General features: G+C 44.9%; 3 protein-coding genes across 6 annotated transcripts in view; 2 read left to right on the top strand and 1 right to left on the bottom strand.

The window, feature by feature from the left end:
• The window catches only part of ndel1b (nudE neurodevelopment protein 1-like 1b), a 21,438-nt gene extending 904 nt beyond the window's left edge, over nt 1-20,534 (bottom strand). Inside the window, exons 1-9 of the mRNA XM_029729098.1 lie at nt 20,424-20,534; nt 10,707-10,803; nt 6,080-6,233; nt 4,557-4,705; nt 4,108-4,244; nt 3,458-3,631; nt 3,047-3,144; nt 2,624-2,790; nt 1-2,367 (exon numbers count right to left, since the gene is read on the bottom strand). The exon at nt 1-2,367 is cut by the window's left edge and continues 904 nt beyond it. Coding sequence (XP_029584958.1) covers nt 2,277-2,367; nt 2,624-2,790; nt 3,047-3,144; nt 3,458-3,631; nt 4,108-4,244; nt 4,557-4,705; nt 6,080-6,233; nt 10,707-10,792 — 1,056 coding nt within the window. The 5' untranslated portion in view covers nt 10,793-10,803; nt 20,424-20,534 and the 3' untranslated portion in view covers nt 1-2,276. The remainder of the gene's footprint in view (nt 2,368-2,623; nt 2,791-3,046; nt 3,145-3,457; nt 3,632-4,107; nt 4,245-4,556; nt 4,706-6,079; nt 6,234-10,706; nt 10,804-20,423) is intronic.
• An 865-nt stretch (nt 20,535-21,399) lies between these two features.
• Nucleotides 21,400-22,945, top strand: LOC115171896 (RING finger protein 222). The gene has a single exon (XM_029729097.1). It carries the CDS (start codon nt 21,657-21,659, stop codon nt 22,350-22,352), a length of 696 nt encoding a protein of 231 aa, XP_029584957.1. The 5' UTR covers nt 21,400-21,656; the 3' UTR covers nt 22,353-22,945.
• Nucleotides 22,946-31,109: 8,164 nt separating this feature from the next.
• LOC115171895 (rho GTPase-activating protein 44) lies at nt 31,110-143,202 on the top strand. Of its 4 annotated transcripts, XR_003871284.1 has the most exons (22): nt 31,110-31,442; nt 92,822-92,861; nt 93,296-93,418; nt 93,604-93,680; nt 94,064-94,175; nt 95,115-95,191; nt 95,434-95,551; nt 104,190-104,258; nt 104,736-104,817; nt 105,050-105,177; nt 106,596-106,707; nt 110,959-111,040; nt 112,005-112,085; nt 113,468-113,587; nt 114,215-114,306; nt 114,595-114,778; nt 117,796-117,816; nt 118,801-118,998; nt 132,579-132,724; nt 138,637-139,065; nt 140,589-140,646; nt 142,859-142,946. XR_003871284.1 is itself a non-coding variant. In XM_029729094.1 (21 exons), exons 1-21 carry the CDS (start codon nt 31,390-31,392, stop codon nt 143,047-143,049), a joined length of 2,532 nt encoding a protein of 843 aa, XP_029584954.1. In that variant the 5' UTR covers nt 31,110-31,389; the 3' UTR covers nt 143,050-143,202. The 4 variants fall into 4 exon arrangements, 3 of the variants coding, with proteins under 3 accessions (XP_029584954.1, XP_029584955.1, XP_029584953.1); XM_029729094.1 differs by lacking the exon at nt 140,589-140,646 and having other exon boundaries at nt 117,799-117,816; nt 142,859-143,202; XM_029729093.1 differs by lacking the exon at nt 140,589-140,646 and having other exon boundaries at nt 31,111-31,442; nt 142,859-143,202.
• Nucleotides 143,203-144,179: the final 977 nt, after the last annotated feature.

The following is a 144,179-nucleotide window of genomic DNA, read 5'->3' as shown; positions in this document are numbered from 1 at the left end:
AAACCGAAAGTAAAAGACCCAAAAACTAAACTATAAAATAGGAAGCATAGAAAAATAACAGATCTACCACCTTCTTAGACTTGCTTTCAATATAAATAACAGATCTATAACATTTCTATGTAAATTTGGTCAGGTCACCCAAAAAGCTATATAGTGCAGCTTTAATCTGTGTCCGGGAAACTGGCCTTAAGGCTTTTCATTTAAGGCTGTGATAGGAGGGAGCACTATTAACCCCAGATGAAGATAGACAGAGACCAGGATGCCATTCTGAGAGGAGGTTCTCTATTACAAACGTTTCATCGACAGGACAGGAGCCAACGTGACAAAATGGTCACCAATAGCAATTTGCATAATAAGCATTTTTAGCCTGATTAAAACTAGACTGAGTACTCCCCTCATGGTGAACACAGCATTCAGTCTGGTTTAACCAGTCTAGGTTCATGTCTAGAAAAAGGGATGAGCGTACAGATCTAGGATCAGCTTCCCCTCCCCAATCCTAACCTTAACCATTAGTGGGGTAAAGGGAAAAACTGACCCAGGGTCAGCATCTAAGGCAACTTCACCCCTATACCTGTTAGATGGTTGGACTGCTTGGTTATTGTTGCTGGATATTCTGTTCTGCAGGTTATGGTAGACAGGATGTTAGCTGGATAAGATTCGACCATCAACAGGTGCACAGTACAGGACAGTGTGTGTGTGTGTGTGTGTGTGTGTGTGTGTGTGTGTATGTATGTATATATATCTCTCAATGTGAATAAGTAAGTTTTGTCTGACGCACTGCTGTGCTCAGGGTTGACTTTTGATTCTATAAGCAACAGTTTTGTCTGATACTAGTTACGCATCAGAATAGGGAAAGGGGATTATTTTAACATGGTGCCAACCTCATGTAAATACACAGCCATCCATCCAAGGCTTGTATAAAGTAGTAAGGACTTAGTCTTTCCCTGAACATCATCGGTCATCCATCCAAGGCTTATATAAAGAAGGACAGTTCAAAATGACACTCTATTCCTATGTAGTGCATTCATTTAGACCAGAGCCCCATGGTCCCTGGTCAAAAGGAGTGCACTACATAGGGAATATGCCCCATGGTCCCTGGTCAAAAGGAGTGCACAACATAGGGAATATGCCCCATGGTCCCTGGTCAAAAGGAGTGCACTAGATAGTGAATAGGGTGCCATTAGCACAGTACAGTCTGTGGTGAAGCGGACCTAACTTCATTATTCATTAATGAAGAGGACAGTAGCTGATGTTTCCAGGCTATTTAACATGGAGGTCCCTCCCTCCCTACCAGACTACAGATGGTCCACCAGCTGACCGGTCTGGTCAGCCCACATCCAGGACAATAGGGACTTGGGGGTGCATCTCAATAGTATAAAGTGGTTTCCTCATCTTCTCTCCTTTCCCTCATCTGCACTGATGGGAAAGAAATTACAGGTGAAAGCTAATTTCTGGTAGAGATAGATCATCCACATTGCTTTTACCGGTCCTGTTTTCTCATTCTCTCCAAGACTAACTGGACTATTGAGAGGAAGGAGAGGAGATGAGGCTATTAACTGGGCTATTGAGATGCAGCCCAATAAGAGAACATGGTTCTGATCACAGGCTGAACATAGTAAACATTAATTCAGTCATTCTTCTGGACATGGGGGTTAAGGGTCATCAACTCCATCTGACCCCATAACATAAACACAAACAAACAAACAAACAGGAAATATTGCATCTTAAAGCATACATACAGTAATGATGAAATCATCTAACTTTGCAAAAAGTCCCTTTTCATTTTTAAATACAACATTGTATATATAAATTATTTGTAATTGTGCAATTCATTCAGAGAAGAAAATAAAAGGTTAAGAGGAAGGACGCTGCAGTCCATTGGGGACATTTGTCAGGTACAGTTGCTGTTATATAGCTGTTATAGAGTGAAACTGATAAACTGATGGAGCCAAAATGGAGACACTCCAGAGCACAGAGGTCACCAACACATCATCCACATGAGCAAAGAACAGCTCAGGCATGTGCCTGTATGTTAAATACACACAAACACACTCAGCATCCAACCCCACCCCACTCATAGGTGAGTGAGGCCTTTTCAATCATTAAGTCAAGTGTCTCTCCCACACACACACACACACACACACAGTAACGGTTCTTCAAGTGTTCTCTCCTCTCAGTGTTCTGCGGGGCGTACAGGAGTTGTACAGAGATGGGGGGGGTGAGGGATGAGGGGTACCCTTGTTCTGCGGGGAGCTTGTACAGAGGTTGGGGCCATGCTAAACGGTGAGAGGCAGCATGCCAGGAGGGGAGACAGTCCGGGGCGACGCCAGGGCAGTCAGGGTGCTGGGGTCCAGTCCATTCACAGCCCTGTGGGGGACAACACCAGACAGAGACAAACCAAGAAGACAGAAGTTAGTTCATTCACAATATCAAATAGAAAGCTGTTTGGGTATTCTCTACATACTCTGGTTAGACCAACTCTGATTAAACATGGGATAGAGTCCATTCAGCCTGTCACTTCTTCTACTGTCTTGGAATGAGTCACACTAACCTTGCAGACAGGAAGTCAAGCAGAAAGATAGATGGACCAGTGGGAATACTCCTGAGAGAGAGAACAACTCACGTTTTGTCGTAGTAGGTGGTGTGTAGTGAGTGGGAGAACTTGGTGGCGTTGCTGTTGATGAGGTTTCCGTTCCCAGTGATCATGTTGGTGGACGACGTGGAGTAGGTTTTCCTCACTGCCTGGTCCTTGGCAAAGTTCCTACATGCAGCTAGCTTGGACTCCAGCGCCTAAGGACAGACACACATGGCCTACATTAGACTAATCACAAGCTGTGGATTCTGTTGTAACCTTTAATTCAGGTCACAGACACCTTTCCAATGTACTCTGCTATCAAGTCAAGTGAGGAGACGGAAGCCAAACTGTTGGGTTTACACAAGAAGAGTGTTCATAATGTTTTGTCGTCAACATTAGCTTCATAGAGGATGGATACATAGCAATGGCAATGGAAAACATTGCTACAAGAAACAAAAGTCTGATATTTACCCCAACTTTTCTAAGAAGGTCCCCAACGATATTAAGAGCAGAGATTCTTGCTGATGGGGTCAGAGGTGAGCCGCCAGGCCCACAGCCATTTGTTAACACTGTAGAGAGAGGAGATAAAGAGGAGAGAGAGAGAAAGAGGAGGAGACAGTGTTTAGCACATGACAGATACCTAGAAACTGTTTCACGTGGAGGTAACAACTCCAAAAGTGAAGTAAATAACAGACCTGGGTTCAAATAGTATTTATATACTTTCAAAACACTTTGAGCATTTAATTGAGTGCCTGGAGGGACTTTTGAGACTCTTCCATGGATTCCATTGCACCCGGCAAGCTCAATAAAGCACATGTAAAGTATTAGAGAGAAAACACTATTTCCACCCAGGTCTGTTAGAAGACACGGCTGTTGACCTACCTGATGATTTAGGGTTGATGAACGGGTGTTCCATACCCTTCCCTACAGGGGTGACAGGCAGGGACAGGGAGGCCTGGACAGCAGAGTCCATCTTGTCCATGTCCAGGGTAGGAGAGCTGGGGGCTGACATCCTGTCTGCAGTCCTTTCCCTCACCACCATCTCCTGTCTCAGGTCTGGGGGGGGCAGATAGACAGACATGAGATAAGCACCAATACAGACATGATAACAGACATGACATTCTGTCTGCAGTCTTCTCCCTCACCGCCAGCTCTTGTCTCAGGTCTGAGGCATCAGTCACACCAATACAGATTCTACCTAATGGATAGAGCAGTGTTTCACAACCCTCTCCTCAAGTACCAGCCAGACAACTATTTCATATACTCCAGTACTATCACTACATCTGATTACACTGGTCTACTATCATCAAGCCCATGATTAGTGGGGGACAGGGAGTTTAGGGGGACAGGGAGCTTAGGGGGACAGGGAGTTTGGTGTCATCCCCGTCCATACCGCTGGCTTCATCCTTCAGTCTCTGTACTGAGACCAGTAGACTCCTTCTCATCCAGCTGACTTTAATACAGCCGCATTAGACATAACAGAAAGGGTAGGTCTGAGATAGAGGTAGGCTAGGTGTTTCATGTCTTCATACCTCTGGCTTCATCCTTCAGTCTCTGTACTGAGACCAGTAGAGACTCCTTCTCATCCAGCTCACTCTCCAGGAAGGCATTCCTCTCTATGGCCTGGTTCAGACGACCCTCAAAGTCCTCCAGAGATACGATGGTCGCCCTGAGGGAGGGAGGAGGGGAGGAGTTGGGGTGGACAACAGTTAGTAGCAGAAGCAGGTGAAAAATATACAGCATCTGTGTGGGTTGGATAACTGGGTTAACACTGAGTGGAGTAACACTCTATTTACAAGCATTTCACTACACCCACAATGACATCTGCTAAATATATGTGTATGTGACCAATACATGTGATACTGAGGCACAGCTACCAGCCAGCATCCACTTAGCCGACAACCGAGGCCTGAACTCAACTAAAACATTTGAATGGCTGCGTTAGCAACGTTAGTTTAGTTCTACTGTGGTATATAGTGACCTCTTGGCTCTCTCCAGGTCATCGTTGGCCTGCTCCAGTTCTCTGACGTATTTATGAAGCTGTTCCTTGATTCCTCTGGTCTGTCCCAGGTCATCCTCTAACATGGAGACCTGCTTATAGCTCTGAGCATACTGCTGCTCCAACTTCTCCTACAGGGGGAGAGAGGTGGGAGAGAGAACAAACATTCAGACAACATATAGACCTGCTTATAGCTCTGAGCATTCTGTTGTTCCTGCGGGGGGGGGGGGGTGTGTGGAGATGGTTGCATTGATGACCGAGGTGACAGGTGGAAGGGAGTGTTGACATGCCAACTTTCTTAATGTTAACATTCTCAGTGTTCATAGACTCTAGAACTACTTTGTTCTCTGGCGATGGGTGAAGAATGGCTCCTAGGTGTCAGAAACAAGCCAGCCTAAGGTCTGGGTCAACAGCAAGGCTAGCCCAGCTCCAAGTTAGCATCATGTTTAATTATCCCAATGCTCTACATCCTGGTTAGCATCATGTTCTATTATCTCAGTGATCTACATCCTGGTTAGCATCATGTTCTATTATCCCAGTGCTCTACATCCTGGTTAGCATCATGTTCTATTATCCCAGTGCTCTACATCCTGGTTAGCATCATGTTCTATTATCCCAGTGCTCTACATCCTGGTTAGCATCATGTTCTATTATCCCAGTGCTCTACATCCTGGTTAGCATCATGTTCTATTATCCCAGTGCTCTACATCCTGGTTAGCATCATGTTCTATTATCCCAGTGATCTACATCATGGTTAGCATCATGTTCTATTATCTCAGTGATCTACATCCTGGTCAGTGATATACCTGGCCAGCACTAGTGATCTAACCAGTGATATGCTGGTCAGCCAGCCAACACATGCAGCTCTCTCTCTGGCAGGCAGTAGGGGCATCCAGGAGTGTGGCTTTACTCTGACATCCAGATGTAGTTGTTGAGCCCTGTTTCCAGTCCCTGGTGAATGGGTGATGTTAACTGATGTTCCGGAACTGTAATCCATTGTTTGCCGAACCGAATCCCCAGGAACAGTGTTTGCCGAACCGAATCCCCAGGAACAGTGTTTGCCGAACCGAATCCCCAGGAACAGTGTTTGCCAAACCGAATCCTCAGGAACAGTGTTTGCCAAACCGAATCCTCAGGAACAGTGTTTGCCAAACCGAATCCTCAGGAACAGTGTTTGCCAAACCGAATCCTCAGGAACAGTGTTTGCCAAACCGAATCCCCAGGAACAGTGTTTGCCAAACCGAATCCCCAGGAACAGTGTTTGCCAAACCGAATCCCCAGGAACAGTGTTTGCCAAACCGAATTCTCAGGAACAGTGTTTGCCAAACCGAATCCTCAGGAACAGTGTTTGCCAAACCGAATCCCCAACCGTTTCACATTTGTTAAATTCTAACACGAAGAGGCACAACATTTACCTTGAGGTTGTCCAGCTCACACTTCAGTGTTCGGTTCTAACCCCTCTGTCTGTGGGTCTGTGTGTGTGTCTCCGTTCCTACGCATGTTACCTTGAGGTTGTCCAGCTCGCTCTTCAGTCTTTGGTTCTCTGTGTGCAGGTCTCTGATGCGGTGTTCAGCCTGTCCTAGCTGGGCCTCTAACTCCGCCTCCAGCTCTCTGCTCCCTTCCTGGAACTCCAGCAACTCCTCCTGGGCCTCATGGTAACTGAAGAAGACACGGGAGAAAATGGACTGTTACACACAGTCACACACATCCACTACCACACTGTCTCTCCTGCAACTCCACCAGCTCCTCCTGGGCCTCATTGTAGCTGGAGGACACACGGGAGGGACTGTTATTTAATGATCAATTGTGGTACTAATGAGTGGTAGTCACATCCCCTGGACAGTCAGACCTAGACCTATCCTGTGGTCAGTTGAACATGTCTGAAAACACCCAGTCTCTTCACTCATAATATCCTGTCTCCAGACCCCTTGACCCCTCACCCCTCTCAGAACACACGGAACAGCAGCAGGCATATAGGAGCCATCTGTATCCTCTAATGACAAACCCCTGCTGAAGTCTCAAAGCTCTATCAGACCTGCTGAGGTACGGTCTCAAGGCTCTATCAGACCTGCTGAGGTACGGTCTCAAAGCTCTATCAGACCTGCTGAGGTACGGTCTCAAAGCTCTATCAGACCTGCTGAGGTACGGTCTCAAAGCTCTATCAGACGTGCTGAGGTACGGTCTCAAAGCTCTATCAGACGTGCTGAGGTACGGTCTCAAAGCTCTATCAGACGTGCTGAGGTACGGTCTCAAAGCTCTATCAGACCTGCTGAGGTACGGTCTCAAAGCTCTATCAGACCTGCTGAGGTACGGTCTCAAAGCTCCATCAAACCTGCTGAGGTACTGTCTCAAAGCTCCATCAAACCTACTGAGGTACTGTCTCAAAGCTCCATCAAACCTGCTGAGGTACTGTCTCTGTCTCAAAGCTCTATCAGACCTGAGGTACTGTCTCTGTCTCAAAGCTCTATCAGGCCTGCTGAGGTACTGTCTCAAAGCTCCATCAAACCTGCTGAGGTACTGTCTCAAAGCTCCATCAAACCTGCTGAGGTACTGTCTCAAAGCTCCATCAAACCTGCTGAGGTACTGTCTCTGTCTCAAAGCTCTATCAGACCTGAGGTACTGTCTCTGTCTCAAAGCTCTATCAGACCTCAGTCCAGTCTGTATTCAGTCTATATTCAGACTCACTGGACTGTGTCCAGACTTACTGACCCACACAGTATGTGCTAGATACAACCTAGTAATACAGTCCAGTAATATCTACAGATAGACCTAGCTGAAAGGTCTGGACTCCTGGATTGTAGCATAGCACCTTCTCTTGTCCCACGTGGCTGTATATCAGTCTATCACCTGTCTGTCCATAGACGTAAAGCAACTAGAACTTACCGTCTGTCTGGTCATAGATGTAATGCAACTACAATGGTTCTGCATGGCCCCTGACTCATCTGTCATGACAAAGGCCAATGCCATGCTAGAGCTGAATGAATGCAGACTTTCCATGCCCTTCATTCGGTTAGGTGGCTTCACTGAATTGAATTAGAAGGGTTGGTTCATGTGTGAGAACCTAAGCCATGGTATACTAACCTGGTAGCCAGATATGTTATCCTGGACCAGGATCTGTTTGTGCTGTAAAATAATAACATGCCATTTAGCAGATGCTTTTAAGTAACTTACAGTCATGCGTTCATATATTTTACACATGGGTGGTCCCAGGAATCGAACCCACTACCCTGGAATTACAACTGAGATACAAAGGACCACTGTTTGGCATGACAAGGAGTTGAGATGATCGCACAAACAGATCTGGGACCAGGCTACAGATACATAGTTCCACTGACCAGGGATGACCCTTGAACAGAAAAAGTCTGAGTGACACACACATTAACAGGGTTAGACAGCTCTGGGGTCAGTTAACTGGCAGCCACTGCTCCATCCTTGGCCTCACTGGGTTTCCCTGCTCATTCCACACACGGTCACCGTACCAGAAGCACACACGGTCACCGTACCAGAAGCACACACGGTCACCGTACCAGAAGCACACACGGTCACCGTACCAGAAGCACACACGGTCACCGTACCAGAAGCACACACGGTTACCGTACCAGAAGCACACATGGCCAGTTTGGCCGCAGAACAGCCCTGTTCAACTACGGCTCTGACTGGAATGACTTCGGTTACCTTCCCTCTGACAACATCACCGTTTTCAGACCATATGAAAACTACTCTTCCTGGGGTCCAGCAACATTAAGGCAGTTATATACAATAAAAAACATCACAATACACAACAGATTTCACAACACATTGTGTTCCGTCAGGCCGCTACTCTACCACCTATCTACAATACAAAATCCATGTGTACATGTGTGTGCATAGCGCGTATGTTATTGTGTGTGTGTTCAGTAGGCTTAAGTTAGAATATAAAATAATTTGTGTGTGTGGCATGTGTGTATAGCGTAGGGGTGCCATCTGGGACCTCCTCATGAACACACACTAGGCCTATACTCTAGAATGTGTTGTGTCAACACTGACAGGGTCTGGCTCTACAGAGCCTGGGAAAACATAGTTAATACTGTAGACCTACATATGTGTTCTAGTACACCCTGCTGGATATAGGCTGTGTGTGTTCTAGTACACCCTGCTGGATATAGGCTGTGTGTGTTCTAGTACACCCTGCTGGATATAGGCTGTGTGTGTTCTAGTACACCCTGCTGGATATAGGCTGTGTGTGTTCTAGAACACCCTGCTGGATATAGGCTGTGTGTGTTCTAGTACACCCTGCTGGATATAGGCTGTGTGTGTTCTAGTACACCCTGCTGGGTATAGGCTGTGTGTGTTCTAGTACACCCTGCTGGGTATAGGCTGTGTGTGTTCTAGTACACCCTGCTGGGTATAGGCTGTGTGTGTTCTAGTACACCCTGCTGGGTATAGGCTGTGTGTGTTCTAGAACACCCTGCTGGGTATAGGCTGTGTGTGTTCTAGAACACCCTGCTGGGTATAGGCTGTGTGTGTTCTAGAACACCCTGCTGGGTATAGGCTGTGTGTGTTCTAGAACACCCTGCTGGGTATAGGCTGTGTGTGTTCTAGTACACCCTGCTGGGTATAGGCTGTGTGTGTTCTAGTACACCCTGCTGGGTATAGGCTGTGTGTGTTCTAGTACACCCTGCTGGGTATAGGCTGTGTGTGTTCTAGTACACCCTGCTGGGTATAGGCTGTGTGTGTTCTAGTACACCCTGCTGGGTATAGGCTGTGTGTGTTCTAGTACACCCTGCTGGGTATAGGCTGTGTGTGTTCTAGTACACCCTGCTGGGTATAGGCTGTGTGTGTTCTAGTACACCCTGCTGGGTATAGGCTGTGTGTGTTCTAGTACACCCTGCTGGGTATAGGCTGTGTGTGTTCTAGTACACCCTGCTGGGTATAGGCTGTGTGTGTTCTAGTACACCCTGCTGGGTATAGGCTGTGTGTGTTCTAGTACACCCTGCTGGGTATAGGCTGTGTGTGTTCTAGAACACCCTGCTGGGTATAGGCTGTGTGTGTTCTAGAACACCCTGCTGGGTATAGGCTGTGTGTGTTCTAGAACACCCTGCTGGATATAGGCTGTGTGTGTTCTAGAACACCCTGCTGGATATAGGCTGTGTGTGTTCTAGAACACCCTGCTGGATATAGGCTGTGTGTGTTCTAGAACACCCTGCTGGATATAGGCTGTGTGTGTTCTAGAACACCCTGCTGGGTATAGGCTGTGTGTGTTCTAGAACACCCTGCTGGATATAGGCTGTGTGTGTTCTAGAACACCCTGCTGGATATAGGCTGTGTGTGTTCTAGAACACCCTGCTGGATATAGGCTGTGTGTGTTCTAGAACACCCTGCTGGATATAGGCTGTGTGTGTTCTAGAACACCCTGCTGGATATAGGCTGTGTGTGTTCTAGAACACCCTGCTGGATATAGGCTGTGTGTGTTCTAGAACACCCTGCTGGATATAGGCTGTGTGTGTTCTAGAACACCCTGCTGGATATAGGCTATCTGTAAAAGTGACACCAAAGAAATATTCAATAGAAACCAAACGGAAGAAAAGGGACTGAAACGGGGAGGTAGGCTACTACCTGAACAAGTACAATAAGAAATGCTAATTTTCCTTGCAAAATGTTTTCCATTACGACACGTTTTGCTACGGTGTGCACTAATGATGACTACCCAGCACTAAGAACAACTAGACCTAAACTAACTCTGCCTAATCTAGGCTAATGAATCCATTGCTTCCTGTGTCGATGGTAACTAGGCCTATAGAGGAACAGGCCATGTGTCAGATGATCACATGACTGTTATGACATAACCTTGTTATTCATCTTCCAGTGTTATGAGCAAACATAAAAGCTTTGCTTTATGTAACAGAGCCGAGAGCAAGCCATGTGGTTTTCTGGTCATGTATAATTATATTACTGAGAAGACGTCAAAGTGAAAGACTGTGCCTAGCTTGAGTTTCAATTTGGAACATGTATGTAGAGGAGAGTAGTTCAACAGATACAATGACAAACTGCTGAGTCTAATCTTCTGAAACTCAATGTTTGACCATGTATAAATCAATGAATGATTTTGTTAAATGAGCTATGAGTAGCCTAGATCAGTTGACATGAACATACCTGTTGTTATACTTGAGGGATAAGGCCTTCCAGTAGTCAATCTCCTGGTCCTTTGAAGTGAATGTTGGTATCATGTCTGTGTCCATGGTAGAACAACCTGAAGAGGAGAACATCATGATCACCTGAAGCTAGTTAAAGACAGACGTGTCCTGAAAGCAGGCCGAAACATTTGAATGGCAGAAAACCAAACATAGGGTTTATTCTTACCCAAGAAAAGTAGCAGACTAATTCATTGCAAAAATACAAAATAAAAAAGTACTTAATCTTATACTCAGGCTGTCAGTCTGGAGACAGGCGGCCTGGCTGTCAGTCTGGAGACAGGCGGCATGGCTGTCAGTCTGGAGACAGGCGGCCTGGCTGTCAGTCTGGAGTCTGGCTGTCATCACAGTTATTCAAGACCCACTGACTTCAATTCAGCCTCCCTCCACCTCTCTTCTAACAACAAGGGCCTGCCACACTGACCCAGCAGCAACACCTGGGTGACAACCAGCCATTTGGTAGGCCAACTCCTCAGTAAGGAGATGTAGGATTCCCCCAGTAGGCCCCACAGAGCCCCTTCATACAGACCAGGGCCTCCTCATTAAAACTTCTAACCCTGTTTATTTGACATGGGCCACAGCAGACTGGACATGTTTTCAAAAAGCTTCATTCACTTCTATTCATGACCATTTTGTGTGTTGAATGCCAATCACAAACACATGGAACAGAAGTAGTGTGGAAACCCTGAGCAGCAGTGTTATGAATGAAGCTGTGGTTGGGCCAAAGCCACCTCAGAGGGAGGATGTCTACCCTGTGATTAAACGCCCACACGTCTGTTTGGTCCAGTGTGTGTGCTGTGTGAGGTTGAACAGCAGGGAGTCCCCAGCCCTCCCAGTAGCTCCAGGAATAGGCAAGGCTACTAGTGATCCTCTCTGGTTAGAGGGATTTCCAGCATGCATGGGTCAGTCGCTTCAAACTGTCCCAACACAAGCACTCTAAAGTTACACTGCAGAAATCGCTCCTCCACAAAACAAGCAGTCATTGTGTAGAGAATCATTGTACTGTCTAAACCACTGTGAAATATATTTTCTGTAAGCAAAAATATTGTATATTCGGCTGTTTGAAGCTGGTGTACAAAACCGGAAGTAAAAGACGCAGAAACAAAAATTCAGAATGGGAAGCACAAACAGCACAGATAGAACAGACCTACCGCTTCTTAAACTTGCTTTCAATGGGAATGACAGATCTATAACTCACATTTCTATGTGAATTTGGTCAGGTCGCCCCAAAAAAAGTGTTGTAGCTTTAACAGACGGATGAGTCAGCACAGCGGTCAGCCATCCCAACACCAACAGCAGGCCAGCACTCTAACAGACGGATGGGTCAGCAGCCTGGTCAGCCACCCCAACACCAGCACCGTCCTCTATACTGCACTCTGCTTAACAGAATGTCAAATGGCTTTAAATTCAGTTAACAAGGGAGAGTCATCTGTCAGTTAGACAGGTCCCAGGGGTCATGGGGTCAAAGGGAGAATAGCTGTTCTCTCTCACATTACTCTAGGTGTATGTATGGTATGCAGAGCGTGCGTGTGTGTTATGCAGCTCAGGAAACCGTGTCGTTACACCACTACTGGGACTCACTCAGGAAACTGGCCATCTTGGCTCTCCCAAGATGGCGTTGCAGTTCAGACGTCCTTTGTCTTCCTCTTGTCGTGTCCCGTGTATATATATATTTTTTTTTACATATTTTATTCGCATATCTTTTTACGTATTTATTTTCTAAAAACTCAACCTCAAAACACTCTCCTGCAACCCACCTCACCAATTAAAACAATTAAAAGTATTATTTACCTCAAATCTGAAATCCACAACAGAAGCTAGCCAGTTCACTGGCTAACGTTGGAGTTCAGCTAGCCACGGTTAGCGGTCCTCAGCTATCCATTAGCTCGAAAAGCAATCGCCAATTTTTTGTACAGTGTGACTCAGACCAGAGCTTACCGGACCTATTCTCTCTCCATATCCCCGGATTTCTACCGCAGGCTCTGGACATTTACACCTGGATCTTGCAGCTAGCTAGCTGCTACCTGAGTGACTATTGGCAACGTCGGTCCCGGAGTTAACATCAATTATTCCGGAGCTAGCCAGCTGAAGAGTTTCTCCCGCCTCTCCTGGGCTACTATCACCTATCCGGACCCGTTTTTTCTGCCGATGCGGAGCCCCATCGGGCCTTCACGACTGGACCACCGACGTTATCTGCCTGAGGGAGTTATCCAACTGGCCCCTCCGTCGCGACGCAACCCGAATGCCCATCTGCGGCCCGCTAATCGTTAGCCGTCTTATCGGCTGATATCTGAATAGGTCTATCGGACAATTTTCTTGGGCCACTATAACTAACTATTTTGCCAATTGGACTGGTCCCCCCTACCACACGGAACCCCAGTAATCTACAGACGGAATCGCACGAGCTGGCTAAAAACAGACCTCCCCCATCTTCTACCAGCTTGCTACCTATGGCTCGGCTAGCTATCCAACTCTCACTGGACCCTTTGATCACTCGGCTAAGCATGCCTCTCCTTAATGTCAATATGCCTTGTCCATTGCTGTTCTGGTTTGTGTTTATTGGCTTATTTCACTGTAGAGCCTCTAGCCCTGCTCATTATACCTTATCCAACCTCTCAGTTCCTCCACCCACACATGCTATGACATCTTCTGGTTTCAATGATGTTTCTAGAGACAATATCTCTCTCATCACTAAATGCCTAGGTTTACCTCCACTGTACTCACATCCTACCATACCTTTGTCAGTACATTATACCATGAAGCTATTTTATCGCCCCCAGAAACCTGCTCCTTTTTCTCTCTATTCCGGACGTCACAGACGACCAATTCTTATAGCTTTTAGCCTTACCCTTATCCTCATACTTCTCTGTTCCTCTGGTGATGTAGAGGTGAATCCAGGCCCTGCAGTGCCTAGCTCCACTCCAACTCCCCAGGCGCTCTCTTTTGATGACTTCTGTAACCGTAATAGCCTTGGTTTCATGCATGTTAACATTAGAAGCCTCCTCCCTAAGTTTGTTTTATTCACTGCTTTAGCACACTCTGCCAACCTGGATGTCCTAGCCGTGTCTGAATCCTGGCTTAGGAAGTCCACCAAAAACTCTGAAATCTTCATCCCTAACTACAACGTTTTCAGACAAGATAGAACGGTCAAAGGGGGCGGTGTTGCAATCTACTGCAGAGATAGCTTGCAGAGTTCTGTCCTACTATCCAGGTCTGTACCCAAACAATTTGAACTTCTACTTTTAAAAATCCATCTCTCTAAAAACAAGTCTCTCACCGTTGCCGCCTGCTATAGACCACCCTCGGCCCCCAGCTGTGCTCTGGACACCATATGTGAACTGATTGCCCCCATCTATCTTCAGAGCTCATGCTACTAGGTGACCTAAACTGGGACATGCTTAACACCCCAGTCATCCTACAATCCAAGCTTGACGCCCTCAATCTCACACAAATTATTAATGAACCCACCAGGTACCACCCCAAAGCCGTAAACACTGGCACCCTCATAGATATCATCCTAACCAATTTGCCCTCTAAATACACCTCTGCTGTTTTCAACCAAGATCTCAGCGATCACTGCCTCATTGCCTGCATCCGTAATGGGTCTGCGGTCAAATGACCTCCACTCATCACTGTCAAACTCTCCCTGAAACACTTCAGCGAGCAAGCCTTTCTAATCGACCTGCACCGGGTATCCTGGAAGGATATTGACCTCATCCCGCCTGTAGAGGATGCCTGGTTATTTTTTTTAAATGCCTTCCTCACCATCTTAAACAAGCATGCCCCATTCAAGAAATTTAGAACCAGGAACAGATATAGCCCTTGGTTCTCCCCAGACCTGACTGCCCTTAACCAACACAAAAACATCCTATGGCGTTCCGCATTAGCATCAAACAGCCCCCGTGATATGCAACTTTTCAGGGAAGTTAGAAACCAATATACACAGGCAGTTAGAAAAACTAAGGCTAGCTTTTTCAAGCAGAAATTTGCTTCCTGCAACACAAATTCAAAAAAGTTCTGGGACATTGTAAAGTCCATGGAGAATAAGAACACCTCCTCCCAACTGCCCACTGCACTGAGGATAGGAAACTCTGTCACCACCGATAAACCCACTATAATTGAGAATTTCAATAAGCATTTTTCTACGGCTGGCCATGCTTTCCACCTAGCTACCTCTACTGCAGTCAACAGCACTGCACCCCCCACAGCTACTCGCCCAAGCCTTCCCCATTTCTCCTTCTCCCAAATCCATTCAGCTGATGTTCTGAAAGAGCTGCAAAATCTGGACCCCTACAAATCAGCCGGGCTAGACAATCTGGACCCTTTCTTTCTAAAATTATCTGCCGAAAATATTGCAACCCCTATTACTAGCCTGTTCAACCTCTCTTTCGTGTCGTCTGAGATTCCCATAGATTGGAAAGCAGCTGCTGTCATCCCCCTCTTCAAAGGAGGGGACTCTCTTGACCCAAATTGCTATAGACCTATATCCATCCTACCCTGCCTTTCTAAGGTCTTCGGAAGCCAAGTCAACAAACAGATTACCGACCATTTAAAATCCCACCGCACCTTCTCCGTTATGCAATCTGGTTTCAGAGCTGGTCATGGGTGCACCTCAGCCACGCGCAAGGTCCTAAACAATATCGTAACCGCCATCGACAAGAAACAATACTGTGCTGCCGTTTTCATTGACCTGGCCAAAGCTTTCGACTCTGTCAATCACCACATCCTCATCGGCAGACTCAATAGCCTTGGTTTCTCTAATGATTGCATCCCCTGGTTCACCAACTACTTCTCTGACAGAGTTCAGTGTGTCAAATCGGAGGGCCTGTTGTCCGGACCTCTGGCAGTCTCTATGGGGGTGCCACAGGGTTCAATTCTTGGGCCAACTCTTTTCTCTGTACACATCAATGATGTCGCTCTTGCTGCTGGTGATTCTCTGATCCACCTCTACACAGTCGACACCATTCTGTATACTTCTGGCCCTTCTTTGGACACTGTTAACTACCCTCCAGACGAGCTTCAATGCCATACAACTCTCCTTCCGTGGCCTCCAACTGCTCCTAAATACAAGTAAAACAAAATGTATGCTCTTCAACCGATCGCTGCCTGCACCTGCCCGCCTGTCCTGCATCACTACTCTGGACGGTTCTGACTTAGAATATGTGGACAACTACAAATACCTAGGTGTCTGGTTAGACTGTAAACTCTCCTTCCAGACTCACATCAAACATCTCCAATCCAAAGTTAAATTAAGAATTGGCTTCCTATTTCGCAACAAAGCATCCTTCACTCATGCTGCCAAACATACCCTCGTAAAACTGACCATCCTACCGATCCTCGACTTTGGCGATGCCATTTACAAAATAGCCTCCAATACCCTACTCAACAAACTGGATGCAGTCTATCACAGTACCATCCGTTTTGTCACCAAAGCCCCATATACTACCCACCACTGCGACCTGTACGCTCTCGTTGGCTGGCCTTCACTTCATAATCGTCGCCAAACCCACTGGCTCCAGGTCATCTACAAGACCCTGCTAGGTAAAGCCCCCCTTATCTCCGCTCACTGGTCACCATAGCAGCACCCACCTGTAGCATGCGCTCCAGCAGGTATAGCTCTCTGGTCACCCCCAAAGCCAATTCCTCCTTTGGCCGTCTCTCTTTCCAGTTCTCTGCTGCCAATGACTGGAACGAACGACAAAAATCTCTGAAACTGGAAACACTTATCTCCCTCACTAGCTTTAAGCACCAGCTGTCAGAGCAGCTCACAGATCACTGCACCTGTACATAGCCCATCTATAATTTAGCCCAAACAACTACCTCTTCCCCTACTGTATTTATTTATTTTATTTTGCTCCTTTGCACCCCATTATCTCTATTTCTACTTTGCACTTTCTTCTACTACAAATCTACCATTCCAGTGTTTTTACTTGCTATATTGTATACACTTTGCCACCATGGACTTTTTTGCCTTTACCTCCCTTATCTCACCTCATTTGCTCACATTGTACATACTTCTTTTTCTACTGTATTATTGACTGTATATTTGTTTTACTCCATGTGTAACTCTGTGTTGTTGTATGAGTCGAACTGCTTTGCTTTATCTTGGCCAGGTCGCAATTGTAAATGAGAACTTGCCTACCTGGTTAAATAAAGGTGAACAAAAATAAAATGAAAAATTTAAAAAATGTGTCGTTACACCACTACTACTGGGACTCGCTCAGGAAACTGTGTCGTTACACCACTACTACTGGGACTCGCTCAGGAAACTGTCGTTACACCACTACTACTGGGACTCGCTCAGGAAACTGTCGTTACACCACTACTACTGGGACTCACTCAGGAAACTGTATCGTTACACCGCTACTACTGGGACTCACTCAGGAAACTGTATCGTTACACCGCTACTACTGGGACTCACTCAGGAAACTGTCGTTACACCACTACTACTGGGACTCGCTCAGGAAACTGTATCGTTACACTACTACTACTGGGACTCGCTCAGGAAACTGTCGTTACACCACTACTACTGGGGCTCGCTCAGGAAACTGTATCGTTACACCACTACTACTGGGACTCGCTCAGGAAACTGTCGTTACACCACTACTACTGGGACTCGCTCAGGAAACTGTCGTTACACCACTACTACTGGGACTCGCTCAGGAAACTGTCGTTACACCACTACTACTGGGACTCGCTCAGGAAACTGTCGTTACACCACTACTACTGGGACTCGCTCAGGAAACTGTCGTTACACCACTACTACTGGGACTCGCTCAGGAAACTGTCGTTACACCACTACTACTGGGACTCGCTCAGGAAACTGTCGTTACACCACTACTACTGGGACTCGCTCAGGAAACTGTCGTTACACCACTACTACTGGGACTCGCTCAGGAAACTGTCGTTACACCACTACTACTGGGACTCGCTCAAGAAACTGTCGTTACACCACTACTACTGGGACTCGCTCAGGAAACTGTCGTTACACCACTACTACTGGGACTCGCTCAGGAAACTGTCGTTACACCACTACTACTGGGACTCGCTCAGGAAACTGTCGTTACACCACTACTACTGGGACTCACTCAGGAAACTGTCGTTACACCACTACTACTGGGACTCGCTCAGGAAACTGTATCGTTACACCACTACTACTGGGACTCGCTCAGGAAACTGTATCGTTACACCACTACTACTGGGACTCGCTCAGGAAACTGTATCGTTACACCACTACTACTGGGACTCGCTCAGGAAACTGTATCGTTACACCACTACTACTGGGACTCACTCAGGAAACTGTCGTTACACCACTACTATTGGGACTCATTCAGGAAACTGAGGTGGCCTGAGGAGTGTCAACAACACCAAGGTGGAGACTGAAGCATGGTGATGCAATAACTGGATTGTTTACTGAAGACTGGTTTTGATACTGTCAACATAGCCTAGTCGAAGATACTAGCTGAACTAGGATTGGTTTTGATACTGTCAACATAGCCTAGTCGAAGATACTAGCTGAACTAGGCTAATGATAGTATAGCTAACATGATGACCTTAGCTGAACTAGGCTAGTGATAGATCATCATGTTAGCTATACAATCATTAGCATGGTTCATCAAAGATCATCGTGTTAGCTATACTTAGCTGAACTGGGCTAATGATAGATCATGTTAGCTATACTTAGCTGAACTGGGCTAATGATCGTATAGCCAACATGATGTAATGTTATTAGGCTACCACGTGAACAACACGTCCATTGAGGTGAAATCACAGTCAGAGCTATGAGAGAAGAAGGTTCGAAAACTTACGTCTCTCCATTCATCCCTTTATCACAGAGAAGCAAAAGACTTGAATGTGAGTCTCAATAACAGACTAGCTGTTGTTTCCTTGGTGATAAATAAGACCAATCTTTAGGTTACACTCAGCTGACAGTAGTGTGTTGTGTTCCTTTACAAACAGCAAACCAGGATATGAAAGACAACACCAGGTTCACTCACTGACAGTGATTTTCAGCACAGAAGACTCAGCTTCAGGAAAATGTAGACAGATGTTTTTCTCTGTTTTTGTACCCATTCCAGTGCAGGCATGTTGGGTGGCATCCTGGTGTGCAGAACACATGGGCTCGTTTCCCAAATGGCAACCTACTCACTATTAAGTGCACTACTTTTGACCAGAGCAGTGAGCTCTGGTCAAAAGTACCATCTACTGCATCTTGCCATCTACTGCATCTTGCCTATGCCGTTCGGCCATCACTCATTTACATATTTTTATGTACATATTCATATTCATTCCTTTACACTTGTGTGTATAAGGTAGTTGTTGTGAAATTGTTAGGTTAGATTACTTGTTAGATATTACTGCATGGTCGGAACTAGAAGCACAAGCATTTCGCTACACTTGCATTAACACCTGCTAACCATGTGTATGTGACAAATAAATTCGATGGTACAATTTGGGCCACAATATGTAGACTCTACTACCAAGCCAACAGCAGAGGAACCATCTGATTATATTTACCCATGGCTTAGAGCAGGGCAGGCTAACTAGCCAACAGAGGAAGGTAGTGGAGTCTGTGGTTTTCCTGTCCACTCTCCTTTTGGCTTCCTCTTTTCCTCTGATGCAGATGACATCTCTCTGTCTGGCTGTTTACTCCGAGTGAGAGTGGGTGACGCACTACTCGGGCTCACACCAAATTCTCTGTGAGTTACGTTATTTCCAGGAAACTAAAATCCTCCCACTTCCACCAGAGGTCTGGGATAGGCTACTTGAGGGTGTAGGGCTCCGCTGTGTGTAGCAGTGTGTATAGGTAGGTTGTGCAGCAGACCAGACATACTCCCTGTTGTGACGTCCAGTCTCAGAGGAACAGTGGTGGTGAGACCCTGGAGAATGCCCTATTTGGTAGAGATATTAGACCGTTTTTATACTAGCGAACTGCATGTGGCTACCGGCTAGCACCATTACATTGGCTTTCAGAGCAGCAGGTTAGACTCCAAAGAACAAAGCTGTAGCTACAGTTTAGGTGAAATTCTTACTGTATGTAGAATTAAGACACAGCCACCCCTATGATGATAAACAACATTTACATTCCCTGAATATTTGGTGGCAAGAAACATTCTAGGCTAAATGCCACATTATTACATTAGCTAAGATCAACTGTATTTAGCTTACAGTAGTCGGCTGACCATGTACGGTCAGTGAAGGACAAGGTGAGGCAGAATAAATAGGACGTGGTATCCACAGGCAACGAGACCGGTAATCACTCAGTCCTAACGTTAATCACCTCTAACTGGTTCCAGGGCTGAGACCGGCTAGTAACGTTAGTAGTAACCGGCTTTTTGCTTGTCATACGAAACCACCACCAGACAACACAAAGTGTCAACACTATCTGATACTGACTGTTTGTTTCCACACAGTAAAACATGTGAAACTAGTATGGCAGAAAAGGAAACCATTAGCTCGTCAATATCACAGTGTCGCTAAATCAAATACATAATTATTAGCTAGCAAGACTAGCATGGCACCAAATGGCAAATTCAACAACCTATTTTCAACTGTCACTGGTTTGGTGAGCCGCTGACTGCTCGTCGTTCAAAGCTCGCGAAAGTCGAAAACACAGGTTAACCAGCTAGCTAGCTTTTGGTAAAGTAACCAACGTAAATATGTAAATCAATGTCCTTACCTGGGCATGTCCAATCCGTGTATCTGTCTCCAGATTCAGTTACAGTCGCCACATCTTCTGACCTGGACTGTCTTCATCGAAATGTCTGTCTGTGTTTAGAAAACGCCAACGCGACTCTCGGAAGTAACGTAGCTTCCGAGGCGGTGGCACGTGATGAAATCATACGTACGTCAAATGTGACGCTCCAGGGTTGGACCTCTGATTTGCCTCATTATGGCCACAAGGTGGCGCTATTATGCTAAGAAATTAGTAATGCATTGCAGTCAGATGATGTGTAGGCAGTAGCCTCCATAGAGCCGCATAGGGCCTATCAAATCCTCATTCACAGGCAGCCTAGAAATGAATTTAATAGGCTAATAGTTGTAGCAATACTGCACTTCCCATAGTAGCCTGTTGCGAGTATTTCGTATTTGAGTGGATATAGCCAAAATGTTGTTGTATTCAGTGGGCCAGTATTTCTTCTATGTTTAGCTTACAGGCTATGCCCTTACAAACAAGGGTTGCCGTTTTGAAACTGCAGTAAACATGTATTTGACTCTGGTATTTTGGACGCAGTAATTGCAGAATAACTGCAGTGAGTTATACTGCACTGTAACTAACTGCAGTTGCACTGGAAAAATTACTGCAGTAGAAGAACTGTGTTATTTTGTACACAGTATTTGCAGCATACTGCAATTATACTCACTCTAACGGCAGTTATACTGCAGACTGACTGCAAGTTTTTCGCAAGGGTGTGCACCAATATCAAATGAATTACAAGGCATTTCTATGAAGTCAACTTCAATAACACATAGCTTATCTGTTCTGTGGGTCAGACTTCATGGTTTGGAGAATGGTGGGACATGACTGTCACTGGAATTACATCTGCAGTGTTCTTTCTCAAACATTCCAAATCCTGTTTGGCTGATTTTGTCGCTCAGGGGAAACTGAACGCACCAGAAGAGCAGCGAGTCACACAGGTGTAGCCTATGGGTATAGATGACAGCCCTCCCTGAGAGGGAGACACTGCCCTGTACGGGAGGAGTGGCACGTGTTTTGGTTTCACTCAGCCAGTGCAACAGACCTTCGGGTAGGTAGGTTCGGGATCCTAGCCTATTGAAATCAGCTTTATTCTCGCTGTTGGAACTATACTCAAATCCCGAGGCGCCAACAGCTGTTATTAGGATTATTGGTGATTCCATGGTGCACCACCGGTGTAGATAGCACTTCCAGGCAGCGCGTAAAGGCTCCAGGATGACACCATTCGACGGACATCAAGCGGAGGAACGGGACTCGCAGAGCCAGGAGGACTCAGAGTGTCCCGTGTGTTATGATAGTCTCTCCGGCACGGAGAGGACCCTGAGCTGCGGACACGTTTTCTGCCACGACTGTCTGGTCAAAACCTTAGTCAGTATCAACAGGGACGGCGTCATCAGAGACACCATCATCTGTCCCGTCTGCCGACACCTGACTTTCATCAAGAAGCAACAGGAGGTTGGGGTTCCTCTCGCCCCGGGGAAAGAGGCCGAGGAAGGAGGCAGGCAGACCTTGAAGGTCCCTGTCCCTCCACCAGCACCTGGTAACCCACAGCATCACCATGAAACGCGACGCGCGTCAGGGCATAGTAGCTCACCGTCTGATTCAAGTGGACTGAGCTGGATTGGGAGACGCTTTAGGTGGATTTCAGAGAGATGCAGGAGTCGACGGATACTATCACTGATCAGTCCCGACCACAGAAACTCTCAGATTTTCATCATCAGTGCCCAGGGCCGACCCATGGCTGATGAAGATGCGGTTAGCCTGGACACTATGTCTGTTGTTCCCCAACCCAACCGCAGGAGACGGCGAATCAGGATTTGCACAACGGCACGTTGCTTGGTCGTTCTGCTTGTGATATTCACACTGATGGCAATGGTAGCTGCCACACTTCCTTGGATTATATTGGCATAGCCCACAAAGCCAGAGCCATATGGCTCTAGCATATGCATGGTGCGTCATTACGCACTACTTGATAGATGACCCATTTCTTGTTATTGTATGGTCTAATTTTCTCTTCTTCACTCATGCTCTCATGAAGACAATTTATTGCACTTAATTAATTGAAACATGTCACTTTGTCCATTCTGTCAATATATATTGTAGTGCCATATAGTTTGAACTTGCACACTGTGTTCTTTGTATGCCTGTTTGTCCTCAATGACCTGGACAGGATCTAATTAAGTCACCGAATGAAACAGCGCTGGTTCAGTCGCTCTGGTTTATGCAATAAAGTGATAGTTTATGGAATGACTTAGAGGAAAAGGCATTGTCTTAATTCCTAAATTTATACACTTTATGATGGTGATTTGGTTAATAATGGTTGAAATATTGGTCCTAAGATCAAAAGAAAAGGAGGCCCCTGTGAACATGCCTCCATATTCACCCATTACCATAGGTCTATAACTACCCCTGCTCACCATATAACTGCCCCATATGTTATTGGCAACAAGTCCTGAATAAAGAACGGTGAGGGTTGCAATCCCAGCACCTCTCATGGAGACCATTGTTGTGCGTTTCTGGTTGTAAGTTGTTTTACCTGTTTAATGAGAACTTCAGTGACATTTACAAGTACAGGCTACAGTTACTTTATTAGACGGACTAGATAACCAACACATCATGTGCCAAAGTATCTTTATGTCCTACCGGCACGTGGTGTATTCTGACAATGTGAACAGAGAAAGGGAGACAGAAACAGACACAGAGACACATGAGAGGCACCGAGACAGAACGAGACACCGAGACACAGAGAGAAAGTGCGCTCTCAAATGCCTTCAGTATCCTCAGCAAATAATTAATGTGAGTCCCTGGCAGGTTGAAGGAGCAAGACCGACTTGCAGGTAAAGATGAGCATGGGTCGGGGATTGATTGCTGTAAAGAGAGACTTGGGGCAGGGGAACACTGAGGTGTTGTCTTACCACTGACGCTACTTAGAGGCCCTGCTATACCAACACCAGGGAGAGTTAGCTCTGCTTTCTCTATTGTGAAGGGAACAATGTGTACAGTTTATAATGGACAAGGAATGTACAGTATTGGAGGATCTGATACAGGGCCTACATAGTTGTGTAGGCTACATGGTGAACATAAGAGGTGTTGCATAGTCATATATTATATATATATATATATATATGTTCTGTTTCTAGAGTTATAGTGTGTATATTGGGTCACTAAGTGAATGTATGCCAGTACATGAGTTGTAGTTATTACTAGTTTACTACCACTGTATGAGAGCAACTTGCTGTGAAGAGTTACATAGCAATTTACAGTAAAGTGTTGCAGAAAAACTTAATGGAAAATGTTACAGAGCAACTTCATGGAACATGTTACAGAGCAGCTTACTGTAAAGTGTTACAGAGCAACTTACTGTAAAGTGTTACAGAGACACTTAATCTAAAGTGTTACAGAGCAACTTACTGTAAAGTGTTACAGAGCAACTTACTGTAAAGTGTTACAGAGCAACTTACAGTAAAGTGTTACAGAGCAACTTACAGTAAAGTGTTGCAGAGAAACTTACAGTAAAGTGTTACAGAGAAACTTACAGTGAAGTGATAACTAGTTTACTATGAAAGGAGAAAGCTTTCTGGAATGTGCTTTATCAACGTCTCCATCCTCCATGTGTACTCTCTTTCCTCTGCTTGTCTAGTTGTTCCTGTTTTACTGGTTGGTTAGCAACCAACCAACCGCCTCAGCTGTTCTGGTTCCTCCCTCCCTTCTTTCATCCCAGTGAGAGGGAGGAGGGAGAGGGGGAGGGAGGGGTGAGAGAGGGAGGTGGTGGGGGAGGGAGAGGGGAGGGTGTGTGGAGAAGTGTAATAAGGAATTTCAGTTAATGACTCAGCATAATTGAGTAATTAAACCTACTCTTGCTGTGAGACTGGATGGGTGACATTCTATTACAGAGACTTAATTAATGTTCTTGTGTAAGAAATTAAATGATGTGGCATATCAAAATCAACTCTCAAAGTTCTACCATAAATCCACAATGAATTAATGAGCATAAAACTATAAAACATATTTTCAAAAGTTTTGGACAAGGAAAACAAGTTGTATTAAATATACGTTGTTGGTTCCTAGAATGATACCATCAGATAGGGATTTGCCGATTATCTTTGAATGACTACTCAAGGTCATTACCGAAGACATATTTGGGTTTAATTACTGTAATAAACAATGCCTCTGTCTGGCACTTTTTATGTGGAGTCAAACGTTCCAGTGACATATAAACTTTAGGAACAGCATGACACCGATACCACTGGTTATACTGGTGGAAAGTCTCTCTCAGATACCACTGGTTATACTGGTGGAAAGTCTCTCTCTGATACCACTGGTTATACTGGTGGAAAGTCTCTCTCAGATACCACTGGTTATACTGGTGGAAAGTCTCTCTATGATACCACTGGTTATACTGGTGGAAAGTCTCTCTCTGATACCACTGGTTATACTGGTGGAAAGTCTCTCTATGATACCACTGGTTATACTGGTGGAAAGTCTCTCTCTGATACCACTGGTTATACTGGTGGAAAGTCTCTCTCTGATACCACTGGTTATACTGGTGGAAAGTCTCTATCAGATACCACTGGTTATACTGGTGGAAAGTCTCTCTCTGATACCACTGGTTATACTGGTGGGAAGTCTCTATCAGATACCACTGGTTATACTGGTGGAAAGTCTCTCTCTGATACCACTGGTTATACTGGTGGAAAGTCTCTCTCAGATACCACTGGTTATACTGGTGGAAAGTCTCTCTCTGATACCACTGGTTATACTGGTGGAAAGTCTCTCTCAGATACCACTGGTTATACTGGTGGAAAGTCTCTCTCTGATACCACTGGTTATACTGGTGGAAAGTCTCTATCAGATACCACTGGTTATACTGGTGGAAAGTCTCTCTCTGATACCACTGGTTATACTGGTGGAAAGTCTCTCTCTGATACCACTGGTTATACTGGTGGAAAGTCTCTCTCTGATACCACTGGTTATACTGGTGGAAAGTCTCTCTCAGATACCACTGGTTATATTGGTGGAAAGTCTCTCTCTGATACCACTGGTTATACTGGTGGAAAGTCTCTATCAGATACCACTGGTTATACTGGTGGAAAGTCTCTCTCTGATACCACTGGTTATACTGGTGGAAAGTCTCTCTCAGATACCACTGGTTATACTGGTGGAAAGTCTCTCTCAGATACCACTGGTTATACTGGTGGAAAGTCTCTCTCAGATACCACTGGTTATACTGGTGGAAAGTCTCTCTATGATACCACTGGTTATACTGGTGGAAAGTCTCTCTCTGATACCACTGGTTATACTGGTGGAAAGTCTCTCTCTGATACCACTGGTTATACTGGTGGAAAGTCTCTATCAGATACCACTGGTTATACTGGTGGAAAGTCTCTCTCTGATACCACTGGTTATACTGGTGGGAAGTCTCTATCAGATACCACTGGTTATACTGGTGGAAAGTCTCTCTCTGATACCACTGGTTATACTGGTGGAAAGTCTCTCTCAGATACCACTGGTTATACTGGTGGAAAGTCTCTCTCTGATACCACTGGTTATACTGGTGGAAAGTCTCTCTCAGATACCACTGGTTATACTGGTGGAAAGTCTCTCTCTGATACCACTGGTTATACTGGTGGAAAGTCTCTATCAGATACCACTGGTTATACTGGTGGAAAGTCTCTCTCTGATACCACTGGTTATACTGGTGGAAAGTCTCTCTCTGATACCACTGGTTATACTGGTGGAAAGTCTCTCTCTGATACCACTGGTTATACTGGTGGAAAGTCTCTCTCAGATACCACTGGTTATATTGGTGGAAAGTCTCTCTCTGATACCACTGGTTATACTGGTGGAAAGTCTCTATCAGATACCACTGGTTATACTGGTGGAAAGTCTCTCTCTGATACCACTGGTTATACTGGTGGAAAGTCTCTCTCAGATACCACTGGTTATACTGGTGGAAAGTCTCTCTCAGATACCACTGGTTATACTGGTGGAAAGTCTCTCTCAGATACCACTGGTTATACTCGTGGAAAGTCTCTCTATGATACCACTGGTTATACTGGTGGAAAGTCTCTCTATGATACCACTGGTTATACTGGTGGAAAGTCTCTCTATGATACCACTGGTTATACTGGTGGAAAGTCTCTCTCTGATACCACTGGTTATACTGGTGGAAAGTCTCTCTATGATACCACTGGTTATACTGGTGGAAAGTCTCTCTATGATACCACTGGTTATACTGGTGGAAAGTCTCTCTCTGATACCACTGGTTATACTGGTGGAAAGTCTCTCTCAGATACCACTGGTTATACTGGTGGAAAGTCTCTCTCAGATACCACTGGTTATACTGGTGGAAAGTCTCTCTATGATACCACTGGTTATACTGGTGGAAAGTCTCTCTATGATACCACTGGTTATACTGGTGGAAAGTCTCTCTATGATACCACTGGTTATACTGGTGGAAAGTCTCTCTCTGATACCACTGGTTATACTGGTGGAAAGTCTCTCTATGATACCACTGGTTATACTGGTGGAAAGTCTCTCTATGATACCACTGGTTATACTGGTGGAAAGTCTCTCTCTGATACCACTGGTTATACTGGTGGAAAGTCTCTCTATGATACCACTGGTTATACTGGTGGAAAGTCTCTCTATGATACCACTGGTTATACTGGTGGAAAGTCTCTCTCTGACACCACTGGTTATACTGGTGGAAAGTCTCTCTCTGATACCACTGGTTATACTGGTGGAAAGTCTCTATCAGATACCACTGGTTATACTGGTGGAAAGTCTCTCTATGATACCACTGGTTATACTGGTGGAAAGTCTCTCTATGATACCACTGGTTATACTGGTGGAAAGTCTCTCTCTGATACCACTGGTTATACTGGTGGAAAGTCTCTCTCAGATACCACTGGTTATACTGGTGGAAAGTCTCTCTCTGATACCACTGGTTATACTGGTGGAAAGTCTCTCTCAGATACCACTGGTTATACTGGTGGAAAGTCTCTCTCAGATACCACTGGTTATACTGGTGGAAAGTCTCTATCTGATACCACTGGTTATACTGGTGGAAAGTCTCTCTCAGATACCACTGGTTATACTGGTGGAAAGTCTCTCTCTGATACCACTGGTTATACTGGTGGAAAGTCTCTCTCAGATACCACTGGTTATACTGGTGGAAAGTCTCTATCAGATACCACTGGTTATACTGGTGGAAAGTCTCTTTCTGATACCACTGGTTATACTGGTGGAAAGTCTCTATCTGATACCACTGGTTATACTGGTGGAAAGTCTCTCTCAGATACCACTGGTTATACTGGTGGAAAGTCTCTCTCTGATACCACTGGTTATACTGGTGGAAAGTCTCTCTCAGATACCACTGGTTATACTGGTGGAAAGTCTCTCTCAGATACCACTGGTTATACTGGTGGAAAGTCTCTCTCTGATACCACTGGTTATACTGGTGGAAAGTCTCTCTCAGATACCACTGGTTATACTGGTGGAAAGTCTCTCTCTGACACCACTGGTTATACTGGTGGAAAGTCTCTCTCAGATACCACTGGTTATACTGGTGGAAAGTCTCTCTCTGATACCACTGGTTATACTGGTGGAAAGTCTCTCTCAGATACCACTGGTTATACTGGTGGAAAGTCTCTCTCTGACACCACTGGTTATACTGGTGGAAAGTCTCTATCAGATACCACTGGTTATACTGGTGGAAAGTCTCTCTCAGATACCACTGGTTATACTGGTGGAAAGTCTCTCTCTGACACCACTGGTTATACTGGTGGAAAGTCTCTCTCAGATACCACTGGTTATACTGGTGGAAAGTCTCTATCAGATACCACTGGTTATACTGGTGGAAAGTCTCTCTCTGATACCACTGGTTATACTGGTGGAAAGTCTCTATCAGATACCACTGGTTGTACTTGCGGAAAGTCTCTCTCAGATACCACTGGTTATACTGGTGGAAAGTCTCTATATTAGATACCACTGGTTATACTGGTGGAAAGTCTCTATCAGATACCACTGGTTATACTGGTGGAAAGTCTCTCTCTGATACCACTGGTTATACCGGTGGAAAGTCTCTATCAGATACCACTGGTTATACTGGTGGAAAGTCTCTCTCAGATACCACTGGTTATACTGGTGGAAAGTCTCTATCAGATACCACTGGTTATACTGGTGGAAAGTCTCTCTCTGATACCACTGGTTATACTGGTGGAAAGTTTCTCTCAGTATTTACTCAGGCACCCCCTCTTGAGAAACTGGTTACCTGTAATCTCATTCACCAGCCGGCTCTTTATCTGGAGCCTGGGGACCAGGTTACCTGTGATCTCATTCACCAGCCGGCTCTTTATCTGGAGCCTGGGGACCAGGTTACCTGTGATCTCATTTAACTTTTATTTAACTAGGCAAGTCAGTTAAGAACAAATTCTGATTTACAATGACGGCCTACCCCGGCCAAACCCGGACGACACTGGGCCAATTGTGCACCGCCCTATGGGACTTCCAATCACGCCCAGATATGACGCAGCCTGGAAAAGATCAGGGTCCTTTTCTAAATAGTCTCTCAGGGTGCTGATCTAGGATCAGTTTTGCTTTATACCATTACTAGTAAGATTGCATGGACAAGGAGGATATGATCCTAGATCAGCACTACTACTCTAAATACGGTTCCTGGAAAACAGTTGTTAGGAAGAAAACGTGTACTGACACATAGAAACCACATGATGGTAGTGTAATCTGACACATAGAAACCACATGATGGTACTGTAATCTGACACATAGAAACCACATGATGGTAGTGTAATCTGATACATAGAAACCACATGATGGTAGTGTAATCTGATACATAGAAACCACATGATGGTACTGTAATCTGACACATAGAAACCACATGATGGTACTGTAATCTGACACATAGAAACCACATGATGGTAGTGTAATCTGATACATAGAAACCACATGATGGTACTGTAATCTGACACATAGAAACCACATGATGGTAGTGTAATCTGATACATAGAAACCACATGATGGTAGTGTAATCTGATACATAGAAACCACATGATGGTAGTGTAATCTGACACATAGAAACCACATGATGGTAGTGTACTGACACATAGAAACCACATGATGGTAGTGTAATCTGATACATAGAAACCACATGATGGTAGTGTACTGACACATAGAAACCACATGATGGTAGTGTAATCTGATACATAGAAATCACATGATGGTAGTGTAATCTGACACATAGAAACCACATGATGGTAGTGTACTCTGATACATAATCTGATACATAGAAACCACATGATGGTAGTGTAATCTGATACATAGAAACCACATGATGGTAGTGTAATCTGATACATATAAACCACATGATGGTAGTGTAATCTGATACATAGAAACCACATGATGGTAGTGTAATCTGATACATAGAAACCACATGATGGTAGTGTAATCTGATACATAGAAACCACATGATGGTAGTGTAATCTGACACATAGAAACCACATGATGGTAGTGTAATCTGACACATAGAAACCACATGATGGTAGTGTAATCTGACACATAGAAACCACATGATGGTAGTGTAATCTGATACATAGAAACCACATGATGGTAGTGTAATCTGATACATAGAAACCACATGATGGTAGTGTAATCTGACACATAGAAACCACATGATGGTAGTGTAATCTGATACATAGAAACCACATGATGGTAGTGTAATCTGACACATAGAAACCACATGATGGTAGTGTAATCTGACACATAGAAACCACATGATGGTAGTGTACTCTGGATAACATCCTGGTTCAGTTCTACTTCTACATTTAAATGTAACCTTTATTTAACTTTTATTTAACCTTTATTTAAATAGGCAAGTCAGTTAAGAACAAATTCTTATTTACAATGACGGCCTACACCAGCCAAACCCGGACGACGCTGGGCGAATTGTGCACCGCACTATGGGACTCCCAATTACAGCTGGTTGTGATACAGCCTGCATTCAAACCAGGATGTCTGTAGTGATGCCTCAAGCACTGAGATGGAGTGCCTTAGACCACTGTGCCACTCGGGAACCACTCTGAGTTTCTTGTCATGCATGGCAACAAGAATGTTACATTATGTAAACGATGTGAAATGGCTAGTTATTTAGCGGTGGTGCGCGCTAATAGCATTTCAATCAGTGACGTCACTCGCTCTGACACTTGAAGTAGGGTTTCCCTTTGCATTGCAAGGGCCGCGGCTTTTGTGGCGCGATGGGTAACGATGCTTCGTGGGGTGTCAGTTGTTGATGTGTGCAAGGGTCCCTGGTTCGAGCCCGGGTTGGGGCGAAGAGAGGGACGGAACCTACACTGTTACAATTACAATAGTCCACGTTTGACACAAACAGCCATGTCAATAGGACACTTGTTGTCAGGCCTTTACTGTTACATGATTTCCATTGATTTTTGCACCCCCCTTGATGTAGGCTAAACATTGGAAAAGTTGGCCCTGTGACATTTATCATAACCTACCGACCCATGTCCTATCTACAACATAACTGTAAGCATGTCATTTATTGATAATTCAATTGGAAACATTATTAATTCCCTTCCCATAACTAATGCTGAGTGAGATGAGTTGGAACAGTTCACGATTTACTACACTACCCACAGTGCTTTGCCGCGCAGCGTGTCATGAGACTGTCACTCTCTGCTGCCCATAGCGGCGAATTGATCCAGCATCTCTGCACTGGGTGTATAGGGCGAATGGATACGGGAAAATGCAGTGAAGATATGTAATTCAGCGCATTTTCAATGTTTTAACAATTGCGATGAGGGAGAGAAAGTATGAGAGGGTGGATTTTCTCTTGTGCCGCTGCGGAGTACGTGCCGTTATTTTGAGAGAAATGCGGAGTCTTTTTCTCCATAGGTGTTAACGCAGAAAATACAAGATGAAGAAGCAATTCAATCGAATGCGACAGCTCGCCAACCAAACGGTGGGCAGGTAAGCAAAACGGGAAACCGGTTTACAGCCTCCTTTTCCATACCTTGTTATGCATGTGAGAGTGAGTGAGAGTTTGCAGGAAACGTAGCCTAGCCTGCAAATCTGCTTGAGCAGCGCTTGGTCCCATTCCAATGGGAAGGGAATAGGTAACGGGACCAAGCAGATAATATTCATAATCATATAGGGATTATTGTCATACAGAATCACCGCAACGAATTGATATAGCCAACAGGGATAATGCATAGGATGCATTTATTTCACATTGCTGGTGGTCTCCTTTTGCGTAATGGCCATTTGGAATACTGCAGAGCGTGTAGGCGCATTGCCCTTCTCCCAGCCCACTGGATATAATAATATTTATATCCTCAGTTCAGCAGCATCACAATATATGGGGTCATTATTGGGCAGAGGAGGAAGTGGGGGGGGGGGGGGGGGGGGACATGTAAATTGGGGCTAAACGCTGTAATTTCATATCAGGGGTAAAATGATGCCTGTCACCCACCTTCTGAAGGCTAGATACTGCTGATGCGGACAGATGTCTCTGCGACACGAGGGGGAATGGGAAAATTCGCAATGCTTTCAATACGCAGTTATCTGAGCTGTGGTTCCTGTCAGAAATTAGAAACATTGCAGGTGCAGCATCATGATCGTCTCCTATGCCCCCGGAAAGGTCGTTTAGCACTGCATCAGGTACCTTCAATCCTATGGATGTAGCCTGTGTCATATTCCTCCACAATACACATAGTTTACCTAGCAACTACACTCTGCCCCACTCAATTAGCAAAGGAGTTCTGTTTATTTGTTATTTATCGTCCCTGTGGCTCAGTTGGTAGAGCATGGTGTTTGCAACGCCAGCATGGTGTGTGCAACGCCAGGGTTATGGGTTCGATTCCCAAAAATAACAAAAAAATTGCATGAAATTAAATGTATTCACTACTGTAAGTCGCTCTGGATAAGAGCCTCTGCTAAATTACCAAAAAAATTTTTTATAAATGTTATTGATATGCCTGAACAACAGATGTCCTTATTACTCCCATGCTGGGATACCTGTAAAAAAACGAATCAAATATCAGGTACATCATGTTGTTTATCCACCTGTAATATCAGGTACATAATGTTGTTTATCCACCTGTAATATCAGGTACATAATGTTGTTTATCCACCTGTAATGTCAGGTACATCATGTTGTTTATCCACCTGTAATATCAGGTACATAATGTTGTTTATCCACCTGTAATGTCAGGTACATCATGTTGTTTATCCACCTGTAATATCAGGTACATCATGTTGTTTATCCACCTGTAATATCAGGTACATAATGTTGTTTATCCACCTGTAATATCAGGTACATCATGTTGTTTATCCACCTGTAATATCAGGTACATAATGTTGTTTATCCACCTGTAATATCAGGTACATAATGTTGTTTATCCACCTGTAATATCAGGTACATCATGTTGTTTATCCACCTGTAATATCAGGTACATAATGTTGTTTATCCACCTGTAATATCAGGTACATCATGTTGTTTATCCACCTGTAATATCAGGTACATCATGTTGTTTATCCACCTGTAATATCAGGTACATCATGTTGTTTATCCACCTGTAATATGAGGTACATCATGTTGTTTATCCACCTGTAATATCAGGTACATCATGTTGTTTATCCACCTGTAATATCAGGTACATCATGTTGTTTATCCACATGTAATATCAGGTACATAATGTTGTTTATCCACCTGTAATATCAGGTACATCATGTTGTTTATCCACCTGTAATATCAGGTACATCATGTTGTTTATCCACATGTAATATCAGGTACATCATGTTGTTTATTACATGGCCTACCCACCTGTAATTAAAACAACATTAGCATGATTCTCATGTCCCCCTCCTTATGCTGCTGCTGCACTAGTGTATGTCTTCACCCCCCCACAGACAGCCTAGTATTACAGGAATATGTTACATTTGACCTTTAACATCTCTGCTATGTGTTTATCACTCCTCCCATCGCCCTATCTCTCTCTTCCCTCTCTCACCTGTCTCCCGCTCTCTCGTCTCGCTCTCTCTCTCTATCCTTCTCCCTCTCTCTCTCCTTCTTTCTCCCTCCCTCCTTCCCTCCCTCCCTCCCTCCCTCCCTCCCTCCCTCCCTCCCTCCCTCCCTCTATCATTCTCCCACTCTCTCTCTCTATTTCTCTCTCCCCCGCTCTCAGCCCCCGCTCTCTCTCTCTCTCTCTCTCTTGCCCTGTTTTCTTCCCCTCCTCCTGGGAGAGCAGAGCAGAGCAGAGCAGCTTGTCTTGCAGAAGGCACCGCATCAATCGGGCCAGAAGGCGCTCTTCCCTGCTCCTCCTCTCCTCCTCATCGCCTCCTCCTCCTCTTCATCCTCCTCCCAGCTCCATGCTGGTCCTTACTGGGGGATTATAACACAGGGTAGTGGTCATCATATCACGTCCTATGCTGTTCAGCACGCCACTAATGGGGTAGCCTACATTACCTTACAGACGCTGTTGTTATCACCCCCTGCTCGGTGGCCAGCATTAGTGCAGTATCTGAAAAGATGTCAGTCACCTACATACTGCTGGGTCCTAGCTGACCTTGCCTCTTCAGTGTTCATCATTTAGTGTGTGTGTGTGTGTGCATATGATTGTGTTTTAAATCTCCCTATCTGTGTGTAGGTGTGTGGGTGTGTGTGTGGGTGTGGGTGTGTGCATGCGTGCATATGGTCATGTTTTGAATCTGCACATCTGTGTGTGTGTGTTGATGTGTGTGTACTAGTCTAGTATTCTCTTCACAGTGTACTGCTGTTCAGAGGGAGGCTGGGCAGGGAGTGGTGGCAGCAACCCGCTGTGTCTCTCTCTGTTCTGTCTGCAGCACCACAGTCATAATGAGCTACAACATGTTTCCTAAACAGCCCAGTGGTCTGGTCATTAATAATACTACAGGACGAGGGCTGAATGTTAAACCCAACACTTGGCCCCTAAGCCCTTTATTGAGTGGCCACTTGCTGTTGTGTTCGATAGTGATCACTCCAGTCTGACAGTGTTTTGGTCAAAATGAGCATTGAGACGATGTGCATACAATGTCCCAACTGTCACTTATCAATATTCCATAATTCTAAATCCATTCGCGAGCATAGTCTCCCGCGACCTGTCTTGTAGCATGACTCACTTGCTATGAAGCACGGGTACTGGGGACCTGCAGCAGACACAGACACATACTCCCATTGACAGTGAAAACAAAATTACATCTCTCTAACGTTACTCCTGCACAAAATATGTGCAAGTATATTGGTCACCAGTGATTCCATCAGCTGGTTTTAGCTTGATGTAGCATGCCTGCTGCTAGCTAGCTTCACTGTTAAACATAGGGATGTAATGTTAGCTAGCTAGCTAAGGATGTTGGGCACTGCACTGATAAACAGCATGTAGCTTATTACTTATTTAGGATAGTTTGACAGCTTTCTGATGAAGCTGTAGACATGTTCCCAGCAGTCAGTCCGTACTTCAGCATATTTCCAAAGCACCAATCGCTAAGTTGTAACGTTGGGGCAACAGCAGCTGACTCAATACTGTACTGATTCGGGGTAGAACAGGCAGTTGCTGCATCATTAAAAAATGACTACAGTAGCTAGCTAACTAGCTAACTTGCTTATGGAAGGAGCATAAAATTTAGTGTTGCACTAGCTAGCTGGTTGGTTAGCTTCTGTTTGGTTTCGTATGAAGTGACAGGCGCAGGCTTAGCCTGCTAGTTCATAATGGACAGTTTTGGTGTACATGATAAAACTTCAGAAATACACTAAACTCCTTATCTAGATGTAAAATCGCGCGACTAAGACCTCGAAATTAAACTTCAAAATGAATAACAGATTCCTTGATATATCTTGATTTATTCTGACATTTTTTGAGGGCGATGTAGTAGGGACTGTTGTTGCTAGGTAACATGATAAGATTCATAGGATGCCCAGTCAATAAAGAAGCTTCCGAAGGGCACAGTGGAGCCCTCAATGACTCGACAACTAGCCTTTGAGATTGACTCGATTGACTTGTGAACGCGTATATCGAGTGATCAAGGGCTCGAAGTGCTCAAAGTGTTCGGTTTGAGATTCAGCCAAGGTCTATAGGCCAGGTGACAGAGGGAAGACTCTGGTACTGTCTACAGGACGGGGTCTATAGGCCAGGTGACAGAGGGAAGACTGGTACTGTCTACAGGACAAGGTCTATAGTCCAGGTGACAGAGGGCAGACTCTGGTACTGTCTACAGGACAAGGTCTATAGGCCAGAGGACAGAGGGAAGACTCTGGTACTGTCTACAGGACAAGGTCTATAGTCCAGGTGACAGAGGGAAGACTCTGGTACTGTCTACAAGACAAGGTCTATAGTCCAGGTGACAGAGGGCAGACTCTGGTACTGTCTACAGGACAAGGTCTATAGGCCAGAGGACAGAGGGAAGACTCTGGTACTGTCTACAGGACAAGGTCTATAGGCCAGGTGACAGAGGACAGACTCTGGTACTGTCTACAGGACAAGGTCTATAGGCCAGGTGACAGAGGGAAGACTCTGGTAATGTCTACAGGACAAGGTCTATAGGCCAGAGGACAGAGGGAAGACTCTGGTACTGTCTACAGGACAAGGTCTATAGTCCAGGTGACAGACGGAAGACTCTGGTACTGTCTACAGGACGGGGTCTATAGGCCAGAGGACAGAGGGAAGACTCTGGTACTGTCTACAGGACAAGGTCTATAGTCCAGGTGACAGAGGGAAGACTCTGGTACTGTCTACAGGACGGGGTCTATAGGCCAGAGGACAGAGGGAACACTCTGGTACTGTCTACAGGACAAGGTCTATAGTCCAGGTGACAGAGGGAAGACTGGTAATGTCTACAGAACAAGGTCTATAGGCCAGGTGACAGAGGACAGACTCTGGTACTGTCTACAGGACAAGGTCTATAGGCCAGGTGACAGAGGACAGACTCTGGTACTGTCTACAGGACAAGGTCTATAGGCCAGGTGACAGAGGACAGACTCTGGTACTGTCTACAGGACAAGGTCTATAGTCCAGGTGACAGAGGACAGACTCTGGTACTGTCTACAGGACAAGGTCTATAGGCCAGAGGACAGAGGACAGACTCTGGTACTGTCTACAGGACAAGGTCTATAGGCCAGAGGACAGAGGGGAGACTCTGACTGGCACTCCTGCCTGGGAGTTTAAGGTGTGGGACATGGGTGGGACATACATGAGGGACAGGGGTTTACATACAGGGATGGAACAGGGAGGGACAGGGATGGAATAGGGGTCAGACACGGATGGAACAGGGAGGGACAGGGGTCAGACAGGGAAAGGACACGGAGGGGACAGGGAAGGGACTGCCAGCGGTGAGGGTAGTGTCCTACCTATTGTTGGATCATCACTCGATCACTTGATCATCTTTGTTAGTGTCCTATTGAGTTGAGGTCTCTGGTAGTAGTGTCCTATTGAGTGGAGAGAGGGAGAGAGCAGAGGTCAAAGTGCTGTCACACTGTCACACGCCCTCTAGTCCTCTATTGACACTCCACGTTTGTCACACTATCGCCTAATGATTTCTGAGTGGGATTAGGAGACACACTCCTAAACTTAATTTAGACTAGGACCAGGTACTATAATAATAATCATATGGGGGTGCTTATATTTGTCCTGTTGGACCTCCCGAGTGGTGCAGTGGTGTAAGGCACTGCATCGCAGTGCTTGAGGTGTCACTACAGACCTGGGTTGGATCCCAGGCGGCGCACAATTGGCCCAGCGCTGTCCGGGTTAGGGGAGGGTTTGGCCGGCTGGGATGTCCTTGTCCCATTGCGCTCTAGCGACTCCTTGTGGCAGGCCTGGCGCATGCACGCTGACTACGGTCGGCAGTTGTACTGTGTTTCTTCCGACACATTGGTGTGGCTCGCTTCCGGGTTAAGCGGGCAGTGTGTCAAGAAGCAGTGCTGCTTGGCAGGGTCGTGTTTGGAGGACGCATGGCTCTTGACCTTCGCCTCTCCCGAGTCCGTACTGGAGTTGCAGTGATGGGACAAGACTGTAACTACCAATTGGATATTGTGGGTAAAAAGAAAAAATATATATGTGTCCTGTTACACACAAGTCTGAAATGGAAATGTGTTTTTTTGCATATTCGAACTCCAGCTGAGACACCCACAGGGATTGGGGTCACGGCTAGGGTCACCATTGTACAGCGCCTCTGGAGCAATTAGGGTTAAGTGCCTTGCTCAAGGGCACAGCAACAGATTTTTCACCTTTTCGGCTCGGTTATTCAAACCAGCATCCTTTTGATTACTGACCCAACTCTCTAACCTCGAGGCTACCTGCCGCGCCAGTACTGCCGATCTATTCACAACACACTCCTTCATTCAGACCAGGGCCAGGTAGTACTGACCATGGCTAGTGTTTATAAAAAATAGGTACCTTGTACATTCTGCTTTTGTTCGTTTTACTGATGATCATATGATGTTTCCTATTGTAGGCTAGGCTAATCTAGACTAGGCTAATCTAGACTAGGCAAATCTAGACTAGGCAAATCTAGGCTAGGCTAGGCTAATCTAGACTAGACTAATCAAGGCATTAAGTGACACTGACTTATTTAATTTTTGGTTGACATTTTACAAATGTTTTTATTATGAAACTCAGACTGTAGCCATTATAATCTCAGCAAACTGTCTGTGTGTGTGTGTCAATCTGTTCTCTACTGTTAGCTGTGATGTCACTATATGTACAGGCCGTCTGTCTCTCAGTCATATTTAGGTGGAGGTGTTATTATGGAGAGGCTTGTGCCAGGGCGGGGCCTGATGGCAGGGCGGGGCCTAATGGCAGGGCGGGGCCTGGTGGCAGGGAGGGGCCTGGTGGCAGGGCGGGGCCTGGAGGCAGGGAGGGGCCTGATGGCAGGGAGGGGCCTGGTGGCAGGGCAGGGCCTGGAGGCAGGGCGGGGCCTGGTGGCAGGGCGGGGCCTGATGGCAGGGCGGGGCCTGGTGGCAGGGAGGGGCCTGGTGGCAGGGCGGGGCCTGGAGGCAGGGAGGGGCCTGATGGCAGGGCGGGGCCTGGTGGCAGGGAGGGGCCTGGTGGCAGGGCGGGGCCTGGTGGCAGGGCGGGGCCTGGTGGCAGGGCGGGACCTGATGAATTGGCTCTACTGTGTCTGATTCATTGGGAATGGTGCTATGTCCTTCAGGAGAGAAGGCCTGTTTATCATTCAATCAGTAAATCAATCAATCAAATGTATTAAGATTCACAAAACACTTCTTACGCAAAAACATAAAAAGCTTCTTAAGGAAAAAAAAGAAGTTCGTAAGAGAGTTCGTAAGTTCGTATGATTTTCTTACGAACTTCTCAAATGTCTTTTTACAAATCTTGGTAAAATGTTTGTTGCTAGGCAACCGTTTTAGCTAGCTATCTAGCTAGCAATGGCAATCGTGTTACCATATTTCTTACTGAGATTATTGCAGCATCACAGTAACCAGACCTGGAACCCTAAAGACCAAGCAGCATCACAGTAACCAGACCTGGAACCCTAAAGCCCAAGCAGCATCACAGTAACCAGACCTGGATCCCTAAATACCAAGCAGCATCACAGTAACCAGACCTGGAACCCTAAAATCCAAGCAGCATCACAGTAACCAGACCTGGAACCCTAAAGACCAAGCAGCATCACAGTAACCAGACCTGGAACCCTAAAGGCCAAGCAGCATCACAGTAACCAGACCTGGAACCCTAAAGACCAAGCAGCATCACAGTAACCAGACCTGGAACCCTAAAGACCAAGCAGCATTACAGTAACCAGACCTGGAACCCTAAATACCAAGCAGCATCACAGTAACCAGACCTGGAACCCTAAACACCAAGCAGAATCACAGTAACCAGACCTGGAACCCTAAACACCAAGCAGCATCACATTAACTAGACCTGGAACCCTAAAGACCAAGCAGCATCACAGTAACCAGACCTGGAACCCTAAAGACCAAGCAGCATCACAGAAACCAGACCGGGAACCCTAAAGACCAAGCAGCATCACAGTAACCAGACCTGGAACCCTAACCCTGACCCTAACCCTAACCCTAACCCTAACCCTGACCCTAACCCTGACACTGACCCTAACCCAACGTTTTGGCCAAACTGAAACAGCCTTCTTTAGGTTCTGCCTTTTCTTTCCTTATTATCAGTCTCTAACCCTAACCCTAACCCTGACCCTGACCCTAACCCTGACCCTGACCCTAACCCTAACCCTGACCCTAACCCTGACCCTGACCCTGACACTGACCCTGACCCTGACACTAACCCTAACCCTGACCCTAACCCTAACCCTGACCCTGACCCTAACCCTGACCCTAACCCTGACCCTGACCCTAACCCTGACCCTAACCCTAACCCTGACCCTGACCCTAACACTGACCCTAACCCTGACCCTAACCCTAACCCTGACCCTAACCCTGACCCTAACCCTAACCCTAACCCTGACCCTAACCCTGACCCTAACCCTGACCCTAACCCTGACACTGACCCTAACCCAACAGCCTTCTTTCAGTTCTGCCTTTTCATTCCTTATTATCAGTCTTTTTTGGCCCTCCTAACGGTGGAGACATTTATAAATGCATGTGACCTACTACACCCTCCATTGACAACTCCTATAATTATATCCAGCCAGGTCAGTCCTTAGAGGAGATGGGTTTCTCTGTTTGTTTTAGCTGTTGACCTCCTTGACCCCTGACCTCTGACGGCTGCCTCCAGGGAGTCATTAGAGCTGCCCGTTGGTTAGTCATTTACATACAAATTAATTTCAGAGGTGGACTGTTTAGACTGGAATCCACACTGAATATGACTGTTTCCCTATTGTTCCACTTCACTGATTCAATGAAACAATATTGAAACAGAGCGATATTCTGTTTGGATTCCAGGCTATAGAATGCTGCTATTTGGAACATAATATGGTCTGGTCCTGATGTGGTTCAGTCAGCAGTTCCTGGTGTTAAGTACTGGAAGTTGTAGGCTACTGTAATTACACACATTTCATTTCAGGAATCATTCTCAGTCATTAGATTTTTTGTAATTATTCTCAGTCATTGTATTTTCAGTATTAATTTCTCTCCTCCCCTCCCTCTCCCCCCTCCTTCCACTCCCTCTCCTCTGCAGTGAAAGCCTCCTACTGGTTAATATAAGGAGAGGGGGAGGAGGAGACGGAGGAGTGGGAGGAAGGACCACCCTCAGTAGTGGGGGAGGGGGCTGGTCCATGTGTGCTGTGTCGGCATTTCTCTAGATCACTGGAGCAGGCCTGTCCAATGCTGACTGGCTGGCTTTCTGGCTGGCTGACTGGCTGGCTGGCTGACTGGGTGACCGGCTGCCTGCCTGGTTGGCTGGTTGGTTGGCTGACTGGCTGGCTGACTGCCTGGTTGCTTTGCTGACTGGCTGGCTGACTGGGTGACTGGCTGGCTGGCTGGCTGTCTGTCTGGCTGGTTGGTTGGCTGACTGGCTGGCTAACTGGCTGGTTGCTTTGCTGACTGGCTGACTGGCTGGTTGGTTGGTTGGTTGGCTGGTTGGCTGACTGACTGACTGGTTGGTTGGCTGGTTGGCTGACTGACTGCCTGACTGACTGGCTGGTTGGCTGACTGGCTGGTTGCTTTGCTGACTGGCTAACTGACTGACTGGCTGGTTGGTGTGACACTTTGTTGGGCTCCCGAGTGGTGCAGCGTTCTAAGGCACTGCATTTCAGTGCAAGAGGCGTCACTTCAGTCAATGGTTCGAATCCAGGTTGAAACACATCCGGCCGGGATTGGGAGTCCCATAGGGCGGAGCACAATTGGCCCAGTGTCGTCCGGGTTTGGCCGGGGTAGGCCGTCATTCTAAATAACAATTTGTTCTTAACTGACTCTCCTAGTTAAATAAAGGTTAAAAAAATAATAATAAACACGTGACCAGATGACTCACTCACTGGCTGGACAAGGTATGCATTCTCTGCAGTAGGTCTCTATAGGAGGATGTGTATGTTCTGCCATGGTCTCTATAGGGGGATGTGTATGTTCTGCCATGGTCTCTATAGGAGGATGTGTATGTTCTGCCATGGTCTCTATAGGAGGATGTGTATGTTCTGCCATGGTCTCTATAGGAGGATGTGTATGTTCTGCCATGGTCTCTATAGGGGGATGTGTATGTTCTGCCATGGTCTCTATAGGGGGATGTGTATGTTCTGCCATAGTCTCTATAGGGGGATGTGTATGTTCTGCCATGGTCTCTATAGGGGGATGTGTATGTTCTGCCATGGTCTCTATAGGAGGATGTGTATGTTCTGCCATGGTCTCTATAGGAGGATGTGTATGTTCTGCCATGGTCTCTATAGGGGGATGTGTATGTTCTGCCATGGTCTCTATAGGAGGATGTGTATGTTCTGCCATGGTCTCTATAGGAGGATGTGTATGTTCTGCCATGCATATTTGTAGAGAAGGAGAGGCAAGCAGTTCAGCTCAGTGAAATGGATTGTTTCCAGGCAACGGCTACTGTAAGCTCAATCTGTTCTATAAGCATAGTGATGCTTCTACCACAGGAGGTTGGTGGCACCTTAATTGTGGAGGACGGGTTTGTGGTAATGGCTGGAGCGGCATGAGTGGAAAGGTATCAAATACATCAAACACATGGTTTGATGTCATTCCATTTGTTCCGTTCCAGCCATTAGTATGAGCCTTCCTCCCCTCAGCAGCCTCCACTGGCTTCTACCTATATGTCTTGTTGGAATTAGTGGTCTTCTGTGGGAATATCTATCGGTTTGATCATGGCTTTAACCAGATAGTTCTATTGGTCTGTTGTCTTCACATACAGGTCCAGTTGTTTTTTCACTGCTGATCGTTGGTCATTTACCATCTAAATGTTCTTTCTTGCTATTCATATCCTTGACTGATATACTGCAGGCTACAGATCTCATGGGAAAAATATTAATTTGTTCCGTCTCACTCTCCATCCTTCAATCTTGTCCCATTTCTCAATTCCCCATCTCTCTGCTTGTCTTATCTGGGTCTAGGACAGTCTTTTAAAAGATACCATGATATAAACCCAAGCAGTATCCTTCATTCTGCCGTCTGTAGCTATAGTAGTAGTAGTAGTAGTAGTAGTAGTAGTAGTAGTAGTAGTAGTAGTAGTAGTAGTAGTAGTAGTAGTAGTAGCGGTAGTATGGTATGTTGACATTGGTATGGTATGTTGACATTAGCCTCTGTCTATAGATGATTGAGCTATTTATATTTCAGTTTCATGATCTACTGTATATTATTGAACACCTCATGTCCTGGTAATATAGATTGGTGGAGGAATCTGGCGTCGATGGCTATGCTGTTATCACAGGAATCTTGCTGCATGCTCATCAAGGGCACACTCCCACCTCTCTCTCTCTCTCTCTCTCTCTCTCTCTCTCTCTCTCTCTCCTCTCGCTCTCTCTCTCTCACTCTCTCTCTCCCTCTCTCTCTCTCCCCCTCTCCTCTCTCTCTCTCTCTCTCTCTCTCTCTCTCTCTCTCTCTCCTCTCTCTCCCCCACACACATACACGCACACACACACACACACACACTTCAATGCCGCACCAATCACTGACACTCTACTCCCAGATAATGGTGGTGATTGTGTGGTAATAGGTTTCCTTCCCAGTCCCTAACGGGACGGCTGCCTCTCAGCTCCTCTCTGCTCCAGTGCAATTATGAGTGAATAGAGATATTGCAGCTATTGCAGCCTCTCTCTCTCTCTCTCTCTCTCTCTCTCTCTCTCTCTCTCTCTCGCTCTCCCTCATTCACATCTCTCTCCTTCTCTCCCTCCTTTCCTTTCTCTCTCTCTGTCTCTCTCTCTCTCTGTCCTTCTCTCCTTCCTTTCTCGCTCTCTCACACACAATCTCTCTCTCACAATCTCTCTCTCTTTATACCTTCCCTCTTTCTCCTCTCCTCCTCTCCCTTCTTCTCTCTCTCCACTCCTCTCCTCCCTCCCTTTTCGTTCTGACCTACTCAGGGCGTAACCTCCTACAGCTGAGCTGGCACGCTGGCCTCTTCATGACGTCTCAGAGACCGTAGGCAGTAGTCCACAGGGAGAGAAATAGATTGACTGTGATGACAGAGTGGAGGAGAAGAGAGAGATCCAGACTGACTGGCATAACACCCCAGTGTGTGGGTGTGTGCCCATGTATGCACTTTGAGTGAGTCCCACTGGGCAAAAACAACAACAAAAATTCAATGCGATGATGTTGAATCAACGTGGAAAACTGATTGGATTTGAAAAAAGTCATCAACATAAGGGGATTTCAATGACATGGTGAAATGTTTTGTTGATTTCACGTTGAATTCACATTCGTTGACAACTCAACCAAATGTAAATGAAAACTAGACGTTGAGCTGACGTCTGTGCCCAGTGGGGTGTTACCTTTAGCTGCTGCTATGTTGCTGATAAAGATGCCAATGACATTTCTCACAATCAGCCACAGCACCATAGAGATCTACAGTATATCAATGTCTTTAATATCCAGTATGGCTGATGGTTTACTGTATCCAGTATGGCTGATGGTCTACTATATCCAGTATGGCTGATAGTCTACTGTATCCAGTATGGCTGATGGTCTACTGTACCCGGTATGGCTGATGGTCTACTGCATCCAGTATGGCTGATGGTCTACTGTACCCGGTATGGCTGATGGTCTACTGTATCCGGTATGGCTGATGGTCTACTATATCCAGTATGGCTGATGGTCTACTATATCCAGTATGGCTGATAGTCTACTGTATCCAGTATGGCTGATGGTCTACTGTACCCGGTATGGCTGATGGTCTACTGTACCCGGTATGGCTGATGGTCTACTATATCCAGTATGGCTGATGGTCTACTATATCCAGTATGGCTGATAGTCTACTGCATCCAGTATGGCTGATGGTCTACTGTACCCGGTATGGCTGATGGTCTACTGTATCCGGTATGGCTGATGGTCTACTATATCCAATATGGCTGATTGTCTACTATATCCAGTATGGCTGATGGTCTACTATATCCAGTACTATTGGTCTTTCTCATTACATTGTTCAGGACAAATATCCCTTAGCAGTAATGATATGTTTATGATCACTTTCATTTGTCCCAGACACTGGAGGTTGGTGGCACCTTAACTGGGGAGGATGGGCTCGTGGTAATGGCTGGAGTGGAATCAGTGGAATAGCTTCAGATACATCGAACACATTTCCATGGGTTTGATGCCATTCCATTTCTTCCGTCCCAGCCATTATTATGAGCTGTCCTCCCCTCAGCAGCTTCCTGTGATACCAGATCATGTATAATGTGTTTTATAAAGTATGTATAGTTTAGGCGTTGTTCTGTATGTTTGACAGGTTCAAATATCCACAGATTATTCTGAATTGAGCAATTCACTGCTTCCTGGGTCCTGTTAAGTAGTGCACACCGTAGCTAAACATTTTGCAACAAAAAACTAAAATATGTGTTCTAATTGGACACATTCACATAGCACCTTTAAAATGTTTGGAAATGTTTTCATCCTAATGAACACGACCCTGCTACAACAGCCACGGTCAGAGTTGGGATGTTGATCGTTTTCGCTCAACAGAATCTAGTTGCTCTGCTCTGTGCGCTCCATCCCTCAGATTACTAAAGAGATAAACTGCATAGAGATATCTCTATGTTAATAACCCTCCAATGACCCATTACCCATGTACCAACACCCTCCAGAGCTATCTGATGGCAGAGCAGGGGCAGAGCAGAGCAGGGGCAGGGCAGGGCAGAGCAGATGCAGAGCAGGGAAGAGCAGGGGCAGAGCAGGGCAGAGCAGAGCAGGGGCAGAGCAGAGCAGGGGCAGGGCAGAACAGAGCAGAGCAGAGCAGAGCAGGGGCAGGGCAGGGCAGAACAGAACAGAGCAGAGCAGGGGCAGAGCAGGGCAGGACAGGGCAGAGCAGGGGCAGGGCAGAGTAGGGGCAGAGCAGAGCAGGGGCCGGGGCAGAGCAGGGCAGGGCAGTGCAGAGCAGGGGCAGGGGCAGAGCAGGGCAGGGCACGGCAGTGCAGAGCAGGGACAGAGCAGCGCAAGGGCAGGGGCAGATCAGGGTAGGGCAGAGCAGATCAGGGCAGGGCATATCAGGGTCCAGAGCAGGGGCCTGGATGGTTACAATGAGGCTTTGTGAATGAGTGCTCTCTCTTTTTGGACTGATCGAAAGAGGGATGATGTAATGGTGGACATTATGACTGGTTGGGGGACGGGCCAGGCTGGTTGGGGGCCGTCCTACCCCATCGTTATCACTCTGATTTCTTCAACAGAGAAAGCCTCTTTTGGAATGCGGCTGTTATACCGCTACTATGAACTCACTGCCAGTTTACTCTGAGTGAAGTACTGTATCTATAAAGCCAGTTTACTCTGAGTGATGTACTGTATCTATAAAGCCAATTTACTCTGAGTGAAGTACTGTATCTATAAAGCCAGTTTACTCTGAGTGAAGTACTGTATCTACAAAGCCAGTTTACTCTGAGTGAAGTACTGTATCTACAAAGCCAGTTTACTCTGAGTGAAGTACTGTATCTACAAAGCCAGTTTACTCTGAGTGAAGTACTGTATCTACAAAGCCAGGTTACTCTGAGTGAAGTACTGTATCTACAAAGCCAGTTTACTCTGAGTGAAGTACTGTATCTACAAAACCAGTTTACTCTGAGTGAAGTACTGTATCTATAAAGCCAGTTTACTCTGAGTGAAGTACTGTATCTATAAAGCCAGTTTACTCTGAGTGAAGTACTGTATCTACAAAATCAGTTTACTCTGAGTGAAGTACTGTATCTATAAATGTCACGCCCTGACCAGGTGAACTCTGCTATTTTGGTCAGGGTGTGGCATTTCTATGCTTTATTTTCTATGTTTTGGTTATAGCCTTTCTTTGTGTTTTATTTCTATGTTGGGCTCGGGGGTGATTTCCCAATCAGACAGCTGTCGCTTGTGAAGTCTGATTGGGAATCACATTTAAGTTCCTTTTCCCCCACGATGTTTGTGGGTTGTTGTCTCGTTATTTGAGCACGTAACGTATTGGCAGTTCTTACTTGATTTTGTGTACATGTTTAATTCTAGTGTGTTAAATAAACATGTATTCGCTCCCAGCTGCGTTTTGGTCCGCTTCCTCGTCTCCCGACGACAAACGTTACAGAACAACCCACCGAACCAGGACCAAGCAGCGGGAGGAAAAGGAGCGCGAGAGATGGGCTCGCGAGGGAAAGGAGTTCTGGACCTGGGAGGAGATCATGTCGGGGAAAGGACCCTGGCGGACGGACTCCCAGGTCGAGGAGGAAAAGCCAGCCAGTAGACGGAGTCGCAGGCGGCGGTCGAGGAGGCCCGGAAAACAGCCCCAAGAAATTTTTTTGGGGGGGCTAATGGGGTGGTCCGGAAGGGCAGAGGAAGAGCCCAGACCACTGCTCTCGTGGGGGATGACGGCGGAGGAAGAGAAGGAGATGAGGCGTTTGATTGAGGACCTGCAGAGGGAAGATCTGGAGGAGGAGCCATGGTATGCTGAGTTGCGCGCTGTGTCGCCAGTGCGCCCGCACAGCCCGGTGCGTCCGGTGGACATGCCCAGCACATGCCGTGCTAGGATGGGCATCCAGCCAGGACGAGTGGCTAAACCGGCTCCACGCTTCAGGTCACCAGTGCGTGTTCACAGTCCTGTCTGGCCCGTTCCTGTTCCCCGCACCAAGCCCACGGTGCGTGTCCCCAGTCCTGTCCGGCCCGTCCCTGCTCCCCGCACCAAGCCATGGTATGCTGAGTTGCGCGCTGTGTCGCCAGTGCGCCCGCACAGCCCGGTGCGTCCGGTGGACATGCCCAGCACATGCCGTGCTAGGATGGGCATCCAGCCAGGACGAGTGGCTAAACCGGCTCCACGCTTCAGGTCACCAGTGCGTGTTCACAGTCCTGTCTGGCCCGTTCCTGTTCCCCGCACCAAGCCCACGGTGCGTGTCCCCAGTCCTGTCCGGCCCGTCCCTGCTCCCCGCACCAAGCCATGGTATGCTGAGTTGCGCGCTGTGTCGCCAGTGCGCCCGCACAGCCCGGTGCGTCCGGTGGACATGCCCAGCACATGCTGTGCTAGGATGGGCATCCAGCCAGGACGAGTGGCTAAACCGGCTCCACGCTTCAGGTCACCAGTGCGTGTTCACAGTCCTGTCTGGCCCGTTCCTGTTCCCCGCACCAAGCCCACGGTGCGTGTCCCCAGTCCTGTCCGGCCCGTCCCTGCTCCCCGCACCAAGCCATGGTATGCAGAGTTGCGCGCTGTGTCGCCAGTGCGCCCGCACAGCCCAGTGCGTCCGGTGGACATGCCCAGCACATGCCGTGCTAGGATGGGCATCCAGCCAGGACGAGTGGCTAAACCGGCTCCACGCTTCAGGTCACCAGTACGTGTTCACAGTCCTGTCTGGCCCGTCCCTGCTCCCCGCACCAAGTCAGTGGTGCGTGTCCCCAGTCCTGTCCGGCCCGTCCCTGCTCCCCGCATCAAGTCAGTGGTGCGTGTCCCCAGTCCTGTCCGGCCCGTCCCTGCTCCCCGCACCAAGTCAGTGGTGCGTGTCCCCAGTCCGGTCCGGCCCGTCCCTGCTCCCCGCACCAGGTTAGTGGTGCGTGTCCCCAGTCCTGTCCGGCCCGTCCCTGCTCCCCGCACCAGGTTAGTGGTGCGTGTCCCCAGTCCTGTCTGGCCCGTCCCTGTTCCCCGCACCAAGCCCACGGTGCGTGTCCACAGTCCTGTCCGGCCCGTCCCTGTTCCCCGCACCAAGCCCACGGTGCGTGTCCACAGTCCTGTCCGGCCCGTCCCTGTTCCCCGCACCAAGCCCACGGTGCGTGTCCACAGTCCTGTCCGGCCCGTTCCTGTTCCCCGCACCAAGCCCACGGTGCGTGTCCACAGTCCGGCACGGCCCGTGTCTGGTCCACCGGTGCCCAATCCTGTTCCGGTCGACGGCTCCGCTCCGGAGCCTGAGCATGCCGCCCCACAGTGGTCCAGTCCGGGCCAGAGGGGTAGGGCTAGGGTGGAGGCAGGGGGAGAAACACGCCCGGGGCCAGAGCCTCCACCGAGGGTGAGGCGCCCACCCGGGTCCCCCCCCTAATAGACTTTAGGTTGGTGCGCCGGGAGTACGCACCGTTGGAGGGGGGGTACTGTCACGCCCTGACCAGGTGAACTCTGCTATTTTGGTCAGGGTGTGGCATTTCTATGCTTTATTTTCTATGTTTTGGTTATAGCCTTTCTTTGTGTTTTATTTCTATTTTGGGCTCGGGGGTGATTTCCCAATCAGACAGCTGTCGCTTGTGAAGTCTGATTGGGAATCACATTTAAGTTCCTTTTCCCCCACGATGTTTGTGGGTTGTTGTCTCGTTATTTGAGCACGTAACGTATTGGCAGTTTTTCCTTGATTTTGTGTACATGTTTAATTCTAGTGTGTTAAATAAACATGTATTCGCTCCCAGCTGCGTTTTGGTCCGCTTCCTCGTCTCCCGACGACAATCGTTACAATAAAGCCAGTTTACTCTGAGTGAAGTACTGTATCTATAAAGCCAGTTTACTCTGAGTGAAGTACTGTATCTACAAAGCCAGTTTACTCTGAGTGAAGTACTGTATCTATAAAGCCAGTTTACTCTGAGTGAAGTACTGTAAAGCCAGTTTACTCTAAGGAGAGTACTGTATCTATAAAGCCAGTTTACTCTGAGTGAAGTACTGTAAAGCCAGTTTACTCTAAGGAGAGTACTGTATCTATAAAGCCAGTTTACTCTGAGTGAAGTACTGTAAAGCCAGTTTACTCTAAGGAGAGTACTGTATCTATAAAGCCAGTTTACTCTGAGTGAAGTACTGTAAAGCCAGTTTACTCTAAGGAGAGTACTGTATCTATAAAGCCAGTTTACTCTGAGTGAAGTACTGTAAAGCCAGTTTACTCTAAGGAGAGTACTGTATCTATAAAGCCAGTTTACTCTGAGTGAAGTACTGTATCTACAAAACCAGTTTACTCTGAGTGAAGTACTGTATCTACAAAGCCAGTTTACTCTGAGTGAAGTACTGTATCTATAAAGCCAGTTTACTCTGAGTGAAGTACTGTAAAGCCAGTTTACTCTAAGGAGAGTACTGTATCTATAAAGCCAGTTTACTCTGAGTGAAGTACTGTAAAGCCAGTTTACTCTAAGGAGAGTACTGTATCTATAAAGCCAGTTTACTCTGAGTGAAGTACTGTAAAGCCAGTTTACTCTAAGGAGAGTACTGTATCTATAAAGCCAGTTTACTCTGAGTGAAGTACTGTAAAGCCAGTTTACTCTAAGGAGAGTACTGTATCTATAAAGCCAGTTTACTCTGAGTGAAGTACTGTAAAGCCAGTTTACTCTAAGGAGAGTACTGTGCATGAAAGTTAAAGGGGAAATGATGGTATGATTATGAACGTAAAATGTGGATCTAGTGCGAGGCGACCATATCATGGGGACATTTCTCAACTGGGGACAAGTCTGTCCTTTCCTCCTCCATGACCCAGAAACCGATAAGTGGTCAAGTGGTCAAGGAGAGTGTCAGTTCGTTAGTAGGAAAACGGAGGAGTGTGCTCTCCTCCTCAGTGACCTACTTCAGCAGAGGATGAACAAGAGTATGCGGCTAGCGTCCGCCACACCTCCTTTTAATCAGCTGTTTTCTCGGAGAAAAGCATGCACACGTTTACAAACAATACACTACTTATCATTGTATCTGTAAAAAGTCTTGCACAACCAGCTAAATTAGTGTTTATCACTTTACACATTTATTTCGGGATTCCACCTGGTAAACGTAATTTTCCTGATGATGCGTGAGTGGAGAAGGAGTGAACGGTATTACCGGAAGTGCATTCTAGGGGCGTTATAAAAAATGAAATAAAATAAAATGTAGGCAACGGGGATCTTGACCCAGGAGGGTTTTGAATGTCTCTTGTCTGGGTACCAGTCTTTTAGCTAACATTCCACTCCTTACCATTCCATGTCATTGCCAAAGAGACAGCATATTTTCCATGACAGCATGTGGAGCCTCCAAAATGTAAATAGAATTATAGCAGTCAAAAACAAACATTTAGCTGTTAGCTAGGCAAGTTGTTGTATTTTGAGGCTTAAAAACAAAGCAAAGAAGTTTTGTGGTTGGAAATGCAGTATGTATTTAGTTTGAGAATTGACAGGTGAGCTAGCAACTTTTGACAGAATGGTCTGGACAAACGGAAAACGGTTGCTTAGCAACCAGATACCAATGTGTTCTGTAGAGAGAAGAAAGTGAGAGTTCCAATATTTGGATAATCGTTGTGATTGGAGGATAGCTGTGAGGGTTATCGAATCAGGATCAACTCCTCTGTTATACTCGTGCTCATTACTTCTATAATTATACTTATAGTTATGCTTAACTTAAAGTTATAAGCAGTGACATAGCACACACACCTGCAGATATAAATATTTTTTAAACAGTATTGAAACAGTCGGTATTTGGAAATACCCCGGTATACAGTAAACTGTATATCTCCCAAGGTTACTACTCTCCTTCTCTCCTCTCTCTCTCTTTTCCCCCCAGGATGAGGCAGCATGGTCTCATTTGTTTAGACCACACATTCTCTTTCAATCTCATTCCCATGGACTTGCTGCTGTTATTTAAACTGGGTTTAACCGTTCGTTGGTCGGTTACCAAGCATGGCGTCATGGTCACCTTGTCTGCTGCACATGATCTCAGCTCCACAGGAAGTGACCTGAGGGCCTTACGGAGCCTCCCTCCCTCAGTCCCTCCTTCTCTACCAACACACACTCCCTCTCCACTTCCTACCATTGAGGAATGACAAACTCTCCTGTCTCCTCCACTACAGCACATGTACCTGGTTTGTTGACGTCTCGTTATCCACATCTCTCCTCACTGCTGTGTTCTTGTCATGTACAGTAAAGGCTTGTTGCTGTTTCACTGTAAACGAAGAGGAAAATAGCACCGCTCAGATCTGACTGTCACTAGGATAAGGATGTAGACGGGACTATGTCTCTTGGTTGCCTACGGGGCAACACTGCTGTGTGTTTTTACACTTCATCATATTCGTACTAACATCCTGCTCATCTCCCTCTCTCTGCCCACGGGTTATTAATAAATAGATGTTTTTGTTGTCACATACACCAGGTAGGTGCAGTGCAGACAATGCATTAGATTAGGTCCTGGTGTTAGGCTCTGCTCACTGCCAGACCAGGCATCAATATAGCTAGGCAGTGAGCTTGATATGCTATACCAATCCCCCTGACAGAAACAAAAAGAGAGCCAGACAGGTGGAGGCTGGGGTGCTGGTGGGCTAGCAGAAAGCAGACGAAGCATATCAAGTAACGCATGTTACGGCAACATCATAGTAGCAAGAAACCCCACGTCATAGTTAGCACGCGGCAGCCAGCGGAGGATGAGTATGCAGAAATGGTCAACTTAAATAGACCGCCAGGCAGAGTGATGAATCTAATTGGTCAACTTAAATAGACAGGTTATTTATCATAGATATATGGTGACAGATGGACAGGCTATTTATCTGTCACGGTTGTCGTAGGTTAAAGTGGACCAAGACGCAGCGGGGAAATGTGCACTCATCTTCTTTTATTAAATGGACAAGAAGGTGAACCAAAACAACACGTACACAAAAAGAACACAATGACTAATAACAGGCCGGTAGCACAAAGCTATACACAGCACAATCTCCCACAAAATACCAACAAACACATACCTATTTATAGGACCCTCAACCAGAGGCAACAAGAAAACACCTGCCTCCAATTGAGAGTCCAACCCCCAATTACCTAAACATAGAAATACAAATGACTAGACTAAACATAGAAATACATAAACATAGAACATTGCCCAAAACCCGGAATAATAAATCAAACACCCCACTAAACACACAACCACCCAGAACCACATAAAACAAATACCCCCTGCCACGTCCTGACCAAACTACAATAACAAATAACCCCTATTACTGGTCAGGACGTGACATTATCATAGATATATGGTGACAGATGGACAGATAATTTATCATAGATATATGATGACAGATAGACAGGTTATTTATCATAGATATACTGTATATGGTGACAGATGGACAGGTTATTTATCATAGATATATGGTGACAGATGGACAGGTTGTTTATCATAGATATATGATGATAGATGGATAGGTTATTTATCATAGATATATGGTGACAGATGGACAGGTTATTTATCATAGATATATGATGACAAATGGACAGGTTATTTATCATAGATATATGTGACAGATAGACAGGTTATTTATCATAGATATATGTGACAGATAGACAGGTTATTTATCATAGATATCTGGTGACAGATGGATAGGTTATTTATCATAGATATATTGTATATGGTGACAGATGGACAGGTTATTTATCATAGATATACTGTATATGGTGACAGATGGACAGGTTATTTATCATAGATATACTGTATATGGTGACAGATGGACAGGTTATTTATCATAGATATACTGTATATGGTGACAGATGGACAGGTTATTTATCATAGATATACTGTATATGGTGACAGATGGACAGGTTATTTATCATAGATATACTGTATATGGTGACAGATGGATATGTTATTTATCATAGATTTACTGTATATGGTGACAGATGGATAGGTTATTTATCATAGATATATGGTGACAGATGGACAAGTTATTAATCATAGATTTATGGTGACAGATGGACAGGTTATTAATTATAGATTTATGATGACAGATGGACAAGTTATTAATCATAGATTTATGGTGACAGATGTTGTCGTGAAAATATTCAGTCAATAATATTTCTCAAATACCAGAGCCTGTGAGTTCAAATAGACTTTTACAAAGTAACAAGAGCCGAGTTAGTTCATGAAACAACTGTCTTTCCAATCTCATCTTTTATACAAGTTTCAAGTGCACACACCTCCTATAGCTCCTCCCCTTATGTTAATGATCACATCTTGTTGGCCTCGCGCCACTACTGTTTCCCACCCTGAGTTCCTTCCTTGGGGTGTGCTTTCTCACACCCCATGCAGATCATAAAACACTTTGGAAATTGCTGGACAGTTTGGTGAAAGAATAGTAGGGCCCCTTCTAGTCCAATGTCTCCAGTACACTCAGTATTGTGAAGTTTTTCAGCACCCACCGAACCATAGTCATACATGCCTTCATTATATTGATTGTGACATTTCCTTTCCAGGCATGCATCTGGATTACAACATGTGTCTACTTCTTTTATATATGGGCCTTTCTCATACTATACACGTGTGATTATAGGTTCCTTTAAAGCGTTTAATGATTCTGTTTCATTACATCATTATTTCACAATATGCTACTAAAAATCACTATAATTGACAGGTTATTTACAGTGAGGGAAAAAAGTATTTGATCCCCTGCTGATTTTGTACGTTTGCCCACTGACAAAGAAATGATCAGTCTTTAGTTTTAATGGTATGATTTATTTGAACAGTGAGAGACAGAATTACAACAAAAAAATCCAGAAAAACGCATGTCAAAAATTTTATAAATTGATTTGCATTTTAATAAGGGAAATAAGTATTTGACCCCCTCTCAATCAGAAAGATTTCTGGCTCCCAGGTGTCTTTTATACAGGTAACAAGCTGAGATTAGGAGCACACTCTTAAAGGGAGTGCTCCTAATCTCAGTTTGTTACCTGTATAAAAGACACCTGTCCAAAGAAGCAATCAATCAATCAGATTCCAAACTCTCCACCATGGCCAAGACCAAAGAGCTCTCCAAGGATGTCAGGGACAAGATTGTAGACCTACACAAGGCTGGAATGAGCTACAAGACCATCGCCAAGCAGCTTGGTGAGAAGGTGACAACAGTTGGTGCGATTATTCGCAAATGGAAGAAACACAAAAGAACTGTCAATCTCCCTCGGCCTTGGGCTCCATGCAAGATCTCACCTAGTGGAGTTGCAATGATCATGAGAACGGTGAGGAATCAGCCCAGAACTACACGGGAGGATCTTGTCAATGATCTCAAGGCAGCTGGGACCATAGTCACCAAGAAAACAATTAGTAACACACTACGCCGTGAAGGACTGAAATCCTGCAGCGCCCGCAAGGTCCCCCTGCTCAAGAAAGCACTTATATATGCCCGTCTGAAGTTTGCCAATGAACATCTGAATGATTCAGAGGACAACTGGGTGAAAGTGTTGTGGTGAGACCAAAATGGAGCTCTTTGGCATCAACTCAACTCACCGTGTTTGGAGGAGGAGGAATGCTGCTGTCGTGTCTTTGGCATCATTAAAACTGAAGACATATTTATCAAATAACTCTCTGTAATTATTATTATGCGATTAAACTGATTAATCGTGTAACGGTAATTAACTAGGAAGTCGGGGCACCAAGGAAAATATTCAGATTACAAAGTTATAATTTTCCTAATATAACTTTCAGATATCATAATATCTGATCTATTAGTCTTCGGATTAATGATATATTCGTTTACCTCGTCAGTCTCATTCCAAACGTCGTAAATTGTTGGTTATCTGCACGAACCCAGTCTTCACTATGAGTCATCCATACATCAATTGTCTTAAAATCATTTATTTACTAACTAAGTAATTCACAGAAATGCATAACAAACAGATATGGTTAGAAGGAAATGATAGGAGAATGTGCCCTAGTGGGCTAAACCGGCATGGCGGCTTGTTAGACAAAAGAGTTGATAATTATAAGAATTGATATGCTAATCCTTTGCACATGAACGCTCACTCATTCGGGAACAATTGCAATCAATATATATATTTACTCTCAGTGTGTTGTCGGGATCTTTGTTGAAAAGTTTGTTCTGTTGGAGAGTTTGTCCTCGCGTTCTCGCTCTCTCTCTCTCGGTTAGAATGGATATTTCAAAGTGACATTCATTAACATCTTACAAGCATCCCAACATATTCCAAATAGCTTTATCCTTATTCATTCATTTTATACAACCATTAGATGTAAGTCTCACAACTGAGGCTATTATATAAACAGCGCCATGGTATTGTGGCCGTATTGTCTCTCATGAGTTTCACAAAATTCTACCAAACGGACCAGTTCGTAGCTGGATTCTTCACCGATCTTTTCTACCTTCTCCAGAACATAAATGTCGTTCGGTTCTCCAGTCCTGTGAGGTGGAAGAATTCCTGGGTTCTTTCTATGAAACCCACTCTGTCTCAAAACTGTGGCCATGAGGCAGGACATTCTTTTAGGAATTTCTGACCGCTCTCACAGAGCCTGGGTAGGGGAAGGTAGGGGGATGGTGCATAGAAATCCCAAAGAGGGCAACGTCATGACATAGCCTATGACCCCAGGAACACTATCCCCACCGTCAAACATGGAGGTGGAAACGTTATGCTTTGGGGGTGTTTTTCTGCTAAGGGGACAGGACAACTTCACCGCATCAAAGGGACGATGGACAGGACCATGTACCGCCAAATCTTGGGTGAGAACCTCCTTCCCTCAGCCAGGGCATTGAAAATGGGTCGTGGATGGGTATTCCAGCATGACAATGACCAAAAACACACGGCCAAGGCAACAAAGGAGTGGCTCAAGAAGAAGCACATTAAGGTCCTGGAATGGCCTAGCCAGTCTCCAGACCTTAATCCCATAGAAAATCTGTGGAGGGAGCTGAAGGATCGAGTTGCCAAACGTCAGCCTCGAAACCTTAATGACTTGGAGAAGATCTGCAAAGAGGAGTGGGACAAAATCCCTCCTGAGATGTGTGCAAACCTGGTGGCCAACTACAAGAAACGTCTGAACTCTGTGATTGCCAACAAGGGTTTTGCCACCAAGTACTAAGTCATGTTTTGCAGAGGGGTCAAACACTTATTTCCCTCATTAAAATACAAATCACTTTATAACATTTTTGACATGTGTTTTTCTGGATTTCTTTGTTGTTATTCTGTCTCTCACTGTTCAAATTACCATTAAAATGATAGACTGATCATTTCTTTGTCAGTGGGAAAACATACAAAATCAGCAGGGGATCAAATACTTTTTTCCCCTCACTGTATCATATATATATGATGACAGGTGCTCAATATGTTGAGGTACACTATAACCTAAAAGGGTTCTTTGGCTGTCCCAATAGGGGAACCCTTTGAAGAACCCTTGTTGGTTCCAGGTAGAACCCTTTTGGTTCCAAGTAGAACCTTTTCGGGTTCCTTGTAGAACCTTTTCCATAGAAAGTGCCACATGGACCTCAAAATGGTTATACCTGGAACTAAAAAGGGTTCTTCTATGGAAATAGCCGAAGAACTCTTTTGAAATCCTTTTTTCTACGAGTATATTGGATACTAAGGTCAGATCAGATAGTTTTTCCAACCCAAATGGCACTCTATCCCCTATAAAGTACACTACTTTTTACCAGAATCCTAGGGGTCCTGGTCAAAAGTAGTGCACTACATAGGGAACAGGGTGCCATTAGGGCAGAGACAGGGTTTCATGTGGATTATCTAGCATGAATGAAGTTATTAGAGATAACTGACTGCTTCTCTTTGTGTTACTGACTGAGCCATGCTGCAGGCTCTCTCTCCCTCTCTCTCTCGCGCTCTCTCTCTCTTTCTTTCTCTCTCTTTCTCTCTCTCTCTCTCTTTCTCACTCTCTCTGGCTCTCTCTCTCTGTCTCTCTGTCTCTCTGTCTCTCTCTCTCTCTTTGTCTCTCTCTCTCTCCCTCTGGATGATTGTGTGTGTGCTCGCTCTTCACACAGTTATTCTTCACAGTTTAACCAACCTGTGACCTAGTTAGCTGGACAACTACAGTAAGTGTGTTTTTCTGTTTTAGTAACCTCTTATCGCTTCACCAAGCCCGTCCCCTCAATCTTTTAGGAGAAACCATTTGGATCTCCTGATGTGTGTTGCCATGGCAGAACTCTGGGGAAATGGGGGATACTCAGAGGCATCTCTAGGAGGAAAACGGCTGTGTGTGTGTGTGTGTGTGTGTGTGTGTGTGTGTGTGTGTGTGTGTGTGTGTGTGTGTGTGTGTGTGTGTGTGTGTGTTTGTGTGTGAGACTATGGGTCGGTTGGTCTCACGCCAACACTTCAGGCCCCTCCCTGTCCCTCTCTGTTCATCCTCCAAGACAGTGTTCTGCTCTACTCCTCTCCCAACTCATGATTTAACATCCAATAGCAGCCAGTCTAGAGTTGTAGGTGGACCAGTGTTTCTCCTATCATTGTATTGGCTGGGTGGGCTCCCCAACCTGCCTGGCTTGTCACCTGCCTAAAGGACTTGGCTAATGCAGTATTTTTCCATTCACAATTTAGGAGCAAGAACTGGATATTGCTCTGGTGACTTTTGCCTCCCGTCTGGAGAATCATCTAGAACAATGAAAGAGTGGGGTGGACTAGTGGGGACAAGGCAAGACTGCCTTTTCTGGACCTCAGCAAGTCCAGTACAGAGTCATATGAATGGTCTCCTTGTGGCTTGTTTGTGTGTGTGTGTGTGTGTGTGTGTGTGTGTGTGTGTGTGTGTGTGTGTGTGTGTGTGTGTGTGTTAGCTATGCACCAACCAAGCCAATATGTTCACCACCACTGTGGATGGTATTTTATACACCTTTGATTATGTTCTTATTCATTATTCAAGAGTCCTAGAGTCCTGGTTTCATGTTGTGAGATCACTAGTCCTGTAATGATGGACTGATCTTTCTATACACTCTTATGGAACATCAATGAGTTGGTTTGTCTGGTTTCATGTTGTGAGATCACTAGTCCTGTAATGATGGACTGATCTTTCTATACGTCCTTATGGAACATCAATGAGTTGGTTTGTCTGGTTTCATGTTGTGAGATCACAAGTCCTGTAATGATGGACTGATCTTTCTATACGCTCTTATGGAACATCAAAGAGTTGGCGATATATAAATTTTCTGAAATGTTGGTAAATGTATGTGAATTAAAAACACATCTTGTAAAGAGATCGAGCTATACATGGGCTAGTGAAAAGACACATGATTTTGTATGAAATATATTGCAAGGTAATTTTATTTTAGAGAGACAAATAATCATGTTTTGTGGCAAAACGCTATATATCCAACCACCTCAAAACGCTATATATCCATCCACCTCAAAACGCTATATATCCATCCACCTCAAAACGCTATATATCCATACACCTCAAAACGCTATATATCCAACCACCTCAAAACGCTATATATCCATCCACCTCAAAACGCTATATATCCAACCACCTCAAAACGCTATATATCCATCCACCTCAAAACGCTATATATCCATCCACCTCAAAACGCTATATATCCATCCACCTCAAAACGCTATATATCCATCCACCTCAAAACGCTATATATCCATCCACCTCAAAACGCTATATATCCATCCACCTCAAAACGCTATATATCCATCCACCTCAAAACGCTATATATCCAACCACCTCAAAACGCTATATATCCATCCACCTCAAAACGCTATATATCCATCCACCTCAAAACGCTATATATTCATCCACCTCAAAACGCTATATATCCATCCACCTCAAAACGCTATATATTCATCCACCTCAAAACGCTATATATCCATCCACCTCAAAACGCTATATATCCATCCACCTCAAAACGCTATATATCCATCCACCTCAAAACGCTATATATCCAACCACCTCAAAACGCTATATATCCAACCACCTCAAAACGCTATATATCCATCCACCTCAAAACGCTATATATCCATCCATCTCAAAACGCTATATATCCATCCACCTCAAAACGCTATATATCCAACCACCTCAAAACGCCATATATCCATCCACCTCAAAACGCTATATATCCATCCACCTCAAAACGCTATATATCCATCCATCTCAAAACGCTATATATCCAACCACCTCAAAACGCTATATATCCATCCACCTCAAAACGCTATATATCCAACCACCTCAAAACGCTATATATCCATCCACCTCAAAACGCTATATATCCATCCATCTCAAAACGCTATATATCCATCCACCTCAAAACGCTATATATCCAACCACCTCAAAACGCTATATATCCATCCACCTCAAAACGCTATATATCCATCCACCTCAAAATGCTATATATCCATCCACCTCAAAACGCTATATATCCATCCACCTCAAAACGCTATATATCCATCCACCTCAAAACGCTATATATCCAACCACCTCAAAACGCTATATATCCATCCACCTCAAAACGCTATATATCCATCCATCTCAAAACGCTATATATCCATCCACCTCAAAACGCTATATATCCATCCACCTCAAAACGCTATATATCCATCCATCTCAAAACGCTATATATCCATCCACCTCAAAACGCTATATATCCATCCATCTCAAAACGCTATATATCCATCCATCTCAAAACGCTATATATCCATCCACCTCAAAACGCTATATATCCATCCATCTCAAAACGCTATATATCCATCCACCTCAAAACGCTATATATCCATCCACCTCAAAACGCTATATATCCATCCATCTCAAAACGCTATATATCCATCCACCTCAAAACGCTATATATCCATCCATCTCAAAACGCTATATATCCATCCATCTCAAAACGCTATATATCCATCCACCTCAAAATGCTATATATCCATCCACCTCAAAACACTATATATCCATCCACCTCAAAGAACAGAACTCCAATAGAAAAATGATCCCTGTTGGCTTTTGAACAGTCTACATGTATTTACATTTTACGTCATTTAGCAGACGCTCTTATCCAGAGCGTTTTACAGTAGGGAATACATACATTTCATGCATTTTTTTTTTTTTTTTGTACTGGCCCCTCGTGGGAATTGAACCCACAACCCTGGCGTTGCACACACCATGCTGGTGTTGCAAAGACCATGCTCTACCAACTGAGCCACAGGGAAGACTGTATTAAAATATCAGTGCATAAATAAATATTAAAATAGTCCATTTGTTTCAACTATATTGTGCAAATATCACATAGATGATTTATTGTATCCAGAGAACAATGAACAGTGTATAATTGTGTTTTTTTTAATTGTATGGGGTTTTCACAGGTTTTTTCGTTAGGATAAATTAAGGGCAGCTTTTTCAGTTGGGTTATATACACTTCGGGGAAGGATTTAAGGACTAATAAGAACATTGAAAGTCTTTAAAGAATGAATTTTCCAGCCAAGGATGGATTGATTCTTATAGTCATAGTGACACAGCCCTCTGTTTGCAGCCTCTGTATTTGTTTGCAGCCATGTTATTCTTCCCTTTACCTGAGTGACTCTGGATCTTGGCTCTCTCCTTTTAAGGAGCTTGTTCAGAAAGTTTCCTCTTTTGGCCAATAGGAACAGATATCACAGGCTCCAAATTAACTGTCGAAGGGATCCATAATCAAAAGATCCACGACACCCAAGAGCTCACATGTAGACAGCAAGAGCTCAAAGCTAACGTAACGCTAGGTAGCCAGCATTCGGACAGCAAGAGCTCAAAGCTAATGTAACGCTAGGTAGCCAGCATGCGGACAGCTGAGAGTGACAGCTGTCTATCTCCGCATCTGGCTGACTAAGCCATGGGTTAGCCTAAATTAATAAGATAAGTGTGAAAAAAATATTTTACGGCTGAACTTATGACTGAACAGACAAATATAATGGAAACAATTCACTAAATGACTCACTTTCGAACCATATGGAACGTTCCATACATCTGGACAGTGGTTATAGTCATTTAGAGAGTTGGGACAACTTTTAGATTTTTTTTTTCTCCCAGAATTCTAGACGTTAAGTTAGACAGTATTGTTTAAATATTGCCTATGTGATATTAATAGGGAGCTAACATGGCTGCCATAGAATGTTGTAGTGTCATGTCACGTAAATGAAGAGCTAACATGCCTGTCATAGAATGTTGTAGTGTCGTGTAAATGTGGTTCTAACATGGCTGTCATAGAATGTTGTAGAGTCATGTAAATGAAGATCTAACATGGCTGTATAGAATGTTGTAGTGTCATGTAAATGAAGAGTTAACATGGCTGTATAGAATGTTGTAGTCATGTAAATGAAGAGTTAACATGGCTGTATAGAATGTTGTAGTGTCATGTAAATGAAGATCTAACATGGCTGTATAGAATGTTGTAGTGTTGTGTAAATGAAGAGCTGACATGGCTGACATAGAATGTTGTAGAGTCATGTAAATGAAGATCTAACGTGGCTGTATAGAATGTTGTAGTGTCATGTAAATGAAGATCTAACATGGCTGTCATAGAATGTTGTAGAGTCATGTAAATGAAGAGCTAACATGGCTGTATAGAATGTTGTAGTGTTATGTAAATGAAGAGCTAACATGGCTGTATAGAATGTTGTAGAGTCATGTAAATGAAGAGCTAACATGGCTGTATAGAATGTTGTAGAGTCATGTAAATGAAGATCTAACATGGCTGTCATAGAATGTTGTAGAGTCATGTAAATGAAGATCTAACATGGCTGTATAGAATGTTGTAGTGTCATGTAAATGGATCATAATGCAGAAACATCAATGTCCCAACTTTCTGAATACATGACTCTCGATATAGTGCATTTTGGTATGAAACAAGTATATCAGATATAGTGTTTTGTAAAAAATACATCTAAAGTAAATGCTTTAAAAGCATGATAACAGCTATAATTCATACACATAGAAATGTTACTCATGAGCATTCATTTCAGATGAAAAAATGCTAATGTGAAAGTTTTGGGTTTATCACGTTTTGGAAACAAACTATTCACTCCCTTCAAGCCTTCACCAATCAGTTGTGACTGTGTATCTGTTATAATGTAACCAACCAGCTGAGAGTATCAGTTATAATGTAACCAACCAGCTGAGAGTATCAGTTATAATGTAACCAACCAGCTGAGAGTATCAGTTATAATGTAACCAACCAGCTGAGAGTATCAGTTATAATGTAACCAACCAGCTGAGAGTATCAGTTATAATGTAACCAACCAGCTGAGAGTATCAGTTATAATGTAACCAACCAGCTGAGAGTATCAGTTATAATGTTACCAACCAGCTGAGAGTATCAGTTATAATGTAACAACCAGCTGAGAGTATCAGTTATAATGTAACCAACCAGCTGAGAGTATCAGTTATAATGTAACCAACCAGCTGAGAGTATCAGTTATAATGTAACCAACCAGCTGAGAGTATCAGTTATAATGTTACCAACCAGTTGAGAGTATCAGTTATAATGTAACCAACCAGCTGAGAGTATCAGTTATAATGTAACCAACCAGCTGAGAGTATCAGTTATAATGTAACCAACCAGCTGAGAGTATCAGTTATAATGTAACCAACCAGCTGAGAGTATCAGTTATAATGTAACCAACCAGCTGAGAGTATCAGTTATAATGTAACCAACCAGCTGAGAGTATCAGTTATAATGTAACCAACCAGCTGAGAGTATCAGTTATAATGTAACCAACCAGCTGAGAGTATCAGTTATAATGTAACCAACCAGCTGAGAGTATGAGTTATAATGTAACCAACCAGCTGAGAGTATCAGTTATAATGTAACCAACCAGCTGAGAGTATCAGTTATAATGTAACCAACCAGCTGAGAGTATCAGTTATAATGTAACCAACCAGCTGAGAGTATCAGTTATAATGTAACCAACCAGCTGAGAGTATCAGTTATAATGTAACCAACCAGCTGAGAGTATCAGTTATAATGTAACCAACCAGCTGAGAGTATCAGTTATAATGTAACCAACCAGCTGAGAGTATCAGTTATAATGTAACCAACCAGCTGAGAGTATCAGTTATAATGTTACCAACCAGTTGAGAGTATCAGTTATAATGTAACCAACCAGCTGAGAGTATCAGTTATAATGTAACCAACCAGCTGAGAGTATCAGTTATAATGTAACCAACCAGCTGAGAGTATCAGTTATAATGTAACCAACCAGCTGAGAGTATCAGTTATAATGTAACCAACCAGCTGAGAGTATCAGTTATAATGTAACCAACCAGCTGAGAGTATCAGTTATAATGTAACCAACCAGCTGAGAGTATCAGTTATAATGTAACCAACCAGCTGAGAGTATCAGTTATAATGTAACCAACCAGCTGAGAGTATCAGTTATAATGTAACCAACCAGCTGAGAGTATCAGTTATAATGTAACCAACCAGCTGAGAGTATCAGTTATAATGTAACCAACCAGCTGAGAGTATCAGTTATAATGTAACCAACCAGCTGAGAGTATCAGTTATAATGTAACCAATCAGCTGAGAGTATCAGTTATAATGTAACCAACCAGCTGAGAGTATCAGTTATAATGTAACAACCAGCTGAGAGTATCAGTTATAATGTAACCAATCAGCTGAGAGTATCAGTTATAATGTAACCAACCAGCTGAGAGTATCAGTTATAATGTAACCAACCAGCTGAGAGTATCAGTTATAATGTAACCAACCAGCTGAGAGTATCAGTTATAATGTAACCAACCAGCTGAGAGTATCAGTTATAATGTAACAACCAGCTGAGAGTATCAGTTATAATGTAACCAACCAGCTGAGAGTATCAGTTATAATGTAACCAACCAGCTGAGAGTATCAGTTATAATGTAACCAACCAGCTGAGAGTATCAGTTATAATGTAACCAACCAGCTGAGAGTATCAGTTATAATGTAACCAACCAGCTGAGAGTATCAGTTATAATGTAACCAACCAGCTGAGAGTATCAGTTATAATGTAACCAACCAGCTGAGAGGCTGAGGCTGAGGGGGAGTTGCTGTTGAAGTCCTGGGATATGTCTCTCTCTCTCTCTGTGTAAATATTGTCTTTATTAATTAATTCAGTCATGTAATCTGTTTGCGTAGCACTGAATGATACATGACTGTTGCTTTTCTAGTCTGAGGTGAATTCAAATAAAAGTGGGTAAATCCACTGGCTGCCAGTTGCTGAAATGACAGTTTATATCCTACATTAGACACATCAGGTATTCATCTCTTTAATGACAGTTTATATCCTACATTAGATACATCAGGTATTCAACCCTTTAATGACAGTTTATATCCTACATTAGATACATCAGGTATTCAACCCTTTAAGTTGGTTGAGCTGCAGAGACTCAGTTTTCAGGATTTTATTTCCAGCAGCATTTCCAGTGGTCCTCTACCGTATGTGGTACTATTTCCATAGATAGATGTATTTCCATAGATATACAGTGCATTTGGAAAGTATTCAGACCCCTTGACTTTTTTTAAACATTTTGTTACATTACAGCCTTATTCTAAAATGTATTAAATCATTTTTTTCCTCATCAATCTACACACAATACCCTATAATGACAAACCAAAAATAGGTTTTTAGAAATGTATGCAAATGTATTAAAAACAGAAATACCTTATTTACTTAAGTATTCAGATCCATTGCTATGAGACTCTAAATTGAGCTCAGATGCATCTTGTTTCCATTGATCACCCTTGAGATGTTTCTACAAGTTGATTGGAGTCCACCTGTAGTAAATTCAATTGATTTAAAGACACACACCTGTCTATATAAGGTCCCACGGTTGACAGTGCATGTCAGAGCAAAAACCAAGCCATGAGGTCAAAGACAGGATTGTGTCGAGGCACAGATCTGGAGAAGGGTACCAAAACATTTCTGCAGCATTGAAGGTCCCCAAGAACACAGTGGCCTCCATCATTCTTAAATGGAACATTTTGGAACCACCAAGACTCTTCCTTAAGCTGGCCACCCGGCCAAACTGAGCAATCGAGGGAGAAGGGCCTTGGTCAGGGGGGTGATCAAGAACCCAATGGTCACTCTGACAGAGCTCCAGAGTTCCTCTGTGGAGATGGGAGAACCTTCCAGAAGGACATCCATCTCTGCAGCACTCCACCAATCAGGCCTTTATGGTAGAGTGGCCAGACGACACTCCTCAGTAAAAGGCACAGGACAGCCTGCTTGGTGTTTGCCAAAAGGCACCTAAAGACTCTCAGACCATGAAAAACAAGATTCTCTGGTCTGATGAAACCAAGATTGAACTCTTTGGCCTGAATGCCAAGCATCACATCTGGAGGAAACCTAACACCATCCCTACGGTGAAGCATGGTGGTGGCAGCATCATGCTGTAGGGATGCTTTTCAGCGACAGGGACTGGAAGACTAGTCAGGATCGAGTGAAAGATGAATGGAGCAATGTACAGAAAACCTGCTCCAGAGCGCTCAGGACCTCAGACAAGTCTCTGAATGTCCTTGATTGGCCCAGCCAGAGCGTGGACTTGAACCTGATCGAACATTTCTGAGAGACCTGAAAATAGCTGTGCAGCGACGCTCCCCATCCAACCTGACAGCGCTTGAGAGAATCTGCAGAGCAGAACGGGAGAATATCCCAATTTTTTATTTCACCTTTATTTAACCAGGTAGGCAAATTGAGAACAAGTTCTCATTTACAATAGCGACCTGGCCAAGATAAAGCAAAGCAGTTTGACACATTACATTTACATTTTAGTCATTTAGCAGACGCTCTTATCCAGAGCGACTTACAGTACATTTAATTTCATGCATTTTTTTGTATTGGAGGCTATTTTGTAAATGACATGGCCAAAGTCGAGGATCGGTAGGATGGTCAGTTTTACGAGGGTATGTTTGGCAGCATGAGTGAAGGATGCTTTGTTGCGAAATAGGAAGCCAATTCTAGATTTAACTTTGGATTGGAGATGTTTTATGTGAGTCTGGAAGGAGCGTTTACAGTCTAACCAGACACCTAGGTATTTGTAGTTGTCCAAATATTCTAAGTCAGAACCGTCCAGAGTAGTGATGCTGGACGGGTGGGCAGGTACAGGCAGCGATCGGTTGTAGAGCATGCATTTAGTTTTACTTATATTTAAGAGCAGTTGGAGGCCACGGAAGGAGAGTTGTATGGCATTGAAGCTCGTCTGGAGGGTTGTTTACACAGCATCCAAAGAAAGCCCAGAAGTATACAGAATGGTGTCGTCTGCGTAGAGGTGGATCAGAGACTCACCAGCAACAAGAGCGACATCATTGATGTATACAGAGAAGAGAGTCGGCCCAAGAATTGAACCCTGTGGCACCCCCATAGATACTGCCAGAGGTCCAGACAACGGGCCCTCTGATTTGACACACTGAACTCTATCAGAGAAGTAGTTGGTGAACCAGGCGAGGCAATCATTTGAGAAACCAAGACTATTGAGTCTGCAGACGAGGATGTGGTGATTGACAGTCGAAAGCCTTGTCCAGGTCAATGAATACGGCTGCACAGTATTGTTTCTTATCGATGGCGGTTAAGATATCATTTAGGACATTGAGCGTGGCTGAGGTGCACCCATGACCAGCTCTGAAACCAGATTGCATTGCAGAGAAGGTGCGGTAGGATTCGAAATGGTCGGTAATCTGTTTGTTAACTTGGCTTTCGAAGACCTTAGAAAGGCAGGGTAGGATAGATATACGTCTGTAGCAGTTTGGGTCAAGAGTGTCCCCCCCTTTGAAGAGGGGGATGACCGCAGCTGCTTTACAATCTTTGGGAATCTCAGACGACATGAAAGAGAGGTTGAACAGGCTAGTAATAGGGGTTGCAACAATTTCGGCAGATAATTTTAGAAAGAAAGGGTCCAGATTGTCTAAGCTGGCTGATTTGTAGGGGTCCAGATTTTGCCGCTCTTTCAGAACATCAGCTGACTGGATTTGGGAGAAGGAGAAATGGGGAAGGCTTGGGCGAGTTGCTCTGGGGGGTGCAGTGCTGTTGACCGGGGTAGGGGTAGCCAGGTGGAAAGCATTGCCAGCCGTAGAAAAATGCTTATTGAAATTCTCAATTATAGTGGATTTGTCGGTGGTGACAGAGTTTCCTATCCTCAGTGCAGTGGGCAAGCTTGTAGCGTCATACCCAAGAAGACTCGAGGCTGTAATCACTGCCAAAGGTGCTTCAACAAAGTACTGAGTAAAGGGTCTGAATACTTATGTAAATGTGATATTTTAATATTTTTTTTATACATTTACAACATTTCTAAAAACCTGTTTCAGCTTTGTCATTATGGGGTACTCTGATGTCATTATGGGGTACTGTGATGTCATTATGGGGTATTGTGTTTGTAGATTGATGAGGGAAAAAAACAATTGAATCCATTTTAGAATAAGGCTGTAACGTAACAAAATGTAGAAAAAGTGAAGGGGTGTAACGATTGTCGTCTAATGGAGACCAAAACGCGGCGTGTGACGTGCTCATATTTACTTTTATTTAACTCAAAATCAAACAAAAATCAAAATGACCGAAAACAGTCCCGTCAGGTGCAACATACACAAAACAGGAAACAACCACTCACAAAACACAGGAAAAAACACCCCTACTAAATAGGACCTTCAATTAGAGGCAACGAGGAACGGCTGCCTCCAATTCAAGGTCAACCCAAGAAACTTATACATAGAAATAGACACACTAGAATAAACATAGAAATATACTAACATAGAACCTAAACCAAAAACCCCGAAACACATAAAACAAACACCCCCTGCCACGCCCTGACCAAACTACAATAACAAATAACCCCCCTTTACTGGTCAGGACGTGACAGTACCCCCCCCAAAGGTGCAGACCCCGTATGCACCTCAAACAAAAAACACAAAAATAAACCCCAAATAATGTGGGGGAGGGAGGGTGGCCACCGTCACCGACGGTTCCTGTGCTACATCCCCCCTTCCCAAACCTCCCCCCATGGAGGTGGCTCTGGCTCCGGGCTTAATCCCCACTCTAACCTGTCCACCCCTGCTGAAGGCTCAGGGCTGTAGCCCACCGCTGAAGGCTCTGGGCTGAGGGGCGACTCTGGCTGCGCCGGACTGGCGGGTGACTCTTGCTGCGCCGGACTGGCGGGCCGTCTCTGTCGGTTCCGGACTGTGGGACGTCGCCTGGATGGGGAACTGGATGGGGAACTGTCGATGATGGGGAACTGTCGCCAGAAGCTCTAGACGGGGCACTGTCGCCGGAAGCTCTAGACGGGGCACTGTCGCCGGAAGCTCTAGACGGGGCACTGTCGCCGGAAGCTCTAGACGGGGCACTGTCGCCGGAAGCTCTAGACGGGGCACTGTCGCCGGAAGCTCTAGACGGGGACTGCGCACTAAAGGCCTGATGCGTGGGACTGGCTTTGGAGGCTCCAGACTAGTGACACACACCACAGGGCTAGTGCGAGGAGCAGGAACAGGACGTACTGGACTGGGCAGGCGCACTAAAGGCCTAGTGCGGGGGACTGGCTTAGGAGGCGCCAGACTAGTAACACGCGTCTCAGGGCTAGTGCGAGGAGCAGGAACAGGACGTACTGGACTGTGGAGGCTTACCGGAGAGAGCGTGCGAGAAGCAGGCACATGTTCGACACAATAAGCACGGCGAGTTTGCTCAGGGCTTACCCCTGGCCCAGCCAAACTACCCGTGTGCCCCCCTAAACATTTTTTGGGGCTGCCTCTCGTTCTTCCCTGGTAGGCTCCGATAACGTTCAATAACTTGCCCCCAAGTCCAGTTTCTTCTCTCCATCCACTCCAATACCGACCAGGTGTCCATCTCTGCCTGGGCACGCCGCTTGATCCAGTCATGGTGGGTAGTTCTGTAATAATCGTCGTAGTGAGTGGACCAAAACGCGGCGTGTGACGTGCTCATATTTACTTTTATTTAACTCAAAATCAAACAAACAACAAAACGACCGAACACAGTCCCGTCAGGTGCAACATACACAAAACAGGAAACAACCATCAACAAAACACACGAAAAAACACTCCTACTAAATAGGATCTTCAATTAGAGGCAACGAGGAACGGCTGCCTCCAATTGAAGGTCAACCCAAGAAACTTAAACATAGAAATAGACACACTAGGATAAACATAGAAATATACTAACATAGAACCTAAACCAAAAACCCCGAAACACATAAAACAAACACCCCCTGCCACGCCCTGACCAAACTACAATAACAAATAACCCCCCTTTACTGGTCAGGACTTGACAAGGGGTCTGAATACTTTAAGAATGCATTGTATGTAATTTCATAGATAGATGTATTTCTATAGATAGAGGATGTGTAGTCTATATTGAGTCATCAGTCGGCTCAGGTAGAGCAGTGAACAGATGGTACAGTAGAGATTAGACCTGGACACACACACACACACACACACACACACACACACACACACACACACACACACACACACACACACACACACACAGCATGGTACAGTAGCAGTAAGACCTGCATAGACCTGCATGGTTTCATAATGTCTCCTCTCCTCTCCCTCAGCACAGCTCAGCCCTTAGGACTGCCAACATTAACCCTACTAGGTCGCGTCCTTAATGGCAAGCTGATTTACATGATGATCCATAGTCCTATAGGTCCAAGCAGTTCCATCACTTCCTGCTTTCCAGGCATGTTGTTTCATCGCTGGTCCATGATAAGCTGATTAAGTGTACCAACATAGATATATACTGAGAGGAAATGTGTCTGTGGTAAACAAAGCACTTCAAAGAGCAGCATGGATGTCTGACTGTCCCTGAACAGATCTGGGTGATAGGCCGTCTTCCCTTTGATCCCAGCTGGAAGGAGCCTGAGTGGCTGTGTTCACTGGAAGTGCTAAGCTAGCTGTTCATGGTGCTGCTGTCCCCTGTGTTGATAAACTCCATTCTAGGAATGGAATGTTACTGTAGCTCTCACAATGGATTTTGTCTCCTGCTTGCCGTGTTCAATTAATAAACCCAGCTCCTCCACATAGCCCAGAGGGGAAGTACTAACACCTGCTGTATACACAGACCCTCCCTCCTTTAGACTGTAACATGCTGCTGTTAACACAGACCCTCCCTCCTCTAGACTGTAACATGCTGCTGTTAACACAGACCCTCCCTCCTCTAGACTGTAACTATCACGCTCGTCGTAAGAATGAGGAGACCAAGGCGCAGCGTGCGTAGAGTTCCACACGTTTAATAAAGGAAACTCACCAAAACAATACAGAACAAATGAAACGTGAAGTCATGGAGTGCATAACCTGCACCTACACATAAACAAGATCCCACAACTCAAGGAGGGAAAAAGGGCTGCCTAAGTATGGTTCCCAATCAGAGACAACGATGGACAGCTGCCTCTGATTGGAAACCACACTCAGCCAAAACAAAGAAATAGAAAAACTAGATTGCCCACCCCACATCAGACCCTGACCTAACCAAACTAGAGGAAAATAAACGTCTCTAAGGTCAGGGCGTGACAGTACCCCCCCCAAAGGTGCGGACTCCTGGCCGCAAACCTGAACCTATAGGGGAGGATCCGGGTGGGCATCTATTCTTGGCGGCGGCTCTGGTTCGGGGCGTAGCCCCCAGTCCGCCCACTGATCCCCCCCCGCTTCTGTGTTGCCTGAGGAACCAGATGTGGATCATCGCCGGAGGCTCTGAACTGCCGAACACCGCTGAAGACTCTGGACTGCAGGCCGCCGCTGAAGACTCCGGACTGCAGGCCGCCTCTGAAGACTCTGGACTGCAGTCAGCCGCTGAAGAGTCCGGACTGCAGGCCGTCGCTGAAGACTCCGGACTGCAGACCGTCGCTGAAGGCTCCGGACTGCAGGCCATCTAAGGAGGCTCCGGACTGCAGGCCGTCTCAGGAGGCTCCGGACTGTAGGCCGTCTCAGGAGGCTCCGGACTGTAGGCCGTCTCAGGAGGCTCCGGACTCTAGGCCGTCTCAGGAGGTTCCGGACTGTAGGCCGTCTCAGGTGGTTCCGGACTGTAGGAAGTCTCAGGAGGTTCCGGACTGGGGACCGTCGCTGCAGGCTCCGTGCCATGGATCGTCACTACAGGCTCTGCGCCATGGATTATCACTGGAGGCTTCGTGCCATGGATCATCCCTACAGGCTCCGGGCCATGGATTATCACTGGAGGCTTCGTGCCATGGATCATCCCTACAGGCTCCGGGCCATGGATCATCACTGGAGGCTTCATGCCATGGATCATCACTGGAGGCTAATGACCATGGATCATCACTGGAGGCTTCTTACGTGGAGCCGGAACAGGTCTCACCGGACTGGGGAGATGCACTAGAGACTGGGTGCGCAGAGCAGGCACAGGGTATACTGGGCTGTGGAGGCGCACTGGAGGTCTGGAGCTTAGGGCTGGCACAACCTGTCCTGGCTGTACGCTTACTTTAGCCCGGCAAGGGCGGAGCGCTGGCACAGGACGAACTGGGCTGTGCAGGCGCACTGGTGACACAGTGCATAGAACTGGCACAGGAAATACTGGGCCGTGGAGGCGCACTGGAGGTCTGGAGCGTATGGCTGGCACAACTCGTCCTGGCTGGACGCTTACTTTAGCCCGGCAAGGGCGGAGCGCTGGCACAGGATGAACTGGGCTGTGCAGGCGCACTGGCGACACTGTGCGTAGAACTGGCACAGGATATACTGGGCCGTGGAGGCGCACTGGAGGTCTGGAGCGTATGGCTGGCACAACCCGTCCTGGCTGGACGCTTACTTTAGCCCGTGTGGGGCGCGGGCACAGGACGTGTGGGGCGCGGGCACAGGACGAACTGGGCTGTGCAGGCGCACTTGCGACACTGTGCGAATCACCGCATAACACGGTGCCTGACCAGTCCTACTTTCCCCACGGTAAGCATGGGGAGTTGGCTCAGGTCTGAACCCTGACTTAGCCAATCTCCCCGTGTGCTGCCTCTCAGGCTTCCTTCGTTGCCGTGCCTCCCGATCTCATCGTTGTTCCTCCCTCGCTGCTTCCACCTGTTCCCATGGGGAACCTGGATCTCCTACCACGTCCAGGATCCTTTGCCATCCAGGATGTCCTCCCATGTCCACCTCGTCTTCCCCGTAGGCGCACGTTGCTTGGTCTTCTTGTGGTGGGATCTTCTGTCACGCTCGTCGTAAGAATGAGGAGACCAAGGCGCAGCGTGCGTAGAGTTCCACATGTTTAATAAAGGAAACTCACCAAAACAATACAGAACAAACGAAACGTGAAGTCATGTAGTGCATAACCTGCACCTACACATAAACAAGATCCCACAACTCAAGGAGGGAAAATGGGCTGCCTAAGTATGGTTCCCAATCAGAGACAACAAGCTTCCCTGTGGCTCAGTTGGTAGAGCATGGTGTTTGCAACGCCAGCATGGTGTGTGCAACGCCAGGGTTGTGGGTTCGATTCCCACGGGGGGCCAGTACAAAAAAAAAAAGTATTAAATGAAATGTATGCATTCACTACTGTAAGTCGCTCTGGATAAGAGCGTCTGCTAAATGACTAAAATGTAAACGATGGACAGCTGCCTCTGATTGGAAACCACACTCAGCCAAAACAAAGAAATAGAAAAACTAGATTGCCCATCACACCCTGACCTAACCAAACTAGAGGAAAATAAATGTCTCTAAGGTCAGGGTGTGACAGTAACATGCTGCTGTTAACACAGACCCTCCCTTCTCTAGGTTGACTGTACCATATGCTGCTGTTAACACAGACCCTCCTCTAGACTGTAACATATGCTGCTGTTAACACAGACCCTCCCTCCTCTGGATGCTGCTGTCATCTTGTGATTTCTAGTCTGGCTTATCAGAGACAGGAGTGTGATGAGGAGCTGTCACACTGGCCTAACAGAGACAGGAGGGTGATGACGAACAGCTCCAGTGGCCTATCAGAGACAGAGGAGTGATGACAAGCTCTTACACTCTTAGAAAAAAGGGTTCCAAAAGGGTTCTTCTGCTGTCCCGTAGGATAACCCTTTCTGCTTCCGGGTAGAACTACTTTGGGTTCCATGTAGAACCCTCTGTGGAAAGGGTTCTACCTGGAACCAAAAGGGTTCTAACTAGAACCAAAAAGTGTTCTTCAAAGGGTTCTCCTATGGGGACACCCGAAGAACTGTTTTGAGGTCTAGATAGCATATTTTTTTCTGAAAGTGTAGCTTTTCAGTCGACCTGCAAGTATCACACGGAGGTACTGAGGCACTGAGGCACTGAGGTACTGAGGCACTGAGGTACTGAGGCACTGAGGTACTGGGTCACTGAGGTACTGAGGTACTGAGGCTGAGCATGTAATACCATCATAAACTGGCCTGCAAAGGCTGGCACTTTGTGTTCATACAGTACAGTACAGTATATTAGTTGTTGGCACTCTGTCTTCATACAGTACAGTATATTAGTTGTAGTCACTTTGTATTCATACAGTACAGTATATTAGTTGTAGTCACTTTGTGTTCATACAGTACAGTATATTAGTTGTTGGCACTTTGTGTTCATACAGTACAGTACAGTATATTAGTTGTTGGCACTGTGTCTTCATACAGTACAGTATATTAGTTGTTGGCACTGTGTCTTCATACAGTACAGTATATTAGTTGTAGTCACTTTGTATTCATACAGTACAGTATATTAGTTGTTGGCACTTTGTGTTCATACAGTACAGTATATTAGTTGTAGTCACTATTTGTTCATACAGTACTGTATATTAGTTGTAGTCACTTTGTGTTCATACAGTACAGTACAGTATATTAGTTGTTGGCACTGTGTCTTCATACAGTACAGTATATTAGTTGTAGTCACTATGTGTTCATACAGTTCAGTACAGTATATTAGTTGTAGTCAATCAAATCAATCAAATGTATTTATAAAGCCCTTCTTACATCAGCTGATGTCACAAAGTGCTGTACAGAAATTCAGCCTAAAACCCCAAACAGCAAGCAATGCAAGTGTACAAGCACGGTGGCTAGGAAAAACTCCATAGAAAGGCCGGAACCTAGGAAGAAACCTAGAGAGGAACCAGGCTATGAGGGGTGGCCAGTCCTCTTCTGGCTGTGCTGGGTGGAGATTATAACAGAACATGGCCAAGATTTTCAAATGTTCATAGATGACCAGCAGGGTCAAATAATAATAATCACAGTGGTTGTACAGGGTGCAACAGGTCAGCACCTCAGGAGTAAATGTCAGTTGGCTTTTCATAGCCGATCATTCAGAGTATCTCTACCGCTCCTGCTGTCTCTAGAGAGTTGAAAACAGCAGGTCTGGGACAAGGTAGCACGTCCGGTGAACAGGTTAGGTTTCCATAGCAGCAAGCAGAACAGTTGAAACTGGAGCAGCAGCACAACCAGGTGGACTGGGGACAGTAAGGAATCATCAGGCCAGGTAGTCCTGAGGGATGGTCCTAGGACTCAGGTCCTCCGAGAGAAAGAGAGAGAGAGAGAGAAAGAGAGAGAAGAAGAGAGAGAATTAGAGAGAGCATACTTAAATTCACACAGGACACCGGATAAGACAAGAGAAATTCTCCAAATATAACAGACTGACCCTAGCCCCCCCGACACATAAACTATTGCAGCATAAATACTGGAAGCGGAGACAGGAGGGGTCGGGAGACACTGTGGCACTGTCTGATGATACCCCCAGACAGGGCCAAACAGGCAGGATATAACCCCACCCACTTTGCCAAAGCACAGCCCCCACACCACTAGAGGGATATCTTCAACCACCAACTACCTATCCTGAGACAAGGCTGAGTATAGCCCATGAAGATCTCCCCCACGGCATGAACCCGAGGGGGGCGCCAACCCGAGCAGGAAGATTACGTCACTGACTCAACCCACTCAAGTGACGCACCCCTCCTAGGGATGGCATGGAAGAGCACCAGTAAGCCAGTGACTTAGCCCCTGTAATAGGGTTTGAGGCTGAGAATCCCAGTGGAGAGAGGGGAACCGGCCAGGCAGAGACAGCAAGGGCGGTTTGTTGCTCCAGTGCCTTTCCGTTCACCTTCACACCCCCGAGCCAGACTACACTCAATCATAGGACCTACTGAAGAGATGAGTCTTCAATAAAGACTTAAAGGTCGAGACCAAGTCTGCGTCTCTCACATGGACAGTCAGACCATTCCATAAAAATGTAGCTCTATAGGAGAAATCCCTGCCTCCAGCTGTTTGCTCAGAAATTTTAGGGACAGTAAGGAGGCCTGCGTATTGTGACCATAGCGTACGTGTAGGTATGTACGGCAGGACCAATTCGGAAAGATAGGTAGGAGCAAGCCCATGTAATGCTTTGTAGGTTAGCAGTAAAACCTTGAAATCAGCCATAGCCTTAACAGAAAGCCAGTGTAGAGAGGCTAGCACTGGAGTAATATGATCAAATGTTTTGGTTCTAGTCAAGATTCTAGCAGCCGTGTTTAGCACAAATGTAAGTTTATTTAGTGCTTTATCCGGGTAGCCGGAAAGTAGAGCATTGCAGTAGTCTAACCTAGAAGTGACAAAAGCATGGATTAGCTTTTCTGCATCCTTTTTGGACAGAAAGTTTCAGATTTTTGCAATGTTACGAAGATGGAAAAAAGCTGTCCTTGAAACAGTCTTGATATGTTATTCAATAGAGAGATCAGGGTCCAGAGTAATGCCGAGGTCCTTCACAGTTTTACTTGAGACGACTGTACAACCATCAAGATTAATTGTCAGATTCAACAGAAGATCTCTTTGTTTCTTGGGACCTAGAACTAGCATCTCTGTTTTGTCCGAGTTTAAAAGTAGAAACATTTCTCGCCATCCACTTTCTTATGTCTGAAACACTGGCTTCCAGGGAAGGCAATTTTGGGGCTTCACCATGTTTCATCGAAATGTACAGCTGTGTGTCATCCACTTAGCAGTGAAAGTTAACGTTATGTTTCCCGAATGACATTACCAAGAGGTAAAATGTATATTTAAAATAATAGTGGTCCTAAAACGGAGCCTTGAGGAACACCGACATTTACAGTTGATTTGTCAGAGGACAAACCATCTACAGAGACAAACTGATATCTTTCCGACACATAAGATCTAACCAGGCCAGAACTTGTCCGTGTAGACCAATTTGGGTTTCCAATCTCTCCAAAAGAATGTGGTGATCGATGGTATCAAAAGCAGCACTAAGGTCTAGGAGCACGAGGACAGATGCAGAGCCTTCTGCTTATTCTAACATTTTTGAGAGAAAAGGGAGTTTCGATATAGGCCGATAGTTTTTGATATTTTCTGGGTCAAGGTTTGGCTTTTTTAAGAGGCACTTTATTACTGCCACTTTTAGTGAGTTTGGTACACATCCGGTGGATAGAGAGACGTTTACTATGTTCAACATAGGAGGGCCAAGCACAGGAAGCAGCTCTTTCAGTAGTTTAGTTGGAATAGGGTCCAGTATGCAGCTTGAAGGTTTAGAGGCTGTGATTATTTTCATCAATGTAACAAGAGATATAGTATTAAAAAACTTGAGTGTCTCCCTTGATCCTAGGTCCTGGCAGTGTTGTGCAGACTCAGGACAACTGAGCTTTGGAGGAATACGCAGATTTAAAGAGGAGTCCGTAATTTGCTTTCTAATGACCCTTTTCGTCAAAGAAGTTCATGAATTTATCATTGTTGAAGTGAAAGCCATCCTGTCTTGGGCATTGCTGCTTTTTAGTTAGCTTTGCGACAGTATCAAAAATACATTTTGGATTGTTCTTATTTTCCTCAATTAAGTTGGAAAAATAGGATGATCGAGCAGCAGTGAGGGCTCTTCGATACTGCACGGTACTGTCTTTCCAAGCTAGTCGGAAGACTTCCAGTTTGGTGTGGCGCCATTTCCGTTCCAATTTTCTGGAAGCTTGCTTCAGAGCTCGTGTATTTTCTGTATACCAGGGAGCTAGTTTCTTATGACAAATGTTTTTAGTTTTTAGGGGTGCAACTGCATCTAGGGTATTGCGCAAGGTTAAATTGAGTTCCTCGGTTAGGTGGTTAACTGATTTTTGTCCTCTGACGTCCTTGGGTAGGTGGAGGGAGTCTGGAAGGGCGTCTAAGAATCTTTGGGTTGTCCGAGAATTTATAGCATGGCTTTTGATGGTTGGGGTCTGAGCAGATTATTTATTGCAATTGCAAACGTAATAAAATGGTGGTCTGATAGTCCAGGATTATGAGGAAAAACATTAAGATCCAGAACATTTATTCCATTGGACAAAACTAGGTCCAGAGTATGACTGTGGCAGTGAGTAGGTCCGGAGATATGTTGGACAAAACCCACTGAGTCGATGATGGCGCCGAAGGCCTTTTGGAGTGGGTCTGTGGACTTTTCTATGTGAATATTAAAGTCACCAACAATGTGAATATTATCTGCCATGACTACAAGGTCTTATAGGAATTCAGGGAACTCAGTGAGGAACGCTGTATATGGCCCAGGAGGCCTGTAAACAGTAGCTATAAAAAGTGATTGAGTAGGCTGCATAGATTTCATGACTCGATGCTCAAAAGACGAAAATGCAGTCGTTTTTATTTTTTGTAAACTGAAATTTACTATCGTAAATGTTAACAGCAACTCCGCCTTTGCGGAATGCGCGGGGGATATGGTCACTAGTGTAACCAGGAGGTGAGGCCTCATTTAACACAGTAAATTCATCAGGCTTAAACCATGTTTCAGTCAGGCCAATCACATCAAGATTATGATCAGTGATTAGTTCATTGACTATAACTTCCTTGGAAGTGAGGGATCTCACATTAAGTAGCCCTATTTTGAGGTGTGAGATATCACAATCTCTTCCAATAATGGCAGGAATGGTGGAGGTCTTTATTCCAGTGAGATTGCTAAGGCGAACACCGCCATGTTTAGTTTTGCCCAACCTAGATCGAGGCACAGACACGGTCTCAATGGGGATAGCTGAACTGACTACATTGACAGTGCTAGTGGCAGACTCCACTAAGCTGGCAGGCTGGCTAACAGCCTGCTGCCTGGCCAGGCACCCTATCTCATTGTGGAGCTAGAGGAGTTAGAGCCCTGTCTATGTTCATAGATAAGATGAGAGCACCCCTCCAGCTAGGATGGAGTCCGTCACTCCTCAGCAGGCCAGGCTTGGTCCTGTTTGTGGGTGAGTCCCAGAAAGAGGGCCAATTATCTACAAATTCTATCTTTTGGGAGGGGCAGAAAACAGTTTTCAACCAGCGATTGAGTTGTGAGACTGCTGTAGAGCTCATCACTCCCCTTAACTGGGAGGGGGCCAGAGACAATTACTCGATGCCGACACATCTTTCTAGCTGATTTACACGCTGAAGCTATGTTGCGCTTGGTGACCTCTGACTGTTTCATCCTAACATCGTTGGTGCCGACGTGGATAACAATATCCCTATACTCTCTACACTCGCCAGTTTTAGCTTTAGCCAGCACCATCTTCAGATTAGCCTTAACGTCGGTAGCCCTGCCCCCTGGTAAACAGTGTATGATCGCTGGATGATTCATTTTAAGTCTAATACTGCGGGTAATGGAGTCGCCAATGACTAGGGTTTTCAATTTGTCAGAGCTAATGGTGGGAGGCTTCGGCGTCTCAGACCCCGTAACGGGAGGAGTAGTGACCAGAGAAGGCTCGGCCTCCGACTCGCTGCTTAATGGGGAGTACCGGTTGAAAGTTTCTGTCGGCTGAATGAGCGACACCGGTTGAGCATTCTTACAGCATTTCCTTCCAGAAGCCATGAGAAAATTGTCTGGCTGCGGGGACTGTATGAGGGGATTTATACTACTATCTGTACTTACTGGTGGCACAGACGCCGTTTCATCCTTTCCTACACTGAAATTACCCTTGCCTAACGATTGCGTCTGAAGCTGGGCTTGCAGCACAGCTATCCTTGCCATAAGGCGATCGTTCTCCTGTATATTATGAGTACAGTGACTGCAATTAGTACAGTACAGTATATTAGTTGTGTTGATACAGTATAGTACAGTGTGTTAGTTGTGTTGATACAGTACAGTACAGTATATTAGTTGTGTTGATACTGTACAGTACAGTATATTAGTTGTGTTGATACAGTACAGTACAGTATATTAGTTGTGTTGATACTGTACAGTACAGTGTGTTAGTTGTGTTGATACAGTTCAGTACAGTCTGTTAGTTGTGTTGATACAGTACAGTACAGTATATTAGTTGTGTTGATACTGTACAGTACAGTGTATTAGTTGTGTTGATACAGTTCAGTACAGTCTGTTAGTTGTGTTGATACAGTACAGTACATTATATTAGTTGTGTTGATACAGTACAGTACAGTACAGTACAGTATATTAGTTGTGTTGATACTGTACAGTACAGTACAGTACAGTACAGTATATTAGTTGTGTTGATACTGTACAGTACAGTATATTAGTTGTGTTGATACAGTACAGTACAGTGTGTTAGTTGTGTTGATACAGTACAGTACAGTGCAGTACAGTATGTTAGTTGTGTTGATACAGTACAGTACAGTGTATTAGTTGGGTTGATACAGTACAGTACAGTACAGTACAGTACAGTACAGTACAGTACAGTATGTTAGTTGTGTTGATACAGTACAGTACAGTGTATTAGTTGTGTTGATACAGTACAGTGTATTAGTTGTGTTGATACAGTACAGTATTTTAGTTGTGTTGAATATGAATAGGGATACTGAACATACATTATGAGGCTGTGTTCATGTCATCTTCATGTAGGAAGATACCAGTGGAAGTAGAAGTGTCTTTATTTGATTTAGGAAATGATCTGTAATCTGAGTCTCTACAATCACACATCCAGCATTGTACATAATCAATCTTACCCTCCCTCCCTCCCACCCACCCTCTCTCTCTCTCTCTCTCTCTCTCTCTCTCTCTGTCTCTCAGCACAGCTCCAGCTAACAGAGCAGTTTTCCAACAGGCTGGTTCTGATTAGAGTTATTGGTATATTCTGGAATGACCCAGTTCCCATGCCTCTCTGCTCTCTGTGTTCTGTGTTCTGTGCTCTGTGTTCTGTGCTCTGTGCGCTGTGCTCTGTGTTCTGTGTCCAAAAAGGGTTTTACCTGGAACATAAAAGGTTTCTCCTATGTTGACAGCCGAAGAACCCTTTTGGAACCCTTTCTTCTAAGAGTGTAGGATTAATCAGTGTTCTTGTCTTGGCCCTGGAACTGTAGGACTAATCAGTGTTCTCCTCTTGACCCTGGAACTGTAGGACTAATCAGTGTTCTCCTCTTGGCCCTGGAACTGTAGGACTAATCAGTGTTCTCCTCTTGACCCTGGAACTGTAGGACTAATCAGTGTTCTCCTCTTGGCCCTGGAACTGTAGGACTAATCAGTGTTCTCCTCTTGACCCTGGAACTGTAGGACTAATCAGTGTTCTCGTCTTGGCCCTGGAACTGTAGGACTAATCAGTGTTCTCCTCTTGACCCTGGAACTGTAGGACTAATCAGTGTTCTCCTCTTGACCCTGGAACTGTAGGACTAATCAGTGTTCTCCTCTTGGCCCTGGAACTGTAGGACTAATCAGTGTTCTCGTCTTGGCCCTGGAACTGTAGGACTAATCAGTGTTCTCCTCTTGACCCTGGAACTGTAGGACTAATCAGTGTTCTCCTCTTGGCCCTGGAACTGTAGGACTAATCAGTGTTCTCCTCTTGGCCCTGGAACTGTAGGACTAATCAGTGTTCTCCTCTTGACCCTGGAACTGTAGGACTAATCAGTGTTCTCCTCTTGACCCTGGAACTGTAGGACTAATCAGTGTTCTCCTCTTGACCCTGGAACTGTAGGACTAATCAGTGTTCTCCTCTTGACCCTGGAACTGTAGGACTAATCAGTGTTCTCCTCTTGACCCTGGAACTGTAGGACTAATCAGTGTTCTCCTCTTGGCCCTGGAACTGTAGGACTAATCAGTGTTCTCCTCTTGACCCTGGAACTGTAGGACTAATCAGTGTTCTCCTCTTGACCCTGGAACTGTAGGACTAATCAGTAGCTTCATTAAAGGTCCATCGTCTGCTTTTCCACTACATATGCAATATGCATGACCAACACTCTGTCAGCATTAAATGGATGTTAATAAGGGGTTTGTTCCCTGTCAGTGTTCTACATGCAGAGTGCCTTCAGAACAAAACTGTAGGAGGAGACAGCTTGTTAGATGCAGGACTGTTCCTGGTATAAGAAGGTGCAACGTCCCTGTAGTCAACCATAGTGGTGTGGTGATATGATAATATCTATGGTCACAGTAGAGTAAAGGTCAACCATCGTTCTGTGGTGATATGATAATATCTATGGTCACAGTAGGGTAAAGGTCAACCATAGTGGTGTGGTGATATGATAATATCTATGGTCACAGTAGGGTAAAGGTCAACCATCGTTCTGTGGTGATATGATAATATCTATGGTCACAGTAGAGTAAAGGTCAACCATAGTTCTGTGGTGATATGATAATATATATGGTCACAGTAGAGTAAAGGTCAGATAAACATGAATTATCTTCTGATTTATAAGAAATACAGTACAGCTGTTTTAAAGACAGTAAATACCACAGTGTTCCTTTTGTGTCAAACCAACACAGGGTTTGATGGGGCTATGGGCCGACCAGGGGTTCTGTATCGGGTATCAAACCATCACAGGGTTTGATGGGGCTATGGGCCGACCAGGGGTTCTGTATCGGGTATCAAACCATCACAGGGTTTGATGGGGCTATGGGCCGACCAGGGGTTCTGTATCGGGTATCAAACCATCACAGGGTTTGATGGGGCTATGGGCCGACCAGGGTTTCTGTATCGGGTATCAAACCAACACAGGGTTTGATGGGGCTATGGGCCGACCAGGGGTTTCTGTATCGGGTATCAAACCAACACAGGGTTTGATGGGGCTATGGTCCGACCAGGGGTTCTGTATCGGGTATCAAACCAACACAGGGTTTGATGGGGCTATGGGCCGACCAGGGGTTCTGTATCGGGTATCAAACCATCACAGGGTTTGATGGGGCTATGGGCCGACCAGGGGTTCTGTATCGGGTATCAAACCAACACAGGGTTTGATGGGGCTTTGGGCCGACCAGGGGTTCTGTATCGGGTATCAAACCAACACAGGGTTTGATGGGACTATGGGCCGACCAGGGGTTCTGTATCGGGTATCAAACCAACACAGGGTTTGATGGGGCTATGGGCCGACCAGGGGTTCTGTATCGGGTATCAAACCAACACAGGGTTTGATGGGGCTATGGGCCGACCAGGGGTTCTGTATCGGGTATCAAACCATCACAGGGTTTGATGGGGCTATGGGCCGACCAGGGGTTCTGTATCGGGTATCAAACCAACACAGGGTTTGATGGGGCTTTGGGCCGACCAGGGGTTCTGTATCGGGTATCAAACCAACACAGGGTTTGATGGGACTATGGGCCGACCAGGGGTTCTGTATCGGGTATCAAACCAACACAGGGTTTGATGGGGCTATGGGCCGACCAGGGGTTCTGTATCGGGTATCAAACCAACACAGGGTTTGATGGGGCTATGGGCCGACCAGGGGTTCTGTATCGGGTATCAAACCAACACAGGGTTTGATGGGGCTTTGGGCCGGCCAGGGGTTCTGTATCGGGTATCAAACCAACACAGGGTTTGATGGGGCTATGGGCTGACCAGGGGTTCTAGTTGGTAACATATTTGGCCTTTTGTTGTCCATGTATTTTTGACTTATTGTTGAATACTAAAACAGAAACAGTATTATAATCTTACTCTAAACTCATTCTCTGCTTTACCGACAAGATAAAGTCTCATTTTGTTCTTAAATAACTGAGACATAATGGCTATGATGCTGATTGGCCTGTAGCTGGCACAGGGGTCTGGCTGGGGCACAATACAAGGAAGTGGCTGTGCAGACTGAGACAGAGACAGGGATAGGGAGGAGTAGTAGTGTAGTAGTGCAGAGAGAAGGAGAGAGAGAGAGGGAGGGGGAAGTACTGTAGTGTGGAGAGAGAGAGAGAGACAGAGAGAGAGAGAGAGAGAAAGAGAGAGAGAGAGAGGGAGGTAGAGAGAGAGAGAGAGAGAGAGAGAGAGAGAGAGAGAGGGAGGGAGAGACAGAGAGAGAGAGAGAGGGAGGGAGAGACAGAGAGAGAGAGAGAGGGAGGGAGAGACAGAGAGAGAGAGAGGGGGAAGTACTGTAGTGTGGAGAGAGAGAGAGATTGTAAATACAACCCATATTCATGTTTATTTATTTTCCCTTTTGTACTTTAACTATTTGTACATAATTATGACATTTGAAATGTCTTTATTCTTTTGTAACCTTTGTGAGTGTAATGTTTACTGTACATTTTTATTGTTTATTTCACTTTTGTTTATTATCTATTTCACTTGCTTTGGCAATGTTAACATATGTTACTGTCTCAGTGGTGGGCCACAAGGCTTGACTGGGAAGCCATCCTACACTCAGTATACAGTAGTCTGGTCCACCCATCACAGAATGCAATGTTGACTTGAACATAAGTCTATGTTCTACAGGGCATTCTAGACAGTCTAATTCTATGTTCTACAGGGCATTCTAGTCATTCTAATTCTATGTTCTACAGGGCATTCTAGTCATTCTAATTCTATGTTCTACAGGGCATTCTAGTCATTTTAATTCTATGTTCTACAGGGCATTCTAGTCATTCTAATTCTATGTTCTACAGGGCATTCTAGTCATTCTAATTGTATGTTCTACAGGGCATTCTAGTCATTCTAATTCTATAGTCTACTACAGGCCTAGATTATTGGCCGTGTCCACTGGTCAGACGGGCCGGTCGCCGTGGTGCTTCCTGCTGTGTTAGCCAGCAGCCCATACACACAGAAAGTACCCTTGTCCCCCTTAGCTCTGATTGGACAGTTTGGTCTGGCTGCCTTGGAATGCTGAGGCAGATTGTGGTGTGTGTGAGCTCCTTATAGAACGGAATGGAGAGAGAGAGAGTTTTCATTCATCCTGTTCCCCGAGCTTTGTTTAGAACACAGTTTGTGTTCCAAATCGAACCCTGTTCCCTATATAGTGCACTGCTTTTGACCAGGACCCAGAGATTGCCTACATAGTGCACTATCTTAGACCAGCACCTGTACATGGGCAGTACGTCTCATACAAGGCTACTTAGAAAGGGACTAGGGTGCCGTTTGTGATGCAGACATAGTGAAGCATCATGGACCAGCACACATTGTGCCCTCAATACTTCTGGAACAGATGACTCTGTTTATCATAGCATTCATAGGCCTAAATGAAGGTTTTGTTGTCATGTTGTGCTTTATTATGTAATTGTGAACATGATGAACAAGCCGTTTCTTCAGTAAATTTGCTCTCAGTGTAGAGCCCCTCTCATCCGACATGCATCTGTGATAAACCATTTTATTCATCATTAAACGTCAGGGAGTTCCAACCCGAACATCCTCAGAGATCAGTCCTACTTCATGGTCATCATGTTTCATAGCAACCTAGTGGTGGGTGCTGTTCTAAGCTGATGGGCCATTCAGTGTTCTGGCTCACTACTTTCATCTGACTGATGCACTACCCTTCAGTCATGGGGTCTATCTCAATACTCTAGAAGTGGCTTCCTCTTCTCGTCTCCTTTCCCCCATTCTACTCTGTTGTGCTGAACGTGGACAGAAGAGTATTTTAGTAGACTGTGTAATAGGCAGCCATCCTTCATATTGCTTTGACACATCGTGGGTTTTCAGATCAGTATAACTCTCAGTGGAAAAGGTTCTACTTGGAACCTAAAGGGTTCTAACTGGAACCAAAAGAGTTCTAACTGGAACCTAAAGGCTTCTAACTGGAACCAAAAAGGGTTCTTCATACTGTAGATGGAGAGGAGATGAAGCATGGAAGCCACATTAGACTATTGAGATGAAGCCCTGGCCCAGGCTCTCATCCAACCTTCACACAGCAGAACAGCAGAGCAGAGGTCTAATCAGCAGGGTACTAATCAGCAGGGTTCTAATCAGCAGGGGGTCTAATCAGCAGGGTTCTAATCAGCAGGGAGTCTAATCTGCAGGGTTCTAATCAGCGGGGTTCTAATCAGCAGGGGTCTAATCAGCAGGGGTCTAATCAGCAGGGGTCTAATCTGCAGGGGTCTAATCAGCAGGGTTCTAATCAGCAGGTGTCTAATCAGCAGGGTTCTAATCAGCAGAGGTCTAATCAGCAGAGGTCTAATCAGCAGGGTTCTAATCAGCAGGTGTCTAATCAGCAGGGTTCTAATCAGCAGGGTTCTAATCAGCAGGTGTCTATTCAGCAGGTGTCTAATCAGCAGGTGTCTAATCAGCAGGGTTCTTATCAGCAGAGGTCTAATCAGCAGGGTTCTAATCAGCAGGTGTCTAATCAGCAGGTGTCTAATCAGCAGGGTTCTAATCAGCAGGCTTCTAATCAGCAGAGGTCTATTCAGCAGGTGTCTAATCAGCAGGTGTCTATTCAGCAGGTGTCTAATCAGCAGGTGTCTAATCAGCAGGGTTCTAATCAGCAGGCATCTAATCAGCAGGGTTCTAATCAGCAGGGTTCTAATCAGCAGGCATCTAATCAGCAGGGTTATAATCAGCAGGCGTCTAATCAGCAGGGTTCTAATCAGCAGTGGTCTAATCAGCAGTGGTCTAATCAGCAGTGGTCTAATTAGCAGGGTTCTAATCAGCAGGCATCTTATCAGCAGTGATCTAATCAGCAGGGTTCTAATCAGCAGGGTTCTAATCAGCAGGCATCTAATCAGCAGGGTTCTAATCAGCAGGCGTCTAATCAGCAGGGTTCTAATCAGCAGTGGTTTAATCAGCAGGCGTCGAATCAGCAGGGTTATAATCAGCAGGGTTCTAATCAGCAGGGTTCTAATCAGCAGGCATCTAATCAGCAGGGTTCTAATCAGCAGGCGTCTAATCAGCAGGGTTCTAATCAGCAGGGGTTTAATCAGCAGGCGTCGAATCAGCAGGGTTATAATCAGCAGGGTTCTAATCAGCAGGGTTATAATCAGCAGGTGTCTAATCAGCAGGGTTCTAATCAGCAGGGTTCTAATCAGCAGGGTTCTAATCAGCAGTGGTCTAATCAGCAGTGGTCTAATCAGCAGGGTTCTAATCAGCAGGGTTCTAATCAGCAGGGTTCTAATCAGCAGTGGTTTAATCAACAGGCGTCGAATCAGCAGGGTTACAATGAGCAGGGTTCTAATCAGCAGGGTTATAATCAGCAGGTGTCTAATCAGCAGGGTTCTAATCAGCAGGGTTCTAATCAGCAGGGTTCTAATCAGCAGGGTTCTAATCAGCATGGTTCTAATCAGCAGGGTTTCTTATCAGCAGGGTTATAATCAGCAGAGGTCTAATCAGCAGGTGTCTATTCAGCAGGGTTTCTTATCAGCAGGGTTCTAATCAGCAGGGTTCTAATCAGCAGGTGTCTAATCAGCAGGTGTCTAATCAGCAGGTGTCTATTCAGCAGGGTTTCTTATCAGCAGGGTTCTAATCAGCAGGGTTCTAATCAGCAGGTGTCTAATCAGCAGGGTTATAATCAGCAGGTGTCTATTCAGCAGGGTTATAATCAGCAGGTGTCTAATCAGCAGGTGTCTATTCAGCAGGGTTATAATCAGCAGGTGTCTAATCAGCAGGTGTCTAATCAGCAGGTGTCTATTCAGCAGGGTTTCTTATCAGCAGGGTTATAATCAGCAGGTGTCTAATCAGCAGGTGTCTATTCAGCAGGGTTATAATCAGCAGTGATCTGGTCATTGACATCAGTAGACTGTCTTCACTGCTCTGTTCGCCCGTCCTGTTTGTTTCTTTGCTGCAATTGGGCTTGAAGCATCTGCTGTTGGCAGCTTGGCAAATTAATTCATTATTTTGTTTATTTTTTTACTTGAAACATGAGGCAGAGCCATGGCCTGAGGGGATGTTCATGGGCACACACACACACACACACACACACACACACACACACACACACTTGCCTTCTGAGATTAGAGACCTAGATTGTGTTCAGTAGTGCGCACTATAACTACATTTATTAACGGAAAATAAAAGTATGTAGTTCAAATCGTCAAAATGTTTCAAGACAGGACACATCGCTGATTGCTCAAATATGTAAGTCTTTGTCCTTTATCCTGCTCAGCCTAGTCAATAATACCCTTTCAGTTTAATACTGATACACACAAAGAAATCATTCAAAACAGCTGGTCTTGCTTCCATTTAACTGGATAGAACTGCTCAGTTTTTCGTTAGAGTTGGCAGTGATCACTCTTACCACTCCAATACTCTGAGACACATGCGCCCCAGAGAGCTATTGTCACGTTCGTCGTAAAGATGGGACCAAGGCGCAGCGGGAATGTGTATGCTCATCTTCTTGTTTATTGAGAAGAAAACAAAACAAAACACTTAATCAAAACAACAACGACGAAAAAACAGTCCTGTGAGACACACAGCTACACATGGAACAACTACCCACAAAAACCCATGAAAAACACCCCTACTAAATAGGACCTTCAATTAGAGGCAACGAGGAACAGCTGCCTCCAATTGAAGGTCAACCCAATAAACTAAACATAGAAATAGAATAACTAGACACAGACATAGAAATAGACTAACATAGAACATAAACCAGAAAACCCCGAAACACATAAAACAAACACCCCCTGCCACGTCCTGACCAAAATACAATAACAAATAACCTCTTTACTGGTCAGGACGTGACAGCTATATAGCTCTTATAGGCATATATATCTCACCATATAGCTCTTATAGCCATGTATAGCTCTTGATATAACTCTTATAGACATATATAACTCACCATATGGCTCTTATAGACATATATAACTCCCCGTATAGCTCTAATAGCCATATATACAGTGCATTCTGAAAGTATTCAGACCCCTTGACTTTTTCAACATTTTGTTGCATTCTAAAACGGATGAAATAGTTTTTTTCCCCTCATCAATGTATACACAATACCTCATAATGACGAAGCAAAAACAGGTTTTTAGAAATGTTTGCAAATGTATATAAAAAATGAAATATTAAATTTACATAAGTATTCAGACCCTTTACTCCTTTGGCAGTAATCACAGCCTAGAGTCTTCTTGGATATGACACTACAAGCTTGGCACACCTGTATTTTAGGTCCTGAGTGCTCTGGAGCAGGATTTCATCAAGGATCTCTCTGTACTTTGCTCTGTTCATCTTTCCCTCGATCCTGACTAGTCTCCCAGTCCCTGCCACTGAAAAACATCCCCACAGCATGATGCTGCCACCACAATGCTTCACTGTAGAATTGGTGCCAGGTTTCCTCCAGATGTGATGCTTGGCATTCAGACCAGAGAATCTTGTTTCTTATGGTCTGAGAGTCTTTAGGTATCTTTTGGCAAACTCCGAGCTGGCTGTCATGTGCCGTTTACTGAGGAGTGCCTTCCGTCTGGCCACTCTACCATAAAGGCCTGATTGGTGGAGTGCTGCAGAGATGGTTGTCCTTCTGGAAGGTTCTCCCATCTCCACAAATCAAATCAAATCAAATGTATTTATATAGCCCTTCTTACATCAGCTGATATCTCAAAGTGCTGTACAGAAACCCAGCCTAAAACCCCAAACAGCAAGCAATGCAGGTGTAGAAGCACAGTGGCTAGGAAAAACTCCCTAGAAAGGCCAAAACCTAGGAAGAAACATAGAGAGGAACCAGGCTATGAGGGGTGGCCAGTCCTCTGCTGGCTTTGCCGGGTGGAGATTATAACAGCACATGGCCTAGATGTTCAAATGTTCATAAATGACCAGCATGGTCAAATAATAATAATCATAGTAGTTGTCGAGGGTGCAACAAGTCAGTAACACAAGAGTAAGTGTCAGTTGGCTTTTTCATAGCCGATCTTTGAGAGTATCTCAAAGATCTGAGAAGAGGAAGATCGGAGGAAGATCGGAGAAGATGGGAGAACACAGTGGCCACTCTGTTCTTTGAGACCTTCAATGTTATAGATATGTTTTGGTACCCTTCCCCAGATCTGTGCCTCGACACTATCCTGTCTCGGTGCTCTACCGACAATTCCTTCAACCTCATGGCTTGGTTTTTTCTCTGACATGCACTTTCAACTGTGGAACATTATATAGACAGGTGTGTCTTTCCAAATCATGTCCAATGAACTGAATTTTCCACAGAGCTCAATTCCAAGTCTCATATCAATACTTACTTTCTTATGTACGTTTAGAAAAACACTGTTTTCGCTTTGTCAATATGGGGTATTGTGTGTAGATTGATGAGGGAATCATAGTGGTGGCTACATCATGTTATGGATATGCTTGTAATTGTTAAGGACTGGGGAGATTTTCCAGGATCAAAAATAAATGTAATGGAACTAAGCACACAATCCTAGAGGAAAACCTGGTTCAGTCTGCTTTCCACCAGACACTGGGAGAATAATTCACCTTTCAGCAGGACAATAACCTAAAACACAAGGCCAAATATACACTGGAGTTGCTTACCAAGAAGACAATGAATGTTCCTGAGTGCCGAGTTACAGCTTTGACTTAAATCTACTTGAAAATCTATGGCAAAACCTGGAAATGATTGTCTAGCAATGATCAACAACCAATTTGAAGAACTTGAAGAATTAGAATTATGGGTAAATGTTGCACAATCCAGGTGTGGAATGCTCTTAGAGACCCAGAAAGACTCACAGCTGTCATCGCTGTCAAAGGTGCTTCTATATATACTGCTCAAAAAAATAAAGGGAACACTTAAGCAACACATCCTAGATCTGAATGAAAGAAATAATCTTATTAAATAATTTTTTCTTTACATAGTTGAAGGTGCTGACAACAAAATCACACAAAAATAATCAATGGAAATCCAATTTATCAACCCATGGAGGTCTGGATTTGGAGTCACACTCAAAATTAAAGTGGAAAACCACACTACAGGCTGATCCAACTTTGATGTAATGTCCTTAAAACAAGTCAAAATGAGGCTCAGTAGTGTGTGTGGCCTCCACGTGCCTGTGTGACCTCCCTACAACGCCTGGGCATGCAACTGATGAGGTGGCGGATGGTCTCCTGAGGGATCTCCTCCCAGACCTGGACTAAAGCATCCGCCAACTCCTGGACAGTCTGTGGTGCAACGTGGCGTTGGTGGATGGAGCGAGACATGATGTCCCAGATGTGCTCAATTGGATTCAGGTCTGGGGAACGGGCGGGCCAGTCCATAGCATCAATGCCTTCCTCTTGCTGGAACTGCTGATACACTCCAGCCACATGAGGTCTAGCATTGTCTTGCATTAGGAGGAACCCAGGGCCAACTGCACCAGCATATGGTCTCACAAGGGGTCTGAGGATCTCATCTCGGTACCTAATGGCAGTCAGGCTACCTCTGGCGAGCACATGGAGGGCTGTGCGGCCCCCCAAAGAAATGCCACCCCACACCATGACCGACCCACCGCCAAACCGGTCATGCTGGAGGATGTTGCAGGCAGCAGAACGTTCTCCATGGCGTCTCCAGACTCTGTCACGTCTGTCACGTGCTCAGTGTGAACCTGCTTTCATCTGTGAAGAGCACAGGGCGCCAGTGGCAAATTTGCCAATCTTGGTGTTCTCTGGCAAATGCCAAACGTCCTGCACGGTGTTGGGCTGTAAGCACAACCCCCACCTGTGGACGTCGGGCCCTCATACCACCCTCATGGAGTCTGTTTCTGACCGTTTGAGCAGACATGCACATTTGTGGCCTGCTGGAGGTCATTTTGCAGGGCTCTGGCAGTGCTTCTCCTGCTCCTCCTTGCACAAAGGCGGAGGTAGCGGTCCTGCTGCTGGGTTGTTGCCCTCCTACGGCCTCCTCCACGTCTCCTGATGTACTGGCCTGTCTCCTGGTAGCGCCTCCATGCTCTGGACACTACGCTGACAGACACAGCAAACCTTCTTGCCACAGCTCGCATTGATGTGCCATCCTGGATGAGCTGCACTACCTGAGCCACTTGTGTGGGTTGTAGACTCCGTCTCATGCTACCACTAGAGTGAAAGCTGGCAGCATTCAAAAGTGACCAAAACATCAGCCAGGAAGCATAGGAACTGAGAAGTGGTCTGTGGTCCCCACCTGCAGAACCACTCCTTTATTGGGGGTGTCTTGCTAATTGCCTATAATTTCCACCTGTTGTCTATTCCATTTGCACAACAGCATGTGAAATCTATTGTCAATCAGTGTTGCTTCCTAAGTGGACAGTTTGATTTCACAGAAGTGTGATTGACTTGGAGTTACATTGTGTTGTTTAAGTGTTCCCTTTATTTTTTGGAGCAGTGTATAAATAACAGATTTATGTATTTCATTTTCAATAAATTTGCTAAGATTTCTAAAAACATGTTTTCACTTTGTCATTATGGGGTATTGTGTGTAGAAGATTATTATTTTTTTAATCCATTTTGAATTGAGGTTGTAACACAACAAAATGTGGAGTAAGTCAAGGAGTATGAATACTTTCTAAAGGCCCTGTAACTTGATTAAAATAACTACATAAAGTACTTAAGGAGATTCCCCAGAGGCTTGTTGAGTGTGTTCTTGTTAAATCATTCAAACCCTCTCCCCCCTAACCCAATCCTGACTGGTATGTTTTCTCCTTCTACTCTCTCCACCCTAACCCAATCCTGACTGGTATGTTTTCTCCTTCTACTCTCTCCACCCTAACCCAATCCTGACTGGTATGTTTTCTCCTTCTACCCTCTCCACCCTAACCCAATCCTGACTGGTATGTTTTCTCCTTCTACCCTCTCCACCCTAACCCAATCCTGACTGGTATGTTTTCTCCTTCTACCCTCTCCACCCTAACCCAATCCTGACTGGTATGTTTTCTCCTTCTACCCTCTCCACCCTAACCCAATCCTGACTGGTATGTTTTCTCCTTCTACCCTCTCCACCCTAACCCAATCCTGACTGGTATGTTTTCTCCTTCTACTCTCTCCACCCTAACCCAATCCTGACTGGTATGTTTTCTCCTTCTACCCTCTCCACCCTAACCCAATCCTGACTGGTATGTTTTCTCCTTCTACCCTCTCCACCCTAACCCAATCCTGACTGGTATGTTTTCTCCTTCTACCCTCTCCACCCTAACCCAATCCTGACTGGTATGTTTTCTCCTTCTACCCTCTCCACCCTAACCCAATCCTGACTGGTATGTTTTCTCCTTCTACTCTCTCCACCCTAACCCAATCCTGACTGGTATGTTTTCTCCTTCTACCCTCTCCACCCTAACCCAATCCTGACTGGTATGTTTTCTCCTTACCCTCTCCACCCTAACCCAATCCTGACTGGTATGTTTTCTCCTTACCCTCTGCACCCTAACCCAATCCTGACTGGTATGTTTTCTCCTTCTACTCTCTCCACCCTAACCCAATCCTGACTGGTATGTTTTCTCCTTCTACCCTCTCCACCCTAACCCAATCCTGACTGGTATGTTTTCTCCTTCTACTCTCTCCACCCTAACCCAATCCTGACTGGTATGTTTTCTCCTTCTACCCTCTCCACCCTAACCCAATGCTGACTGGTATGTTTTCTCCTTCTACCCTCTCCACCCTAACCCAATCCTGACTGGTATGTTTTCTCCTTCTACCCTCTCCACCCTAACCCAATCCTGACTGGTATGTTTTCTCCTTCTACCCTCTCCACCCTAACCCAATCCTGACTGGTATGTTTTCTCCTTCTACCCTCTCCACCCTAACCCAATCCTGACTGGTATGTTTTCTCCTTCTACCCTCTCCACCCTAACCCAATCCTGACTGGAATGTTTTCTCCTTCTAGGGCAGAAAAAACTGAAGTGTTAAGCGACGATCTTCTGCAGGTAAATAAGTGTGTGTGTGTGTGTTTGTGTGTGTGTGTGTGAGTGAGTGAGTGTGTTTGTGTGTGTGTGTGTTTCTGTGTGTGTGTGTGTGTGTGTGTGTTTGTGTGTGTGCATTTGTGTGTGTGTGTGTGTGTGAGTGAGTGTGTTTGTGTGTGTGTGTTTCTGTGTGTGTGTGTGTGTGTTTGTGTGTGTGTGTGTGTGTGTGTGTGAGTGTGTTTGTGTGTGTGTGTGTGTGTGAGTGAGTGTGTTTGTGTTTGTGTGTTTCTGTGTGTGTGTTTCTGTGTGTGTGTGTGAGTGAGTGTGTTTGTGTGTGTGTGTGTGTTTCTGTGTGTGTGTTCGTGTGTGTGCATTTGTGTGTGTGTGTGCCTGTGTGTGTGTGATTTCTGGCCTACCTGTTAGCGTGGTGTCTGATACGTGTTGCTGTGCTGGTCTAGGTGGAGAAGCGGTTGGACCTGGTCAAACAGGTGACCCACAGCACTCACAAGAAGCTGGCCGCCTGCCTGCAGGGCCAACAAGGGGCTGAAGAGAGAGAGAAGAAATCAGTCAAGTCTCCCTCGGTAAGGACCTATCAGATTCTTGTTTATTCAATGTATCAGTGAGTTTCTGTCTTATTTCAAATAAACCAGGAATAAATACAAATCCATAATATCCCCATTCACAGTGACAGAGGAATATGTTCTGCTACCTTGTGAGGTGATATGATATGAAATACAGTACGTTAATACTTTCTGTCTTGTGTCAGAAAAAGCTACCACTAACCATCCTGGCACAATGTATGGTAGAAGGAGCTGCTGTGCTGGGGGACGACTCTCTACTAGGGTGAGTCCCTGTATATGCACTCTCACTCACTCACTCACTCACTCACTCACTCACTCACTCACTCACTCACTCACTCACTCACTATTTTACTCACATACCTTTTTTATGTTGATTCTGCCATAATTCCACTCTGTCCTCTTTGACCTTGTTCTCTATCTGATGCATTCTGATTAGCTGAAGCCGGGTCCTAGCTGACGTTGTGATTGGCTATGGCTGCGTCCTAGCTGATGTTGTGATTGGCTATGGCTGCGTCCTAGCTGATGTTGTGATTGACTGGGACCTAGCTAACATTGTGATTGGCTGTGGCAGGGACCTAGCTGATGTTGTGTCTGGCTGTGGCTGGGACGCATCTGATGTTTTGATTGGCTCTGTTCGCCTAACAGGAAGATGCTGAACCTGTGTGGGGAGACAGAGGAGAAGCTGGCCCAGGAACTGATTCAGTTTGAGTTCCAGATAGAGAAAGATGTGGTGGAGCCTCTCTATGAGCTGGCTGAGGTGAGTCCTACTGTCTCTATGACAAGTTGAGTCCTACTGTCACTATGATGAGGTGAGTCCTACTGTCACTATGATGAGGTGAGTCCTACTGTCACTATGATGAGGTGAGTCCTACTGTCACTATGATGAGGTGAGTCCTACTTTCACTATGATGAGGTGAGTCCGACTGTCACTATGATGAGGTGAGTCCTACTGTCACTATGATGAGGTGAGTCCTACTGTCACGATGATGAGGTGAGTCCTACTGTCACTATGATGAGGTGAGTCCGACTGTCACTATGATGAGGTGAGTCCTACTGTCACGATGATGAGGTGAGTCCTACTGTCACTATGATGAGGTGAGTCCTACTGTCACTATGATGAGGTGAGTCCTACTTTCAATATGATGAGGTGAGTCCTACTGTCACTATGATGAGGTGAGTCCTACTGTCACTATGATGAGGTGAGTCCTACTGTCACTATGATGAGGTGAGTCCTACTTTCACTATGATGAGGTGAGTCCGACTGTCACTATGATGAGGTGAGTCCTACTGTCACTATGATGAGGTGAGTCCTACTGTCCCTATGATGAGGTGAGTCCTACTTTCACTATGATGAGGTGAGTCCTACTGTCCCTATGATGAGGTGAGTCCTACTGTCACTATGATGAGGTGAGTCCTCCTTTCACTATGATGAGGTGAGTCCTACTGTCCCTAGCCATACATCACTTGAAGTTATAATTGTTATAATTGCTGTCCAGAGGCTGCCCACAACATTCACCATTGCTATCTCTGACTGAACATGATCGTTAAAACACAATGTCAGCATGTTCATTATTGTCTATTAACTTCTGGGTGGTGGAATATTCCTCCCATCTCCACTGGCAGATAACTAGTAGATAACTGAATGTAGTGGAGATACATTATAGAGGAGGTTTGATGTGTTCCTGTCTCTTCCCAGGTGGACATTCCCAACATCCAGAAACAGAGGAAACATTTAGCCAAGCTGGTCCTGGACATGGACTCAGCTCGCACACGGTGAGGGATGGACTGCATGTTAACATACCTTCTACCCTCTTCACTGGCCTTCACCTCTTAAGACATGCTCATGTTTACAATAATGCTTAGACGAGCATGTTCCTTCCCTCCGTGGTTGTGTCTCAAATCGCGCTCTTATCCCTATATAGTGCGCTACTGGAGTAGATGCCATTTGGGATGCTGTGTGTGTTGGTGTTCCATCCCTCCTCCTAACTCTTCTTCTGTCTCCTCCTTTCCTGTAGGTTTCACCAGTCGTCCAAGTCCTCCAGTCACCCTAGCAACCTGCAGGCGGGCGGTGCCAAGGGTGAGGCCCTCAGAGAGGAGATGGAAGAGGCAGCCAATAGGATGGAGATCTGCAGGGTGAGTCACAGGGTTCTAGAGGTTCAGGCTCCTCCTCCTTCACCTACTGTATTCCACTGTCTCCCCCCACACCATGAAACTACATTAACCACTACAAGGTTACAGACTGTATTAACCACTACAAGGTTACAGACTGTATTAACCACTACACGGTTACAGACTGTATTAACCACTACAAGGTTACAGGCTGTATTAACCACTACAAGTTTACAGGCTGTATTAACCACTACAAGGTTACAGACTGTATTAACCACTACAAGGTTACAGACTGTATTAACCACTATAAGGTTACAGGCTGTATTAACCATTTGTCACGTCCTGGCCAGTATATAAGGTTAATTGTTTTGTAGTTTGGTCAGGGCGTGACAGAGGGTATTTGTTTTATGTGGTTCAGGGTGGTGTGTTTGATTAAGGGTGTTTGATTTAGTATTTCCGGGGTTTTGGTTTATAGTCTGTTTATGTATTTCTATGTCTAGTCTGGTGAGTGTGTTTCTATGTTGGTTAATTGGGATTGGGACTCTCAGTTGAAGGCAGGTGTTGTCTATCTGCCTTTGATTGAGAGTCTCATATATCAGGGTGTGTTTGTGTTTGTGATTGGTGGGTGATTGTTCTGTGTTCAGCCCTAGGCTTTGCCAGACTGTTTTGTTGTTCGTTCGTTTTCGTGTTTTGTTTGTTTTGGAGTGTTCTTTTTGTAGTTAATAAAAGTCGAAATGAGCATACACGTACCTGCTGCATTTTGGTCCTCATTCACCGACGACAACCGTGATACCATTACAAGGTTACAGGCTGTATTAACCACTACACGGTTACAGGCTGTATTAACCTCTCTGGGCTACCTACTCAACAGCCAGTTGAATCCCGTGGCGCGTTATTCAAATACCTTAGAAATGCTATTACTTCAATTTCTCAAACATATGACTATTTTACACCATTTTAAAGACAAGACTCTCGTTAATCTAACCACACTGTCCGATTTCAAAAAGGCTTTACAATGAAAGCAAAACATTAGATTATGTCAGCAGAGTACCCAGCCATAAATAATCAGACACCCATTTTTCAAGCTAGCATATAATGTCACATAAACCCAAACCACAGCTAAATGCAGCACTAACCTTTGATGATCTTCATCAGATGACAATCTTAGGACATTATGTTATACAATACATGCATGTCTGTTCAATCAAGTTCATATTTATATTAAAAACCAGCTTTTTACATTAGCAGGTGACTAGCATGTGACTAGCATTCCCACCGAACACTTCCGGTGAATTTACTAAATTACTCACGATAAACGTTCACAAAAAACACAATTATTTTAAGAATTATAGATACAGAACTCCTCTATGCACTCAATATGTCCGATTTTAAAATAGCTTTTCGGTGAAAGCACATTTTGCAATATTCTAAGTAGATAGCCCGGCATCACAGGGCTAGCAATTTAGACACCCAGCAAGTTTAGCACTCACCAAAGTCAGATTTACTATAAGAAAAATGTTATTACCTTTGCTGTTCTTCGTCAGAATGCACTCCCAGGACTTCTACTTCAATAACAAATGTTGGTTTGGTCCCAAATAATCCATTGTTATATCCAAATAGCGGCGTTTGTTCGTGCGTTCAAGACACTATCCGAAAGGGTAAATAAGGGTGACGAGCACCACGCATTTCGTGTCAAAAAAATTCTAAATATTCCATTACCGTACTTCGAAGCATGTCAACCGCTGTTTAAAATCAATTTTTATGCCATTTTTCTCGTAAAAAATCGATAATATTCCGACCGGGAAATCGTTTTTTATTACAAAGAGAGCGAAAGTAAAAGCATGGGATCCCCACATGCACGAGCCTCAGTCTGATGGCCCTCTGATAGAGCACTTGCCAAAAGCGCTAGTGTGTTTCAGCCTGGGGCTGGAATTACATCATTCAGCTTTTTCCCGGGTTCTGAGAGCCTATGGGAGCCGTAGGAAGTGTCACGTAACAGCAGAGATCCCCTGTTTTGGATAGAGATGATCAAGGAGGGCAAGAAATGGTCAGACAGGCCACTTCCTGTAAGGAATCTTCTCAGGTTTTTGCCTGCCATATGAGTTCTGTTATACTCACAGACACCATTCAAACAGTTTTAGAAACTTTAGGGTGTTTTCTATCCAAAGCCAATAATTATATGCATATTCTAGTTACTGGGCAGGAGTAGTAACCAGATTAAATCGGGTATGTTTTTTATCCGGCCGTGCAAATACTGCCCCCTATCCCCAACAGGTTAACTACTACAAGGTTACAGGCTGTATTAACTACTACAAGGTTACAGGCTGTATTAACCACTACAAGGTTACAGGCTACATTAACCACTACAAGGTTACAGGCTGTATTAACCACTACAAGGTTACAGACTGTATTAACCACTACAAGGTTACAGGCTGTATTAACCACTACAAGGTTACAGACTGTATTAACCACTACAAGGTTACAGACTGTATAAACCACAACAAGTTTACAGACTGTATTAAGGTTACATGCTGTATTAACCACTACAAGGTTACAGGCTGTAATAACCACTAAAAGGTTACAGGCTGTATTAACCACTACAAGGTTACAGGCTGTATTAACCACTGCAAGGTTACAGGCTGTATTAACCACTGCAAGGTTACATACTGTATTAACCCATATAAGGTTACAGGCTGTATTAACCACTACAAGGTTACAGGCTGTATTAACCACTGCAAGGTTACGGACTGTATTAACCACTACAAGGTTACAGACTGTATTAACCACTACACGGTTACAGGCTGTATTAACCACTACAAGGTTACAGACTGTATTAACCACTACAAGGTTACAGGCTGTATTAACCACTACAAGGTTACAGGCTGTATTAACCACTACAAGGTTACAGGCTGTATTAACCACTGCAAGGTTACAGACTGTATTAACCACTACAAGGTTACAGACTGTATTAACCACTACAAGGTTAAAGGCTGTATTAACCACTACAAGTTTACAGGCTGTATTAACCACTACAAGGTTACAGACTGTATTAACCACTACAAGGTTACATACTGTATTAACCACTACAAGATTACAGACTGTATTAACCACTACAAGGTTACATACTGTATTAACCACTACAAGGTTTCAGACTGCATTAACCACTACAAAAGGTTACAGACTGTATTAACCACTACAAGGTTACAGACTGTATTAACCACTACAAGGTTACAGACTGTATTAACCATTACAAGGTTACAGGCTGTATTAACCACTTCAAGTTTACGTGCTGTATTAACCACTACAAGGTTACAGGCTGTATTAACCACTACAAGGTTTCAGACTGTATTAACCACTACAAGGTTACATACTGTATTAACCACTACAAGATTACAGACTGTATTAACCACTACAAGGTTACATACTGTATTAACCACTACAAGGTTTCAGACTGCATTAACCACTACAAAAGGTTACAGACTGTATTAACCACTACAAGGTTACAGACTGTATTAACCACTACAAGGTTACATACTGTATTAACCACTACAAGGTTACAGACTGTATTAACCACTACAAGGTTACAGACTGTATTAACCACTACAAGGTTACAGACTGTATTAAGTACTACAAGGTTACAGACTGTATTAACCATTACAAGGTTACAGGCTGTATTAACCACTACAAGGTTACAGGCTGTATTAACTACTACAAGGTTTCAGACTGTATTAACCACTACAAGGTTACAGACTGTATTAACCACTACAAGGTTACAGACTGTATTAACCACTACAAGGTTACAGACTGTATTAACCACTACAAGGTTACAGACTGTATTAACCACTACAAGGTTACAGTCTGTATTAACCACTACAAGGTTACTTACTGTATTAACCACTACAAGGTTACAGGCTGTATTAACCACTACACGGTTACAGGCTGTATTAACCACTACAAGGTTACAGACTGTATTAACCACTACAAGGTTACAGGCTGTATTAACCACTACAAGGTTACAGGCTGTATTAACCACTACAAGGTTACAGGCTGTATTAACCACTGCAAGGTTACAGACTGTATTAACCACTACAAGGTTACAGACTGTATTAACCACTACAAGGTTAAAGGCTGTATTAACCACTACAAGTTTACAGGCTGTATTAACCACTACAAGGTTACAGACTGTATTAACCACTACAAGGTTACATACTGTATTAACCACTACAAGATTACAGACTGTATTAACCACTACAAGGTTACATACTGTATTAACCACTACAAGGTTTCAGACTGCATTAACCACTACAAAAGGTTACAGACTGTATTAACCACTACAAGGTTACAGACTGTATTAACCACTACAAGGTTACAGACTGTATTAACCATTACAAGGTTACAGGCTGTATTAACCACTTCAAGTTTACGTGCTGTATTAACCACTACAAGGTTACAGGCTGTATTAACCACTACAAGGTTTCAGACTGTATTAACCACTACAAGGTTACATACTGTATTAACCACTACAAGATTACAGACTGTATTAACCACTACAAGGTTACATACTGTATTAACCACTACAAGGTTTCAGACTGCATTAACCACTACAAAAGGTTACAGACTGTATTAACCACTACAAGGTTACAGACTGTATTAACCACTACAAGGTTACATACTGTATTAACCACTACAAGGTTACAGACTGTATTAACCACTACAAGGTTACAGACTGTATTAACCACTACAAGGTTACAGACTGTATTAAGTACTACAAGGTTACAGACTGTATTAACCATTACAAGGTTACAGGCTGTATTAACCACTACAAGGTTACAGGCTGTATTAACTACTACAAGGTTTCAGACTGTATTAACCACTACAAGGTTACAGACTGTATTAACCACTACAAGGTTACAGACTGTATTAACCACTACAAGGTTACAGACTGTATTAACCACTACAAGGTTACAGACTGTATTAACCACTACAAGGTTACAGTCTGTATTAACCACTACAAGGTTACTTACTGTATTAACCCCTACAAGGTTACAGGCTGTATTAACCACTACAAGGTTACAGGCTGTATTAACTACTACAAGGTTTCAGACTGTATTAACCACTACAGTGTTACAGACTGTATTAACCACTACAAGGTTACAGGCTGTATTAACCACTACAAGGTTACATACTGTATTAACCACTACAAGGTTTCAGACTGCATTAACCACTACAAAAGGTTACAGACTGTATTAACCACTACAAGGTTACAGACTGTATTAACCACTACAAGGTTACATACTGTATTAACCACTACAAGGTTTCAGACTGCATTAACCACTACAAAAGGTTACAGACTGTATTAACCACTACAAGGTTACAGACTGTATTAACCACTACAAGGTTACAGACTGTATTAACCATTACAAGGTTACAGGCTGTATTAACCACTTCAAGTTTACGTGCTGTATTAACCACTACAAGGTTACAGGCTGTATTAACCACTACAAGGTTTCAGACTGTATTAACCACTACAAGGTTACATACTGTATTAACCACTACAAGATTACAGACTGTATTAACCACTACAAGGTTACATACTGTATTAACCACTACAAGGTTTCAGACTGCATTAACCACTACAAAAGGTTACAGACTGTATTAACCACTACAAGGTTACAGACTGTATTAACCACTACAAGGTTACATACTGTATTAACCACTACAAGGTTACAGACTGTATTAACCACTACAAGGTTACAGACTGTATTAACCACTACAAGGTTACAGACTGTATTAAGTACTACAAGGTTACAGACTGTATTAACCATTACAAGGTTACAGGCTGTATTAACCACTACAAGGTTACAGGCTGTATTAACTACTACAAGGTTTCAGACTGTATTAACCACTACAAGGTTACAGACTGTATTAACCACTACAAGGTTACAGACTGTATTAACCACTACAAGGTTACAGACTGTATTAACCACTACAAGGTTACAGACTGTATTAACCACTACAAGGTTACAGTCTGTATTAACCACTACAAGGTTACTTACTGTATTAACCCCTACAAGGTTACAGGCTGTATTAACCACTACAAGGTTACAGGCTGTATTAACTACTACAAGGTTTCAGACTGTATTAACCACTACAGTGTTACAGACTGTATTAACCACTACAAGGTTACAGGCTGTATTAACCACTACAAGGTTACATACTGTATTAACCACTACAAGGTTACAGACTGTATTAACCACTACAAGGTTTCAGACTGTATTAACCACTACAAGGTTACAGGATGTACTAACCACCACAATGTTACAGACTGTATTAACCACTACAAGGTTACAGACTGCATTTACCACTACAAGGTTACCGACTGTATTAACAACTTCAAGGTTACATACTGTATTAACCACTACAGGGGTACAGACTGTATTAACCACTACAGGGTTAAAGGCTGTATTAACCACTTCAAGGTTACAGGCTGTATTAACCACTACAGGGTTACAAACTGTATTAACCACTACAAGTTTACATGCTGTATTAACCACTACAAGGTTACAGGCTGTATTAACCACTACAAGGTTTCAGACTGTATTAACCACTACAAGGTTACAGACTGCATTAACCACTACAAAGTTAAAGGCTGTATTAACCACTACAAGGTTACAGACTGTATTAACCACTACAAGGTTACAGACTGTATTAACCACTACAAGGTTACAACTGTATTAACCACTACAAGGTTACAGACTGTTACAACCACTACAAGGTTACAGACTGTATTAACCACTACAAGGTTACAGACTGTATTAACTACTACAAGGTTACAGACTGTATTAACCATTACAAGGTTACAGGCTGTATTAACCACTACAAGGTTACAGGCTGTATTAACTACTACAAGGTTTCAGACTGTATTAACCACTACAAGGTTACAGACTGTATTAACCACTTCAAGGTTACAGGCTGCATTAACCACTACAGGGTTACAAACTGTATTAACCACTACAAGGTTACAGACTGTATTAACCACTACAAGGTTACAGACTGTATTAACCACTACAAGGTTACAGGCTGTTTTAACTACTAGTAGGTTTCAGACTGTATTAACCACTACAAGGTTACAGACTGTATTAACCACTACAAGGTTACATACTGTATTAACCACTACAAGGTTACAGACTGTATTAACCACTACAAGGTTACAGGCTGTATTAACTACTGCAGTGTTACAGACTGTATTAACCACTACAAGGTTACAGGCTGTATTAACCACTACAAGGTTACATACTGTATTAACCACTACAAGGTTACAGACTGTATTAACCACTACAAGGTACAGGCTGTATTAACCACTACAAGGTTTCAGACTGTATTAACCACTACAAGGTTACAGACTGTATTAACCACTACAGGGTTACAAACTGTATTAACCACTACAGGGTTAAAGGCTGTATTAACCACTTCAAGGTTACAGGCTGTATTAACCACTACAGGGTTACAAACTGTATTAACCACTACAAGTTTACATGCTGTATTAACCACTACAAGGTTACAGGCTGTATTAACCACTACAAGGTTTCAGACTGTATTAACCACTACAAGGTTACAGACTGCATTAACCACTACAAAGTTAAAGGCTGTATTAACCACTACAAGGTTACAGACTGTATTAACCACTACAAGGTTACAGACTGTATTAACCACTACAAGGTTACAGACTGTATTAACCACTACAAGGTTACAACTGTATTAACCACTACAAGGTTACAGACTGTTACAACCACTACAAGGTTACAGACTGCATTAACCACTACAAAGTTAAAGGCTGTATTAACCACTACAAGGTTACAGACTGTATTAACCACTACAAGTTTACAGACTGTATTAACCACTACAAGGTTACAACTGTATTAACCACTACAAGGTTACAGACTGTTACAACCACTACAAGGTTACAGGCTGTATTAACCACTACAAGGTTACAGACTGTATTAACCACTACAAGGTTACAGACTGTATTAACTACTACAAGGTTACAGGCTGTATTAACCACTACAAGGTTACAGGGTTACAGACTGTATTAACCATTACAAGGTTACAGACTGTATTAACCATTACAAGGTTACAGGCTGTATTAACCACTACAAGGTTACAGACTGTATTAACCACTACAAGGTTACAGACTGTATTAACCACTACAAGGTTACAGGGTTACAGACTGTATTAACCATTACAAGGTTACAGGCTGTATTAACCACTACAAGGTTACAGGGTTACAGACTGTATTAACCACTACAAGGTTACAGGGTTACAGACTGTATTAACCATCACAAGGTTACAGACTGTATTAACCATTACAAGGTTACAGGCTGTATTAACCACTACAAGGTTACAGACTGTATTAACCACTACAAGGTTACAGACTGTATTAACCACTACAAGGTTACAGGCTGTATTAACCACTACAAGGTTACTGACTGTATTAAGCACTACAAGGTTACAGACTGTATTAACCACTACAAGGTTACAGACTGTATTAACCACTACAAGGTTACAGGCTGTATTAACCACTACAAGGTTACAGGCTGCATTAACCACTTCAAAGTTACAGGCTGCAATAAGGTTAAAGGTAATTTCTAATTCTCTTTTCCAGGATCAACTATCAGCGGATATGTATAATTTTGTGGCCAAAGAAATAGACTATGCAAACTACTTTCAGACGGTTAGTACATTTTCTTTATCAATGCATTTGCCCTTCAGATGACCCTGACTTCTTTTACAGTCATATAGCTGAGCTGGTGTTTAAACCTCACCTTTTTTATCCCTCTGTCCCTCTGTGTCTCTCTGTACTTCTGTCACCCTCTGTCACCCTCTGTCGCTCTGTGTCTCCCTCTGTGTCCCTCTGTGTCCCTCTGTTTCCCTCTGTCACTCTCTGTCACTCTCTGTTTCCCTGTGTGTCTCTCTGTATCCCTCTCTGTCCCTGTGTCTCTGTCCCCCTCTCTGTCCCTGTGTCTCTGTCCCCCTCTCTGTCTCTGTGTCTCTGTCCCCCTCTCTGTCCATGTGTCTCTGTCCCCCTCTCTGTCCATGTGTCTCTGTCCCTGAGTCTCTGTCCCCCTCTCTGTCTTTGTTTCTGTCCCCCTGTCTGTCCCTGTGTCACTGCCCCCTCTCTGTCCCTGTGTCTCTGTGTTTCTCCCTGTAGCTCATAGAGATCCAGGCAGAATATCACAGGAAGTCTCTAGAGATCCTCCAGAGTGTCCTGCCCACCATTAAAGCTCACCAGGGTGAGTTCATGTGTGTGTGTGTGTGTGTGTGTGTGTGTGTGTGTGTGTGTGTGTGTGTGTGTGTGTGTGTGTGTGTGTGTGTGTGTGTGTGTGTGTGTGTGTGTGTGTGTGTGTGTGTGTGTGTGTGTGTGTGAGAGAGAGAGAACTTGTCCATGCCTGCACATGTGTATGTGCACATGCCTGTCTGCTCCTCGTGTGTCTAACTGTTGTATAATGTGTTGTACCGCCACAGAGGCGTGGGTGGAGAAGCCTTCGTATGGCAAGGCCCTGGAGGAACACCTGACCATCAGCAGCAGAGAGATCGCCTTCCCCATCGAGGCCTGTGTCACGATGCTGCTGGAGTGTGGCATGCAGGAGGAGGTATAGACAAAGTTGAAGCCTGCTTTACCCTAAGTTTCCCAGACCCAGATGAAGCCTTCTTAACACTACTAAGTTTCCCAGACCCAGATGAAGCCTACTTAACACTAAGTTTCCCAAACCCAGATGAAGCCTACTTAACACTAAGTTTCCCAAACCCAGATGAAGACTACTTAACAGTACTAAACATTCTGATTACAGAGTAGTGTAAATATAGGATTTCGCCGTTAGAGAGTGTTGATTGTAGACAGTTACAGTATGTACTAGATTTATATTTCACTATTTATCTCTATGATGACCCTGCTTTGATTCCCTGACTTCCTGACTCCCTGTCTTCCTGTCTTCCTGACTCCCTGTCTTCCTGACTCCCTGTCTTCCTGACTCCCTGTCTTCCTGACTCCCTGTCTTCCTGACTCCCTGTCTTCCTGACTCCCTGTCTTCCTGACTCCCTGTCTTCATGACTTCCTGTCTTCCTGACTTCCTGTCTTCCTGACTCCCTGTCTTCTTGTTTTCCTGACTCCCTGTCTTCCTGTCTTCCTGACTCCCTGTCTTCATGACTCCCTGTCTTCCTGACTCCCTGTCTTCTTGTTTTCCTGTCTTCCTGACTCCCTGTCTTCCTGACTCTCTGTCTTCCTGTCTTCATGACTCCCTGTCTTCCTGACTCCCTGTCTTCCTGACTCCCTCCCTGTCTTCCTGACTCCCTCCCTGTCTTCATGACTCCCTGTCTTCCTGACTCCCTGTCTTCCTGTCTTCCTGACTCCCTGTCTTCATGACTTCCTGTCTTCCTGTCTTTCTGACTTCCTGTCTTCCTGACTCTCTGTCTTCCTGTCTTCCTGACTCCCTGTCTTCTTGTTTTCCTGACTCCCTGTCTTCCTGTCTTCCTGACTCCCTGTCTTCATGACTCCCTGTCTTCCTGACTCCCTGTCTTCTTGTTTTCCTGTCTTCCTGACTCCCTGTCTTCCTGACTCTCTGTCTTCCTGTCTTCATGACTCCCTGTCTTCCTGACTCCCTGTCTTCCTGACTCCCTCCCTGTCTTCCTGACTCCCTCCCTGTCTTCATGACTCCCTGTCTTCCTGACTCCCTGTCTTCCTGTCTTCCTGACTCCCTGTCTTCCTGACTCCCTGTCTTCATGACTCCCTGTCTTTCTGACTCCCTGTCTTCCTGTCTTTCTGACTCCCTGACTCCCTGTCTTCCCGACTCCCTGACTCCCTGTCTTCCTGACTCCCTGCCTTCCTGTCTTCCTGACTCCCTGCCTTCCTGTCTTCCTGACTCCCTGCCTTCCTGTCTTCCTGACTCCCTGTCTTCCTGACTCTCTGTCTTCCTGTCTTCCTGACTCCCTGTCTTCCTGACTCCCTGTCTTCCTGACTCCCTGTCTTCCTGACTCCCTGTCTTCCTGTCTTCCTGACTCTCTGTGTGTGTAGGGTCTGTTCAGAGTGGCTCCCTCGGCCTCCAAGCTGAAGAAGCTGAAGGCCTCCCTGGACTGTGGTGTTATGGACGTACAGGAGTATTCAGCTGACCCCCACGCCATCGCAGGTTACCTTACACACCCACACACACGCATATAGACACACACCCACACACAGAATATGAAAACACTCAAATACACTGACTCAAATACACTCCCATGCATTTAACCCCGGTATTTGTAAATAGTATTTGAAATAAGTATTTCAAAATACCCTCAAATATAATTTGATAGACTATTTTGTTTTTACAAATAACCATTAAAATACTCGAAATTCAAAAAAAGTATTTTAAATACTACACTGAACAAAAATATAAATTCATCATGTAAAGTGTTGGTCCTATGTTTCATAAGCTGAAATAAAAGATCCCAGAAATGTTCCATACGCATAAAAAGCTATTTCTCTCAAATGTGCTCAAATTTGTTTACCTCCCTGTTTGTGAGCATTTCTCCTTTGCAAGATAATCCATCCACCTGACAGGTGTGGCATATCAAGAAGCTGATTAAACAGCATGATCATTACACAGGTGCTTGGAACAATAAAAGGACACTCTAAAATGTACAGTTTTGTCACACAACACAATGCCCCGGATGTCTCAAATTTCGAGTGAGTGTGCAATTGGCATGCTGACTGCAGGAATGTCCACCAGAGCTGTTGCCAGAGAATGTAATGTTCATTTCTCTATCATAAGCTGCCTCCAACCTCGTTTTAGAGAATTTGGCAGTACGTCCAACCGGCCTCAGAACCACAGACCACGTGCATGGCGTTGTGTGGACGAGCAGTTTGCTGATGTCAACGTTGTGAACAGAGTGCCCCATGGTGGCGGTGAGGTTATGGTATGGACATGCATAAGCTACGGACAATGAACACAATTGCATTTTATCAATGGCAATTTAAATGCACAGATATACCGTGACGAGATCCTGAGGCCCATTGTCGTGCCATTCATCCGCCACCATCACCTCATGTTTCAGCATGATAATGCACAGCCCATGTCACAAGGATCTGTACACAATTCTGAAAATGTCCCAGTTCTTCCATGGTCTGCATACTCACCAGACATGTCACCCATTGAGCATGTTTGGGATGCTCTGGATCAAAGTCTAGAACAGCGTGTTCCAGTTCCCGCCAATATCCAGCAACTTTGCACAGCCATTGAAGAGGAGGAGGACAACCTTCCACAGGCCACAATCAACAGCCTGATCAACTCTATGTGAAAGTGATGTGTCGCGCTGCATGAGGCAAATGGTCTCACCAGATACTGACTGGTTTTCTGATCCACGCCCCTACCTTTTTTATAAGGTATCTGTGACCAACAGATGCATGTCTGTATTCCCAGTCATGTGACATCCATAGATTAGGGCCTAATTAATTTATTTCAATTGACTGATTTACTTATATTAACTGTACTCAGTAAAATCTTTGAAATTGTTGCAGGTTACGTTTATATTTTTGTTCAGGATAGATACTAAAATACACAGGTATTTGAACCCAAGTCTGACACGCAAACGCACACGCATACACTACACACACACATACACCATCGCAGATTAATTTACACCCCCACACGCCTCTTACCTCGCTCTCTCTGGCTCAGGCTCTGGTCTCCATAACAACGAGCCTTTAGCTAGCTCCATTGTCTATATATAACCATTAGATATAACTCTGCTTTCAGGAGATTCATGCCTCCAGAAATACATACATCAATGTTAGGTCAACACAATCAAGGCTTCTTGTGTTTGTGGAAGACTGTTGTCTTTCACATCTTGTTGCCTATTTCCTTCACATCTTGTTGCCTATTTCCTTCACACCTTGTAGCCTATTTCCTTGTTGCCTATTTCCTAACATCCTCCTCCTCCGGTAGTGAGCCGGCATGCGTCCCAAATGACATCATATTCCCTATTTAGTGCACTACTGTTGACCAGGACCCATATGCCTCGACAACTACTATGATTATTATTATTTGACCATGCTGGTCATTTATGAACATTTGAACATCTAGGCCATGTGCTGTTATAATCTCCACCCGGCACAGCCAGAAGAGGACTGGCCACCCCTCATAGCCTGGTTCCTCTCTAGGTTTCTTCCTAGGTTTTGGCCTTTCTAGGGAGTTTTTCCTAGCCACCGTGCTTCTACACCTGCATTGCTTGCTGTTTGGGGTTTTAGGCTGGGTTTCTGTACAGCACTTTGAGATATCAGCTGATGTAAGAAGGGCTATATAAATAAATTTGATTTGATTTGATATGCTTCTGGTCAAAAGTAGTGCACTATATAGGGAGTAGGGACCGGTCATCGTGAAGTGCTTTGAAACGATGGTCATGGCCCACATCAAGGCCAGCATGCCAGGAACACTGGACCCAGTCCAGTTTGAATACCGCTCCAACAGAACCAAGGAAGATGCCAATTTCCATCACTATTCACGTGGCCGTAACACATCTGGACAAGAGGAACACTTATGTGAGAATGCTGTTCATTTACTACAGTTTAGAATTCAGCTCAGAGCGTCCTCAGTTCTTTGCTGTACTTCCTGTTCACCCACGACTGCGTGGCTTTGCAAGACACCAACTCCATCATCAAGTTTGCTGATGACACCACAGTTATAGGCCTGATAACTAACAACGATGAGTCAGCCAATAGGGAGGAGCTGAGTGAACTGACATTATGGTACCAGGACAACACCCTCCACATCAGCAAAACAAATGAGTTGATTGTTGACTTCAGGAAGTAGAGGAGGGAACATGCTCCGCTCCACATCCACAGGACTGCAGTGGAGAGGGTCAGCAGTTTATGTTCCTCTGTGTCCACATCACAGAGGACTTGACATGGACCAACAACAACACCGCTCTTGTCAAGAGGCCGCAACTGCGTCTTAACTTCCTAAGGCGGCTGAAGAAATTTGGCATGCCACCCCGGGTCCTCTCCAGATACTACTGCTGTACCATGGAGTGTCCTGACCGGCTGCATCACGGCCTGGTACGGGAACGGCTCCGTCCACAACCACAAGGTCCAGTACATCACTGGGACCGTGCTCCCACCCATCCAGGACATCTACTAGAAACTGCTCTGATTCTCAGCACTTTAGCACACACACACACACACACACACACACACACACACACACACACAGACAGACAGACAGACAGACAGACAGACAGACAGACAGACAGACAGACAGACAGACAGACAGACAGACAGACAGACAGACAGACAGACAGACAGACAGACAGACAGACACCCACACACAGACACACACAGACATTTACAGACATAGACACACAGACACACACACACACACACAGAGATATACACACACACCAACACAGACATTTACACACACACATACACATATTGGACTATAAATTGTGCCTTCCTGCATTATACTGATGCTAAAATGTTTCTTCTATTCTACTGAGACATTTACTTTATGTTGGTATTCTTATCATGTATTATTTCTTATTGCTGTTGCATTGTCGAGTAAGGAACCTGCAAGTAAGGATTTCATTGGACGGTGTATACCGTGTGTATCCCGTTCATCCACCTCTGGCCTGCTCGCCTCCCTACCTCTGAGGAAGCACAGTTCCCGCTCAGCCCAGTCAAAACTGTTCGCCGCTCTGGCACCCCAATGGTGGAACAAGCTCCCTCACGATGCCAGGACAGCGGAGTCAATCACCACCTTCCGGAGACACCTGAAACCCCACCTCTTTAAGGAATACCTGGGATAGGATAAAGTAATCCTTCTAACCCCCCCCCCCTTTAAAAGATTTAGATGCACTATTGTAAAGTGGTTGTTCTACTGGATATTATAGGTGAATGCACCAATTTGTAAGTCGCTCTGGATAAGAGCGTCTGCTAAATGACTTAAATGTAATGTTAAATGTAATACAACTTGAAAGGTGAAACTTGATTTGGCCCTGGAGTTTAGTTCAGCTGTGGGGCTAGAGGAAGACATCCCTTAACATCTCCCAAGTGATCTGCTTGTGTTTTGCCCTAGACGCTCTCTATCCTAAAGGCTTCCTTGTAATGTTGCTGTCCACTTCCTTGAGTAATCGGAGGAAGGCAGGGTTGTGTGTGTGTGTATTCTCATTAGTATTCTGAACAGAGAAAACCACACCTCCCCTAGGCCTAATGAGATTATCTCTCTCTCTCTCTCTCTTCCTTGCTTTCTCTCTCTCTCTCTCTCTCTCTCTCTCTCTCTCTCTCTCTCTCTTCCTATCTCTCTCCCTTCCTCTCTCTCTCACCCCTCCCTCCCTCCCCATTCTCTCTCTCTCTGCCTCTCTCTCTCTCCCTCCCTCTGTCTCTCCATTCCTCTCTTCCTCAGGGGCTCTGAAATCATACCTCCGTGAGCTTCCAGAGCCGCTGATGACCAGTGAACTTTACGAGGACTGGATTCAGGCGTCAAAGTGAGTAGAGATTGCCTTCATAACTTCAGCATCTCTACTACAGATAACAGATCCCTTCATAACCTCAGCATCTCTACTACAGATAACAGATCCCTTCATAACCTCAGCATCTCTACTACAGATAACAGATCCCTTCATAACCACAGCATCTCTACTACAGATAACAGATCCCGTCATAACCTCAGCATCTCTACTACAGATAACAGATCCCTTCATAACCACAGCATCTCTACTACAGATAACAGATCCCTTCATAACCACAGCATCTCTAATACAGATAACAGATCCCTTCATAACCACAGCATCTCTACTACAGATAACAGATCCCTTCATAACCACAGCATCTCTACTACAGATAACAGATCCCTTCATAACCACAGCATCTTAACTACAGATAACAGATCCCTTCATAACCTCAGCATCTCTAATACAGATAACAGATCCCTTCATAACCTCAGCATCTCTACTACAGATAACAGATCCCTTCATAACCACAGCATTTCTACTACAGATAACAGATCCCTTCATAACCACAGCATCTCTACTACAGATAACAGATCCCTTCATAACCACAGCATCTCTACTACAGATAACAGATCCCTTTTAGTCATGTTGAAGAGCTGGAGATTACTTTCCTATGTCTATAGAGAGAGCTCCACAAAGCAGGGAACAAACTACCATAATGACAGAACCGACAGTGACCATTATCACAATATACATTATTATAGACATTATTATAGACATTATTAACACAGTGTTTGTCAACCTCCGGCCCGTGGTTCGGCACTGGTCCCTGGGTTGGTGCTTACCGGTCCCTCAGATGGTTAGCTGACACCAATTAGCCTCTCTCAATGACCATACACTGTAGCCTGCTGGTCTCCCTGGTAGGAAACAATGCTGAGAAAAACACTGCCTTGACTACAACACAGCCTGAGCCCTGTTCACTGTTCTCTTCCCCATCCAGTATTCAGGATATGGACAAGAGACTACAAGCTCTGCTGGCGGCGTGTGAAAAACTACCAACTGACAACTTCAACAATTTCAGGTCAGTACCCATCTCTCCCTCCCTCTCTACAGTCTACATAGACCTACTGATAGTAGGCATGGACCCTCCAGTGAGCATCTGTTTTATATGTTTGGGTTGTTGCCAGGCTGAAGTTTCCTCTAGGTTCAGATCTAGGATCAGCTTCCCCTCCCCCACTCTGAACCTTAACCATTAGTGGGGGAAATGCAAAACTGACCCAAGGTCAGCGTCTAGAGTCAACTTCAACCTAGTAATGTTGTTTATGAGATGAATCAGTTTAGATTGTGTTTTATCTGGGTGTTAAAGTTCTGAGTCTGTGACACTATGTTTACACAGGCAGACCAATTCGGATCTTATATCACTAATTGGTCTTTTGACCAATCAGATCAGCTCTGAGAAAGATCTGATGTAAAAAGATCTGATGTGATTGGTCAAAAGAACAATTAGTGGAGATCAGAATGGAGCTGCCTGTGACTAGGGTTCCAGGTCTGGTTACTGTGATGCTGCTTGGTCTTTAGGGTTCCAGGTCTGGTTACTGTGATGCTGCTTGGTCTTAAGGGTTCTAGGTCTGGTTATTGTGATGCTGCTTTATATTTAGGGTTCCAGGTCTAGTTACTGTGATGCTGCTTGGTCTTTAGGGTTCCAGGTCTGGTTACTGTGATGCTGCTTGGTCTTTAGGGTTCCAGGTCTGGTTACTGTGATGCTGCTTGGTCTTTAGGGTTCCAGGTCTGGTTATTGTGATGCTGCTTTTTATTTAGGGTTCCAGGTCTGGTTACTGTGATGCTGCTTGGTCTTTAGGGTTCCAGGTCTGGTTACTGTGATGCTGCTTGGTCTTTAGGGTTCCAGGTCTAGTTACTGTGATGCTGCTTGGTCTTTAGGGTTCCACGTCTGGTTACTGTGATGCTGCTTGGTCTTTAGGGTTCCAGGTCTAGTTACTGTGATGCTGCTTGGTCTTTAGGGTTCCAGGTCTGGTTACTGTGATGCTGCTTGGTCTTTAGGGTTCCAGGTCTGGTTACTGTGATGCTGCTTGGTCTTTAGGGTTCCAGGTCTAGTTACTGTGATGCTGCTTGGTATTTAGGGTTCCACGTCTGGTTACTGTGATGCTGCTTGGTATTTAGGGTTCCAGGTCTAGTTACTGTGATGCTGCTTGGTATTTAGGGTTCCAGGTCTGGTTACTGTGATGCTGCTTGGTCTTTAGGGTTCCAGGTCTGGTTACTGTGATGCTGCTTGGTATTTAGGGTTCCAGGTCTGGTTACTGTGATGCTGCTTGGTCTTTAGGGTTCCAGGTCTTTTTACTGTAAAGCATGTGGTGATTGAGTGATTTATTGATTGATAGACTGATTGATTCATTTATTGATTGATAGACTGATTGATTGAGTGTGTATTTCTCCTCTTCCAATCAGATACTTAATCAAGTTCCTAGCCAAGCTAGGAGATTATCAGGACTCCAACAAGATGACTCCTGGTAACATGGCCATAGTTCTGGGTCCCAACCTGCTCTGGACTCACTCCAACGAGAGTGGGTACGTGTCCTGTCCTCCCTTCTCTCTCTCTCTCTCTCTCTCTCTCTCTCTCTCTCTCTCTCTCTCTCTCTCTCTCCTCAATATAGGCTACCTTATCAGTCAACATTTTAGTGCGAGTTTTGACTGTCTGCGGAGGGAACCTTGAAATACTTTTGAAGCATGTGGTTCACTTTACTCAGTAACCTATCGAATAGTCCCAAAAGTGCAAACGCCCAAGTTAAATCAAGTGCACCTGTAACGAGGGTCATATAAAGGGGACCAAGGCGCAGCGTGTAGAGTGCTCATACTTTACTTTAATGAAAACACTTAAACAAAAACCAACAAAACGACAGCCAACAGTTTCGTCAGGTATACTAACAAAACGGAAAACAACTACCCACACCAACACAGGAAAGACAGGCTGCCTAAGTAGGGCTTCCAATCAGAGACAACGATAGACAGCTGCCTCTGATTGGAAACCATACCTGGCCAAAACATAGAAAACAAAAACATAGAATGCCCACCCACCTATCACACCCTGACCTAACTAAACAGAGAAAACACAGCTCTCCTAGGTCAGAGCGTGACAGCACCTCACATTGTTTCAGTGATTTGTTTCCTGTCTGACTGAGTGCTTGTTGTTTCCAGGAACATGACAGAGATGATGACCACAGTGTCTCTTCAGATAGTGGGGATCATAGAACCCATCATACAGCACGCTGACTGGTTCTTCCCTGGAGGTGAGACACACATGCACACACACACACACTTACATGCACCCACACTCACTCACTCACTCACTCACTCACTCACTCACTCACTCACTCACTCACTCACTCACTCACACACACACACACACACACATACACACTCACATGCACGCACACACACACACACACACGCACGCACACACGCACACACACACACACACACTCACATGCATGCAAGCTCAAACACACACATACCTGCAACACACACTGTCTTTAGGATCCTGAACTAATTGGTTCCTCTGTCTTCCTCTCCTATAGATATTGAGTTTAATCTGACTGGCTGCTACGGCAGTCCTGTCCACACCAACCACAACTCAAACTACAGCTCCATGCCTTCTCCAGACATGGACCAATCAGAACGCAAGCTGCCGCACGACCATGGTAGACGCCCACTCAGCGTTGCCACTGACAACATGATGCTGGAATTCTACAAGAAGGATGGGTAGGCTGCTGCTGAGTGCAAGCTGCTCTATCCATCCTCCCTCGTTCTCTCACTCTCTCTCTGTTTCTCTCTTCACTCTCTCTCTGTTTCTCTCTTCACTCTCTTTCTGTTTCTCTCTTCTCTCTCTCTCTCTGTTTCTCTCTCTCTCTGTCTCTCTTCTCTGTCTCTCTTTCTCTGTTTCTCTCTCTTCTCTTTCTCTCTCTTCTCTCTCTCTCTTTTCCTCTCTCTTCTCTCTCTCTCTTTTCCTCTCTCTCTCTCTCTCTCACTTCCACCTTTCTCTCTCTCTCTTCTCATGCAGCATCTAAACCCACATGATGTCACCCACTCCTTCTCTTCTCTGTTGTTTTTTTAAAGTCTTGAGCCAGAACCTAGTTTGTTAAAGACACACGGCTCAGGCAGAGTATTTACATAATGAACTAGATCTTTAAAGGTTTAACGAAGCATCTTTGAAAACGAAATTCATTATGAAGTGTTTATGAAGGCTTCTTAAAGCCTTTAAAGGGGCACTTCTCCAGCACCATGATCTGTGGTTAAAAAGACTAGAAGACAGGCCCTTTAAAAAGGATTAAAGTAAAAACCTGTGATTTTCAAAACCGGCATTTAGTTTCGAGCCCAATGGAGGGTATTTTCTTGCTCCAAACATCACTGAAAATCTCATAGTGTTTGAAAATTCACTTTTTGTAATGTTTAAACTTTAGATGATGTCATCGGGTAGAACTTTTTAACGTAATATTTTAGTTTCAACAAAACTTAGAAACGCGCTGTTTTCACAAAGTGGTGGAATAGCCCTTTAAGTGGTTGTTCATCTACAGTAGAGGTCTCAGTAGAACACAGGAGGGTTGATATCCAATCAGCTGTCAGCTTTATCAGCCCTCATCTAGAGAGGAGGGATACCTTAGGAATGCATACACACCTTGTTTAAATAGGCCCGGCCTGGTGAGTGGCGCCGTCTCTATGGCAACACGGCAGCAGTGATAGAGGTTGCTTCTAGTTGCTTCTTCGCATTCTCCTGAGATCTACACACACACACACACACACACACACACACACACACACACACACACACGCACACACACACACACACACGCACGCACGCACGCACGCACACACAAACACAAACCACACGCATACGCTCACACCTAGTCTATCTTTCTCAGTCTGGAACGTCACCTGCCCTCCCTGACTCACCAGTTGGAAAATCACTGGCAGACAGGCCAAAATCCTCCCTCACAGAAATAGTCTCGGAGAACCAAACATTGGAGCAACGTTGGAGCAACGGCACAAGGTCTGGGCAGAATGTTAGATTCTCTCTGACATTTAGAAAGGGGAAAACAGACAGACGACTCTCCCGACGAATCACAAGTTTGGGTAGGCGGAGCTTAACATGTGGGCGGGAGTTGTGCTGATGTTTAGCTAGGGCAACAAGCGGATGCAGCAGTGACGTCACCGCCGACCCGCTTCCCATTTACAATTCAACATCTCTGTCCCAACTGACGGCCAAACTTCTACAGACGTGTAAACCCGTAACGCTGGAACGTTGAGGGAAACAACTTGTCTGTCACAGAGAGACTGTCACAGGGAAACTGTCACAGGGAAACTGTCACAGAGAGACTGTCACAGAGAGACTGTCACAGGGAGACTGTCACAGAGAGACTGTCACAGGGAAACTGTCACAGAGACAGAGGAGACAGACAGATTTACTCTTTCCAATTGATATATCATTTTCTCACCACACATTTCAACCCCAAACAGTTCTCCATGTGAGACGCTGGTAGAAAATATAGTTATTATCCATGTAGAATAGTGACCAGTTTTGTAACTGCGGCGGTTATCAAAGGCAGGCTATTGTTTCTGTGTTGGACTGAGGAGAGTTGTGCTGATGTGTTTGTCTTTGCGTGTGAGTCCACTCCAGAGAACTCAGCTTGGCTTAATTACTGTATTAACTAACGAGGCACTCATTTCCTTTTGGTAGGACAGTGCAGGCTAGTCATTTGGTCTGCCATGTCCCAATACCTCTGAACCCCTCTATACCCTGTCACTGTGTATCTCATCCCCCGAATACAGACAACACTGTAGCCCAGTAGCCTACTAGCCTTCCACACTAGCCACTTCCAATGGTCCCCTCTGTAGCCCACTAGACTTCTACACTAGCCCCTTCTGCAGGTTCCCTCTGTAGCTCACTAGCCTTCCACACTAGCCCCTTCTACAGGTCCCCTCTATAGCCCCCTAGACTTCTATACTAGCCCCTTCTACACTCAGCACATTCCAATCCCCACACTAGTCACTGGCCTAGCCCTCTATGTAGCTCCCTAACCCTGTATGTAGCTCCCTAACCCTCTATGTAGCTCCCTAGCCCTCTATGTAGCTGCATACCCCTCCATGTAGCTCCCTAGCCATATATGTAGCTCCCTAACCATTTATGTAGCTCCCTAACCCTATATGCAGCTCCATAACCCTCTATTTAGCTCCCTAACCCTCTATGTAGCTCCCTAGCCCTCTATGTAGCTCCCTAGCCCTCTATGTAGCCCCCTATCCCTCTATGTAGCTCCCTAACCGTCTATGTAGCTCCCTAACCCTCTATGTAGCTGCCTAACCCTCTATGTAGCTCCCTAACCCTCTATGTAGCTCCCTAGCCCTCTATGTAGCTGCATACCCCTCCATGTAGCTCCCTAGCCATATATGTAGCTCCCTAACCATTTATGTAGCTCCCTAACCCTATATGCAGCTCCATAACCCTCTATTTAGCTCCCTAACCCTCTATGTAGCTCCCTAGCCCTCTATGTAGCTCCCTAGCCCTCTATGTAGCCCCCTATCCCTCTATGTAGCTCCCTAACCGTCTATGTAGCTCCCTAACCCTCTATGTAGCTCCCTAACCCTCTATGTAGCTCCCTAACCCTCTATGTAGCTCCCTAATCCTCTATGTAGCTCCATAGCCCTCTAAACTAGCCTCTGTGTATGAATAGAAAATTAACAGAATGTGTCACTTACGTGCCTCTCATTTCTTTGCCCCGTCAAAGCAGCATAAGGAAAATACAAAGGTACTGTATGGGTCCTCCTCTAGTCCTGACCTCCTCCTCCTCTAGTCCCCTGGCTTCCTCCTCTAGTCATGACTTCCTCATCCTCTAGTCCCCTGACACCTCCTCTAGTCCTGACCTTCTCCTCCTCTTGTCCTGACCTCCTTCTCCTCTAGTCCTGACCTCCTCCTCCTCTAGTCCTGACCTCCAGCTCCTCCAGTCCTATTCTCCTCCTCTAGTACTGACCTCCTCCTCCTCCAGTCCTGTTCTCCTCCTCCTCCAGTCCTGTTCTCCTCCTCTAGTCCTGACCTCCTCCTCCTCCTCTAGTCCTGACCACCTCCTCTAATCCTGAACTCCTCCTCTTCTAGTCCTGACCTCCTCCTCCTCTAGTCCCCTGACCTCCTCCTCTAGTCCCCTGACCTTCTCCTCCTCTAGTGCTGAACTCCTTCTTCTGTAGTCCTGACCTCCTCCTCCTCCTCCTGTAGTCCTGACCTCCTACTGTAGTCCTGATCTCCTCCTCCTCTCGTCCTGACCTCCTCCTCCTCTTGTCCTGACCTCCTCCTCCTCTTGTCCTGACCTCCTCCTCCTCTAGTCCTGACCTCCCCTCCTCTTCTAGTCCCCTGACCTCCTCCTCCTCCTCTAGTCCTGACCTCCTCCTCCTCTCGTCCTGACCTCCTCCTCCTCTAGTCCTGACCTCCTCCTCCTCTAGTCCCCTGACCTCCTCCTCCTCTAGTCCTGACCTCCTCCTCCTTTAGTCCTGACCTCCTCTAGTCCTGTCCTCCTCCTCTAGTCCTGACCTCCTCCTCCTTTAGTCCTGACCTTCTCTAGTGCTGACCTCCTCTTCCTCTAGTCCTGACCTCCTCCTCCTCTAGTCCTGACCTCCTCCTCTAGTGCTGACCTCCTCTAGTTGACCTCCTCCTCTCAACTCTCAATTTCTCTACAGTTTGTTTCGTTTTTAATTTGTCTTGTCTGACCGTCTCTTGTTTTATGTGTCTTTGTTCCTCCCAGTATGGGTGTCCGGGTGATGGACACGTCCTGGGTGTCCCGTAAGGGTTCGTCCACCCTGGCCCGTAAGGCCTCGTCCACCCCTCCCAGTGTCCAGGGTCCTGGCTCCCCTGCTGACCACTCCCTCATCCTAGAGCAGCCTGGAGAGCTGGCCCAGTCCCCCTCACCCCCACCTCAACCTGGGGAAAGGGACCGGATCGGGTAAGTCCCCACCACCACCACCACCATGGAGGATTCCTCCTCTCCACCTTCCTCCCGTCTTCACCACCATCATCTTCACCAGCTCTCCATGACTTGAAGTGTTTGAGCCGTTGTTGTTGTTGTGTTGTTGTGTTGTTGTTGTTGTTGTTGTATGTCTCATAGACGTGTTAATCTCGTCTCATCTCTGACATGATTTGGGGTTCTTTCCTGTTTGCCTATATTTCTCCTCATCGTCTGTCCCTCCACTTCACCGTTGTTGTTTAGTCTGTCAGGTTTATGTCATTGTGGAAGATAATAAAGAGGGGCTAGCTAACGTTCCTTCAGTTTTGAGAGGGTACACTATGGTTTATAGCTTATTTAACATGAACATTTTATTTGAAGTACATACGTATACGTTTTCTTTATTTAAATGTCACATATCATTTCACTCCACAAGTCTCTGAGAGCATGTCATTATTCAACCTGGTCCCAGTGACGTGGCTTGAGTTGACCTCTGTTGCCATGTCTACTGTGTTTTCTGCTGACACACGCTGAGTGACTTTGACCATTTTAATTTCTACTCTCATCTTAAACCGCACCAGTTATTAATACAATCCATCCCAGTTAATATCACATTAAAGTGGCAATCTGGAATTGATACAGTTGAAGTCGGAAGTTTACATACACTTTGGTTGGAGTCATTAAAACTTGTTTTTCAACCACTCCACACATTTCTTGCTAACAAACTATAGTTTTGGCAAGTCAGTTAGGACATCTACTTTGTGCATGACACAAGTAATTTTTCCAACAATTGTTTACAGACAGATTATTTCACTTATAATTCACTGTATCACAATTCCAGTGGGTCAGAAGTTTACATACACTAAGTTGACTGTGCCTTTAAACAGCTTGGAAAATTCCAGAAGATTAAGTCATGGCTTTAGAATCTTCTGATAGGCTAATTGACATCATTTGAGCCAATTGGAGGTGTACCTGTGGATATATTTCAAAGTCTACCTTCTAACTCAATGCCTCTTTGCTTAACATCATGGGAAAATCAAAAGAAATCAGCCAAAACCTCAGACAAAAATTGTATACCTCCACAAGTCTGGTTCATCCTTGGGAGCAATTTCCAAATGCCTGAAGGTACCACGTTCATCTGTACAAACAATAGTACGGAAGTATGAACACCATGGGACCACGCAGCCGTCATATCGCTCAGGAAGGAGATGCGTTCTGTCTCCTAGAGATGAACATACTTTGGTGTGAAAAGTGCAAATCAATCCCAGAACAACAGCAAAGGACAGCAGAGGAAACAGGTACAAAAGTATCTATATCCACAGTAAAACGAGCCATATATCGACATAACCTGAAAGGCCGCTCAGCAAAGAAGAAGCCACTGCTCAAAAACCGGCATAAAAAAGCCAGACTACAGTTTGCAACTGCACATGGGGACACAGATCGTAGTTTTTGGAGAAATGTCCTCTGGTCTGATGAAACATAGTTATAACTGTTTGGCCATAATGACCATCGTTATGTTTGGAGGAAAAAGGGGGAGGCTTGTGTCATGACGTTGTCCTGTGGGTAAGGTTTATGAATGGGGAAAAGGAACCATATTTCGGTAATATAACCAGTTGGATATATGCGTTGGAACTTAATGAGTATGGATGTCAGTTCGGTTGTCATCTGAGACATTATGACTGATGACAGGACAACATAAACTGTACCTGGGAAAGTCTACACATTCTAGTTATCAAATTCACATGCAATTGTTGTGCAAGTTAAATGTTTGATATTGAAACTGTTTGTTAAAAGATTAAATGTAATTTTAGCTTCCAAATGAGAGAATTGGGTTTTCATAAGGAAAGTGCCCTGCTTAATCAGTGGCCCGCCCCTGTGAAGAGACATGGGTTATAAATGATGAAAAACACCCTTCTCCCCTCGCCACTATATAAGACAATGACACAATGTAACCAGAGTTCCACTACGTGAGGTCTGCAGCCTCTGCGTTAAAAGGACACACGTCAAGTACAGAACTAAGCCAACTTCAGCGTGAGCTTTGGTGGCGAATGGTATGAACTTTGAACTTATTCACTACAGAAGTGATACTTCCTAGCCGTTGAGTTAGCAGCGGCCGCTGTAGACGTGGGCTAGGAAAGGACGGACGACGGATCCAGTCTAACACACGATGAAGATACTACAACGTATCCAATTTACCAAAAGAGACATTCTTCCGAGGACAGGAAGATCTCTTTTGGCCAACACCGCCAGCATCTACGACCAACCTACCGAAGCGCAGCTCAGAGAAAATATTTATTGCATTTTCCTTTTCCAAATGGGCGGTAATTTAGAATGCATATGATAATGTATTTACGATAGCATAGCTGCTGTTTCTTTTGTTCCTCAGTCTTCCCGCTCTTTCATTCAAGCCCAACCCCCTTTCTTTGTGTAACAAGCCGCCATGTCGGCTCCGTCCACCAGGGACGTTTTCTGTATGACATAATTTGTATTCTGTGTATATGTAATTCTGTGTGATTAGTTAGGTATTTAGTAAATAAATAATTAAACCCAATTTTGTATTGCTGATTCAACTTGTTAGCCAGGGTTCGTGAAGATAACCAAGAATTGACAACTTTCATTATGAGACTGAAATAAGAGGAGGATTAATATTGACGGCTATCGATGTAAAATATTACTACGTTTTTAAGAGTTTATTCGGAAGATAACAGCTCTATAAACACTCTTTCGTGGTGTCCCGACTTTCTAGTTAATTACATTTACATGACTAGCGAATCAGGTGATATTAATTGCAGAGAAAGAATTTTATAGGATAGCATGTCATATCACTTAATCCGGCATAGCCAAAGACACGACACTTGCAAGCCAAAGAACACCATCCCAACCGTGAAGCACGGGGGTGGCAGCGTCATGTTGTGGGGGTGCTTTGCTGCAGGAGGGACTGGTGCACTTCACAAAATAGATGGCATCATGAGGAAGGGAAACTATGTGTATATATTGAAGCAACATCTCAAAACATCAGTCAGGAAGTTAAAGCGTGGTCGCATTGAGTCTTCCAAATGGACAATGACCCCAAGCATACTTCCAAAGTTGTAGCAAAATAGCTTAAGGTCAACAAAGTCAATGTATTGGAGTGGCCATCACAAAGCCCTGACCTCAATCCTATAGAAAATGTGTGGGCAGAACTGAAAAAGCGTGTGCGAGCAAGGAGGCCTTACATACCTGACTCAGTTATACCAGCTCTGTCAGGAGGAATGGGTCAAAATTCACCCAACTTATTGTGGGAAGCTTGTGGAAGGCTACCCGAAACGTTAGACTCAAGTTAAACAATTTAAAGGCAATGCTACCAAATACTAATTGTGTGTATGTAAACTTCTGACCCACTGGGAATGTGATGAAAGAAATAAAAGCTGAAATAAATCATTCTCTCTACTATTATTCTGACATTTCACATTCTTAAAATAAAGTGGAGATCCTACCTGACCGAAGACAGGGAATTTGTACTAGGATTAAATGTCAGGAATTGTGAAAAACTGAATGTATTTGGCTAAGGTGTATGTAAACTTCCAAGTTCAACTGTACATCCATTTTGTTATTGTTTGAATTAATAATGGCTGCATCCATGTGAAATGTTGCTCCTGTGTTGCAGAAAGGCTGTTTATAAGATATGCTTGGTTCTGGCTTGTGACTGGCTTATTCTGCCTATTGCTCTGTTGCTCTTTCAGCCAATGAGATGAAAGGGTTTTGTGTCTGTCTCACACTGCCCTGGGCTGGCTGAGGGAACTCTATAACATTATATGTTGAATTTGTGTCTGATTGGGCCCATATTAGAGTCATTAAGCCATTAAGCATCTCAGAGTAGGAATGCTGATCTAGGATCAGTTAGCCTTTTAGCTCGTAATGAATATTATTAGCTGGACAGGGTGACCTGATCCTAGATCAGCACTCCTACTCTGAGACCCTTTCTGAATATGTGCCGTGGTCAAACATAAAGGCCAATCTCAGGCTACTACATACTGTAGAGGTCAAAGCCAATTGGGTTATCCTCCCTTCTAGTTCGTTAGAGACTGTTTCACCATAGCCTCTTGCAGTGTGAAGACACACGTTGATCACAGAGGGAGTTTTACAGGCTCCACAGCAGCCCTCTTTTCTTTCCTTTGGGAATCCCTTTTGCTTTTGCCTTGCTGTTCTTTCTGCTTGTTGTTTCTCTTCCCAAAGCTGACTGCAGTCTGTGTGCTAAGCTTGGTTCACTCCCCACCGTCCGCTTGCCTTCTCCACACCAGAAAACAAACTCTGATTTTTAGTTTTGCTCTGGATTAGACACTAACTAACTACCGACACCTCAGTAATCACAACAAGATAATCGTCTAGCACCGCCCCCACCACCACCACCACCACCGCCACCACCACCGCTACCACCACCACCACCGCCACCACCACCGTTACCATCACCGCCACCACCACCGTTACCACCACCGCCACCACCGCCATCTCCCTCCCTCTGTTCAGCTACAGCTCTTTCTTCTTTGTTCTGTTCTTTATATACCTACAGCTCAGACGACGTGTCGCCCAATCGGCCGGACTCCTCTCATGTCTACCCTCCCCCCGGGCCAGGGGAGGAGCGGCCGCCCCCTCCCTACCCCACCTCCACCCTACCCCATCCCGCCCCCCACCACTTCTACCCCCACCCCAAGGTCCTACCCTGTCCTCGCCCCGTGGCCCCAGGGCCAGAGTCCCAGCCCCCCGGCTCCCCTCCTCTCCCGCTGCGCTGGTCTGGCTTCACCCCCCCTCTCCCGCCTCCCACCTCCTCCTCTTCCTCCTCCTCTTCCTCGCTTGACATCAACTCGAACCCCAAACCCAGCTGCCTGCATTTCCCCTCCAAACACGCCCTCCCGCACGGCCACCCGCTGCCAGGTGACATGTCGCTGCCGCCTCATGCTCCCCTGCCCCCCGATATGGCTAAGGCCTCGCCCCTCTACATGAAAACCCCCCTGGTACTGGCCCGTCATGACCTGTCCCTGGGCATGAGCATGGGCAACCCCCCTAGCCTGCTGTCCTCCGCCGCCCCGCTGTGGGCTACATGTCCCTGTGCCAGAGAGAGAGGACTCCCCAGGCTGACTAGGTAAATACAATGCCTGCCTGCCCGTCTGCCCTGCGCCTGTCCTGCCTACCTGCTGCCTGCCCTGACATTGAGACAGACATACAGACAGGCAAACAGATGCAGGAGGGTATGGAGACACCACCCACTACACCACAGAGAGAGAGAGAGAGCAGAGAGAGAGAGAGAGCAGAGAGAGAGAGAAGAGAGAGAGCAGAGAGGGAGAGTAGAGAGAGGTCAGAGAGAGAGAGAGAGAGTGGGCTTACCAGCTCTTCTTCCAGGTGGCCACATGTCCTGTCCATGTCCTTTATCTTGCTGGCTCATATTTTTGTGTTTTTGCTAGTCTCCAATTCCGTATCTCAGAATCTGTAACATTCACATTGCCAGGGGATGTATCTCCAGGAAGTTGCCTAGCAACTGAGGATGTTACTGCCTTTTGCACAGAACAGAAAATAAATAAATGCATGAATAACACTGCATATGGTTATCTACAAGCATATTAATGTATTACTAATGTAGTTTAAATTGTAGTGAAGGTTTTTCTGGTTAACTGATGCACAACTTTTGGATATTCCAAACTCATAATTGTTTACTAATATCAAGTCAATCAGAAGACCAGGAAGTCAATCAGAAGACCAGGAAGTCAATCAGAAGATCAGGAAGTGACTCAGAAGACCAGGAAGTCAATCAGAAGATCAGGAAGTGACTCAGAAGACCAGGAAGTCAATCAGAAGATCAGGAAGTCAATCAGAAGATCTGGAAGTCAATCAAAAGATCAGGACTTTTTTCTGGGGAATAGAATACCCAAGTCTTGTGCTCAAGTGATGTCTCTTGTGATCCATAGTCACCATCCAATGACCTGGGAGTGGGAAGTTCAGGCTCATCAATCCACAGTCACCATCCAATGACCTGGGAGTGGGAAGTTCAGGCTCATCAATCCACAGTCACCATCCAATGACCTGGGAGTGGGAAGTTCAGGCTCATCAATCCACAGTCACATCCAATGACCTGGGAGTGGGAAGTTCAGGTGGTGTTGTTGTTTGCAACGTCAGCATGGTGTGTGCAACGCCAGGGTTGTGGGTTCAATTCCCACGGGGGGCCAGTACAGAAAAATAAAAAATAATTATGAAATGTATGCATTCACTACTGTAAGTCGCTCTGGATAAGAGCGTCTGCTAAATGACCAAAATGTAAAAATGTAAATATATAGTCTAGTGAGTGTGTATATAGGCTAGTTTGTGTGTATATATTCTGGTGGGTGTGTATATAGTCTAGTGTGTATATATATATAATCTAGGGAGTGTATATATATAATCTAGTGAGTGTGTGTATATAGTCTAGAGTGTGTATATAGTCTAGTGTGTATATATAGTCTAGTGTGTGTATATAGTCTAGAGTGTGTATATAGCCTAATGTGTGTATATATATAGTCTAGTGAGTGTGTATATAGTCTAGTGTGTATATAGTCTAGTGTGTGTGTATATAATCTAGTGAGTGTGTATATAGGCTAGTGAGTGTGTATATAGTCTAGTGTGTATATTTATAATCTAGTGAGTGTGTATATAGTCTAGTGTGTATATTTATAATCTAGTGAGTGTGTATATAGTCTAGTGAGTGTGTATATAGTCTAGTGAGTGTATATATATAATCTAGTGAGTGTGTATATATAGTCTAGTGAGTGTGTATATACTCTAGTGAGTGTGTATATAATCTAGTGAGTGTGTACATAGTCTAGTGTGTGTATATAGTCTAGTGGGTGTGTATATATAGTCTAGTGTGTGTGTATATAATCTAGTGAGTGTGTATATAGTCTAGTGAATGTGTATATAGTCTGGTGAGTGTATATATATATAATCTAGTCAGTGTGTATATAGTCTACTGTGTATATATAGTCTAGTGTGTGTGTATATAATCTAGTGAGTGTGTATATAGTCTAGTGAGTGTTTATATAATCTAGTGAGTGTATATATATAATCTAGTCAGTGTATATAGTCTAGTGTATAGGATAGTCTAGTGAGTGTGTATATATAGTCTAGTGTGTATATAGTCTAGTGTGTATATATAGTCTAGTGTGTGTGTATATAATCTAGTGAGTGTGTATATAGTCTAGTGAGTGTGTATATAGTCTAGTGAGTGTATATATATAATCTAGTCAGTGTATATATACCCTAGTGAGTGTGTATATAGTCTAGTGAGTGTGTATATATAGTCTAGTGAGTGTGTATATAGTCTAGTGAGTGTGTGTATATAGTCTAGTGAGTGTGTATATATAGTCTAGTGTGTGTATATATAGTCTAGTGAGTGTGTATATAGTCTAGTGAGTGTGTATATAGTCTAGTGAGTGTATATATATAATCTAGTCAGTGTATATATACCCTAGTGAGTGTGTATATAGTCTAGTGAGTGTGTATATATAGTCTAGTGAGTGTGTATATAGTCTAGTGAGTGTATATATATATATAATCTAGTCAGTGTATATATACCCTAGTGAGTGTGTATATAGTCTAGTGAATGTGTATATAGTCTAGTGAGTGTATATATAGTCTAGTGAGTGTGTATATACTCTAGTGAGTGTGTATATAGTCTAGTGAGTGTGTATATATAGTCTAGTGAGTGTGTATATAGTCTAGTGTGTATATATAGTCTAGTGTGTGTGTATATAATCTAGTGAGTGTGTATATATAGTCTAGTGAGTGTGTATATAGTCTAGTGAGTGTGTATATAATCTAGTGAGTGTATATATATAGTCTAGTGAGAGTGTATATAGTCTAGTGAGTGTGTATATAGTCTAGTGAGTGTGTATATAATCTAGTTAGTGTGTATATAGTTTAGTGAGTGTATATATAGTCTAGTGGGTGTGTATATAGTCTAGTGTGTCTATATAGTCTAGTGTGTGTATATATAGTCTAGTGAGTGTGTATATAGTCTAGTGTGTGTATATAGTCTAGTGAGTGTGTATATAGTCTAGTGAGTGTGTATATAGTCTAGTGAGTGTATATATAGTCTAGTGTGTGTGTATATAGTCTAGTGCGTGTATATATAGTCCAGTGAGTGTGTATATAGTCTAGTGAGTGTGTATATAATCTAGTTAGTGTGTATATAGTCTAGTGGGTGTATATAGTCTAGTGAGTGTATATATAATCTAGTGTGTGTATATATAGTCTAGTGGGTGTATATATAGTCTAGTGAGTGTATATAGTCTAGTGAGTGTGTATATAGTCTAGTGGGTGTATATATAGTCTAGTGAGTGTATATATAATCTAGTCAGTGTGTATATAGCCTAGTGAGTGTATATATATAATCTAGTTAGTGTGTATATAGTCTAGTCAGTGTGTATATAGTCTAGTGAGTGTATATATATATAATCTAGTTAGTGTGTATATAGTCTAGTGAGTGTATATATATATAATCTAGTTAGTGTGTATATAGTCTAGTGAGTGTATATATATATATAATCTAGTTAGTGTGTATATAGTCTAGTGAGTGTGTATATAGTCTAGTGTGTATATAGTCTAGTTAGTGTGTATATAGTCTAGTGTGTGTGTGTGTATGGTCTAGTGTGTGTATATAGTGTAGTGGGTGTATATGTAGTCTAGTGAGTGTATATATAATCTAGTGTGTGTATATATAGTCTAGTGAATGTGTATATGGTCTAGTGAGTGTGTATACAGTCTAGTCGGTGTATATATAGTCTAATGAGTGTGTGTATAGTCTAGTGAGTGTGTGTATAGTCTAGTGAGTGTGTATATAGTCTAGTGAATGTGTATATAGTCTAGTGAGTGTGTGTATAGTCTAGTGAGTGTGTATATAGTCTAGTGAATGTGTATATAGTCTAGTGGGTGTATATATAGTCTAGTGAGTGTAGTTTGGGTAACCATTAATTGACTATTTAGCAGTGTCCAGTGTCCAGTGTCATGTGTCCAGTATCCTGTGTCCAGTGTCCTGTGTTCCAGTATAGTCAATACCACTAGACGTAGTAGGGCAGCGGGAGTCATTATACCAATTCTGTCTATGTCACAGTCTCAAATGGCACCGTATTCCGTACATAGTGCACTACTTTGGACAAGGGGCCATAGAGCTCTGGTCAAAAGTAGTGCACTAGTGTAGTGAATAGGGTGCCACTTGGGACGCAATCTACGTCAACGTTTCAGAAGCAGCCTGCTTGGTGATGTTCCCTTCCCCTCTCAGTGACTCCTCATTTACACAAACCTCTATACTGTTCACACTGGTAGACTCTAGTGTCCCCTATACTGTTCACACTGGTAGGCTCTAGTGTCCCCTATACTGTTCACACTGGTAGGCTCTAGTGTCCCCTATACTGTTCACACTGGTAGACTCTAGTGTCCCCTATACTGTTCACACTGGTAGACTCTAGTGTCCCCTATACTGTTCACACTGGTAGACTCTAGTGTCCCCTATACTGTTCACACTGGTAGACTCTAGTGTCCCCTATACTGTTCACACTGGTAGACTCTAGTGTCCCCTATACTGTTCACACTGGTAGACTCTAGTGTCCCCTATACTGTTCACACTGGTAGGCTCTAGTGTCCCCTATACTGTTCACACTGGTAGACTCTAGTGTCCCCTATACTGTTCACACTGGTAGACTCTAGTGTCCCCCATACTGTTCACACTGGTAGGCTCTAGTGTCCCCTATACTGTTCACACTGGTAGTCTCTAGTGTCCCCTATACTGTTCACACTGGTAGGCTCTAGTGTCCCCTATACTGTTCACACTGGTAGACTCTAGTGTCCCCTATACTGTTCACACTGGTAGGCTCTAGTGTCCCCTATACTGTTCACACTGGTAGGCTCTAGTGTCCCCTATACTGTTCACACTGGTAGACTCTAGTGTCCCCTATACTGTTCACACTGGTAGACTCTAGTGTCCCCCATACTGTTCACACTGGTAGACTCTAGTGTCCCCCATACTGTTCACACTGGTAGACTCTAGTGTCCCCTATACTGTTCACACTGGTAGACTCTAGTGTCCCCTATACTGTTCACACTGGTAGACTCTAGTGTCCCCTATACTGTTCACACTGGTAGACTCTAGTGTCCCCTATACTGTTCACACTGGTAGACTCTAGTGTCCCCTATACTGTTCACACTGGTAGTCTCTAGTGTCCCCTATACTGTTCACACTGGTAGACTCTAGTGTCCCCTATACTGTTCACACTGGTAGACTCTAGTGTCCCCTATACTGTTCACACTGGTAGACTCTAGTGTCCCCTATACTGTTCACACTGGTAGACTCTAGTGTCCCCTATACTGTTCACACTGGTAGACTCTAGTGTCCCCTATACTGTTCACACTGGTAGACTCTAGTGTCCCCTATACTGTTCACACTGGTAGACTCTAGTGTCCCCTATACTGTTCACACTGGTAGACTCTAGTGTCCCCTATACTGTTCACACTGGTAGGCTCTAGTGTCCCCTATACTGTCCACACTGGTAGGCTCTAGTGTCCCCTATACTGTTCACACTGGTAGACTCTAGTGTCCCCTATACTGTTCACACTGGTAGACTCTAGTGTCCCCTATACTGTTCACACTGGTAGGCTCTAGTGTCCCCTATACTGTTCACACTGGTAGACTCTAGTGTCCCCTATACTGTTCACACTGGTAGACTCTAGTGTCCCCTATACTGTTCACACTGGTAGACTCTAGTGTCCCCTATACTGTTCACACTGGTAGACTCTAGTGTCCCCTATACTGTTCACACTGGTAGTCTCTAGTGTCCCCTATACTGTTCACACTGGTAGACTCTAGTGTCCCCTATACTGTTCACACTGGTAGTCTCTAGTGTCCCCTATACTGTTCACACTGGTAGACTCTAGTGTCCCCTATACTGTTCACACTGGTAGACTCTAGTGTCCCCTATACTGTTCACACTGGTAGACTCTAGTGTCCCCTATACTGTTCACACTGGTAGGCTCTAGTGTCCCCTATACTGTTCACACTGGTAGACTCTAGTGTCCCCTATACTGTTCACACTGGTAGTCTCTAGTGTCCCCTATACTGTTCACACTGGTAGACTCTAGTGTCCCCTATACTGTTCACACTGGTAGACTCTAGTGTCCCCTATACTGTTCACACTGGTAGACTCTAGTGTCCCCTATACTGTTCACACTGGTAGTCTCTAGTGTCCCCTATACTGTTCACACTGGTAGACTCTAGTGTCCCCTATACTGTTCACACTGGTAGACTCTAGTGTCCCCTATACTGTTCACACTGGTAGACTCTAGTGTCCCCTATACTGTTCACACTGGTAGACTCTAGTGTCCCCTATACTGTTCACACTGGTAGACTCTAGTGTCCCCTATACTGTTCACACTGGTAGACTCTAGTGTCCCCTATACTGTTCACACTGGTAGACTCTAGTGTCCCCTATACTGTTCACACTGGTAGACTCTAGTGTCCCCTATACTGTTCACACTGGTAGACTCTAGTGTCCCCTATACTGTTCACACTGGTAGACTCTAGTGTCCCCTATACTGTTCACACTGGTAGACTCTAGTGTCCCCTATACTGTTCACACTGGTAGACTCTAGTGTCCCCTATACTGTTCACACTGGTTGACTCTAGTGTCCCCTATACTGTTCACACTGGTAGACTCTAGTGTCCCCTATACTGTTCACACTGGTAGACTCTAGTGTCCCCTATACTGTTCACACTGGTAGACTCTAGTGTCCCCTATACTGTTCACACTGGTAGACTCTAGTGTCCCCTATACTGTTCACACTGGTAGACTCTAGTGTCCCCTATACTGTTCACACTGGTAGACTCTAGTGTCCCCTATACTGTTCACACTGGTAGACTCTAGTGTCCCCTATACTGTTCACACTGGTAGTCTCTAGTGTCCCCTGTACTGTTCACACTGGTAGGCTCTAGTGTCCCCTATACTGTTCACACTGGTAGACTCTAGTGTCCCCTATACTGTTCACACTGGTAGACTCTAGTGTCCCCTATACTGTTCACACTGGTAGACTCTAGTGTCCCCTATACTGTTCACACTGGTAGGCTCTAGTGTCCCCTATACTGTTCACACTGGTAGTCTCTAGTGTCCCCTATACTGTTCACACTGGTAGACTCTAGTGTCCCCTATACTGTTCACACTGGTAGTCTCTAGTGTCCCCTATACTGTTCACACTGGTAGGCTCTAGTGTCCCCTATACTGTTCACACTGGTAGACTCTAGTGTCCCCTATACTGTTCACACTGGTAGACTCTAGTGTCCCCCATACTGTTCACACTGGTAGACTCTAGTGTCCCCCATACTGTTCACACTGGTAGACTCTAGTGTCCCCTATACTGTTCACACTGGTAGACTCTAGTGTCCCCTATACTGTTCACACTGGTAGGCTCTAGTGTCCCCTATACTGTTCACACTGGTAGACTCTAGTGTCCCCTATACTGTTCACACTGGTAGACTCTAGTGTCCCCTATACTGTTCACACTGGTAGACTCTAGTGTCCCCTATACTGTTCACACTGGTAGACTCTAGTGTCCCCTATACTGTTCACACTGGTAGACTCTAGTGTCCCCTATACTGTTCACACTGGTAGACTCTAGTGTCCCCTATACCCTCTGAAGTACACACTCTCTAGTGACCCCTATACCCTCTGAAGTACACACTCTCTAGTGACCCCTATATAGGTGTTGAAGGATTGATATGATGGGAGCTAGCCATTATTATTATTATTACCAGTCAGTAACTACAGCAACACAACAGACCCAGATACTATGTAGTAGGTTGCAGCAACACAACAGACCCAGATACTATGTAGTAGGTTGGAGCAACACAACAGACCCAGATACTATGTAGTAGGTTACAGCAACACAACAGACCCAGATACTATGTAGTAGGTTGGAGCAACACAACAGACCCAGATACTATGTAGTAGGTTACAGCAACACGACAGACCCAGATACTATGTAGTAGGTTGGAGCAACACAGGAGACCCAGATACTATGTAGTAGGTTGCAGCAACACAACAGACCCAGATACTATGTAGTAGGTTACAGCAACACAACAGACCCAGATACTATGTAGTAGGTTACAGCAACACAACAGACCCAGATACTATGTAGTAGGTTGGAGCAACACAACAGACCCAGATACTATGTAGTAGGTTGGAGCAACACAACATACCCAGATACTATGTAGTAGGTTACAGCAACACAACATACCCAGATACTATGTAGTAGGTTGGAGCAACACAACAGAGAGAGAGAAACCAAAGACCCAGATACTATGTAGTAGGTTGGAGACCACTGACATTGATTAAGGTTATATGATGATGATGATGACAATTAAGAAGGGCTCCCTTGTAAAAGAGATCTTATTCTCAGTGGTCCCTGTTAAAATAAAGGTCAAATTAATGAAGAAGAAGGACATTTCTGTAGCGATTATGTTGCGATATAGTTTGACATCTATCTATAAAGTGGACAGTGACAACAGCCTAACATCCTCTCTCCTTCACCAGTACACTGAGGAGTAAGGAGAGCTCTCCAGTGATTGGTCACAAGGGGGTGCAGGTGGCAGGTCCGACGGTGCCCCCTGGTGTTGGCCAGCAGAGTTGCAGCCAGTCGCCCCACTCCACAGAACACAGCCCACACACCATGCGCAAAGGTCAGCGGTTCAACGTCACAGTCAGATCAATATCTTTGGATTCTTGTTGTTTTACCTATTCAGCAAATGTATGACTTTGAGCGGGTTTTGGAAGGATTCATAGTAAGCTTGTTGCTGGATTAAGTCCTAAACACGGTCCATAGAGATTCTCCATTCAACATGATCCAGAAAACAGACATTTCATGTATTATACATGTCTAATCTAATTTGTTGGTTATCGAAATGTTTATATTAATTTGTTTTACTGTATAAAACTGGGGTTGGAAGCAAAATTATTTTCCAATCGTATTTTTTGGTTCCGTTCCACTGTTCTGACCAGCAAAATACAATTCTGAACTGGTTCGAACCAGACAAAAGTACCGGTTTTTATAGTTCCTTTCTGTTCTTTTATGCATTTAGCTCGGCATTAAATTACTTCATCAATCAGTGCGGATAGAGAAGCTTGCTGTGGAGAGAGTAAGCAAATTAATCTGAATAGGAAAATGGTTAAGAGCAAATTGTATTTTGCCGTAACAGCATGGTTTAATCATAATGAAAGACAGACACACACACTGTGCCAGTCACAGTGGAGGGCACAAGATGCAACTGAAATGTTGAGGGTGAGGAGAGCGAGAGATAATGGAGGAAGCTTGCTTTGAAGCGCTGGCCATCTTGTTATGACATGCATTATCTGAATTAGCCTCAAAGAATTATGCCTACAGAGGAGAGGCTTCTATGGAGGAACGTAGCAAGCTTTTCTTTTTTCTTTTTTTCTTTTTTCACCTTTATTTAACCAGGTAGGCAAGTTGAGAACAAGTTCTCATTTACAATTGCGACCTGGCCAAGATAAAGCAAAGCAGTTCGACAACATACAAAAACACAGAGTTACACATGGAGTAAAACAACATACAATCAATGATGCAGTAGAAAAAATAAGACTATATACAATGTGAGATAAAGGAGGTAAAGGCAAAAAAAGGCCATGGTGGCAAAGTAAATAATGTATAGACAGTAAAACACTAGAATGGTAGATTTGTAGTTTGAAGAAAGTTCAAAGTTAAAATAGAAATAATATGTAATATGGTGCAAAGGAGCAAAATAAATAAAATAAATAAATACAGTAGGGGAAGAGGTAGTAGTTCGACCTAAATTATAGATGGGCTATGTACAGGTGCAGTGATCTGGGAGCTGCTCTGATAGCTGGTGCTTAAAGCTAGTGAGGGAGATAAGTGTTTCCAGTTTCAGAGATTTTTGTAGTTCGTTCCAGTCATTGGCAGCAGAGAACTGGAAGGAGAGACGACCAAAGGAGTTGGCTTTAGGGGTGACCAGAGAGATATACCTGCTGGAGCGCGTGCTACAGGTGGGTGCTGCTATGGTGACCAGTGAGCGGAGATAAGGGGGGACTTTACCTAGCAGGGTCTTGTAGATGACCTGGAGCCAATGTGTTTGGCGACGATTATGAAGCGAAGGCCAGCCAACGAGAGCGTACAGGTCGCAGTGGTGGGTAGTATATGGGGCTTTGTTGACAAAACGGATGGCACTGTGATAGACTGCATTCAGCTTGTTGAGTAGGGTATTGGAGGCTATTTTGTAAATGACATCGCCGAAGTCGAGGATTGGTAGGATGGTCAGTTTTACGAGGGTATGTTTGGCAGCATGAGTGAAGGATGCTTTATTGCGAAATAGGAAGCCAATTCTAGATGTACTTTGGATTGGAGATGATTGATGTGAGTCTGGAAGGAGAGTTTACAGTCTAACCAGACACCTAGGTATTTGTAGTTGTCCACAAATTCTAAGTTTGAACCGTCCAGAGAAGTGATGCTGGACAGGCGGGCAGGTGCAGGCAGCGATCGGTTGAAGAGCATGCATTTAGTTTTACTTGTGTTTAGGAGCAGTTGGAGACCACGGAAGGAGAGTTGAATGGCATTGAAGCTCGTCTGGAGGGTTGTTAACACAGTGTCCAAAGAAGGGCCAGAAGTATACAGAATGGTGTTGTCTGCGTAAAGGTGGATCAGAGATTCACCAGCAGCAAGAGGGACATCATTGATGTATACAGAGAAAAGAGTTGGCCCAAGAATTGAACCCTGTGGTACCCCCATAGAGACTGCCAGAGGTCCGGACAGTAGGCCCTCCGATTTGACACACTGAACTCTGTCAGAGAAGTAGTTGGTGAACCAGGCGACGCAATCGTTTGAGAAACCAAGGCTACTGAGTCTGCCGATGAGGATGTGGTGATTAACAGAGTCAAAAGCTTTGGCCAGGTCAATGAATTCGGCAGCACAGTATTGTTTCTTATCGATGGCGGTTACGATGTTGTTTAGGACATTGAGCGTGGCTGAGGTGCACCCATGACCAGCTCTGAAACCAGATTGCATAGCGGAGAGGGTGCGGTGGGATTCGAGATGGTCGGTAATCTGTTTGTTGACTTGGCTTTCGAAGACCTTAGAAAGGCAGGGTAGGATGGATATAGGTCTGTAGCAATTTGGGTCAAGAGTGTCACCTCCTTTGAAGAGGGGGATGACAGCAGCTGCTTTCCAATCTATGGGAATCTCAGACGACACGAGAGAGAGGTTGAACAGGCTAGTAATAGGGGTTGCAATTATTTCGGCAGATAATTTTAGAAAGAAAGGGTCCAGATTGTCAAGCCCAGCTGATTTGTAGGGGTCCAGATTTTGCAGCTCTTTCAGAACATCAGCTGAATGGATTTGGGAGAAGTAGAAATGGAGGAGGCTTGGGCGAGTAGCTGTGGGGGGTGCAGTGCTGTTGAATGCAGTGGGGGTAGTTAGGTGGAAAGCATGGCCAGCCGTAGAAAAATGCTTTTTTAAATTCTCAATTATAGTGGGCTTATCGGTGGTGACAGAGTTTCCTATCCTCAGTGCAGTGGGCAGTTGGGAGGAGGTGTTCTTATTCTCCATGGACTTTACAATGTCCCAGAACTTTTTAGAGTTTGAGTTGCAGGAAGCAAATTTCTGTTTGAAAAAGCTAGCCTTGGCGTTTCTAACTGCCTGTGTGTATTGGTTTCTGACTTCCCTGCGGGGGCAGTTCGATGCTAATGCAGAACGCCACAGGATATTTTTGTGTTGGTTAAGGGCAGTCAGGTCTGGGGAGAACCAAGGGCTATATCTGTTCCTGGTTCTAAATTTCTTGAAAGGGGCATGCTTATTTAAGATGGTGAGGAAGGCATTTAAAAAAAATAACCAGGCATCCTCTACTGGTCAATATCCTTCCAGGATACCAGGGCCAGGTCGATTAGAAAGGCTTGCTCGTTGAAATGTTTCAGGGAGCGTTTGACAGTGATGAGTGGAGGTCGTTTGACCGCTGACCCATTACGGGTGCAGGCAATGAGGCAGTGATCCCTGAGATCTTGGTTGAAAACAGCAGAGGTGTATTTAGAGGGCACGTTGGTTAGGATGATATCTATGAGGGTGCCAGTGTTTGCGGCTTTGGGGTTGTACCTGGTGGGTTCATTAATAATTTGTGTGAGATTGAGGGCATCAAGCTTGGATTCTAGGATGGCTGGGGTGTTAAGCATGTCCCAGTTTAGGTCACCTAGTAGCACGAGCTCTGAAGATAGATGGGGGGCAATCAGTTCACATATGGTGTCCAGAGCACAGCTAGGGGCCGAGGGGGGTCTATAGCAGGCGGCAACGGTGAGAGACTTGTTTTTGGAGAGGTGGATTTTTAAAAGTAGAAGTTCAAATTGTTTGGGTACAGACCTGGATAGCAGGACAGAACTCTGCAGGCTATCTCTGCAGTAGATTGCAACACCGCCCCCTTTGGTCGTTCTATCTTGTCTGAAAACGTTGTAGTTAGGGATGAAGATTTCAGAGTTTTTGGTGGACTTCCTAAGCCAAAATTCAGACACAGCTAGGACATCTGGGTTGGCAGAGTGTGCTAAAGCAGTGAATAAAACAAACTTAGGTAGGAGGCTTCTAATGTTAACATGCATGAAACCAAGGTTATTACGGTTACAGAAGTCATCAAAAGAGAGCGCCTGGGGAGTAGGAGTGGAGCTAGGCACTGCAGGGCCTGGATTCACCTCTACATCCCCAGAGGAGCAGAGAAGAATAAGTATGAGGGTACGGCTAAAAGCTATAAGAATTGGTCGTCTGTGACGTCCAGAATAGAGAGAAAAAGGAGCAGGTTTCTGGGGGCGATAAAATAGCTTCAAGGTATAATGTACAGACAAAGGTATGGTGGGATGTGAGTACAGAGGAGGTAAACCTAGGCATTTAGTGATTATGAGAGAGATATTGTCTCTAGAAACATCATTGAAACCAGAAGATGTCATAGCATGTGTGGGTGGAGGAACTGAGAGGTTGGATAAGGTATACTGAGCAGGGCTAGAGGCTCTACAGTGAAATAAGCCAATAAACACTAACCAGAACAGCAATGGACATTGCATATTGACATTAAGGAGAGGCATGCTTAGCCGAGTGATCAAAGGGTCCAGTGAGATTCAGACAGCTAGCCGGGCCAAAGGTAGCAAGCTGGTGGAAGATGGAGGGAGGTCTGTTTTTAGCCACCTCGTGCGTTTCCGTCTGTGGGTTAGTGGGGTTCCGTGTGGAAGGGGGGACCTGTCCAAGTTGGCAAAATAGTTAGTTATAGTGGCCCAAGAAAATTGTCCGATAGACCTATTCAGATCGCAGCCGATAAGACAGCTAACGATTAGCCGGCCGCAGATGGGCGATCAGGTTACGTCGCGACGGAGGGGCCAGTTGGATAACTCCCTCGGGCAGATAACGTCGGTGGTCCAGTCGTGAAGACCCGATGGGGATCCGCATCGGCAGTAAAAAGGGTCAGGATAGGTGATTGTAGCCCAGGAGACACTTCAGCTGGCTAGCTCAGGAAAAGCCCACGAGTGGCTGACGGAACTCTTCAGCTGGCTAGCTCCGTAATAATGTGTGTTAATTCCGTGACCGACGTTGCCAATAGTCACTCAGGTAGCAGCTAGTTAGCTGCAAGATCCAGGTGTAAATGTCCAGAGCCTGCGGTAGAAATCGGGGAAAGGAGAGAGAATAGGTCCGGTATGCTCTGGTCTGAGTCGCGCTGTACAAAAACTGGTGATAGCTTTTCGAGCTAATGGATAGCTGAGGACAGCTAACTGTGGCTAGCTGAACTCCAACGTTAGCCAGTGAAAATGGCTAACCTCTGACTAGCTTCTGTTGTGGAATTCAGATGAGGTAAATAATACTTTCTTTTTTAAATTGGTGAGGCGGGTTGCAGGAGAGTGCTTTAAGGTTGAGTTTTTAGAAGAAAAAAAATGTAAAAAGATAAGTGAAGAAAAATATGTAAATATATATATACACGGGACACGACAGGAGGAGGGTAGAGAACGTCTGAACTGCTACGCCATCTTGGAAAAAAAAAAAGCTTGTGTGCATAGCAGCACTAGAATTAAGAGCACGTCTTACCTTTTTATGGTTAATAAATCCAATGTGAAACACGATAACAATAGTATCCTTAACCAGCATTAAAAGTCAATCCATTCTTCTCCAATTAAACATCTCTCCCTAATTTCTGAATCATGCTTGTAACATTGTCAGTAGGCTACAGTACCTGCTTCAGAGGGGAGGGGCAGGTAACCTACACACACCCACACCCACTGGAAAAGATTTCCAGCTGGCAGGCAGACGGCTTTGCATAGGCGCTTTGTTGCGATTTTTGTGGGACTGGAAAAGAATGCCCAGAACGTAAAATAACTTTATTAAAATAACGTTTCTGTTCCGGAACAGTATAGATCACTTTTGTTTTTGGTTCGGGTTCTGTTGCTCAAATAATTTCTTTGCAGCAACATCTTGTTATGATCCGGTTTTCGGTTCTGTTCCCTGAACCGGTTCCAACCCCTGGTATAAAAGTAGGCTTAGTTTTAGATGTGTTAATTTACTTTAGATATTCATGTTCATGTTAACTCTCTTCTTTTCTGTCTCCAGGCTCTAAGAAGCTGGCCCCTATCCCACCAAAGGTTCCAGCTGGGTACGGCCAGTCGGGTGGTTCTGGTGGGATTTCGGACCAGTCCACAGGTCAGCCGTCGCCGGTCAGCCTGTCCCCCACCCCTCCCAGCACCCCCTCACCCTATGGACTGGCCGGTCCCCCACAGGCCCCTGGAGGACTAGGGGCCTCCTCCCCCGGTCAGACCCCTCTCTGTGGCTCGCTAGGGTCCCTGGGGTCCCTGTCTTCCCCCCCTTCTCTGACCGGCACGCTGGGCAAGTCTCGGCCCACCCCTAAGCCCCGGCAGAGGCCCAGCCTGCCCCCTCCTCAGCCGCCCACCGTCCCTCAGCCGGGGGCCACCCCTGTTGGCCCCGGGCCCCAGGAGCAGGGCATCCTGGACGGACTGTCCCCGGGGGAGAGCATGTCCACAGGTAAACAACATGATGATCACGTAACCATGGCAACGACACCACCACTACCACCGCCCCAACCACCACAGGTGGGGTCAGGGACGATGCAGCCGCGTCCCGCTCTCAGACTGGCTGTGGCGCTGTCCAATGGAGACGGTGGACAGGTGTAGCTAGTAGGACTAGGGAAATCAGCATCCTATCGCTACTGACTCACCCGTTCTATAAAATAATGTATTATTGAATAACGGTGGCCTTTATTTAGACAGACAGACGCAGTCGTCCGAGAAGAACAATATGTTGTAAATATTAAGATTTTGTTGCACAATGTAGAGAGAAAACGACACTATGTATCCATTGCTTGTGTTATGTGCTGATGTTTCTAAGTATTGTGAGGAAACATCAGGGAAGCATAGCGATGTCCTGCTTGTATGGAAGTTTCCATTAGATTCATCATGTGCTTCCTCTCTGTTTATCCCTCATACAGTACGACAGAGCTAGGTAGGTCCCAGGCTTTACACGCATAGAAATAGAATGACTAGAACAGACAAACCCCCTCTTACCACGGCAATTTGACAGTGTATTCACCGTCATTTGGTCGCATTGTGCGTTGTTATGAACGCCTCAGCCATTGTGGTGCCTGAAAGTCGAGTGATGCCCAGTCAGCTAATGACTGTTTAGTCTAAATTACACTATATATTACACTATAGTGGCCTGGAAATACGACGATATTGCTAAAGACAGCAAGTAAGAAACAAGTTTGCCATCATTGTGATGTCATCAAATTCACTTTAGAGAGATTAGCTATCAAAGTGAGTAAAAAATGTGTAGCAATGCTAACGTTAGCTAGCAAAAACCCAGGACTGTCCCTCAATCTTAGATGCAGTAAAGTTATACTGCATCTAAGGTTAATCTGGCTACGTCACAATGATGAGAAAAGGTTTTCCTACTAATAGCTTGTCTCCTTTTGAAATATCATTGGGTTTCCAAGCCCAGTATAATGCACTTTAGGCTAGATCTTCATCAGTGCCCATTGACAATGTATTGACCTTCAGTCGGGCACCAGGACTCAAGAGAATCTTCATAACGATGTTGTGACACAACATGCAATCCATGAATATAGTCGACATTGTTCCACTCATCATGGAATGTTGACTTGAAAGGGGAATGTCTATTCTAGTCATTCTAATTCTATGCTTACTCTCTCAGGACAAACATGGCTCATTCTAGGCTGGTTCCCAGACCTGTTTGTGCTCTTTCCAATCCCATTGCACATTGGCAAGCAATTCCACAAGGAGTTGGCAAGAGAGCATTAACAGACTGGCAACCAGGCTTATTGAAGAAGTGGTTACTCAGATAGGCCTACTTCTTGTCTGATGTCATAATTATGATCTGAGGTGTTCCATAGAAATCTAATTCTAATATTCTATGAGGTTCTCTGTTCTACCTGTCAGTATCAATACCAGTCATTCTCTGTGTCCCTGTGTTCTATTCATGATTCTCTTGTTCCCCTGCTCTGCTCTACCTGCTACTATGTTGTGTACCAGCCGTGTGAGGCCAGGGGAGTCAGTGTGGTGTGGGCTAAGTGTGAGGGGGACGTTTAGGGTAAGCCAGATTTGACCTCGCCCGCCAGTAACGTTACCGTACTACGCTCCATCTCTCACTGCTCCGCCCGCCTCGCCCCACCTGACCTGGTGCTGTGGCTGCCTCTGGGTTCTCCTGCAGCCTGCTTCAAACATGCATACATCTTGTACCTGCTAGCTAAACAACTAGCTATCAGCCAGCCATGCTAATGCTAGCTAGCTGCCCCATTCTGTTTGTGTCACAGTATCAGCCATGGTAACACTAGCTATCTGCCCAATTCTGTTGGTGTTACAGTATCAGCCATGCTAACAGTAGCTAGCTGACCCATTCAGTGGGTTTACAATATCAGCCATGCTAACACTAGCTATCTGCCCAATTCTGTTGATGTTACAGTATCAGCCATGCTAACAGTAGCTAGCTGCCCCATTCAGTGGGTTTACAGTATTAGCCATACTAACATTAGCTAGCTGCCCCATTCTGTTGGTGTTACAGTATCAGCCATGCTAACGCTAGCTAGCTGTCCCATGCTGCTGTTCAGACTGTACGTACTATATGCATGGCTTATGGACTCCCTAGAGCGCATCACGTACTGCAGGGCTCACCATTGCAGGCGCTGTCGCTTCCTCCGAAGGTCCATCTTTAACGCTTCGCCCCTTTTCACCATCCCCATGCCAACAAACGTCGCCCCTGCTACAGAACAGGCGTGTGGACTCACAGGTAACCCCCAGGTGACCCCCATCCCAGACCCATTGCTTCAGGACAGACCCATCTGTTTTACTGCCCTCCCTCTGACAGCATCACCTTCTGCTCAGTGCTCCGTCTGTTTCACCGCTTTCCCTCTGACAGCATCGCCTCCTGCTCCATCTCATTCTGACACAGTGGAAGATGGTCATCATTCTCTGGTTATTATTGCTGTCCAGCAGCTGCAGCAATACCTCAGCAAATGACCAAACAAGTAGACTAATTCCCTCCCTCATAATATTGTGTATGTCCCAAATGGCCCCCTATTCCCTATATAGGGCTCTGGTCAAAAGTAGTGCATTACATAGGGAATAAGGTGCAATTTAGGACACAATCATAGAGATGATTCCCGTTGTTCATTCAAGCTTCGATGTCTTAGTGCCCAATCCACTTACATCTTGTTGCCTCTGTGGTCAATACAGCAATCTGGTCGTTGTTGTAAAGGTTTTTCTTTTACGTTTTGTGTCATTGTGAAATAATTTTGAAAAAGTGTTATTTTATTTCACTGAACAAAATTGAATTAACTTTTCGTTATTATTTTGGACAGCAGCACAAAGTACCTGTGCACTGTTATAGACCTAGCTTCTCCAGATGTCTCTGGTGTTATTACTACTAGCCCAGTAACACAGTATGACTACCTCCCTGTTATAGACCTAGCTTCTCCAGATGTCTCTGGTGTTATTACTACTAGCCCAGTAACACAGTATGACTACCTCCCTGTTATAGACCTAGCTTCTCCAGATGTCTCTGGTGTTATTACTACTAGCCCATTAACACAGTATGACTACCTCCCTGTTATAGACCTAGCTTCTCCAGATGTCTCTGGTGTTATTAGTACTAGCCCAGTAACACAGTATGACTACCTCCCTGTTATAGACCTAGCTTCTCCAGATGTCTCTGGTGTTATTAGTACTAGCCCAGTAACACAGTATGACTACCTCCCTGTTATAGACCTAGCTTCTCCAGATGTCTCTGGTGTTATTAGTACTAGCCCAGTAACACAGTATGACTACCTCCCTGTTATAGACCTAGCTTCTCCAGATGTCTCTGGTGTTATTACTACTAGCCCATTAACACAGTATGACTACCTCCCTGTTATAGACCTAGCTTCTCCAGATGTCTCTGGTGTTATTAGTACTAGCCCAGTAACACAGTATGACTACCTCCCTGTTATAGACCTAGCTTCTCCAGATGTCTCTGGTGTTATTAGTACTAGCCCAGTAACACAGTATGACTACCTCCCTGTGTAGAATGTGTCAGAGACCAACATAGCATACTTACCTGCTGCTGCTTTCTTCAAACAACAACAACAACAGAATGCAGTTTTTTCTAACTCAAAAAACTAAATTTCCTTTCTGCTTTATTCCTTTTTTACACACCATCATCACCATACGCCCTCCTCCTCTTCATGCTTCTCTTCACCACCACCACACCATAATAATCACATCCCACCTCTGTCGCCATGCCAACCCGCTAACCATGCCATCAATAGATTACTTCAATTATGAAATCCCCTCCATCAATGTGAACCTGGACAGCCTCATCGACGAGTTCAGCGGTGCTGCCCCCTGCAGGCGCTACGGAGCGGTGACACACTCTCCTCCCCCGGGGAGAGACGATAACCCAGACCACGACCCCTACGCCGTGCCTGAGGACGACGAACCCCAGGACACCACCTTATGACATCATTACCCTGAGACAGCCCTATGATGTGATATCATCAGAGCTCGCCCGAGGCTGGCACCGTGGCGCTCCTACATCCAGCTAGCTGTACATACTGTTAGACTGTAATGCTCGCTCGCTCACACCGCACTGCCACGATGCTCCCAGACAAAACAAACAAACAAGGCTTCTTCTTATACACCACAATGCTCACCTGACCTTTGACCTGAAACTCCAGGTCTGAACCATGACCTCTGACCTGGAACTCCAGGACTGAACCCTGACCTCTGACCTGGAACTCCAGGACTGAACCCTGACCTCTGACCTGGAACTCCAGGACTGAACCCTGACCTCTGACCTGGAACTCCAGGACTGAACCCTGACCTCTGACCTGAAACTCCAGGTCTGAACCATGACCTCTGACCTGGAACTCCAGGTCTGAACCATGACCTCTGACCTGGAACTCCAGGACTGAACCCTGACCTCTGACCTGGAACTCCAGGACTGAACCATGACCTCTGACCTCGAACTCCAGGTCTGAAACCTGACCTGGAACTCCAGGACTGAACCATGACCTCTGACCTCGAACTCCAGGTCTGAAACCTGACCTCTGACCTGGAACTCCAGGACTGAATCCCCCCCACATTGTGCTATACCTGCAGGCTGCAAGCAAAACTCATCTCTTAGAAATATTACTCAAATAGTAATGTAAACTCAATGTGAGGAAACAATAACACACCACATGCCATATAGAGGAGGACCAGTTGCCTTTGGAAGGAAGAAGACATATGGATTATATGGAGGAGTATTAATGCTATGTTCAGTATTATATTTTAGTTTTGCTTTGTGGATACTACAGTTTTTTCCTCCCTTTGAAAAAGTGCTCAGTATTTTTTGTGACTTTTTAAGTTTTTTTTTTTGCCTTATATGAAAAGCCTGCACTCAAATTGCAATACATGCATCGCAAACTCACAAATAGTTGGGCCTGACCCTAAAGGAAGGAAACTCATAACCTGACTGGTTGGGTAGATGTGTGGGTGACTGGTTGGGTAGATGTGTGGGTAAAGTAGGTCTGACTGGTTGGGTAGATGTGTGGGTAAAGTGGGTCTGACTGTGGGTAAAGTAGGTCTGACTGGTTGGGTAGATGTGGG

This window comes from Salmo trutta, chromosome 32, assembly GCF_901001165.1.
Source record: "Salmo trutta chromosome 32, fSalTru1.1, whole genome shotgun sequence".
Taxonomy (NCBI): domain Eukaryota; kingdom Metazoa; phylum Chordata; class Actinopteri; order Salmoniformes; family Salmonidae; genus Salmo; species Salmo trutta.
Note: the sequence above shows the minus strand (reverse complement) of the source record. Positions and strands in the feature narration are given on the sequence as shown.

Coding starts and splice junctions, on each gene's coding strand:
- LOC115171896 (XM_029729097.1), top strand. CDS start 21,657: ATGACACCATTCGACGGACATCAAGCGGAGGAACGGGACTCGCAGAGC.
- LOC115171895 (XM_029729093.1), top strand. CDS start 31,390: ATGAAGAAGCAATTCAATCGAATGCGACAGCTCGCCAACCAAACGGTG. Junction 111,041..112,004: donor GACTGGATTCAGGCGTCAAA/GTGAGTAGAGAT, acceptor TTCCCCATCCAG/TATTCAGGATATGGACAAGA. Junction 112,086..113,467: donor GACAACTTCAACAATTTCAG/GTCAGTACCCAT, acceptor TCTTCCAATCAG/ATACTTAATCAAGTTCCTAG.